The sequence below is a fragment of the Mustela lutreola genome, chromosome 6 (genome assembly GCF_030435805.1).
Source record: "Mustela lutreola isolate mMusLut2 chromosome 6, mMusLut2.pri, whole genome shotgun sequence".
In the NCBI taxonomy this organism is placed as follows: domain Eukaryota; kingdom Metazoa; phylum Chordata; class Mammalia; order Carnivora; family Mustelidae; genus Mustela; species Mustela lutreola.
The window spans coordinates 133,243,632-133,387,810 of record NC_081295.1 but is presented as its reverse complement, the minus strand read 5'-3'; the positions used below and the strand labels follow the sequence as shown (position 1 = coordinate 133,387,810).

Here is a 144,179-nt window from a genome sequence, read left to right as displayed (position 1 = left end):
ATTTTGAACATTTTTGCATGTGTCTGTTGGCCATCTGTATGTCTTCTTTGGAGAAATGCCTGTTCATGTCTTCTGCCCACTTTTTCCTTGGATTATTTGTTTTTTTGGTATTGAGTTTTGTAAGTCTCTAGGTATTTTCGATACTAACCCTTTATTGGGTATATCATTTCCAAGTGTCTTCTCCCATTAAGTAGGTTGCCTTTTATTTTTGTTGATAGTTTCCTTTGCCATGCAGAAGCTTTTTATTTTGATGTAGTCTCAATAGTTTATTTTTGCTTTTGTTTCCCTTGCCTCAGGAGACATATCTAGAAAAATATTGCCAAAGCCAATGTCAGAAAAATGTTGTCTGTGCTCTTTTCTAGGATTTTTAAGGTTTAAGACCTCAAATTTAGGTTCTTTATCTATTTTATGTTTATTTTTGTGTTTGGTGTAAGAAAGCAGTCTGGTTTCATTCTTTTGCAAGTAGCTGACCAGTTTTCCCAACACTATTTGTTGCAGAGACTTTCTTTTTCCCATTGTATGTTCCTGCTTCCTTTATCAAAGATTAATTAACCAACAATTGTGAGTTTATCTTTGTTTTCTTTTTCTGTTCCATTGATCTGTGTGTTTATTTTTGTGCCAGTACCATACTATTTTGATTACTGCAGCCTTGAAATATAACTTGAAATCTGGAATTGTGATGCCCTCGAAAACATCCTTTTTCAAGATTATTTTGATTCTTTGGGGTCTTCTGTGGTTCCATACACATTTTAGGATTGTTTGTTCTAGCTCTGTGAAAAATCCTGCTTGTGTTTTCATAGGGATTGCATTAAAGCTATATATTGCTTTGGGTAATATAGACATTTTATCAATATTTTTTCTTCCAACCAACGAGCATGGAATGTTTTTTTATTTCTTAATCAATGTCTTATAGTTCTCAAGTCTTTCACCTCCGTGGTTAAGTTTATTCCTAGATATTTTATTATTTTGGGTATAATTGTAAATGGGATTGTTTTCTTAATTTCTATTTCTGTTTCTTAATTATGAGTGTATAGAAATGAAACAGGTTTCTGAGCATTGATTTTGTATCCTGATATTTACTGGATTCACTTATCAGTTCTAGTAGCTTTTTGGTGGAGTCCTTCAGGTTTTCTATAAATGATATGTCATCTGCAAATAGTGAACATTTTACTTTTTCCTTACCAGCCCTGATGCTTTTTATTTCTTTTTGTTATCTGATTGCTGTGGCTAGGATTTCCAGTACCATGTTGAATAAAAGCCATGGGAATGGATATCCCTGTTTTGTTCTGACCTTAGGGGAAAAGCTTCCAGTTTTTCCCCACTGAGTATGATGTTTGGGTTTTTCAAATATGGCCTTTATTATTATGTTGAGGTATGTTCCCTCCAAATCTACTTCATTGAGAGTTTATTTTTTCTTATCGTGAATGGATGCTGTACTTTGCCAAATGTCTTTTCTGTTTTGAAATGATCATATGGCTTTCATCTTTTCTCTTATTGATGTGATGTATCATGTTGGTTGATTTGTGAACATTGGACCACACTTGCATCCCAGCACTAAATCCCACTCAATTTCAGTGAATGAAATTTTTAATGTATTTTTGGATTCAGTTTGCCAATATTTTGTTGAGAATTTTTGCATCTGTATTTAGCAGAGATATTGGTCTGTAGTTCTCTTTCTTTGTGGTGTCTTTATCTGGTTTTGGTATCAGGGAAATTATGTTCCCATAGAATGAATTAGGAAGTTTTCTTCTATTTTTTTTTTTTTTTTTTTGGATTGGTTAAAAAGAATAGGCATTAACTTTACTTTAAATGCTTGGTAGAATTCACCTGTGAAGTAATCTGGTCCTGGACTTTTTGTTGTTGTTGTTGGGTGTTTTTTGATTACTAATCCAATTTCATTACCAGTTACTAGTCTGTTCAAGTTTTCTATTTCTTCCTGCTTCAGTTTTGGTAGGTTATGTATCTAGGAATTTATTCATTTCTTATAGGTTTTCCAATTTGTTGGCATATAATTTTTCATAATAATCTCTTAGTTTTGATTACTGTGGCATAAGTTATTTATCCTCTTTCACTTGGGTTTTTCTTTGAGTTCTCTCTCTCTCTCTCTTGATGAGTCTGGCTAGAGGATTATCAATTTAGTTGATCTTTATAACAAACTAGCTCCTGGTTTCATTTATCTGTTCTATTTTTTTTTTCAGTTTTTGTATCATTTATTTCTGTTCTGATATTTATTATTTCTTTCCTTTTATTGTTTTGGGTTTTGTTTGTTTTTTCTCTAGCTCCTTTAGGTATACAAGTAGGTTATTTACTTGAAAAATTTCTTGCTTCTTTAGGTAGCATTATTGGTTTAAAATTCCCTCTGAGAATTGCTTTTGCTACATTCCAGATTTTATACTGTTGTATTTTCAATTTTGTTTTTATCCATGTCATTTTTAATTTCTTGGATTTCTTGGTTGACCCATTCATTGTTTTGTAGCAAGTTATTCAGCCGCCACACATTTGTGCTCCTTGCAGATATTTTTAAGATTTTATTTATTTATTTTACAGAGACAGACACAGTACGAGAGGGAACACAAGCAGGGGGAGCAGGAGAGGGAGAAGCAGGCTTCCCAAAGAGCAAGGAGCTGGTCATGGGGCTCGATCCCAGGACCCTGGGATCATAACCTAAGCTGAAGGCAGATACTTAAAGACTGAGCCACCCAGGTGCCCCTGCAGGTATTTTCTTGTATTGATTTCTAGTTTCATAGCATTGTGGTCAGAAAAGATGCATGATATGATGTTAATCTTTTTTAATATGTTGAGATTTGTTTTATTGTCTAATATGTGATCTCTTTTGGAGAATGTTCCATGTGCACTTGTAAAGATTGTTCATTCTACTATTTTAGAATTGAATGTGTGAATATATCTGTTAAATCTATCTGGTCTAGGGTGTCATTCAAAGTCACTGTTCTCTTGTTGATTTTCTGATTAGATAATATATCCATTGATGTAAGTGAGGTGTTAAGTTCCCCTACTATTATTGTATTATTATCAATTAATTTCTCTTTATTTGTTAAATACCATTTTATGTATTTGGTTAGTACTATGTAAATAAATATGTATAATTGTTATATCTCTATGATGGGTTGTCCCTTTATTATATAATGTTTTTCTCTGTATCTTGTTACAATCTTTGTTTTAAAGTCTATTTGTCCAATATAAATATTGTTACCCAGTCTTTCTTTTGACATACATTTGCATGATAAATGGTTCCCCATCCTCTCACTTTTAATCTGCAGGTGTCTTTAAGTCTAAAATGAATCTCTTGTAGGCAGTATATAGATGGGTCTTGGTTTTCTATCTACACTTTTACCCTATGTCTTGGTATTTAGTCCATTTACATTCAAGATAATTATTGGAAAATATGTATTTATCATCATTTTGTTACTTTTTTTTGGTAGTTCTTTGCTGATTCTTCTTCCCTGCTCTCTTTTATGGTTTGCTAGCTCTCTTTAGTGTTATATTTGGATTCCTCTCCCTTACTTTCTTCATGTCTATTACTTATTTTTGATTTATGGCCACCTTTAGGTTTGTATACAACATCTGCATATAGCAGTCTATATTAAGTTGATGGTTGCTTAAGTTTGTGACTTTTCTTTACTCCTCTCTCCCCCATGTTTTTGGTATATGGTATCATGCTATATATCCTTTTCTGAGTCTCAACTGATTTTTTTCAGATATTTTTAGTTTTACTGTTTTTGTACCTTCTACTTTCTAACTCTTATTTATGATGTTTTCTTTCCACTCACAGATTCCTTTTTAATATTTCTTATAGGGCTGGTAATGATCATGAATTGCTCTAACTTTTATTTGTCTGAGAAACTCATTATCTCTTCTTCTATTCTGAATGATAGCCTTGTTGTAGAGAGCATCCTTGGTTGCAGATTTTCACCTTTCAGTATTTTGAATATACCATGCCTCTCTCTTCTGGACTGCAAAGTTTCTGCTAAAAAAAAAAATCACCTGATAGTCTTCTTGCATTTCTCTGTATGGACCGTGTTTTTTTTTTTTTTTTCTCTTGCTGCTTTGATATTTTTTTTTCTTTATCACTACTTTTTAGCATTTTAGTTACTGTGTGTCTTGGTGTGGACCTCCTTGGGTTGATTTTTGGGGGGATCTCCATGCCTTCTGGATCTGGATATCTGCTTTCTTCCGCAGATTAGGTAAAATTTCAGCTATTATTTCCTCAAGTAAGTTTTCTGCTGCCTTTTCTCTCTCTCTCCTTCAGCTATCCTTATAATGTGAATGTTATTCTAGTTAATGGAGTCACTGATTCCCTGAGTGTTTTCTCAATTTTCCTAACTTTTTTCTCTCACTCACTCACATCAATTGTTTTCTATTACTCTCCATCCAGGTCATTAATTTGTTCCTCTGCTTTCTCCAGTCTACCACTTATTCCATCAAGTATATTTTTAATTTCAGTTTTTATGTTCTTCACCTTTAATTGGTTCTTTTAAAAATCTTTTTGTTAAAGGTCTCACTGATGTCCTCCACTCTTTTCTCAAGTCCAGTGAATGTCTTTTTGGTCATTACTTTAAATTTTCTTTAAAATTTAAATTAAAATTTAAAATTAAAATTAAATTTACTTTAAATTTACTTTAAATTTAATTTTTGGTCATTACTTTAAATTTTACCTAACTATCTGTTTGTTTGTGTTAATTAGCAGCTAAGTCTCTGCTCTTGAAAGTAGTAGCCTTAAAAAAAAAGAGAGAGAGAAAGAAAGTAATAGCCTTATGAAAAAGAGGTCCTATAGTGCCGTGTTGTGTCCCACATTTACAGAACCTGGTACATCTGTGGTGTCTCCTATGTGTGTTGCATGTCCCGCTGTTGTGTTCTAACTGCTTTTTCTTTTAGTCCAGTCATCTGCAGAGATTTCTTTTGCCCGTTGTGGGCAGCATTTTGTCTGATCAGGGTGGGGTATGCGGTTTTAACAAGAGGTGCTCTGATCTGCTTGTGAAATGAGATCTGCCACTACTGCTGTCAGGACTAGAAGACCTGGTTGGGTTATGCAGTTTGAACAAAGTGTTCCTGGGCTTTTGCAGGGCTTGTGGTCCTGAACACTGCCACTGGACCATGGCCCCAAAAAACATATAGGTCAGGAGACATAGTATTGGCAAGATTTTCACCAGTCCTTTGGGGGAAGGGATCCACAGCATATGGTCTGAAGCAACTGAGACTTGGAAAGGTGGATCCACTGAAGCTGAGGGGAGGGTGGTGGCAAGTTGTAGTGTAAGGAAGTTAGGTAGCAAGTTCCAGTACTGTGCTGTTTTCCCCAGCTGGCCTTGTGTTTATGCTGAGTAGTGGGGAGGGAGAAGGTGCCTGCCAGCTCCTTTTTTCCTAGAGAAGTTCTTCAGTGAACACTGCCCTTCTGGGATGCACTCTGAAATGTATAAATAATTCTCCCTCCTATGTGCCCTAGGTATTTTTCAAACTGCTGTTTCTATGCTGTATTTCTGTGGTCTTTTGGTCGTGCTGTCTCTTTAAGGGTGGGAACTCATCTTCCTAACACCCTTTAGGTTCTTTCAGAGCCCAGCCTTCTGAATTTTAAAATCCAGTCTCTAAGTCTGGATGGTTGTATGAACTCAGGAAATTTGGTCCCGCTAGTTTTCGAAGCCAAATGTTTTGGGGATTTGTCTTCCTTGTGTAGGCTCCCTGGTGTGGTAATCTGTTTCTCACTCTTCTGTTTGAGGCTCTCTACAGCCATGACCATTTGTCTCAACCCTGTGCCTTTCTGACCCTGTTTGATGTGGCCTTTTCTCTAACTTTAGTTATGGAGTTTGTTCTGCCAGTCATGTGGGTGTTTCCTAGGTTATTTACACTGTTTTATCTAGTTTTATCTTTAGGACAAGGTGAACATAGGATCTTCTCTTACTTTGCTTTCTTGGCCAAAAGTTTTTAATTTTGATGAAGTCCAATTTTTCTGTTTTAACTTTTATACCTTGTGCTTTTGGTTTTGTATCTAAGAATGTTTTGTTTTATCAAAGGTCACAAAGATTTATCCTGTTTTCTTCTAAGGGTTTGATAGTTTTAGCTATTATATTTAGGGAAGTTTTGTTTTGTTTTGTTTTGTTGTATATTTTAAGGAAGGGGTCTCACTTGATTCTTTTGTATGTGGATATCAGTTGTTCCACATACAAGATTCCACATAAGATTCCACATAAGATTACTTTCCCCACTGAATTGTCTATACACATTTGCAAATTCAACTGCTCATAAATATGTGTGTTTATTTTTGGACTCCCAACTCTATTACAGTGGTCTGTATGTCCAGCTTTATGTCAATACCACACTGTTTTGATTACTGAAACTTTGTAAAATGTTTGAAACTGGTAACTGTGTATGTATCCCCCAACTTTGTTCTGCTTTCCCGAGAATCTTTGGCTATGCCTGCCATTGCATTTCCTTATGAATTTTAATTTCTGAATAAAAGCCAGCAGGAACTTTGATAAATTGTGTTGAATCTGTAGATTAATTGAGAGAGTATTGCCTTCTGAATATTAACTTCTTCATTCCATGAACATGGGTTATCTTTTTTGTTTATTTGGGCTTTAAAAAATTCATTTAATTTTTATGTTTTATGTTTTAATTTTTTATGTTTTATGTTCAGTTTACAAGACTTGAAATTATTTTGTTTCATTTATTTCTACATATTTTATTATTTTTGATGCTTTTGTGAATAGGATGGTTTTCTGATTTCATGTTTAGGTGTTTATGGCTAGTGTTTAGAAATACAAATGATTTTTGGATGTTGATCTTGTATCCTGCAACTTTGTTGAACTTGTTTACTAGTTCTAAAAGTATGTGTGTGTGAAGCATGTGTGTGTGTTTCTATATACAAGATCATGTCAAGTGTAAATATACATAGATTTCTTTTTTGTCTTTTTTTAGTCTGTCTTGTTATCCTTTTTATTTCTTGCCTAATTATTCTGACTAGAACTCCAGTACAATGTTGAATAGAAATAGTGATAGTAGATATCCTTGTCTTGTTCCTAATCATAGTATTCATTCTTTTATCACTAACTGTGATGTTATCTGTAGTTTTTTTAATAAATTCGTTTATCCAGGGGAAAAGGTTTCTTATTTTTCCATGCTTATATTGGGAGAAGGTATTCAGTTTTGTCCGTTGCTTTTCCTGAATCTCTTGAGATGATCATATGACTTTTGTCCTTTTTCTATTGGTATAGTTTATTACATTAATTGATTTTCAGTTAAGCCAACCTTGCATTTGTGGAGTAAATCCCACTTGGTTATAGTGTATAATTCTTTTTATATGTTGCTGGATTCAAGTTGCTTATATTTTGTTGAGGATTGTTTTATTTATGTTCACAAGGCATATATAACTACAGATTTCTTTTTTCTTTTTCTTTTTTTTTTTTTAAAGATTTTATTTATTTATTTGACAGTGAGAGAGAGAGAGAGATCACAAATAGGCAGAGAGGCAGGCAGAGAGAAAGGGGGAAGCAGGCTCCCTGCTGAGCAGAGAGCTGGAGGCAGACTTCAAACACAGGACCCTGAGACCTGACCTGAGCTGAAGGCTTAACCCACTGAGCCATCAAGGCACCCTAACTACAGATTTCTTATGTTGTCTTTTGTTCTGGTGTCAGGCTCATACTGGCCTCATATATTGAGTTAGGAAGTGTTCCATCCTTTTCCATTCTTTGGAATGGAAAAATCTAAACTCTTCCATTCTTCATTGGAAGAGTTTGTAAAAAAAAATTGTATTAATTTGTATTAATAAAATTTGTATTAATTATCCTTTAAATGCTTGGTAAAATTTATCAGTGACACCACCTTGTACTGGGCCTATCTTTGTGGGAAGTTTTTATGTTACTAATATTATCTCTTTATTTGTTATAATTCTATTAAGAATTTTTGTTTCTTCTTAAGTCAGTTTTGGTAGTTTGGTTTTTCTACAAATTTTCTCATTTCATCTAGGTCACCTGAATTGTTGCCTTTATAATTACTTATAGTGTTTCCTTATAATTCTTATTTCCATATAAGAAATAAATAAGATAGATAATAGTATCTACTGTTGTATTCCTAATTTTAGCAATTGAATCTTCTTTCTTTTTTTCTTGGTTATTTTAGCTAAAGTTTTATCAGTTTTGTTAATTTTTTAAAGAAACAACTTTTGTAATTGATTTTGTTCACTGTTTTTCTATTTTTTCCCACTAATTTTTACTTTTGTCTTCATTATTTCTTCCTTCCTTACGTTTTCTTTTGCTTTTCTTTTTCTAGTTTCTTAAGATGGAAGGTTAGATTATTGATTTGAGAATTGAAAAAATATAGGTATTTCCATCTATAAATTTACCACTGAACACTGATTTTTAGGGCATCCCACTAGTTTTGGTATGTTTCATTTTTATGTTCATTTATCTCAAAGAATTTTCTAATTTTCTTTCTGATTTTTTTCTTTGACTCATTGATGTTTATTTTAGGAATGTGTTTTTTAACTTCCCAATATTTATAAATCTTCCAAACTTCCTTCTGTTATTTAAAAGTTTATTTATTTATTTAAAGGATTTTTCTTTATTTATTTTATATAGAAAGAGTGAGTGAATAAGGGTTTAGGGAGAGAGAGAGAATATCAAGCAGACTCCATGCTGAGCATGGAGCCTGATGCAGAGCTTGTTCCTACAACCCTGAGATCATGACCTGAACTGAAAACCAAGAGTTGGACCCTTAACTGACTGAGCCACCCAGATGTCCCTAAAATTTATTTTTTTTATTTTTAAATTTACATGTAATGAACAGTGTTATAAACAGTGTTATAGTAGTTTACAGGTATAAATATAATGACAACAATTTTCTACATTACTCAGTGCTCCTTTCAAAAAAATTTTTTAATTTTTAATTAACATAATGTATTTGTTTCAGGGGTATAGGTCTGTGAATCATCAGTTTTACACAATTCACAGCACTCACCATAGCATATAGTCTCCCCAGTGTCCATCACCCAGCCACTGCATCCCTCCCGCCCCCACCCCTCCACTAACCCTCACTTTGTTTCCTGAGATTAAGAGTCTCTTATGGTTTGTCTTCTCTGGTTTCATCTTGTTTCATTTTTTCCCCTTCCTTCCCCTATGATCCTCTGTCTTGTTTCTCATGTTTCTCATATCAGTGAGATCATATGATCATTGTCTTTCTCTGATTGACTTATATTGCTTAGCATAATAATCTCCAGTTCCATCCAGGTTGTTACAAATGGCAAGTTTTTTTTTTTTTTTTTTTTTTTTTTTTGGTCGTTGTCGTCATTATCATCATTATCTTCTTCTTTTTGGATAGCTGCATGTATTTTTTTTATCCACTCATCTGTTGATGATCCATTCATCTCTTTCTATAGTTTGGCTATTGTGGATATTGTGCTACAAACATTAGGGTGCACATGACCCTTCAGATCACTACATTTGTATCTTTATAGTAAATTCCCAATAGTGAAATTGCTGTGTCATTGGGTGGTTCTATTTTCAACGTTTTGAGGACCCTCCATATTGTTTTCCAGAGTGGCTGCATCAGCTTGCATTAGATGCCTTTTATTTCTTTTTGTGGTCTGATTGCTGAGGCTAGGATTTCTGGCACTATGTTGAATAGCAGTGGTAATAGTGGGCATCCCTGCCATGTTCCTGTCTTTAGGGAAAAAGCTCTCAGTTTTTCCCCATGAAGGATGATATTCGCTGTGGATTTTTCATAGATGGGTTTGATGATACTGAGGTATGTACCCTCTATTTCTATACAGTGGAGAGTTTTAATCAAGAAATTTCACTGTACTTTGTCAAATACTTTTTCTGCATCTATTGAGAGTATCATATGGTTCTTGTCTCTTCTTTTGTTAATGTGATCTATCATGTTGTTTGATTTGCAGATATTGAACAAACATTGCAACCCGGGAATAAATCCCACTAGGTTGTAGTGAATAATCCTTTTAATATACTGCTAGATCCTATTGGCTAGTATTTTGGTGTGAATTTTTGCATCCACGTTTATCAGGGGTATTAGTTTGTAATTCTTCTTTTTAGTGGGGTCTTTGTCTGGTTTTGGGAGTCAAGGTACTGCTGGCCTCATTAGCCAGCATGCTGTGGGACCCATTTTGCACCACGAGTTTGTGAAATCTGGATTAAAAAATTACCTCCTCAGTGTTTTCTCATGCAAACTTTCTTCTAGCATGTGATATTGAGTAAACTAAAATAATTTTCAGCTTTTCTCAATTAACATTTTGGTAGCATACTTCAGAGTGATGTTATCTGAGTTAAAGTAGTTTTAAGTACATTAAATGGATCTTTTACACCACATCACTGTGAACACATTGGGGAGGTGTGCTTTTTTGGGAAAACTCAAGGTGCTAGATCCCTGATTCAAAGAGTTTGGAATGAGTTTGGAAGTTTCCCTTCCATTTCTATTTTTTTGAAACAGCTTCAAAAGAATAGGTATTAATTCTTCCTTAAATGCTTGGTAGAATTCCCCTTGAAAGTCTTCTGGTCGTGGACTCTTGTTTGTTGGGATATTTTTGATTACTGCTTCAGTTTCCTTGTTGGTTGTGGGTCTGTTCGTGTTTTCTATTTCTTTCTGTTTCAGCTTTCGTGTTTCTACATTTCTAGGAGTGCATCCATTTCTCCCAGAACACCCAATTTGTTGGCATATATTTGCTCATGATATGTTCTTATAATTGTTTGTATTTCTTTGGTGTTGGTTGCGATCTCTCCTCTTTCAGTCATGATCTTATTTATTTGATCATTTCTCTCTCTCTCTCTCTCTTTTTTTTTTTTTTTTTTTTTTTTTGTTTAAGTCTGGCCAGGGTGTTATCAATCTTAATTTTTCAATGAAACAGCTCCTACTTTCTTTGATCTGTTCCACTGTTGTTTTGATTTCAATTTCAGTGATCTCTGCTCCAATCTTTATTAATTCTCTTCTTCTGCTGGGTTTAGGCTTTATTTTCTGTTCTATCTCTACCTCCTTTAGATGTAAGGTTAGATTGTATATCTGAGATGGCTTGTATTGTTATATAGTTTCCTCTTAAGACCACTTTTGCTGCATTTCAAATGTTTTGAATAGCGTTTTCATTTCATTTGTTTCCATGAATTTTTAAAACTCTTTAATTTCCTGGTTTACCCATTCATTTTTTTTTTCTTGTAGGATGCTCTTTAGCTTCCATGTATTTGAATTCTTCCCAAATTTCCTCTCATGATTGAGTTCCAGTTTCAAAGCATTATGGTCTGAAAATATGCAGGGAATGATCCCAGTCCTTTGGTTCTGGTTGATACCTGATTTCTGAGCCAGTATGTGATTTATTCTGGAGAATGTTCCATGTGTATTTGTTGCTTTAGGATGGAATGCTCTGCATATATTTGTGAGGTCTAGCTGGTCTGGAATTTCCTTCAAAGCCTTTGCTTCCTTGATGCTCTTCTGCTTATATGATCTGTCCATTTCAGTGAGTGAGACGTTAATGTCCCCTTTAATATTATTGTCTTATTATCAATGTATTTCTTTAATTTTGTTACTAATTTGTTTATATATTTGGCTGCTGGCATGTTAGGGGCATAAATATTTAAAATTTTTAAATATTCTTATAGAATTTCAGTGATATAGTGTCCTTCCTCATCTCTTTTTATAGCCTTTCACTTAATATCTAATTTGTTTGATGTGTTTGATGTAAAGATAGTCACCCCAGCAATCTTTTGATGTCCATTAGCATGGTAAGTGGTTTTACACCCCCTCACTTTAAATCCAGAGGTGTCTTTGTGTCTAAAATGAGCCTCTTGGTATGCCTGGGTGGCTCATTCGTGTAAGTGTCTGCCTTCAGGTCAGGTCATGAGCCTAGGATTTTGAGATCAAGTCCTACATCAGACTCCCTGCTCTAAGTATGTGTGTACTTGTTGAAATATGTCTTATGTGACACTTGGAAAAAATGGTTCTTTTCATGGGTGGGATTTTTCTGGGCACTGCTCTCCCAAATATCTTACCCAGTCTACCAGTTTGATAATGTTGGGTTGTATATTTGCATATACACATGCGGTGGGTCATTTGAAGGAGATAGTCAGAATTTTAACATATATTTTACCTGACTTTGAGGTTATATGATTTCCATTTTCTTTTTTACAGTTTTTTCACCTTTTTAGTTTACTTGGAACATTAAATACACTTATGATTAGGGGAGAAAACAATACATTTTAAATAGGTTTCTTCTGAGAGGAATCACACATTCAAAAATACCAGCCACTTTACACTTTTGTATGAATTACCCAATCATATTTTATTCAGGGAACAGGTTTTGATATGGGACAAGGAAGAACTCTTTTCAATTCTCAGATTTTGAATGGGTAGAGATGCAAGAGTGACTCATGGTGTTAACTTTTAGGAGCAACCAAGACCCCAAGAAAGAGAACATGGGGCTCAGAAGAAAAAAAACCAACAACCCAGAGGTGTCTTGTGCCTCAGTTGGTTGGACAACTAACTCTTGATTTCAGGTCAGGTCATGATCGCAGGGTCCTGGGATCCAGCCCCACATGAGGATCACTGCCCAGTGGAGAGTCAGCTTCTCTCCTTCTCCCTCTTTCCCTGTCCTTCCCCTGCTAGCATGCCTTCTCTCTCTCTAAAATAAATAAATTTTAAATCTCAAAGCCAAAAAGAAGAAAAAAATCCAAAGACTTACCAAGGGCCCATCTTATTTATAAAGATATGAAGCTTTACCCTTTTATAAGATTCAAATTCAGAAAAAATTGGCAGATGTGTAGGAAACACATACTTATTCAGAAAGCTCTAGCAATGATTATTATTGTGATTTTGAAAGTTTACCACAAAGCCCTTCTCTCCTAGTGTTTTGAATACTTTATTATTTTATTATGTCATTAAAAAAAAGATAGTTGAACATGGTTTTGAATTTTCTTGAAATTCTTCTTTTATTTTTCTGTGTTTAAAATTGTTGTCCACGCTGATGGATTTTGAAGTCACTCCTCTTACTCAATGGTTTTCAAAATGGAGCTTTGGATCAGTATCATCTGCATCACCTTGAAAATGTTTAGAATTCAAGTTTTGGGATCCACTGTAGACCTACTGAATTAGAATATTTAGAGTTGGGCCTAGATGTTTGTTTCACAAATCCTTCAGGAAATTCTGATGAAAGTCAAAGTCTAAAACTATTGGTCTAGAGGTCAAAAGTAATAAAATGTAGATAATAGATAAATAATAGATCAATAATAGGTAACTATGAACTATTCTGAACTTGTGATATACATACATACATATATATGTACACACATATACATATATATCTCCATGTATGGGTACATGCAAACATATACACATATACATATACAGACATATATCTATATAGAAAAAATAGAAACAAGAAAAAATAAGGATGGGAGGTTAACATTGGTATTTCATAAACCATTGGACATGATGATTAAGCCCACATTTTTAAAAAAAATTTTCTTTGGATAAGGTTTGTTTCCTTCCTTCCTTCCTTCCCTTCTTCCTTCTTTCTTTCTATTAGTGATTTGTCAGTTGCATATAACACCCAGCGCTCATTACCTCGAGTGCCCTCCTTCATGCCCACCACCCAGTTACATGTAGTTCTCCTCCAGCAACCCTCAATTTGTTTCGTAGAGTTCACCATCTCTTATGGTTTGCCTCCTTCTCTATTTTCATCTTATTTTATTTTTCCTTCCCTTCCCCCCCATTCACCTGTTTTGTTTCTTAAATTCCACATATGAGTGAAATCATATGGTATTTGTCTTTCTCTGACTGACTTATTTCATTCAGCATAATACCCTTTAGCTCCATCCACATCATTGCGAATGGCAAGATTCCATTTTTTTGATGGCTGAATAATATTCCTGTGCGGGGGTGGTGGTGGTGTATAAAACATCTTTAACCATTCATCTTAAGCCCACATTCTTGGAAAAAACAGAGCAGAAATACATGAAAAATAATGAATAAATTTGTCAAGAAAAGTCCCAGAATTCTAGTAGTGCTCCATTAAAGAAACGACTCAAGGCAAAAGAAAATAATCATTCAAAATAATCTCCATTAGTAACAATAATTTAAAAATAACCATTATAAGCCTGTGGCTTCACAAACAGTTCTATATGGTGCTGATGATGTGTTGTTTGTCAGGTTTCACTTCCTGCTCTGAGAATGTTAAAAGTCATTAAGGGCACTTGTGGGGGGCGGCTATTTGAGTTGGGGGCTGGCAGGGACAGAAGTGGTTGAGGAAAACAAGAGCATGCGTATGACAGCGTGTCTACTCATCTGTTTCAAAATGCCACGTGGGTGTGCCATGTTATTCAGAAGCGATCACGGGGTGTTGACTTCAGCCTTCACTGTCCACATGAGGTTCTCACTTTGGAGCTTTCTGTGGTTCAGAGATGAATCCATGCTACCACTTATATTACTTTTTTCCAACATGCGAAGGTGACAGCATTTGCTGAAATCATTAGAGTCTGTCTTTTAAGGAGTAACTTGGTTTCAAGTGAGTGTTGGTAATTAGCAATTACTCACTCATTGGTGACAAGTGGTTAAAAGAATTCTTTACAAACATACATTTGCATAATAAAAGTCTCTCCAGAGTTAGAATGTGCTGCTAGTTAGTACAAAGTGTTGGGGGCTGAAAAGCAGACCTCCAGATGTGCTTTCCTGCAGTCTATCTTAGTTATTCAGAAAGTCTGAGGGATTCATATCCTCAATTCTTCTGGATCTTACCTACTTATTTGTACTTTCAGGTAAATAGCTGTACTGGTGAGGGCAGTAAATTCATGAAATCATTCAGTTGTCTGTGCCAGGTGTTGTGCAATTTGCTAGGGATACTGCAGTGAACAAGATAGTAGCTCTTGCATACAGTCTAGCTAGCTGTCTTTGTGGTTTCACAGTAATAAGCTGAACTCCATGCCTATCCTGAAATACTGTCAGAGGAGGTATGGTGTCATGGTTTAATACAGTCTTTGGATTCATAGAGCAAACCTGGTGCAAAATCTATTCCTAATGCATCAAAGCCTCAAAAAAATAATTTAACTTTCTTACATCCAGCTTCCTTATGTGTAAAATGGAGATAATAGCAGTGTGAAGATGTAAGCCTATTAGATATTAAAGGAAATGATATATGTAAGAACTCAGCACTGTGTGTAATGCATAGTAAATCCTCAATAAATAACAGGTAGTAGTATGATTGGACACAAGCATGGGGGACAGGATAGAGATGAATTTGCAAAAACCCACCACTGTTATTAAAAAGAACACTAGAAATGATACCATCAATAGACAATTTTTAATCTTATGTGCCAAAGACTACAATTTGGGTTCGTATGGATAGATGACTTCCCTATACTTTAAGAAAAAGTTTTCTTATAGTGATGGAAATATACATTAAGAGAATTAAGCCTAAATGTAGGGGCTCTGTTTAAAAATTGACAAATATATATGAGAAAATCTCAGCTATCTGGTTCTGAACTACCTGCTTCTGTTTGAAAGGGTTGTGGAAGTTGTTGGTTCACCTTTTTTCTCTTAAGATGAAAAGTTGAGAAATGTTTATGGTATAAAAAATGTTTAGTTTCCTCTCTGGTTCAATTCCCTTTCTCTTCTCCCTTAAGTAACTATATGTCAGTTTTGGTATTTTCGTCCAGGAATAATATGTACATAAGCAAACTCATTCCAAATATTGACTTATCTTTTTATTATTAAAAATATTTTTACTTATCATAAGATACATAACATAAAAATTACCATCTTAACTTTAAGTACACAAATTAATAGCATTAAGTATTTTCATATTGTTGTATACGCAATATCTAGAATTTTTTCATCTTCCAAAATCAAAACTCTGTACCCATTAAACAACACTTCCCTAACACCCTGTCCTGCACCCCAGCCCTTAGCAATCATCATTCTACTTTCTGTTTCTATGGGTCTGGCTACCTTACATACTTCATGCAAGTACAATCATATAGTACCTTTTGTGTCTGTGTTAGCTCACTCAACATAATGTCTTCAAGATACATCCATGTTGTAGCATGTGTCAGAATTTCCTTTCTTTTTGAAGCTGAATCGTATTTCATTGTATGCATATAGCACATTTTGCTTATTCTTCCATTTGTTGATTGACACTTGGGTTTCTACCACCATATGACAATTGCAAATAATGCTGCTATGAATACAGTTGTAAGGATATTTCTTTGAGGCCTTCCTTTCAATTCTTTAGGGTATACATATAGAAGTGGAATTTCTTGATTGTATCATAATTTTATTTTTCTGAGGACTCATTACTTTAAATAGACTTAATTTTTGAGCAGTTTTAGGTTTACAAAACAATTAACTGGAAAGTACAGAGCTCCCAATTATCCCCTCCCTCCCCCAGTTTTCCCCTCAATTAACATTTCGCATTAGTTTTCCCTTTTATTAAAATTTGTTACAGCTGATGAGCTAATATTGATATATCACTACTAAGTAAAATCCATAGTTTCCAATTGCACTATGATCTCACTTCCTTAAAATCCCTGGTGCTATATTTAAACCTACCTCCCTCCCTCCTCATAAACCCCGGGAACCACTGATATTTTTAGTGTCTCCACAATTTTGCCTTTTGCAGAATGTCATGTAGTTGGAATCATAAAAAAACAACTTTCAGGTTTTTTTCATTCAGAGATATGCATTTAAATTTTCTCTCTGCCTTTTTGTGGATTGATAGCTCATTTCTTTTTATCGCTGATTAATATTCCATTGTCTGGATGTACCACAATTTGTTTATCCATTTGTCTGTTAAAGGATATCTTGATGTTGGCAATTTTGACAATTATAAATTAAGCTGCTCTAAACATTCATGGAAAGGCTTTTGGGTGGATATAAATTTTAAACTCTGGGTAAATATCAACTCCTTTGGGTAAATATTAAAGAACATGGGGATATAAATTTTCAACCTCTTTGGGTAAATTCCAAGGAGCTGATCATATGGTAAGAGTATATTTAGTTTTGTAAGAAATTGCTAAAGTATCATCAAAAGTGGCTGTAAACATTTAAAGAAGAGTTAATATCTATTCTTCTCAAACTATTAAAAAAATTAGAAATGGAAAGAAAACTTCCAAATTCATTCCACGAGCCCAGCATTACCCTGATTCCAAAACCAAAGAGTCAACTAAAAAAGAGAAGTACAGGCCAACATTCCTGATGAACATGGATACAAAAATTCTCCACAAAATACTAGAAAACTAAATCCAACAGTAATCAAAGGAATCATTCACCATGATCAAGTGGAATTTATTCCTGGTCTGCAAGAGTGGTTCAGTATTCACAAATTAATTATGATACACTTCATTAATAAAAGAAAGGATAAAAGCCATATGATCTTTTCAATAGATGCAGAAAAAGCATTTGACAAAGTACAACAACGATTCATGATAAAAACCCTCAACAAAGTAGAGTTAGAGGGAACATACCTCAACATCATGAAGACCACACATGAAAAACCCAAATCTAATATCATCTTCAATGGAGTTTTTCTTGTTCCTCTTCAGTCAGGAACAAGACAGGGATGCCCACTCTCGTCACTGTATTAACCATTTTGCATTCTAATGAGCAATAATGAGAGTTCCTGTTGCTTCACATCTGTGCCAACATTTGGTATTGTCAATGTTTGGGATTTTAGCCGTTCTACTAGGTGTGCAGTGGTATTTCATTGTTTTAGTTAGTAATTCCCTAATGACATAGTGTTGAACATAATTTCATATGCTTATTTGCCTTCTCTATATCTTTGGTGAGTGTCCATTCATTATCTCACTCATTTTAAAAATTAGGTGTTTGTTTTCTTACCCTTGAGATTTAAGAGTTCTTTGTCTATTTTGGATACCAGTTGTTTCTCAGATAATTCTTTGCAAAGATTTTCTCCTCCCCTATGGCTTTTCTTTTCATTCTCCATTAATGGTGTCATTTGCATAGCAGAAGGTTTTAATGTTAATGATGTCCATTGTTGGGGACCGCCTCTGGCTGGGAAAGTCCCCACCATTAAAAGATGGCGCTTGGCTCACTGCCAGCAAAATACGCTGCAAGTAAACAACGAACTTTCTGGTGAAGCCCGCCTAAAGGAGGACATAGTCATTGGCTGTTTCAAATTTAATCGGCATAGTAACAAGACTCTCATTGGCTCTCCCCATTGCTTGGCCCCTTATTGGTCACCCTGCTGCATATAAGCTAAGGAAGTTGACAAAATAAAGAGGAATGAAGCATTAACACCATGCCAGGCTGATTGTCGTTCTTGCCGGCCAAGGGCGACAGTCCATTTTACCAATTCTCTCTTTCATGGATCATACTTCTGTTGTATATAAGAAGTCAGTGCAAATCCCAAGGTCATCTAGATTTTTCTCCTGTTATCTTCTAGGAGTTTTAAATTTAGTGTTTTACATTTAGGTCTATGATCAATTTTGAGTTAATTATTGTGAAACGGGTAATGTCTGGGTTTAGATTTATTTTATTTATTTATTTTTGTGTGTATGGATGTTCCGTTGTTCTTGTACTGCTTTTTGAAAAGATTATTCTTTGACCATTAAATTACCTTTGCTCCTTTGTCAAACTTAATAAACTTATATTTGTGTGAGTCTATTTCTGGGTTCTCCATTCTGTTCTATTGCTCTATCTTTTCATCAATACTGCACTGTCTTGATTACTGTTGCTTTATAGTAAGTCTTGAAGTTGAGGACTGTCAGTCCCATGATTTTGTTCTTTTCTTTGAATATTGTGTTTGTTATTCTGAGGCTTTTGCCTTTCCAAATAACCTTTAGAATCAATTTGTTGATAGCCACAAAATAACTTGCTATAATATTGGTTGGGATTGCATTGAATCTATAGATCAAGTGGGGGAAGAAATGACATTTTAACAATATTGAGTCTACTTATCCCAGTACATGAAACTTCTCTCCATTTGGATCTTCTTCGATTTCTTTATAAGGGTTTTATAATCTTCCTTATGTAAATCTTGTATATATTTGTTAGATTTACATATAACTATTTCATTCTTTTTTGGTGCTAATATATATGGCATTGCATTTTAATTTGAAATTTCAATCTTTTATTGTTGGTCAATAGGAAAACAATTGACTTTTGTGTATTAATCTTATATTCTGTAACCTTGTAAATTGTTCATTAGTTGCAGGATTTTTGTTGTTGTTGTTGTTGTTGTTTTTGATTCTTGGGCTTTTTCTACACAAACAGTTATGTCATCTGCAAAAAAATCAGATTTTTTCCCCTGTTAGTATACTTTACTTTTAATTTCCTTTTCCTATTTTATTATATAGCTGGGATTTCCAGGACAGTGTTCAAAGGAGTGATGAGAGATGACATCCTTCCCTTGTTCCTCATCTTAGCAGGAAAACAGTTTCTCACCAACAAATTTTTCAGTAGTTTTTTGGTAGATGTTCTTTATGAAGTTGAGAAGATTTCCCTGTATTCCTAGTTTCCTGTTTTTTTTTTTAATCATGAATGAGTGTTAGATTTTGTCAAATGGTTTTTCTAAACACCTACTGAATGATCATATGATTTTAGACTTCCAGTTGTTTTTCTGTTATTGATTTCTAATTTAATTTCATTATGGTCTTAGAGCATACTTTGTATATAATTTCTATTCCTTTATCTTGTCATAGTTTGTTTTATAGCTCAGAATGTGGTCTATCCTGGGGAATGGATCATGTGAGTCTGAAAAGAATATATATTCTGCTTTTGGTGGCTAAAGTAGTTTATCCATGTCAATTAGGTCCTCTATAATTGATGGTGGTGTTCTATTCAACTATGCTAATGATTTTCTGTCTGCTGAATCTGTCAGTTACTGATAAAAGAGTGGTGAGGTCTCCAACTATGATAGTGGATTTGTCTATTTTCTCCTTGAAGTCTGTTTTTTTTTTAATTAATATAGCTACCCCAGCTGTTTTTTTTTTTTTATTAGTTTTAGTGTGGTATGTCTTTCCCCACCCTTCACTTTTAATCTGTCTGTGTCTTTATATTTAAAATGGGTTTCTTATAGCCAACATAAAGTTGGGCCTTGTATTTTTAGCCCTCTTGACAATCTCTCTCTTGTATTTGGTCTCTTTCTTTTATTTAGATTATTTACATGTATTGTTGTTATTGATATAAAACTCTTTATTACCTACTTTTTCATGAATATTATCCACTTTTTCCATATGAATTCTTAGTATATTAATTGTAGTTGTTTTAAATTCCTGGTCTGATGATTTCAACATTACTTTTTTTTTTTTTTTTTGGTCTTTCAATATGCCTTCTAAGTTTTTGTTAAAAATGGACACAATGTACTGAAAAAGAAACTGGTACTACTTCCAATGTCCATTTTTGGTCCTGGGATTCTGCTTCAATAAGCTCTGAGTCTCTGTAGCTGCCTATCAGTCTCCAGTCTGAGCAATTTGCCCTGTGACCTCAATTTTCTGGTGGATCTAAAAAAGCTATCAATTTTCAGTTTGTTAATTTTTTGCTCCTTATTGTGAAAATGGGGGTGTTGACTTTCAAGCTCTTCACATACCGGAGTAAAAACTGGAAGCCTTCCACCTATTACTGCAGTTTTGGCAAGATGAATAAACAGAATTTGTTGCTAACAGATACTTTTATGATATAAAATGTTACTTGGACCATTGTCTTGAATTCATTTGTCATTGACTGGTATAAGGTCTTCTCAGAGGAACAGAGGCCAGTGACACTATGAAGCAATACACAGAAATCCAATGACTTGGAGCATGTTAACAGATTGCAAAGTAATAATTACTTCCTACAACGTGAAGCATTTGATCCTGGAGATAAGAGCTCCGGTGGACTGCTTCTGGCTTTTGAAGAAGGAGGAAAGAGAGGGAATTATTTTTATTATAGGAACAGCAAATACAATTTTTTTGAAAGTATGCATTCAGATTTGAGCAGTCTATGGATGAGAAAGACTTGACTACCTCAGAGTAAAAAATAGGACAATCTCTTTTTTAGTATGGCACTATATATTGATTAGATAATGTATACAATTACATGTGTTAATAAAGTAGAAAAGTGTATTTATTTACTTATAATTTAAACTTAATTTTTTTGATGAGGTAATGTGACAAGTTCAAAGGAACAAAGGCCTGTGATAAAATATCTCTTTGCCACTTCTGTTCCTGGTCACCAAGTCCTTGAAGTCAGCCAGGCTACCTGTGTGTACTTTTTAAGGCCATTCTCCACGTATAACAACACACACCTGTATACATATCATGTGCTAATATCCCCCACATTTATGTAAATGGTAGGATGCTGACACTGCTTTGTTTTTTCTGCTTAGGAATTAATCTTTGGAGGTATGGAAGTGAGGAAGGAGGCTAAGTGGTGCTGGGAGGCATCTGGTGTGTACAGTTGCAGTGATGTGGAGTACAAAGTAAGAACTTTGGGGGGGTGAATGTATCATCCATCTAATCATAATTTTCAGAAAGAAAAGAGACATTATACAGTAAATATGTACAGTAATTGTAATTTCAAAACATTAACCTTTTAATGGGAAAAAAAAAAGTGATTCCTGTGATGGAAGACGTGTAGTAAGCCACAAAGATGAGCTTGAAAACCCTCAGTTGGGGTTTGGCACCAAATCTATGGACCGCTCATAGATCCGCACACCTCCTGATTGGACATTTTGCCTGGGCCTTCTGAAGTTTTGTAATATGTTGATTTGACAACTCCTTTATAGAATGAGCACTGCTCTTTGCTTGGCTAAGTCTAAACTACTAATAACAATGTGGACCTTATCCCTCCGGCCACTGATGGCAAAGCATCAGTGAAATCCCACCCAAACTCTATATTCACAATGTTGGCATATGTGCTTTGTTTCTGGCTCTAAAATACTGGCAGGTAAGGAGAATCACAAACTATGCATGTAGCAGAGAATGAAGATGGGATGAGACTGGCCACGTGACTGGAAGAAGAGTAAGTCAGCTCAGACATCATGGGCTCTAGGAGGATGAGATAAGCCACATAAGTGGACAGTTCCAGGAGCTGTCCCCAATCTGACACCAGTACTGCCCAGTGCCCTCATCAGTTTCCTAATTCTGGCAGGTGAAGATACCATGCTGTGGCTCAGTACCTTGGAATTTAGAAAGAAACCTCAGTGATTTTCTGATTAATCTTGCCTGTTGTAAATCTTTGTAGGAGAATATGCAGCTGAAGCTAGAGTTGTATCAGCTGGGATAAATACTTAGATGTGACAACTGAAAATTAGCACTAGCCATCAGGATTTGGCTGTAGCAGGCATCCTGACCTGAGCAGTGTGGTCAAACAAGGGCAAATTACTTGGATCCACAGATGTCGCTGCAGGAGGCAGTTTGGCTAAGCAAAATTTTTTAACATTAGTGTCAGCTCAGCCATGAACACTTTGGAGCTAATTAAGGAGCAGAACCCAGCAAAATCCAGTATCCCTAAGGGTATCGGGAGAGCCTTTTGAATACGGACCCAAGGCCGTTGGAATGCTAAGGGCTCCCTGGCCTCTAGAACAAGGACTCCAAGAAGGGAGGCTGGCGCGGGGAAGGGGTTGCCAGGTCCTCCTCAGGGTGTGGATGAAATGAGACAGGCTAGGTTAAATTTGTTCTCCACAACAGCACTCTTCAGAAGTTAATGTGTGAAGAAACCATTTGGGAATCTTAAGAAATTACAGGTTTTGTTTCAGTGGGTCTGGGATCAAGTCTGCTACTCTGCATTTCTTTTCCTTTCTTTTCTTTCTCCCCCCTCCCTCCCTCTCTCTCTCTTTTCTCTTCACTTTTTTTTTTTTTTCTTTTGCTCTGCATTTCTAACAAGCTCCCAGATGATAGCCAAGCTTATGGTCAGAGATCACACTGAGTAGTAAGGCTTTTTATTAACTCTAAACCGAAACTGGCATTTATTTTCTTTTTTCTTTAAATCTTTCTTTTCCCACTGCCCCACTTACCTGCTTGCCTTAGAGACTGCTCCAAATCAGTGCATTCAGCATGTTTTCACTGTTACTTAAAGACCGTTTTGTATTCCATGGCATAGCTTTTCCTAATTTATATAATGAGCTCCCTGTTGGTGGATTGTTAGGTGGTTTCTCATCTCTGTCCTTACAAGCTGGACAGCAGGGAATAACCTTGTTCACATGTACATTGTATGGATGTATGAGAAGACGCAAGTTCAAATGAAAGAATGCATGTGGTTACACTTATATACAGAAAAGTAGGATTCTTTTAATTAGTGGTGATATCAGAGATCACACTTTTTTGACAGGCCGGTTTTATTTTTGACTCAGATTGAGCTGGCAGTCATCTGAGACCCTGTCATTTTTGCATGTGTTATTATTTAGCCACATTATCTTTCCCATCCTGATCTTGTGCAATTGTTTTTCTGAAATCCAAGTGTGGGATTGATTTACAGAGGCTGTTAAATTTCATTTGCTAACTTTAGACCATCATTCTCACCTGTCAAGGTGATTTTGGTTGTTGACTTTGGCATCTACTATTCTCCTCAGCTTTCCTGGGTTTATGTTATCTTCACATTTAGTAAGCATGTTATCTTCATTCATTCATTTTTTCAGCCAGTGACTGCTTATTGAGTACCCTATAATATGCCAGGCACTGACTCTTCCAAGCTCTGGGGATACAGTGGTGACCAAAACAGAAAGAAATCTCTGTTTTCCTGGAGCTTTCATTCATGTAGAGAAAACAGGCACTAAACAAAGATAAATTAGTTATGCATATGGTGTGTTAATTATAAGAGCCAAGGGGAAAAATAAAGCAGAGTGAGATACAGGAAGAGAGGAGGAGGAGATTTTGTAATTTTAGATGGGGGGGGGGTCAGAGAAAACCTCAGAAAAGTTGACATTTCAGTAGAGATCTGAAGATGTTTCTATCTAATTCATTAGAAAATAAGGTGAAAATAATTCTTTGATCTGTCACGAGGAACCTCCCTATAAGTTGATGTTAATCCCATTAACTCGTTCCTTTGGGGTACAACTGACTAATCCATTGAAACTCTCTGTAACTTAAGTATCTAGCTTGCATTTCTCTACAATGCTTTTAAGGACATTTTGAGACATATTAAACCTGGGTATTTAGCATCCATGGCATTTCCCTGATCCAGGCTAGTCAAACTCTTATATAAGGAAAACGAGTTTAATGTGAAAGACTGTTTTTCTCTTGTCAACTTGGAGTACCTCTTAGTCATTAGCAAGCCCCATGAGTGAGTGGTGACAGCAGCAGAAGGAGGAGACCGAGTGGCTTATGGGACATTTTCTATCCTTATGGACCTCAACCATAAAGCACAGGTGAAAACATTCAATTCTCTGGGCAGTATTGTGGGAAATTAAACTTTTTCCTCAGGAAACTTTGCCAAGTGTAATTCTGAATGACAAACCACTTCTTTGGCTCCACCATTACAGTCCAAAACCTAAGTGTGCCTCTTTAATACCATCTCTCCAGGTTCTTTGGGCACTATTGTGGGGGGGGGGGCAGGGGGGTTTAGGCTTTCTGAAGGCCTGGGCTCCTCTCCAGGTGCACTGCTGTTATCTTCAAACTTACCTGCAGGCTGCACTGTTGCCACGATTATCTTTTAGCCCGTACACAGGGCTGTGCATGAACAAGTTGGGTGGAGGTTTTAGGTAGATCCTGAATTCTTACAGGAAACAAAGAAAACACGTGAGGTTAGCTATGTATTCCAATAATAAGGGTAAAGCCAAGTTCCTTCCTTTGGTCCCCAAAATGTGTGTAAGCTCACTTCTTGACTTCTCTGGCCTCCATTCCTTCATTTGTAGATCAGTGGACTAGACTAGATTATTTCTAATTAATTCTCTACCACCAAAATTCAAGTTCTCTATATTCATTTATTTTTAAAATTTATTTGATCTTTTAAAAGATTTTATTTATTTGAGAGAGAGTGAGAGAGAGAGCATAAGCTGGGGGAGAGGCAGAGGAAGAGAGAGAAGCAGGCTGAGCAGGGAGTCCTATCTCAGGACCCTTGGATCATGACCTTAGCCAAAGGCAAATGCTTACTTACCCAACTGAGCCACCCAAGCGCCCCTCTATATTCATTTAATTAGAAGTAACCAGGGCATCGATACTTTGGAATCCAAATTTCACAAAGATTTAGTCCATTGAAAAATAACATGTGCAGCACAAGAAGACAGTGATTTTGCTGACCAAGAAAGCCTGGAATAGGACTAGAAATCAAGGATGTTCAGAGGCCTGACGGGAATAGGACTAGAAATCAAGGATGTTCAGAGGCCTGACGGGAGGCACAGTCCCAATTGGTAAGCCAAGGCTGGTGGGGTCAGAATGGAACGTTTTGATTTGGTGGGAGATTTAACACAGTGGCTACAACAATGAGAAACACAACAGCAGGAACTGAAAATCCCCACGGAGTCTGTGATCTGCAACAAACTGACCCACCTTCTTCTCCCCACACCCCCCACTTTCCTTCCTAATCCCCTGACACTATTCTAGGAGAGAATGTGCAAGAAATGTCTCCTTTCCGGAAAGCAAATTCATATAGTATTAGAGAGCCCCGGTGTCAGAATGGCCCTTTGTTCTGCTTCTTAATGACTAATTATGATGCTATGAGAAAGCTTATGCAACCCGGGCAGAGTGGGGCCCTCATGCCAAAGCTGCTGGAAGTGTGTAATCTTCAGAAAGCCATGACTGCGGCCTGCAGTTGCGTAATAAGTAATTACCGAAGCCAGCAGAGGCTTGCTTCTTATTACAGGCCCCAGGCTTTTACCCCCAGTAGCTTTACATGCTCGTTAATATTTAAACTGTCGAGTACTAAAAGAATATTTTGTAAGCTTCGGTCATGGTTGCAGAGTTCAGCGTGGGGCTAGAAACCGAGTACAGGCAGGGTAGGAGCAGGGTGCTGAGGAGGTCCCATCTGCTTTTCTAGAGAATTTTGGCCTCCTTCAAATGGCCCTGTGGTAGGTCTAAACGTTTCTCCTTTCCTATAGAAAAGTAAAAAAAAAAAAAAAAAAAAAGGAAAAACAGCTGTCCTGAAATCAGTTTTAGAAAACCAATTCTTTAAAAAACAAGTCCTCTGCAATAAACTATTATCTTTTAAAATAAGCCTCAAATATGATTTTAATTTTTAAAAGTGAGTGAGAAAAAATTCTCGTAGCTTCTGGTCAGCTACCAGAATCATATAAGGACGAAGCAAAGATATTTTATCTGGTAAAACCTCACATGCTCTCGCGACAAAGACTGACGGTCTAATCTGCCCCAGACGCCAAAACTCTCCCTTGGAATTCTGATGGGCTCTGTGGCCTTTAGAAAAGAGAGCCTCTTGACCTCCACATGTCTGTCTCCTCTCTGCAAAGTCAGGGCAAGTTCTCTGTCCGTCTGTGTACTTTTGTGGCGCCTATCACTGTGGGATCTAGGCACAGAGACAAAAACATCAGGCAAAATACAAATTTGTGTATTATGGGAGGAAATGCCGTCTGGCTTCCTGGAGTCACCCTTGGCTAACATTCAGTAAGGACTTTATCCCAAGGTGGTTTGCAAAGACCAAGAAAAAGTGTGGACAAATCCAGCAGTCTGGTACTTCTTCCTTATTTTCATTTATAAAAGAGGTAACAAGGTAGTGTTTGTGAAGTATGGGAAAATGCTGAAGTTTTAAAATGTGTTAATACCTGTCTCCATCAAAACAAGTACATAGGGCTCATTCACTCAGAATCAGAAAGTGTTTATTGTCTCTCTCTTATCTGTTCCCCTCCCTCCTTCCTTCTTTTAGGCCTTCCCTTTGTCCTCTATATTTCTTTTGTTTTCTTTTTGTTTTCTTTCGCTTTTAGTGAACTTCATTTTTTTAAATTGTAAACTATGTAAGGTAATATCAGTTACCCAGAGGTAACATTACAATTAAAGTATTTCTCAAAATGTTTCCTAACATTTCCTCTGTATATAAGCATTCATACATCCAGACAAACTGTATACTTAAAGATCTTTAACATGAAGAGGTCCAGACAGTGTATTGTTCTGCAGCTTTCCCTGCCTGGCACTCAACAGACACCAAAACAGGGCGCAGACAGCCACCCAGTCGCTTCATGACTTCTTAGAGTCCGTTGTGTGGTTGTATCCTAATTAATTTAACCAGTTCCTTAAACTGGTATTAAAAGGCTTTTTCCAGTTTGGGGGGATTATAAGCAAATTTGTGGCAAACATGCTAACACACACACACTTTTTGGCACAGTTGAAATAGCAGATCCTTAGGATAAAGTTCTAACAATGGAATGGCTGGGTCACAGGGTTTGTGCATTTTACATATTAATAAATATTGCCAAATTGCTCTGTAAAAAGATTGCACCAAGTTACAATCCCATTAGCACTGTACGAGCAACCTAGTTCCTCAAAACTTCACTAACTCTATTCTCTATCAGAATTTTACATGTTTGCTAATAGGCAACAAATGGTAAGTCCTTGTTGTTTTAGTTTGTGTTTTAATCATGAAAGATTGAACATTTTTTACATTTTATGGATTATTTGCATTTCTTTTTTGTGGAAACTATTTGATCTTGACCACTGTGCATTTGGGTTTTTAGAAATTTTAAAAACTGGTTTACAAAAGCTTTTATTTATCATTAGCCTTTATTTATCAGTGAGGTCACAAGTACGTTTCCTATTTGTCTGTTTTTTAAATGAATAGAAGTTTGCAGTATCTGTGAAGTCAAATTTACCCGCCTTTTCTTAGATAACATTTAGGGTTTGCACCAGGCTTCAGTGAGCCCTGCCTACATCAGGAAGACTTCAAGCACGTCTGTGCTTTCTTCTAGTGCTCTACAGGTTTTGCTTTTAGTAAATCTTTGTGATTTCACACATTTATTTTGGTGTATGGAGTGAGGTAGGGATTCAGTTTGAAGAATTTCTATTGGCTCTGTATAGTTTTGCAAACCAACCTATTAGTAATAGTGACATACTGCTTAGTGAGGCTTTGGAAATGAAAGGACTCAGACAGGCTTTTTGTGGATTCAGGCAGGAACCTGCCTTGTTCTCTTTACTTTTTGGATCAAAGATTTGGCCCTTTCTCGGCCAGGAGAATACTTAGCTATACTTTGAAGGAGCCCTCAAACAGTAAAGAAGATGGCATAAGAAGATTAGGAGAAAAATGGAAAATTGAAAGGTTCTGGTAGGAAGTGAAAAACACAAATTTAAGATGAAGTTAGGGGTACCTGTGTGGCTTAGTCAGTTAAGTGTCTGACTTTGGCTCAGGTCATGATCCCAGGGTCCTGGGATCGAGACCCACGTTAGGTTCTGTGCTCAGTGAGGAGTCTCTCTTTCTCCCTCAGCTCTTCCTCCTGCTCACACTCCCTCTCTGTCAAACAAATAAATAAAATATTAAAAAAAAAAGGCGAGGTTAATTGTTTAAGTGCATAAACCATAGAGCTAATAGGGCCTATTTTTACTTTAACAGTATGAGAGATGAAGACAGAGAATCGGTGGGCTAAAACACAATTGAGCAGATGAATCCGGTTTTTCTTTTATTCATCTAGCTCCGCTCAAAAAGGAAAGAAGAAATATACAACTTTTATGTTACTTGCATTGTAATGACATTTCTACATGAATTTTCTTGGTTTAACAGATAAAATTCTTAGGAGAAGTTCAAGAAATCTTATTGACTCTATTACTAGGTTTTCAGTGATCCTTTTTTCCTAAATATATTTCTTCTTTAAAGACCAAATTAATAATTGCACAATCAGTAACACCACAGGTTTGTGTTTCTTGGCATGAAGGATATGATATGCATGTTGGCAAAGACCAACATGACTTTGATTTGCAACATAAATAATATAATCCTGTAAATCAAATTCCAGGTAATTTAATTAAAAGATACTGAAGAACTCTCTCCTCCCCAAGTGCCTGTCTCATATAAACTGTGTAATTTGTATAATAATTTAAGTTGATTGATGAGGATTTGATTTCATCATTAGAGGCTAAGGGTATACTACCACTACTATTAATACTGATTATCATTTGTGCCATATACTGTACTGTAGTCAACAAACTTTTGTGTGTGTATGTACTCTAATTTAATCCTAATGCCTCCTATGAGCCCCACAAGACCAGTTCCATTACGTCCACTCTACAAATGAAGAAACAGAGGCTCAGAAGCTCAGATTGACTAAGTAGAATATAAGATCATACTACTATTGAGTACAGAGTTGAGACCTAACCCCAAACTATCTGGCCCCAAACTCCATGCTCTTCCCACAATTTCACAGTATCTCTTTCTGCAAAGACAGGTGCAGACACAATGAGAGGCAGAAAATTTTCCAGTGAAAGTTTTAATTCCGTATCAGCTTAAGGAATCAAGATCCACCATACCCTCTCTTCCCACCAATCCTTTCTCAGTTCTGCCATCTTCTTGTTGCTGTGGCACACTTACCTCTAAGGTTCCTAAGAGCCCCCAGCCCTGCCCCCACCCTGGTATTCCAACTATCCCCAAGAGAGCTCCCGTGGAGCCCTGGGTGGAACAGGGAGCTTCTCCCAGGATGCCCACTGTTAGCTTCAGGCTGAAGTGAGGGCTTGCACAAGGATCAGGGGTCAGGGTAGGGGTGAAATAGGTCTGGCAGGAGTCCTTAGACCTCCATCCATCGACCAGGTGTGTGTGATTAGCTCCTGTTGACCCATCATATCTAAATTGTGACTGCCCTCCTATCTACCCTCATTAATTCTTTTCAAGCATCTGTAACCTCTCCTCTCTCCTCTTTTCCAGCAACACTTAAGACTGTTCAAGCTTTTCTTTCTTTTTTTCTTTGAAAGTAAGAATAATCTTCTCTGGACTCTTTTTCCAGATTTCCCCTAATCTGTCTTCTCCCAAGTCAGTGTTCTTTAGAGGAGCTATTCCAGTCATTGCTCCGGGCCCGCCCACTGTTGCTTTGCAGTGCTGCTGCTCCCACGGTCACTGCTCCTCTTGCTGGGAAGTCAAACCACATTATCCTTGATTTCCCTGCTCTATTTGGCCGTAATGGACACCTTCTGTCTTCATAAAACATGATTTTTCCTGGTTCTCATGATTCCACATTCTGCTGGTTCCCTCCCTTTCAGTTTCCTTTACTCACCTCTTAAATGTAAACATGACATACTTGGCTCTCATGTCTTCTTCTTTTGCTCAGGGACACTTCACTGTGAGTCAGAAGCTGTGTTCTCCCCAACTCTCTCCTGCCACATATATATGCATTTTGATATAGACGTAATTTGGTATTTTTAAAAATTTATTTATTTATTTTAAAGAGAGTGAATGGGGTGAGGAGCAGAGGGAGAGAGAGAGGCACTCTCAAGAAGACTCCCTGCTGAGCATGGAGACCAGCCTGGGGCTCCATCCCAGAACTCTGAGATCATGACCCAAGCTGCAATCAAGAGCTCACCACTTAAGGCACCCCTTAATTTGGTATTTCTGTGTATTTCTTTCAACCGTTTCCCAAAGAAGTCTGTTACACCCCCAAATGAAGAACCCTAGCTCAGCTTCCTTGATGACACCATGTATTTCCATGATTGTACAACAATCTGTGTTGATGTTTCCCAACCTGCATCTCCAGCCCAGATCTTTCAGACATGTATATTTAACCATTTACATGCTTGCTTCACTTAGATGTCCTGTAGGCAATTCGAATTCACAATCTTCAAAGTCTAACTCTACACTGCACTCAGGGCCATGGCTAGCTCATTATGCTCATTTGCCATTGAGCAAATTACAAAAATATACTTTCCCCCAAACATTTTATTTTCATTGAGTAACAATTATAATTGACATACAAAATTGTTGTGACAAAAATATTGAAATATGAAAATATTGTGATATACAAAATTATCATAGTGTGAGTGGAACCCGCCTTTATTTGTGAATTGCCTTAAGTACTGAACAACTGCACACTCATAGTCCTCTTCCTCTTTCCACGTGTAAGCAGGATTAACTCCTTCTTGATGCTGTTGCTGCATGGGTGGTCTCACACCAGCCCAGTGTCCTCTCCATTACCCAGTCAGTCTCCCCATTATCCTCAGCATGCCGACCGAGGTCTATTGTGATCTGGCTTATATTTTCCTCCCTTTCTAGATTCCTTTTATTTTATACTGCAGGTTCTGCAGCTTATGTATGCAGACAATTTACTTTTCCCTGGATATGTCATGCAGTCTCTTGGCTCTCTACCCTTGTATATGCTGTTCCCTCCACCTGAAAACCTTCCCTTCTATTCTCTGGTCCTTACTAATGGTTCAGATTTCAGTGGAAGTATCCACTACTTCCAGAAAGCCCTCTTTAAATTCCCCGAGGTGTGGGAATGATGCATCCCTCCTATAGTCACATGGCATTGAAGACCTGCCTCCAGCATACAACTACCCTAGGTGCTGTACTTGCCTACTCAGTAAGGCCTGGAGGCCAGAGGTTGTATTTTGCCCTTGCTTCTCAGTCAGTGCTAGGTGCCTGGCACATAAGAAGCTGCTCACAAAGGTTGGAATTGAACTGCGGCTCCAGTGGCGCAATCGGTTAGCGCGCGGTACTTACAAGGTTGGAATTGAACAAGTTCTATGGAAGAACTTCATGTTACCTTGGGATTTCCTATTCTCATAATTCAGTTGGAAATACCTTATTTTATTGAAGGCAAACAACAGACAAAAAAGGCATAGATGTAAAAGAAAGATAAGGAAAAGTAAGGCATCCATTATTAAAAATAGCTTTGACCTGGGCCTGGGGCTCTGAAAATGCCAAAATGAGGTATGTCTGCTCTTCTAAGACCCTGGGTTGAAAGGATTGTGTCATTGATTGAGGCATTGAAAAGTTTCTCTCACCTCTTTCTCTCTCTCTCCCAGGATCAATTTCGGGTATAAACTCCCATTGGTGGAAATGTAACATTATGCTACTAGGGTCCTGGCTTATCAACTGTTCCTATTCTTAAGTAATAAGTTATCTTTACATGGTACTTACTATATGTCAGGCTCTGTTCTAAGCACTGTGCATATAATAGCTGTTAACCTTTACAAGAACCTTGTGAGAGAACCACTATTATTTTCATTATTATTTCCATTTTATGAGTGAGGAAACAGACACAGAGAGGTTAAGTAACTTGCCCAGGGTTACAACAATAATACATGTTGAGCTGGGATTCATACCTAGGCAGTCTGGCTTTAGAGTCCATGCTTTTAATTACTATGCTACATTGCTTCTTAAACCTGAAGTTAACTCCTGAATTTTAAAAGTCAGCCCTAGACACAAGAGCTGCTTTGGGTTGAGGATTCCATTATGGGGGTCCTGTGACCAAGAGACCCAGTCCTCAGGAGAGAGCAAATCATGAGGTTAAGGCCAGTGCTCTATACCTGGGTCCCATGACTTAGGAATCCCCATTCCAGGCTCAGTGGTATGCTAGAACAGTCTGCTGCTAGTTTGGAGCATAACAGCCAATTGTTAACTACTCAAGAATGGTGAGTCTGGTGCTAGACTGCCGATGGCTTGAAATAAGCCATGGTAGGAGTATTTACACCACGGAAATTGGCAAACGTTGCAAATCAGAGATCATATTCCCAAACAGAGTCCTTCTGAAGAATCCCACTCCTGACTGTAGGAGCCTGATATGGACCCATAAGAGGGTGGGTTGGTTTATTTGTCTGTTGTTGTTGTGTATAATTTCCCAGGGCCTGCTTGAGCTGGATTAGATGAGTTTAGTTGCTGGAATCTGCATGAAGGCTTTTTTTTGAACGCATGGAGAGCCTCTCAGCCTAATGCACAATAGCCCAGAAATGCCAAGAAGTCAACACTCCCCTGTCTCAACAAACACCAGAACCTCTTCACCAATGGCTTCCTTGTCCCTCTGGTCATTAGTAGGATCTTTTTGAGGCAGGTATTTTATACAGCTCCTGGTATTTCCTTAAAGCTCTAGTTACTGCTAACTTGATAACCCTTTATTTGCTGCCTTCAGTTCACTGTCTCAATTCCTTGTCCCCCCCCCGATACTTCTTGCAGTGACTAAATAAATTTGTACTCCCGTTCTTCTCTGGGAGTGCATCTGGGGGCACCTCATCTAATAGGGGCTGAGTGACCATCCCTGGTGCTTGGCATGCAAAGGCAGGGGGGCCTGGCCAAGGAGCTGGGCTGCCTGCTCAGGCCTTCCTGGGTCTCCTGCTCTGTATTTCAGAGACTCCATTCCATGGATTTTCTGGCCCTACTGTCCGATTTCATGGTGTTTTCCCTGTCTGCCCACTACACTCCTGCAGGTGCAGGTGCATTGCTGACTGCCTAACCCACTGGTTGTTTCTCCACAGAAGAACTTGCAGTGTCTAAAAGACTTTCCCTCAATGAAAGAAGAGAGTGACATGAACTTATTATTGTCATTCTGATGCTAGCTGAAAGGTTCCCCCTACCCCCCAAGCTCAGAGTATTTATTGTCTTGGTCTCCATCCCTCCAGGTGGGCAACAGGAACTTTCTGAATGAAGTCACCAGTTCGCTTAGATGTGACAGTAACCGATATCTCTAGCAGAACATTTCAGAGAAGCAGTTTGTTTGAACTGGTTTGTTCCCTGGGTCTGGCAGGGAATAGAGATTTTGAGCTGATATGTTTGATTACAGTGATCCCATTTATCCTTTAGATTGCTTTTGACTTAGAGTTAAAGCCTGCCTTTGGCTACTGGGAGTGCTCAGTACTAACAGCACATGTTCATTCTCCAAAAGGGCAAAGAGAGCTGAAGTTGGATTGAGGAACAAGAACCTCAGAGCCGTGGCTGACCCAAGAGCCAGGCTGAGTCCGGAGGGGAGAGGAGGGCAGGGTATGGCTCCTTCCCAAGTCTCTATAATCCTGTTCTGTCCTGTATCACTCCCATTTCCCTGAAGCCTGAGTTCTAAATATAGACTGTGTATTTTGTTAAGCCCTTTGGTTTGCTTTCTAACTTCAGTAAAAAGATGTAAGTGGAAGAAAAAATGATCTGTCAAAGGAATTTAAAAGCAAATTTATTCAAGTACACAATGTGGTATTATTACATCCTAGAACAAAGGAAGAGTGACCACCAATGTGAAGGCTGATTGTGGCCAATGGGCAGCAGAACTTAACAACAAATTCACTGTATGAATTGAATTACTGCTACTTACCAGAAGTGTTTCATTTATACCCAGTACCTCTCCTAGTGAAGTACAGAAGATAAAAGTTAAGAGGCACCTGGGTGCCTCAGCCAGTTAAGTGTCTGTGTTTGGCTCAGATCATAATCTTGGGGTCCTGGATTGGGCCCTGCATTGGGCTTCCTGCTCAGTGTAGAGTCTGCTTCTCCCTCTCCCTCTGACCCTTGTCTCCGCTTGTGCCCTTTCTGTCTCAAATAAATAAATAAAATCTTTAAAAAAAGATGACAAAAGTTAAGGTTGGCACCAGGAATTTTTCTGAAGACTCTGACATTTATGTTTTCTACAGATGGATGGTATTTTGTGTATAGAACACGAGAACTCTGAGGCCAGAAAGCTGGTCTACTTGGGCCTTGCAATTAGTAAATGTGTGAGAAAGGGCAAGTTGTGTCTATAATGGAACAGTGATCGCATCCGTCTTCCGCTCCCCTTTCCCCATTTCTTTTTCTTTTAGTGGTTCTTATGCCCCATTTTTATTACATAACTCAATGGATTTAAATAGTAATACTTCAGACAGCAAAATAAGCCAGAGGGATGGTTGTGAGCTGGTGGGAAAAGTGTAGGGAGAGAGATCTTACCTGGCAGAGCATTTTGACTCCCTCCATAAATCACTCTGTGTGAACAACCAGCCGTTGGCCCTAGATAAGGACTAGGCCTTGATTTAGTTGAATCAACTATGACTAAAAGATCCACTAGTTTTGATTTCCTGTGACTCATTAAGAAAGCCCAATTGGACAAACTTTGTTTCAAAGGCCAAACCTGTGAACTCAAGCACTTTGACTCTGCCCATGGGCACAGAAGTAACTTGGGCCATCAGGCATCTCTTTATAGTCACAAGTCATTCTGAGGTTACAAATTGGAAAATATGGGCTCAGATTTAACTTTACTGTATCCAAATTGGTCCATATCTTTTACTAACTTCAAACCTCTAAGTTCAAAAAGTACTTACAAGGCAGACACTAGAGTTGTGCACAGGAGTGGAGAAGGGTCAAGTCACAGCTCTTACCTTTCTTGAATTAAGCAAAGCCACTGCATGGACCAAAGGTTTTGCTTCAGCACAAATCCCAGATGAGCCACATCATTTTGCACTTAACAATGATGAAGTCTTTTATTGCATATATAAAATATCCCCAGAGGCTATTACTCAAAAGGGTTCAGCTAATAAATATGAGAACTAATAATTATCTTGTTTCAGATTGCTGACTTGTGTAACTGCTGTGAGGGGTCAAAAGTGTCCAGTTTGCTCAACATTTCCTCAACATTCTGACACTTGTGATTACAGAATTGGGGTGTAGGTAGGTGTCAGAGAGCAAAGGGAATAAATTATGCCTGTGGGATCTCTTTCATTTAGTATTGGTAGATGTATTTGATAGGTTTGGGCAGTCACATAGTCCTGGTAGTTCCCTTTTGGGTCTTTTGATGACCTCTCTTTTCAGGGGTATTAGGCTTTGATCCAGGTCTTAGAGTTGGCAGCACCCCCCAGGAGTTGCTTGGTGAATTAATCCAGGCTTCAGGGAGAAAGTAGGACTTCTTTTCCACTTGGGTTGATGGCTCATAGCCCCTTGGCCTTTCTCAGCTAACAGGCCAGGTGAAGAAAACAATTTGTCTAAATGTGGGAAGATCACATGTAGGGTAAGTCCTGGCATGATGTCTCTTTTCAATGGTGGTCCTTGAGATCATTCCCATGTTGAAGTGGAGTGGGCACCAATGCTGCCTTGCCCACAGTGGGAAGGGGACAGCTGAGGGCCACGTAGGACTTAAGAGGCACTGGAAAGTTTATCTTTCCTCAGAAAATATTCTCCTAACTAGTTCTAGTTAGCTGAAATTTATAAATAAGTCTTTATTTCTTTTAACTTAAGCTGTTATTGGGAAATGTCACTAGTTTGGATCATATAATAAGTCTTAGCATTTACTCTCTGTGCATTTATTTTATAAGTCAGGGTGATTGAAGTAGAATGTACATACAGCAACATAGATTTTTTAGGTATACAGCATTGAGCTTTGACCAACATCTATAATCATGAAGCCACTTTCATGATGATGATGTAGATTACTTCTATCACCTCAGTAATCCCACGTGTTCCTTTAAGTTCCCCAATCCCAGCACCTGGTAAATACTGATCTGATTTCTGTCTCTTTTTCAGAATGTCATATATATAATTGGAATTGTATGGATGTAAACTTTTGGGACTGGTTCCTTCCACTCAGCTTGATATTTAGAGGGTCCCCTTGTGGATAAACTTAGTCTCATGCTTTTGTCATCCGGAGTAGCTATCCAAACCTTTGCTGGTTGTTTCCCAGAGAGGAGAGAGTTGCCTGTCACTGACTCTCTGTCACCGATGTGACACCCATGTGACATTTCCCCCCAGTTTCTGTGTCACCCATATCTTCCCACAGCACTGTGTGTCCAAGGAGGGCCAGGAAGAGGAGAAGAGTTCCCAAATGAAATGGGCAAGAGTACGAAGGCCATCTTGGCTGTCTTTAACTGTGTCTGCCTTGACTGCATAGAACTGTGAGAATGACAGATAACTTAACTAATGTGGGCAAAGCAGGACTTGGTTGGAAGGATTCTTCTAGAAAGGAGAAGAGCCAGGGTGCCTCCAGGGGTTTCTTAGCAGGAAAGAATGGACCATCTCACTGGGGACAGCAGGGACAAATTAACCCAGTTCATGTTTGGCCCTTGAATCTTATTGCTCCAAGTCCAGAGTCCTAGAGAAGAGAAGGCCTGCCTGGCCTGCCTTAAGCTGGAGAGCATAACACACAGAATAACACACTGTGGGGAGACGTGGCTCACCAAAAGAAAATCAGGGTGTTAGGACCAGGGGCAGGTTATTCCCCTGTTGACTACCCCAGAAAAAAACCAGTTCCTCCAAATGAGTGTGGGTCTATCTGTAAGAATCGTGTAACTCTAGTCATTCATGCTTTCCCTGAGCCTGAGAATATACCTGGAAGATGCCTTATTAAGTAATAATAATTATTAGCATTTAGTTTCATATTTCTAGGGCTTTTCTCTAATTTCCAGATTTGCCTTCCTTTCGTGTCCCCATATTTATTTTATGTTGGTGTTTAACGTTATTATTTCCATGTTCTATTTGTACACACTTAAACACAGGTACGTTTTTGTATTAATTGAATTTTTAGGTTGCATTGACTTTGCTGCCCGGAGAATCGCCTTTGGCATCTTTGGACTTTGTTCTTAACTAAACAAATGAAGGGCTGATCTGATCCTCTCATCCCAGGATTTGAGCACTGGCCTGGGGGCCATCAAAGCCAGGAAAACAGCCCTAGATGCTTAGCTTATAATGAAACCTCTTGAGAATAGCTCAAACTCTCTCAGCCTTGCTTTCCCGACTGAAATAAGTATGCTGGTGTTTTATACCTAATTCTCAAATCTGGGATTTTGTGCAAAAATTATGTTGTTGAGAATGCAGTGGGGGAAAAATGTTATCGGAAATATATGTTATGATCCATGAGAATGACAAGTTGTATATGTGCTCTGTACCCTGATGGTCTCCAATATGTTTTGCAATGTCTATAGTATTTCAATTATGTTGAATATTGTTAATATGAAACTTGTCTCTGAAATATATATTTGATCCCGAGTTGAAGGGAAGAGAAGGGGAAGAAAAGGCATCCATTTGCACTGACATCTCTGACATTCTATACAAGTTTTCATGGCTGGGAACCATGGTATATTCTAGCTCAATCCCCTTGTCCTACTGAGTCTTAGAGGGATGACCCATTTTCCCAAGGTCACACAGCTGTGAGAGACAGAGCCAGAATTTAGTCTCAGGTCTTCTTTGAGATTGCATTCTGAGTTCTTTTTTGAATTGACCACTTTTGTGATTTTGAGCATTACCAGACATATAACTACAGTGAGCACAGCCACCAAAGGTTGGGAAACTTTTCTACCTTTTCCCTTAATGGTTAGAAATTGGTGGTCAGAAACAACAAATACATGTCAAGGATGTTGAATATGTATATTATTTTGGGCTTCAAACAGATGTGATAAAAAAGCTCAGTTATGGCAAATCTTCTAAGTTGAACTTTTCCTGAAAAGAGCTGCAAAGAGGGTCCAGGAGTGGTAAGGGAAATGTGGTATTATGTTAATGTTTATGTTTGGCTGTAGTTCACCAAAAATGAAGGTCAATACAGTTCTCTCTTCCAGTCTGTGTGTAAGTTGGCAAATGACAGGAACAACATTTGCTTCTAATCACCCATCCATCTTAATAATGCCGAACAGATACAGTGCAGAAACTATTGCACAACAACCAGCATTTCATGACACTGGAATCTTTGCCAATTTGAAAGAGGACCTCAGATCTGGGGAGAGCTACATTTTTATGTTTTTGATCATGATCTTCTTAGAAGATACTTATTAGGGCCATTTGTTGACAACATTAAGAATTAACAAATTATGTTGTTAAAGCATAACAAAAGTTTAATGGTTTCATTAGAGAACCATAAAGTTTGCTATTTAAGAGAGAAATACTGTGGTATTTGAAAGCAGGAAATATTTACTGAAGGATACTTAGGGTCTAATTTCTGGAACCAAGGCAAAGCTCAGCTTATCTTGATCTAAAGAGTTAAAAAAAATAGTAAAATAGAGGAACAATATCCTTGTATGCTTGATCACCAACAAAGTCCCTTAATACCTCAGAAAGTTGTCAGTTATGTGTTGGATTGAGTTGGCATCTTTTAAAACTAAAAATGGAAGGAAGATAATTTTAAGAGGTTCTAGTTTCTTTCTCATGTGGGAAAGAGGCCATTTTTGTTATTTTGTTACTTTTCCTGGTATGGAAAAGTAGGAGAGGTGTGCATAATGGAGGGCCCATCTGTTAGTGCTCGTCACCAGAGAGCAGGTACTGCATTCTCTAGAGATCCTTCTTTCTCAACACAGAATTGTGCTTGCTATCTTCAGTAGGGGCAAGCACTTGGCACTCTGCAGAAGTGAGAGAAAGCAGTTGCCAAATTCCACTGTGGTAGCCATCTATCTAATCTATCTATACATTAAAGCTATCGGGTCTAACACACTTCCCATCCAGGTCTCTCAGGTGAGGTGTGGACATATTCTTCCAGGAAAGGACAAATTATGATGGTGGTAGTGGTGGGTGGCAAGGTCTTAGTAATAAAAGAAACTGTCTACCAGTTTGAGAAATCTGTCTACCATTGTAATAAAAGTGGCTTGAGACAATTATCTGAATAGTTCAACTTGGTTCAGGCCAAAGTATGTTTTGGTCTGAATTATCCAGATAATTGTGTTACAGTGGAAAGAATTCTGAACTGGGAGTTGGATCTTGGTTTCCACCAGGGTCTGCCAGAAAGCATGCTTAAGCTACTCTGAGCCTGTTTTCACATCTATAAAATTAGGGGTCTACCTAAGGGAGTCTATGAATTTAACTTAGTATCTTGTATGTGATCACACATCCCCTGGGGCAGATAAAGGCCCAGTTTGTGAAACTGGGCCACAATGGAACCAGAGTGGGCATAGGTAATTCTCCTTAAGGATGCTTCCAGCTCAGCAAGTTGCTCATGGAGAGGGTACCCATTAGCTGAGGGTGAGGCTTTCTCTGACTTCTTTTTTCCTTTTTCCTTTTTTCCCTTTTCATTTCTTTTTGAGAATTCCTATGGGATCAAGAAGCTGACTTAACAATTCTACAAGGAACTTTAGTTAGGCGGCTTAATTCGTAAGCTAAGGGACTTGGAGTGAGCCATCACCCTTGATGACTGAAGTTTTCACTGCCCAGGCACACACACAGGCAAAGAGATGGGTGGAATGTGGGCCTCCGGGCACAGGACCACGGCACCCCCGCCACCCAGGCCCCATGCCTCCTGTATTCAGGAGAGTCCTCTTCTACAGTAGAAAGCAGGTTTTAGATTTATCAGGATGTTGCATATCGCTTCGCAGAGAATTTTTCAGCTCCTCAAAACGGAGGACTTGATCCGTGGCTGTGGGGAAGGCAGATGGGGGTAGGTCCCGCACTTGTAGGAGGAGGCGCCGCTGGACTGGGCTTTGCAGTTGTGCACTTCTCTCTCCGCGTTTGTCCACGTTGGTCTGGAAGGGGTTCTTCTGAGTCGTGGAGGGGTGAGTAGAAAAGGCACCGCAAAAGTGCCAACGCAGGGGCAGAAGAGGGGATCTTTGAAAACTGACCCATGGAGCCCTCGGCCCACATCTCTGGCTCCTCACAGGCCTGACAGGTATCAAAGGGCGTTTCCCAAACCAAACAGACTCCCACCCCCACCCCAGGGTCTGCGCGCTAGGCTGCTGGGTGTTTGCACAGGTGGGCCGGCCCCGCGGCAGGCAAGGGTCGAGCGGGGGTGGGGGTGGGGGAAGGGCGGGCCATGGGAGAGGGTGGACTTAGCGCAAGCACTGATTGAACTTAGTCGCTGAGGGCCGGGGTCTCCTCCGCGAGATGCGGTTCTGGTGGAACTGGGGTATAGCTTGAACTAAAAGCGTGCTCGCAACTCTTCCACTTTCATTTCGAAAACCACAGCTTGTGCGGTTCCCTTTCCTTGGGCCCTCCTCCGGCCCACCTGGGAGAGGCTGAGAAGTGGGAAGGAGAGGCAGCCACAGGTCCCTCCATCTCTCCACATCCTGCCCCCTTCCCCCACTGGCTTGGTCGTGGGAGTAGGAGGTTGGCGGTGGTCATGGGAGGTCGTACAGGCACACAAAGTTCAGGGGCCTCTGACCATTCTCTAGAAAACCTTAGGGTACCTGGGCACCAGAAGCCGGGGAGGGCCCCGGTCGCGGGACTCCGGAGTCTTCATTAGGAAGGAGGGATTTTTTTCCCCGAGAGAATAGCTGTGATTTCTTTCTTTCTTTCTTTCTTTCTTTCTTTCTTTCTTTCTTTCTTTCTTTCTTTCTTTCTTTCTTTCTTTCTTTTTTTTAAATTACCTTTCCCTTTGCCTCTTTTACATTGCCCTGTGTTCTTTACCATAAATAAACTGCGATTTAAAATCTCCATTTGCAAACTTGACGTCGTGTATTAGTGTAGAAATGAAAATTGTGGCTTTCCAAAACTGATTTAAAAATATACAGCACCTTGCCTCTGGAGGCAAGGTACACAGTTGGAGAGAAATGGTCTGCTGGAGTTCAGAAGCACCTCAAGTGTCTGACTCCTTGCTTGCCTTTAATCTGAGTGTGTTTTCAAGAGAAAAAGCAAAGGATTGAGTATATGAGTCCTGATATTTTTAGGCCAGTGAACTTTCCCCACCCTTTACTCCCAGTTCATTTCAGTTTTATTTTTCGGTCTAATTATTGGCCTTGTGGGTGCAAATCTCCACTTCAGTGTCTACCTTTTGCCATAATTCAACCCTATTATTAACACTCTTCATGATTACTAAGTAGATACCACCAAAATTTGTCAAGACTTGTTACTAGACTTGCAGATGGGGTCCCCCCCATTTCTGTCTAAAGACAGCATCCTGAAATAAATCCCACTTTCTTTTCCCCACCTCACAATATGTAAACCCTAAATCATTCTCTTGTCTAAAATTAGATTAGATCTGCAGAAGAACTTCAAGAACAAGAATAGGGCCTAAATTTCTAGATTCTGAATCTCTTGTTCTTTGCATTAGTCTTTAGAATATTGCAATCCATAAATTGTTAGAGCCCCACTGCCTCTGAATTTACGGAACAACAGGTGTCCACACTGTTCATACTTGCTCTGATCAAAACCTTCCCTTTTTACTGTGAGATACTGTCTTTGCCCCATCTGAGGTGATGTTTTCTCTTCAGATCACAACTGAAATAGGCCTGGCATCCCCACCTCTAAAAATGCTATCCTCATACGAGTGGAAAAAAAAAACAAACAAAAACCAACAACTACTGATTCGTTCATAAACAGATTAAATTTGCATTCCTAAAAACGTTTCATTTTGACAAAAATCATTGGCTTTTAAGTTGCTTTTAAAACTGCCCTAAAGAAATCTTTGGTGTATTAAGATAGTCTTATGCCAAGATTGTTTCCAGCTTTTTGAGCTCCAAGTCAGATCCAACTTATTTAAAAATGCCTGCTTGACTATAAAAGCTTGCTAATAGCTCAATTTGTCTGCTAAAGCATTCTTGAAGGAAAGGGGCACACACCTTATCATTTGTTCTGGTAACTCTTAAGTGAGTTTTCATAGAGGTCATTGGTTTGAAGTTTAAGAAATCATGTTGACAGAAGTCCCATCCTGGAGATTTGTAGGGTAATTGTTTAGGTGAGGTAACCTGCACTCTGACTTTACCTTTATTGAATTATTCAAGAAATTGTTTGACTCCATTGGAAGTTTTTTGAGAGTCCAACCTAAACCCATTTTCTTGGCAAGGGCAGGGTGGAAGGAATGTAAAAAATTCTGCATCTGCAACCCACCATCACAAAGTGTTAAAGTCAGTTGTGAATTTTATTAAAAATAAGCACTATGCCTGGGTTTCATAAAATTTATACATGAATATGTACAGACACAAATAAAATAATATTAAAAATAAAAAATCACACTTGCTTTCAGGTGGCAGTGGTCCTGGCACCCCACATACATAATGCTAACATTCCCTTTAAAGAAATTGCTTGGCCCAAGGAGACCACAGGTAGAGATCACCGAACCACTAATAAAGCTGTAGCCCGTTGCCTGCAACATTTTCAATTCAGGTCTCAAAAATATATAAATAATTTAATTACAAAACCCAACTTTTTTTTTTTTTTTTAAAATCTTTTGGCACAGTGAAGCATTGGTCAATAGCAGAGAAATGACTGCAGATTCTCTGACACCTCTCTCACACTCAGTCATGCCTATAAATGCCACATACTTACATGGAGCAGGGGCCATTAAACCCCATATAGTAGTCATATCATTTATCCTATGGAATGGTTCCCTGATTTTTTTTTTTTTAAAGGGACAAATCAATAGAAGGTGCGACAAAAATAGGAATAAGGGGGAGTAAGAAGATAGGAAAAGTCTTTGTGAAGTGAGGGAAGGACAGGCTTGGTCAAGAACCTAAAACAATTATGGCGAACTGGTTTGGTCTTCTGTAAAGTCACAAAAGATGAAAAATAATCTGAATTAAATTTGAACACTTATGTCAAAAATGCTTTAGCTTTAAGGCACGTTTGATGGAGACTTTTCTATTAACGTCTCTCTCTCTTTTTTTTTGTCTGTCTAGAAAAATACAAAGCCCCGGCCTGCGTTTCCTGCCTCCCCAAAGGCGCCCACCTTTGGGGGGCTCCGCGGCTCTGTTCAGGCCAGAAGCGTCTCCACTGGGTAAGGCAGGTGCGTGCCGGGGCCACAGACCGAGGACGCCTGCAGGGCCGCGGGCAGCCGCAGGGGGCAGTACAGGTGCGCGCCGCCGCCGGCCACCGGGCCTCGAAACGGCTTGGCTGGGGCCGAGGAGGAGAGGGGCGCGAGCAGGAGGTGAGGTGCGGCGGGTGGCACCGCGGGCTGCGCGTCGGTTCCGCGAGCGGCCAGCAACGCCGGCTCGGACGTCCCATACGCGCACAGCGGCAGCAGAGCCCCTCCAGAGGCGCCGGGGAGTAATGCGGGATATGTGGGCAGCGGCGGGCAGGGCGAGGCGCCCCACGGCAGGCGCGCCCCGGGGACCGCTTCCCCGTCGCGGCGGCTGCGGAAGGGTTTGCTGAGGATGCTGTCTATGGCGAAGGAACTGGAGAACTTGCCCGCCGGGCTGGAGCGCCCCTCTTGGCGGGCAGGCGAGCGCGCGCGGGGAGAAGCCGGGGCGGCGGGTGCGGGCGGCGGGGGTGCGGCAGGGGGGTGGGCAGCGGCCTCCTCGGGCCGAAGCCCAGGTGCGGGGGCCGCCGCCCGGTGACTGAGGCGCTTGCGGCGGCGGCGGAAGACCCCGTCGGCGAAGGTGTACTCGCTGTTCGGGTTGAGCATCCAGTAGTTGTCCTTGCCCCAGGGCCGCGAGGGGTCGCGCAGCACCTTGACGAAGCAGTCGTTGAGCGAGAGGTTGTGTCGCACCGAGTTGCGCCAGCCCGTGTAGCTGCCGCGGAAGAAGGGGAACTTGCCCATGAGGTACTCGTTGATCTCGGCCAGCGTCAGGCGCCCGCCCGCCGAGTCGCGGATAGCCATGGCGATGAGCGCGATGTATGAGTACGGGGGCTTGGGCCGCCGAGTGTAGGGCTTGCTGCGCGCGCCCTCGCCGCCCACCGCGCTCCCCGCACCCGGCCCCACCGCGCAGGCCTCCGCGTGCCCCGCCGCCGCAGCCACCGCTGGGCCCTCCTCCTCCTCGCCCGGTCCCCCGCCTGGGCTTGGCTCGCCACCGCCCGCCAGCTCCGCGGCGCCGTTGCCCGCCGCGGGGCTGTTGGCCGCACAGTCCCCGTCCGAGCCCAAGGAGTCGTCGCCAGCTGCCGACAGCGGAGATGGCGCGTTGCTCCCGCCTGCACCCTCCAGATCACTAACCGGCTTGTCCCCGTGGGCCGCGCGGGGGTCAAACACCTCCAACTTCATGCCCGCGCACCCTGTCCCTGCCCTGGGCCGTACCCTTTCCTTCGCGTGGCCTTGGGAAGCTGGTGCGGGGGGCTGGAATGGAGATCTCGAGGCCAGGGGTCTTCGCCTTTCTTTCCTGGGAGCTCTCCCTCTTCTTGCGAGAGACAGTCACTTTTCCGTTGAAGAGGCTTCTTCCGCTGAAATTTTTTTTGGAGGAGTTGTGCTTATTGGGTGAACTAAGAGGGGCGGAGAGGAAGGAGTTGGGTGGGTACTGTCATCAGTTCAAGGATGAGAGACTTCGGGGTGAATGCGTACAGGGGCGCGGTTCCACCCTCGATGCCCAAGTGTGCCGGGTTTGGGACTTCTTGCTGGAAGGAAGAAGCGTGAGCATCTGCTATCCATTCAAGAGACCAGAAGGTGTTCTTCACTGGAGGTCCCAGGTCCGGGGCAGGAATCTTTGGGGGCACGGAGATGGTGCCAACCGGTGTTCGTGCCACCCTTGGGGTAGGGTCTGGAGCCCTCAGCCTTGAGCGCCCGCGGAGCCGAGTCCCGGAGGCCGTGGCGCCCGTAGCCGCCTTTCCGCCCCGGCTCTCCGAAGCTGCATCTCCGCGCTGGCCGTCCGCTGTTACATCTCGTTTCCACCTTCGCCCCGGCCCAATATAACCCTGCGGCCGCTCCGAGGGGGCGGGGCCTGGGCGCCGAGGGCCGAGGGGTGGGGGAACGAGGTGGCCTAGGTGGCCGAGGCTCCCGGGAGGGCGCACACCAGGCCGAGGCCATGCGGCAGCGCCGCAGCAAAGTCAAGGCGCAGGTTGTTTGTTTTGGGTCGGCCCAGCCCCGCCCTCCGCCTCCTGCCAATGGGAAGCCTGCGCGCGGCTGGGGGTGTGCGCGTGTCTGAGAGTTTGCCTGCGTGCCGGGCCCCTCCCGCCCGGCTCCTCCCTCAGGTGTGAGCGCCCGACCGCCTGGGAGGGGTCCCTGCGTCTTGCAGCTCCGGGAGACGATTTGGGCAGTGGCGGGGGGCTATCCTCGGGCCGGGGGTGGGGGCACCTGGAAGGACTGCGTGCAGGGTGGCAGGGACTTTGCTCAGGCCTACGATTCTCCCAAAGAGCAAGCGGTGTAGTGAAAACTGCTTCTTCCGAAAGCAAACCCCTGTAGTTACTGACAGCTAACAGCAAGAACCGCGCAAGACACTTTGCAGGGACCGCCTATGGGAGCCATATGCTGTGCACCTTTCTATGATTTTCTTTGGCGGTCTTTTTTTTTCTCTTTTCTTTCTCCCTCCGTCCTATCTTTCTTCTTTTCTTCTCTGTTTTTCTTTTCCTTTCTTTCTTTCTTTTCTTTCATACTGGACTTGAAATTGTGATCTTTTCTTTCTTTTTTTTTTCTCCCCACCCTCCCTTTCAGGACCTTGACTCTTGCTCGATTATATGGCCTCTGACTTTCACTTTTCTTTCGTTTTCCTTTACCTTTTCTTTACCCGGCTGGTGGCTCTTGGGTAAGAGCAGCATTGTTCCCCTCTTTCCCTGGGGTTGCTGTGTATGGCTCAGGGAGCCAGGCTCTGCCTGCGTGTGTACCCCTGCAGAACCCTGCAGACACGGGCGAAGCGGGGGACGTGCTCTTCTCGGTTCCGACTAATCAACGGGAATGAAAGGGAGGGTGTGTTTCCCGGGACTGGGAGGGGGGTGGTGAGAGCACGATATGTTTACGACCATTTCTTCCCAATTTCCCCGTGAGGGTTTTTGCTGTGGTTTTGGACTGTCGAGAAAGGGGGACTTTTTTCTGCTGCAGGACGGTTGGGCCTACTACGTGTCAATACCCCAGGGATGGGGCGCCCTGGACCCCCCCGGAAGGGTGCACTTCTAACCCGCTGCCCTTCCACGCTGAGGTTTCCTCCTTTTTCCTGCCTTTGTTGGACATAGCGACGGAGCTGCGAGTACATGGAAGCTCACCTTTGATGTTTATTTTATTACTTTCCACCATTTGTGTAGAAAACGTACACAATCCTTTCTTATCTTTATTCAGGCAGTTTTGAAGGCATTTAGAGTGGGGCGGGCAAAATGACAGACCCATCGGCGGTTCTGTTAGCTTTGTGTTTGGAGAAATGATTATTTGGAGATTAGACTGACATTTATTGCGTGTTTGAGTTGGGAGTGGGGTGGGGAATGGATTCTTTTCCAGAGATGAGCCTCTCTTTAAGGAATCTGCTCACTCTAGCCCTGGGAGTTTATGGTCCCTTGGACCTGGAATGGGGGAGTGGGCTAAGGCAAGATAGCAGCCAGGTAAAGAGGCAGCGATTTGTCTAGTGACAAAAGACAGGCACAATGAATGTCATCCTCATTTGAACTCTGGAGGTGGGCAGGGCAAAAGGAAGAAGGCTTATTTTTTGAGTGAGATAAGCCTGGGCAAGTTGGTTGAGGTGGGTGTCCAGTTTGGCTGCAGAGTCTAAGGGAGGCCCTTGAGACACTCCAGTGCCAAGGTGCCCAGCCATCACCCAGTTCCATCTTAGATACAGCATAGGTGTGCTGTACTGCAGGATTGGAGTCATACAGCTAATACCAAACTCGTGACCCTGATGCAGCCCAGACACCTCTAGATTAGCAGCAACACTCACCTCAACACTCACTTCTACGGGCTGTCCTCCCTGGACCTCCATGACTTTCTCCACCCTGGTGCTCTGCATTCCCCTATCTTCCCTCCTCCTCCCTCCCCAGATCCCCCAGCCCAGGTGCAGGAGGCAAGGAGGCTCTCATGTTAGTCTGGGAAGTTTATGGACTAATGGACTGTTGATAGGGATATTGTTCAGAGAGCATAGAAGAAAATTGGGCAACATACTGTGCCCTGCTGCCACGTACATACACGGCCAGGTGAGGCCGAAGTTTGGATCTTCTTTGCCTGTAAAAAGAGGGCCATCCAAATGGACTCCTAAATTTTCTCTCATCTCTTGCACGGATAGTTTGCTGGCACTCATTTTTTTCTTGGATTAAATGTACAGGAAGTACATTTTCGCCCCTAGGGAGTTTGCAAGGCAAGGTGGTATGTGAGCATGCAACCCCCCGGACTATAGTGGCAGTGGCACTCTTTGTCTTAGCCTGCTAGTTCCAGAATGTGCACATCTGCTCTGGTGAAAACAGGGAGGGGGTTGTGGATCTCCTGGGCAGGCAACCTGGAGATGGGGCTTTGATCAAAGGAGTGTTGGCTGCTCCTGGGGAAGGCAGACTGCCCCCATCAGTGCTCATTTATCTATTTTTTACCCAGTGCCTTCCCTCTTGCTCATCCTCAGAAGGAGCAGACCCTTTCTTTACCCCATCTCAGGTGGGAAAGGGACCTGCCAGTCTCTCCTTTGGGATGGGTCTTTCCCTAGCCTCAGTGCTGGGATGCTGGTGGGTGACTGTCTGCAGGTTTGGAGCCTAAAAAGGTTGGAAGGGAAAGATGGAGGTGGGAGAATTCTCAGCAAGAAAATCTTTTCTATTTTCAGAGTGACCATTGGTGATGGACCTTGGAAAGAAGGCCCTGGTAAGAATAGCAGGAGGTGGGCTAACTTAAGGAGGTAAAAAGATCCTCAAGAACTAGAGTGGGAGCCCCACTAGGGCAGGAGTTTTGTCTTTTCCCCTCACTGCAGTGTGCCAAGTCTTTGCCTCCAGAATGTCACGTTGTGCCATTTGCTGAGGACAGGCTGCATTTGTCTTTAATTAAGATCAGAAATAAAACTGCTGTTTCCCTTTGTGGTTGATTTTGGTATGTTATCTTTAACTGCTGTTTACAGCCAGGGAAATCACTCACTTTGTCCAGATTTAAGAAAGACAAGAATGGATGGAGAAATGATCCATTCTGTGCATCTCTATCCACAACATCCTCAAGCCCAGGCACTGTAAAAAAAATTCACGTTCAATGTTTAGTTAGTTCATAAGTTCTTCAGAAATGGTTAGAGATTTCTGCTCCCTAATTCTTAATCCACTGGGGGATTAAATACCAGTGGGTAGAGCCTGACTAAACACTTGCAGTTATGAAAGACCTATTAACTTGTGTGTTTTTTTTCCCCCTTGCCTTTTTCTTTCCATGGAGAGAAGTGAATAAGCTATGGCCAAAGATGAGTTCACATTTCTATGATCTTGTGGCCTACCTGAAATGGTTTTAGGCAAAGGAAGATAATGCATGTATCTGTAGACACCAAGAATTAAATTAACTGGAAGCTATCTGCACATTTAATGATTTGATAGTGCTTCAAACCCCAGTTCTAAATTCTAATGTGGGTGGGAAATAATTTAATTCCTAAAATGCTTAAAGTAATTTGGGAGACTGGAAGTTGACTCTGAGTGGAAATACCAATACTTGTCCCTGAATTGAAAGAACATACCTGGTGTGCCTGGGTGCCTCAGTCGTTGACTGTCTGCCTTGGGCTCAGGTCCTGATCCCAGGACTCTGGGATCAAGCCCTGCACTGGGGTCCCTGCTGGGCTGGAAGCCTGCGTCTCCCTCTCCCACTCCCCCTGCTTGTGTTCCCTGTCCTGCTGTGTCTCTCTCTCTGTCAAATAAATAAGTAAAATCTTAAAAAAAAAAATGAAAGAGCATACAGACTTTGCACAGTGGGAACATGGGATCACCTTGATAACATTCCCTGTGGGTAACCTGGAAACAGTTTTGAGTTTCTTGCTAACCTCCTCTGATAGCTGCTGTCCGCCTCCAGGTATAAAGAAAAGGTGAACTTAAAAGTACTTTCCTGTGGGAACCTGGACCTGTGGATGAGTCTACATTATAATGCCCTTAAGAACCTAAGAGCTCCAGGCACAGAGGACAGGCTAAGGTTCAGAGTCCCAAGGGAAAATGTGTGGCACTGGACCTATGTGAATTCTCTCTTGAGGAACAGAGAGGGTCCTGACTCTTAGTTTTAGAAGTCAGGTGGCAGTGAAAGTTCCGTGACTCTTCCTTTCTCCTAGTGAAAACATATAGGAAACAATATTTTGTGCCCTGTTATAACCCATACCTCCATTGTTTGGCTGATTGTTTGGTAGATTCTGAAAACTTGGGAAGAATCCTGCAGAGATTCAGGGTGGACGTGTAGGAAAGGATAAAAACATGTAATTTTATGTATTTTTGTAATGGACATGGGCTTATGTGTCTGTTTGCCACCTGTGTTATGGCACTATGCATTTGGTACTCTGGCCCAGCACCTAGACATGGTTTAATCAAAGAAGTCCAGTATTTTGCTAGGCATTACTGAACAGGTACATACCTAAGGACTATCCTTGAAGTTTTTTTTCTGAGAGTCCAAGGTTCGCAACCAGCAAGAAACCCCTTGGGCTTCCATTAACCTGAGGTGTTATTGGGCTACTTGAGTGTAACCTCCAGTTAGTGGGTCCTGGGGAGTGGGGAATGGCAGGCAGATCTAGTAATGGTGGAGAAGAGAGAAAGTAGGTAAAGGCAAATTGAGGAAAGGTAAAGGGGAAAGAGAGAAGATGTGAAGTTATGAAGGAGATCAGCCACAGTATGATAGGGGTTAGAGATCACTGGAAAAGCTGTCTCTGCCATTCAGAGACAAAATTCTGCACAATGCATGAAATATTATCAGAGAATGAAAGAAAACCCTTGGGATCATTTGTAACAATAAGATGACAGCATTGATACTGTGGCCATGGAGTCTGTCCCTTCAGAGCTGACCAAGTCTGAGGAATCCTTGTTTAGTTCTAGTCCAGTTTCCCTAATACCTGAAGTTCTTCAAATTTTAAGTTTTCAAAGCTGAAAAAGAAAACCTGAACTTTATTTTACAATGAATTATCTGTTCTCTCTTTTTAAATTTGAGGCTGCCATTTTTCATAACAAATTAAAAATCAGACCCTCACCCCAGGTTTGTTGAGAGAAGACTGTCTTTCCAAAGGGGATTCTGAATAGGATGCCTCTGACTCTTATACCTCTGGGTACTGCCCCATTGTCACACTATCATACAGGTCCTGGTGAGAAGGTGACAGGTGGCAAATGAGATCCAGTTAGTATCCTCAGATCTAAAAATGAGGTTGTACAACCAAACAAAGCAAAATGGGTCTTCGAAGGGTCCTACTCAGCTCTTCCCATCAGGCTAGGGAGGAGTCTTGTATCATTCTTGCCTTGGCTAGCAGTCCCCAGATTCTGGACCCACAGTCTAGGTTTGTGCATGTGGGATAGAGGTGGAGTGAAGTCCTCCATTTAACTCGAGAGAGGGTGTTGTCACTCTTTGAATAGGTTTGGAATTTGGAGATGGGTGATCTGGGGTTTGTGTCCCTGTTCTACCAGACAAGTTACTGGTCCTCACTTTTTTTTCTTTTTTAAATCTAGAAAAATAACTCTTGTCCAAATTTTAACAGCTCAACTCCCTAGATTACATTCTTTGTCTTATTCTCCTCATCCTTGGGGAGATCATCTGCAAAGATAGACTGCCTTTGTAGGCCCAGTTGGCCAAATTCCTTGGCCATTATCTACTAAGCAAAGTTTCCAGGTGGAAGCTGGAAAAGCGAAAAGCAGTCCCTGGGTGGATGGGAAACTTCCTTGGACTATCAAGGCCAGGAGTGCAACTAATGCCTTAGTCAATGTTCCAGAAAAAAAGAGAAAAGTCAAATCCCCTGTTTTTCTTCCAGAACATTGAGGACAATTGTGTTGTTCAGAGAGGGTAAAACCCATATTAGCAAATCACACGGGAAAGAATGTGATTGAGCTGTGAAGAGAATATCTGTCTGATTAACAGCCTCTCTATTATCTACCAACGTTTTATCATGGAAGATTTCAAGCATATACAAAAGTAAAGATGAAAGTATAATGAAGTCTCATGTAACTATTATCCCAATCAATATTTACTAATTTATAGCCACTTTTATTTTATTTGTATCTTCATTGTCTTCACTTCCCACCCTTCACTAGGTTTTTCTGGATCAAGTCCAGGATACCATATTACTTCTTCTTTAATTACTTTAATATCTCTAAGAGATATGGACTCCTTTTTTTAAAAAATAAAAATATAACCACAGTATCATTACCACACCTCAAATTATTGCCAATATTTTCATAATATTATCAAATATTTACTCAGTATTAAATTTCCTTAGTAGTCTCAGAAAAGATATTTGCAAATTATATATCCAATAAGGGGTTAATATGTAAAATATGTAAAGGACTTAGACAACTTAACATAAAAAAACCCCAAATAATCTTATTTTAAAAGTGGACAAAATATCTGAATAGACATTTTTCTGAAGAAGACATACAAATGGACAATGAACACATGAAAACATGCACAATATCACTAATCATCAGAGAAAAGCAAATCCAAACCACAATGAGATAGCACCTTATACCTGTCAAAATGGCTAGAATAAAAAAAAAATACAAGAAATCATAAGTGATGGCAAGGACATGGAGTAAAAGGAACTCTTGTTCACTCTTGATGAGAATTCAAATTAGTGCAGCCACTGTGGAAACCAGTATGGATATTCCTCAAAAAACTAAAAATAAACTACCATGTGATTTAGTAATTCCACTGCTGGATGGCCACCCAAAGAAAATGAAAACATTAATTTGAAAACATGTATGTGCCCTATGTTTATTGCAAAATTATCTATAGCGAAGATATGGAGGCAACCCAATGTCCATCCATAGTCCATCCATAGATGAATGAATGAAGAAGAATGAATGGAATATTACTCAGCCATAAAAATAGTTGTGATTTTGCCATTTGCAACAACATGGATAGACCTGGATGCTATGATGCTAAGTGAACTATTGGTCAGAGAAAGAAAAATACCATATGCTTTCACTCATACGTGGAATTTAAGAAACAAAACAAATGAATAAACAAGGAGAAAAAGAACAAAAAAACAGACTCCAAATACAGAGAACAAACTGTTGGTTACCAGAGGGGAGGTGGGTGGGGGATGGATGGCATAGGTGAAGGGGATTAAGAGTGCACTTATCATGAGGAGCACTGAGTAATGTATGGAATTGTTGAATCACTATATTGTGCACCCGAAACTAATATAACACTGCATGTTAGTTGTACTTCAATAAAAATATTAAAAAAATTTCCTCAATAGTGTCATTTTTAATGAACAATTAGTTTGATTGATCTAGAATCTAAAGATGCTCCCATTATGTTTAGTTGATAAGTCTTCTAATTCTCTTGAATTTATAGAGCTTCCTTCCCTGTTTTTAATTTATCATTGAAGTTGAATTGTTAAATAGGTCAGATTGTTTGTCTTGTAGATTTTTCCTACAGTTTGGAGTTTTTGATTATGTTAGTTGTTAGTTGTATGTTGATTAGTTAACATGCTCTTCTGTCCCCTAAATTTTTGATGAATTGACAATTCGAAAGGCTTGAGCATATTCAGCTTTTATTTTGATTTTTCAAGAATGCTGATGATGTGGATTTTTTTTATGGAGGCTTATAATGACTGGTTGTTGCTCTTTTTGCAAATTAAGATATCTGTGATTTTGAGTCTAAGCTTAATTCATCTAAAGTTCCCACTAGTGTATTGCCACATGGTCTTTGCAGCCATTAATGACAACTGTTTATTGCCACCAGAGGTTGCAAGATAGTGGCATTATTATTCATCCCTTCTTTCTTTATAAGTTGGAATACTTATGTAAAGAAAAGATTTGCCTCAATAACTATTTGTTACTTGGAAATACATTTTGTGCAGCAGTAGGCTAAATACTTAATTATGTTTACTTACCTGTTTTCAAATAATTTGATGGTTCTCCTAGAATCCTGCAAAGGATACACACACGCGCGTACTCCCTATAAAGTATATAAAAGTATACAGCTTTTTAATCATGTATGGTGTGTTTAAGTCCATTTATAGTCTTCTAAATTTCTAATATGACAAGATATTCCTCACTTTACATATCCTGCCTCATATATGGGATTATTTATTTATTCAAATAGTTCTTTGTTGGTAGAAATAGTATTGAGACCAATATCTAAGTTCTAGAGATGTCTGTCGGTCATTGCTTCTAGGATTTTACAGTGGACAGTGCTAAAAAGAAAAATAATTCTTAAAGAGATCACATAGTATTTCCAGTTCACTATAGGATGATAAGATTTTTACTGAAGTTTTTCATTTGCTATCTGTATCTCTTTTCACTTGTGTTGAATATCACATCAATATGGCTCCCTATTTGTTTTGTATATGGGTGTGCATCTCTGTTCTTGTATCAAAATATCAATTCCAATATTTGCTAACAATGTGATAACTGAAAACAGTTTGAGTTTTACTTGCCTTTTTTTTTTTTTTTTTTGCCTTTACTGGGATATAATTCACTAGCTACACAAATTACCAAGTTTTACAATAGCTACAGGTAATTGTAAGTGTACTCTTCAAACTGGTATTTGGTTAGCATTATTTGATGCATCTTGCCTTTTATTTCCTTCATTGTTTTTAGTTTGTTTCATAAGTATATAATTTTTACCTGGTTTCAAAGTCAAAACTATAATGGGAGGTATAGTCAGGGAAATCTAATTTTCTTTTTCTTCTTCTTCTTCTTCTTTTTTTTTTTTTTTAAGATTTTATTTCTTTGACAGAGAGAGACAGAGTACAAGCACAGGGAGTGGCAGGCAGAGAGAGATGGTGAAGCAGGCTCCCAGGGAGCCTGGTGTGGGGCTTGATCCTAGGACCCAGAGATTGAGATCATGACCTGAGCTGAAATGAAGAGCCAGACACTTCACTGAGTGAGCCACTCAGTCTCCCCAATTTAATCACCTTTTAAAAGATGTTATCTATAACTACATTCACATTCTGAGGTACACTGGGTTAGGAATTCAACATATAAATTTTGATGAGACAACTGAAACCCTATTACACTTCTATTTAAAATATCTAAGCTAGGGATGCCAGAGTGGCTCAGTTAGTTAAGTGTCTGCCTTCAGCTCAGGTCATGATCCTGGAGTCCCCCATCAGGCTCCCTGCTCAGCGGGAGTCTGCTTCTCCTTCTGAACCTCTCCTCTTCTTGTGCTCACTCTTTCTGTCTCTCTCTCACTCTCTCTCTCAAATAAATAAATAAAATCTTAAAAAACTAAAATATCAAAGCCAACACATGTATATTTAGATTTTCCTCCATGTAGATAGTGTTAACGTATTATATAGTCAGTTCTCTCTTCTTTATGTTTTATTTTTATTTTATTTATTTTTCATTATTTTAAGGATTTTATTTATTTCACACACACACACACACACACACACACACAGATCACAAGTAGGCAGAGGCAGGCAGAGAAAGAGGGGTGGGGGAAGCAGGCTCCCTGCTGAGCAGAGACCCCGATGCAGGGCTTGATCCCAGGACCCGGAGATCATGACCCAAGCCGAAGGCAGAGGCTTAACCCACTGAGCCACCCAGATGCCCCTCTTCTTTATTTTATTTTTATTTTTTTATTTTAATATTTTATTTATTTGTCAGAGAAAGAGAGAGAGAGAGATCACAAGTAGGCAGAGAGGCAGGCAGAGAGAGAGGGAAGCAGGCTCCCTGCCCAGCAGAGAGCCCAATGTGAGGCTCGATCCTAGGACCCTGGGATCATGATCTGAGCTGAAGGCAGAGGCTTAACCCACTGAGCCACTCAGGTGCCTCTCTCTTTTTTTTTTTCTTCCTGTTTTTAATAACAAGATATTCTGGAGCTTCCTCCATAGCAATAAATAGAATTGTTCCTATTTGGAAGATAATATTTAATGGTTCACTGAGCTCAAGAATTTTCTGACATTGAAAGAAATACATTGACTATCACTCAGTTTTAAGACTTCAAAGATGGTATGAAAGATACTTGAGGCATAAAAATGTATGACTATATATAGTTGGAATGGTCTTGATGTCCTTGTATGTACAACTTCAGACTCCATGTATGCCCTTGGAATGACCTTTCTTGTTACTGGTCTATTTTTCCATATACGATAGTGGCAAGGACATATGTAAAGTCATCATGGCTCAGAAACATGGAGCACATATGTTAGGTACAACAGTACTCTGACATTATCAGAAGACAGAGATGCCACCAGGCTATGTGACATCAGAACACTATGAACTTGGCCAGTGAAAATGGAAGCTATGTAATTGGTGGTATGTGTTGCATAGTACAAATGGAGTCCTTATAAAATGATGTGCTCAATTGTTTATTACAACATTCTGTGGTTTTAGATCGTCTGACCATAAATGTCAACCCAGAATAGTCTCAGTTTGTTGTCTTCATGTCATTATCAATAGAGCCTTCCCTCTTTAAAAGTGTTCCAATTTTGGACAATAAATTCTATGACCCCCAGTTTTGGAGGTCCAAAAAATAATAATAAAGCAAAGATCTCATTAAAAGTATAAACCTATTACTTTCTAGGCATGGCTCGAAGTCTGAGTTCTACATTATTTCCTATTAGTTCTTGGCAGATTGTGGTGCTAAACCAGAATCAGCCTGTTCCAAGGATTCCATTATTCTTTTCATAAATGATTCCATGAGCCTTGAATTTTTTTCCAAATCTAGTTGGGAAAGAACTTGTTCTGATCTTTCTGAGCTCTGACTAGTATACTCAAGAACTTGTCAGCTGCTTTCTAATTAGCTCAGCTTCTCAAGGTGGAGGCTGTGTTGTTACTTAACGAAGACTTCCTACTGGTCTGTTGGTGTACTCTGACCACCTGGTAAGGGTTGACAGAGTATGTAAGGTTGCATCATGAAATGTGCACAGTTTAAACACTGGATATAATGCTCAGAAACCATCCTGGTAATGTACACAATTAATCAGCATATTTGCTGGCAAAAATAAAAATAGCCTCTCTTGCATAGTAGTGATAACCATTTACTCTGTCCCTTTTGAGCTTAGTGCAATGATTATAATTACTTTACCAAGTTCTTCCCAAGTTATAGAAATGAGATATCTATCCATATTCCTACTATTTTTATGTACAGATAGAATTGTACCTCAAGTACATATTTTTAATTTTCAAGATCTTTTACATGTTAGTTTTTTTACATACTGTCTTCACCATTCACTTAAAGTCTATGGGACCAGCTTTGTTGTCAGGCCAGACTATAATCAAGCTATTCTCTGTTGAACTAATAGTGCCTCATGAGGAAGCTATTATAAGCAATATAGTTTTTTTTTTTTAAGATTATTTGTTTATTTATTTGACAGAGAGAGAGAGAGATCACAAGTAGGCAGAGAGGCAGGCAGAGAGAGAGGGAAGCAGGCTCCCTGCCAAGCTGAGAGCCTGATGCGAGGCTCCATCCCAGGACCCTGAGATCATGACCGAGCCAAAGGCAGAGGCTTTAACCCACTGAGCAACCCAGGCGCCCCATAACCAATATAGTTTTACCATTTTTAATTCCCTATCAGGAAGTTTGGATTATTTCTCTTTCCCTTCTCTTTTCATTTAAGGTCTACATCTGTGAACTAGAATATTATCCAAATCATATTTAATGATATCAGCCTAGTGCTGGTGATACTATATTAATAGAGAAGAGTGTACAAGATATGATGGGCAACTGGACTTAATGAAGAACACTCATGTCTTTGAGACTGTTGAAAAAATGCATTTCAAAGTTTCCATAAGATTCCATTTAATTCCCTAATCTTGGTTAAATAAATGAAGTATTGATAGTGCATCAATAATTGGGAATATTTTGAGAATATTATTTTACATTTTTTTATGCCCTGTACCTCAAAATAGTTGCTCAGTTTATGATTTCTAAATGAGTAATTCATGACATCATTCATGTGTTTAAAGTACTAGTGAAACTTTTTATTATGAAAAGTTCCAAATAATAAATAGTTCCAAATAAAATAAAATAAATTAAATTAAATAAAAATAAAAAATAAATAAAAGTTCCAAATAATAAAATAGCATTTTATTATTTTTATTTTTTTCAAATAGTTCCTTTTTTAAAAAGTAGATAAAATAGTGTAATGAATCCCATATATTCAATATCCAAATTTAACAAATATCAATTGATGGCCAATATTGTTTTATCTTCACATTTCCCTGCCACTTACATTTTTTTAAAGACAAATCTCAGACAATATATAATTTCATCTGTGAATATTTCACTATATACTTCTAAAGATAAGAAGTCTTTTAAAAAACATAACCACAATACCATTATCATATCTATAAAAATTTTTCAGTATGTTTTATTTTTTAATTTTTATTTATTTTATTATTTTATTTTACTTTTTAAAGATTTTATTTATTTATTTCACAGGCAGAGATCACAAGTAGGCAGAGAGAGAGGAGGAAGCAGACTCCCTGCCGAACAGAGAGCCCGATGTGGGGCTCGATCCCAGGACCCTGGGATCATGACCTGAGCTAAAGGCAGAGACTTAACCCACTGAGCCACCCAGGCACCCCTTTTTCAGGATGTTTTAAAGATATTTTATTTATTTATTTGATAGAGAGTGAGCGCAAGTGGAGGGAGGGGCAGAGGGAGGGGAGAAGCAGACTCTCCGCTGAGGCGGGAGCCCAAAGTGGGGCTCAAACCCAGGACTCTGAGATCATGATCTGACCCAAAGGTAGATGCTTAACCACCTGAGCCACCCATTGCCCCATCATATCTACCAAATTAACAGTAAGTCTTTTATATCATTAAGTACTCAGCAGGTGTTCAAATTTTTGATTATTTAAAAATGTCATATTGCTTTAAAATGAATTTCATTGAGATGTGTTTTACATATAATAAAATTTACTTATTTTAAGAGCACAGTTAAATCAGTCTTCATATGTATAAACTCCTACAGCTATCATCATAATGAAGATCCAGAACATTTTTATCACCACGAAAAGTTGCCTTTTTGTCCCCTTGCAGTCAGTTCCTCCTACCCTCCCCATTTGCAGCCTCAAGCAACAGCTAATCTGCTTTCTGTACATTCATATGAATTTTATGAGTATATGTCTCTCAGGTTTTTTTTTTTTTTCTGACCACTTAAAACATTTACAGCTGGTCTCCAGCAATTTAATTATGTTATAGTTTACTATAGTTTGTGCTTCTCTACCTTGTGCGTCCTTGAGCATCTTGAATCTTTGGATTTGTTGTTTGCATCACAGATGAGAAATTTCCAGTAATTTCTTCAAATACATATGTATATATGTATAGTTGTCATCTACTCTCTATCTTCTTCTTGGACTCTAGTTACATGTATATTTGACTGCTTGATACTGGCACACAGGTCCCTGAGTTTCTCTGTGTATGTTTTTTTTTTTTTTCTTTTCTATTACTTGGGTATTTTCTGTTGTAATGTTTTCATGTTCACTGATTTTTTTTTAATTATGTTCCGTTAGCCGCTGTATAGTACATCATTAGTTTTTGATGTAGTGTTCAATGATTCATTAGTTGCATATAATTCTCCGTGCTCATCGCCATATGTGCCCTTTTTAATGCCCATTTCTTTTGCAACATCTGATCTGCTGTTAGGATTGTCCATTGGAATTTTCCCTACAGTTTTTGTGTTTTTCTTCTCTAGAATTTCCATGTGATCCTTTAAAAATATTTTATTATATTCATGTTTCCTTTAGAATTTTAAGCATATTTGTAATAGCTTGTTAAAAGACTTGAACTGGTATTTTTAACATCTCTATCATTTATAGATCTAGTTTTTGACTGATTTTTCTTCTTGTTATGGATCATAATTTGCTGACTTTTTGCATGTCTAGTAATTTTTAATTGGATGCAGGACATTGTCAGGTTTATGTTGTTGAGCATTTGGATTTTGTTGTCTTAAAGAGTTTCAAAATTGGTTTTGGCAGAAAATTAGTTTTCATGGTACTGATTAATTCTTAGCCGACTTGTTTTTAAGCCTGTTTAGGGCAGTTTTTGAATAGTCTGTACTTTAGGGCTAAGTTAGCCCTCTTACTGAGGTGTGCTCCTTCTGGCAACTCTGCATATAGTTGCCATATTATTCTATTGGCTAGTTAGAATCTGTATACCTTCCAGTCCTATGAAACCTCTAGGAACTATTAATGATTGTAGTTTTTTTTTCAGTTCTTTGTCCAGATGCAGATTTTTACACCATGAATGCACAGATTCATATTCAGTTAAAGACTTAAGGGGCCCTCATCCAAATTATTTAAACTTTTCTTCAATTCTTTCTGTTACTCTGCCCCACAAATTCCAACTGACTTGGCCTCCCTGAACTCTGGTCTGTTTCTCCTCAACTCAGTGAGGTTGTGGAGCTCCTCTTGGCTTTTCCTGTCCCTTTGCTGTTGTTCTAAAATTGCTTTCAGGTAAAAATCCAGGATGATTGTAAAGCTCAACTTTTTGTTTCCTTTTCTCGGAGATGACAGTCATATTGCTTGATTTCCTATGTCTGAAAAAGGTTTTTAGATAATTTGTGAAATTTTCTTTTGTTTTGAGGAGAAAAAATATTCTGAACTAGTCTCTCCTTTGCGGCCAAGAATCAGAGTCATACTTTGTTAAAACAGTTTAAATATTTGAATCAGGATTCAAATAAAGTTCACACATTTTTATTGGTCAGTATGTCTTTTTACCTTTATCTAAGTTCCTTGTAACCTTTAATTAAGTCCCTCTTTTACCTTCTTCACACCTTTTTCCTTCCATTTTCTTTTATCAGTAAAAACTAAAATGTATGCATATAGGGTTTCCCACATTCTGAATGTACAGTGTTCTGTTAGTTTCAGATGTATAATACAGTGATTCAACAATTCTAACATTACTCAGTACTCATCATGATATCTGTACTCTTAATCCCCTTCACCTGTTTCACCTATACCACCCTGTCCCCTCCTTTCCCCTCCGGTAACCATCAGTTTGTTATCTCCAGTTAAGAATGTGTTTCTTGGTTTGTCTCTTTTTTCCTCTGTTCATTTTTTTAAAAGATTTTATTTATTTATTTGACAGAGAGTTCACAAGTAGGCAGGGCAGCAGGCAGAGAGGGAGAGGCTCTCTGAGCAGAGAGCCCCATGTGAGGCTCCATCCCAGGACCCCTGAAATCATGACCTGAGCTGAAGGCAGAAGCTTAACCCACTGAGCCACCCAGGCACCCCTTTTTTTCTCTGTTCATTTGTTGTGTTTTTAAATTCTACATATGAGTGAAATCTTATGGTACTTGTCTCTCTGATAGACTTATTCCCTTAACATTATACTCTATAGAACCATCTATTTTGTTGCAAAAAAAAAAAAAAAAAGGTAGAGTGTTTTTAAATTTGCTCAAGGAAACATTGACCCATTTTTACAAATTAAAAGGAGGCTAGCATGAATTTTATAAATTCATACATGTTACTTTCAAGGTTGTGCTCTAACTAAAGCTGGGTTCAAATGACACTGCCAGGAGGAAAAACGCCTTTCAATGAGAGGCAAGGATGAATTTTCATATCAGTCATAAGACAAGGATGCTTCTGTAGTGCTTAAGGGCATGAAAAAACTGTTTGTAGTCTAAATTTGTTTAAATATTTCCTTTCAGGCTAGTTTATGGGCTGACTCATTAATTGTGAACATAGGATTTTTTTTCAGTTTTAAAAATTTTAATTCCAGTGTAATTAGCATGCTATTTATATTAATGTTACATTAATTTATAATTATATTAATTTCAGGTGTACAATATAGTGACTCAACAATTCTATAGGTTACTCGGTGCTCATCAAGGTAAGTGTATTCTAAATCCCCTTAACATATGTCACCCATCCCCTCCACCTGTTAACCATGTTTGTGAACATAGGATTTTTAAAGCAAAAGTGAGTGTCTGTCCTTGCTTTCATACTAGTAGACATGAAATTATTTATTTTTACAAAGAACTTTCTATTATACTCTTTCATTTCTTCTTCCTCATGATTTTTTCTATGATATTATCACCTAATTTTGTAAGACTTGGAAATTGGGTCACAGAAGATTCAGGGACTTGAAGAACCTAATTTAGCCAGGGTTCCCTGCCTCTAATCCCTGGTTGTTACACACTTGCACTCCATGCCCTAGAACATAGTGGGAAGGTTCTCTTTAGTCTCCCTACTCACCACACCTGTGCAGAAGAATCAATGTTGATGTTTTATAAGTAGCTTTTGGGATAGTTATTGCAAGGTAGGCCAGCTTGTGGTGTCTTGCTTTGAACTTCATTTGTCTGCAATGTCTGGGAAGCTGGAACATTTGTCTAGTGTGTTGGTATGCGCAATAAGTCGTGTGTGTAGGTGTACTCCCCAAAGTGGTCTGAGCCATGGAGGCAGTCTGTCTGCTTGCTTATACTAATCTGCAGCTAACCCTTGTTCTTCTGGAATGCTCCCAAGATGTTTTGTATATTTGGTAAAGTACAATATTGATTTCTCAAGCTCTATGCTGTTTATTTTTGGAGTATTGTGGTATTAGTATTTCTTCCTTCACCACACTCCAGGTACACCTTAGAGGGTAATCTCCTCCTCTCTAAGTTAAAATATTTGTTTAGTGTGGGATTTTTGGTCTCAACTTTCTGGAAAGTATGTTTTAAAATCTACTTCAGCCATCTCCACTCAGGTGTGGTGACAACCTCTTAGCATTGATGTGGCCTGTTGTTGGCTTATTGCCAAACAAGACCTGATACTTTTTACCTCTTTGTCTCACTCTCTTGAGGGAAGTAAAATTAAACTTTATTTTCACCATTCTTGTAGAGCTCTAGCAGTAACACATCCATTTGGGTAATAGTCTTATTTCAAAATTTCTGACTGGTTATCTACATAAATGATTGAGATGCTCTGGAATTTTGTATATTTCAATGCTCAGTCCATATCTTCCAGACTGCTTCCTTGAATATAGAAATGGCACTGAAACATTTTTTTTTGTAAGGTCTCATGTCCTGTTTGTTGAGTTTAAAATTGTGATCACTAAAATTTTTGCAGGGAATGATTTCCCTGAGACACAGCCAGAAACAGAGGCATGCATGCAGGTAGTTGATTTGGGAAATGATGCCAGGAAGCAGCAGTGAGGAGCAGGGAGAAAGAGTCAGGGAAGGATAGATGAATTTTGGAGAAGAGAGCAGCTCCCTGGGAGCTCCTCAGATGCTTTAAGAAATGTGTGTTGGCAGTGTCAATCTTTCCCCCAAAGGATGAAAAACAGTGGGTGTTAAGCCCCTGTGCTACCCGTGTTAGTGCCAAGATCCTAGCAGGCATTGGAGGTTTGGAATGAGGTGCTATTGAGCCACATTTGCTTGGAACTGGTTGCAGCAGAGACTAGAATAAGCTGTAGGATAAATCTAGAAGGAGAGGTGACCCAAGGGGAACTTCAGTGGTGTTCATGAGTGGGGTCAGATATCTTGCTGGGGAGAGAGGGAAACAAATGCCAGCATATGCATGTTTAAATGAAACTATCTTGAATTTGTACCAGATCTCAATTCATGTTGGTATGTGAGTAAGGATGAAAGAAAGCATCTGCATTTACAGAGCTGCTAACACCTCTTTCCCATGAATTCCATTTGGGTTACATTTTCAGTGTGTAAATGTAGTATGTAAATGTGTGTAAATGTCAGAGCCTGGATCTGACACTGGGAAGAAGCACAGGAGCTCATGGCGAATGCACATTTAAACAGTAACATTTTGAGGGACTGTATGGTTTACCCCAGGACTGATGTCAGTTCAAGCAAATTGTGGGGCAATATTTCCTTTATCCTTTATTATTTTTCTACAGGTCATTTAAGGATTACTAGAGTTGTATGGAGGGACCTATACAAATTAAAATGTATCCAATCAGTTGTATACAAGTGTTTAATAGCAATCAAGGCTGTGTCAAAGTGAAAGGCCCTGGGACATTCTTGTGGAATGGAAAACCAGGCTGTCATTCTCCAGAACTGTATTAACTGAGAGCTGCCTCTTGACATCTCTAAAGTCCTACTGAGGGGATGAAGGGATAAGCTGGCACCGACAGGACAGGACATCAGAGGACAAAATAGTAACAAGAGCAATCAGGGAAGCTACCTTTTACCAAGCCTGTTAAGTTTTCTGTTTTAATATCCAATCCTCATAACAATCCTGTGAGGTCAATATCATCAAACCTCTGTTTGCAAAGCAGAGGAAAGTACCCAGAGCTTGTTCCATGTGCCTCAGCTAGGGAGAGGCAAAGGGGCCTTTTGGATTTAGGTCTGGCAGAGGCCAAGTTTGGCTTCTGTCTCCTTTTAGCAGTGTAATCTTGTCAAACTCCTTAATCTCTCAGCAGCTCTTTCCTCACGGGGGAAATAAAAATTGTGGTGAGAATTAAATTAAATATGAAAACGTTCCTGAAACAATCAGCTCAGTCTAACTGCACAGTACAGAATGAGGATTTCAGAGTATAAGAGGGCATCTCATGGGAGCCATATATTGTCAGGTACTGAACCCTTAGCAGTTTCCTATACTTTTCCCCTGAAAAGATTCAGTGAGTCACTGAACTGTGACCTAACTACATCAGAGGCCTCAGGCGAATGTAGGCCACTTCCACGATGGTTATAATTTGAACTCGGAGATGCTCAGGCTGAGCCAAATTTCTGGTTCCAACGTTTCACATTGGCCAAGGGATGGAATGGGTGGAGAGCTTTTTTGGACGCTAACCCTTGCCAGCAGGGACTTCTCACAGTTGACTCTCCTAACACATGGCTCTTTCTCCTTCTCTTGCGGCTCTTGCTTCTAATATTTCCAGATTTAAGGGCTGACTGTAGAGCTGAACCTCTTCACCAAGTAGGCTCTGAGTGTGTGAGACCTCCAGAGTGTCTGGCTTTGTTTTGAGACCATGCCATTCCATGAAGTGTCTTGCTTTGCCTCCTATGCATTTGGCCTTTGAGAAACTTGTATTCAGAATGTGTGATGAGAGAGAGAGATATCAGGACCTACCTATACCTCTCCCCACACATAGAACTGAGTTTCTGGAAAACAGTGACTTTTAGCAGAATCTCTTAAAAGACGCCAGGGGCCTTGCCTCAAGGATTGTCTAGGGTGGAAAGAAAGAAATTCTGGCATCAGGCCTTTGAGTTTCTACTGGGTCAAAATGTTCTCTCAGCTGGCATGGGGATTATTGCCCTTTAGGGCATTATGTTCTACTTGGAAAGAGTGAACCCAGATGAAATGATTTGAGAATGCTCAGAAAGAATCTTAATAATAACTGGAAGGTAATATTGTGCAGACCAAGTGTGAGAATCTATCTAGAAAGGATCCATCCCAGTCAGTTCAGAATCCCCTGGCAAAGACTTCCCGATTAGGTGGGTTTTAAAAGGGTTTGAAGAAACTTACCTTCTACAGAAGAGAACTGTATACCAATTCTATGCCACACCCAATGCTTTGCACTGTGGGATTATAGAACTCACCCTCAAGGAGGAAACTGCAGTCCTGGGATTTTAGAGAAGGAAGAGGCAGGACAGTGCATTTCTCCATCCTATGCAAATCAAAAACCTGCTTGCCTTTCTGTTTGTTTAGCACTTGCTGTTTGTTGACTCAGAGTCAGGCAGCAAGCATGTTCATTCACCCCTTGCAGTGGCCTACGTATATATGGACTCTAGACTTGAGTGAGGGTAGGCAAGCTGCTAAAAGTCAAAAACAGAAAGGGGGCATCATGGCCTGGCTGTCTGGCCGCAGAACAGCTGTTTACACCCAGGTCATCTGCCTGACACATCCCCAGCTGAGATAGGATTTGGGGTCTGTTGTGTACCAGGCACCATGCTGAGCCCTTTGTGAATATTTTTGCACTCAGTCATTTAACTACCCTATAGCTCCTACTCTTACTGGTGTAAATGTCACCTCAACAACAGATAAAAATAAAAAGCTGAAAGAGAGCCAGGTCCCTCCTGGGGCACAGTGGTTCTCTTAGTAAGCCCCATGGTCAGACAGGTCATCTGAATTATATTCCTATTTGAATGTTCAGAAGGGGCTGATAAGGATGTGGCATATGGAGTCTGTGGCTTCAGGTGAAGAAGAATGCGTTATGTGTGTGTGCACACTTGTATGTGTATGTAGGTAGATATGTGTATGTATGCATGGCTGCAGGTGCATGTGTGTATGTAGGGCGCATAGGCACATGTGTATTATGCAGGAGTGTGTGTGCATGTATGTGCATATATACATATATATGAAGAATAGGAGGAAATAGGAGGAAAGATTCAGTGTTTAAACACCTGTGTGAAGATGTTATTGGAGCTCTGTTACCTGATTTCTGGTCATTTCTCTGCCTTTGACCAGCTACATAACTATGACAAGTCAGTTAACCTATTTGGACATTAGTTCTGCCGACTGTTAAATACAGGGTTTGGACTGGCTTATCCCAAAGGGTCTTTCAGCTTGAAAAGTCTATGTTTCAATGTGTTTGCTCTGAAGCCTTAATGATTCCTTGTTAAAAGTAGTGTTAAATGGTACAAGCTGACTGAGCTGTACCTTCTCTGGCTGATGAGTTGTCCTTGATATCTTATGCCCTTGAATCATGTGGGGAATGTGTGCTTCATTGTGCCAGCTACTCTTGTAGTTTTATTCTAATCCTTTATCTCAGCAACATTTGTTTTGGCTTCATTTCTGAGCTTCCTCCTTAAGAATGGTGTTTGGTTTTAGGCCTTATTATGTGGCCCTTAGGGGCTGGTTATATTGATCAACTTTCTGACAAATCAGCTCACCTGTAGAAATGAACTATGGGGACAGGCTGAAGGACTGTGGGAGTAGCACCTACTTCCTGAAGTTACTGCCTTGGGGAGGAGGGCTGTGGAGCCCAGAGCCTTTGAATTCTGGTTTCCTCAGTGAGTTGGTCAACACTGACTTAGATCTTGCTGAAATATAACATTATGTCTTCCTTCAACAGAGAACTTCTCAGTGGGCCATGAACTTTCTGTCAGGCACCCCAGGGCCTGGCTGTGGGAGCCCTGCCTGGTGGGGTTAGGCCATCCCCAGGGGTTCTAGGCGACAGTGGGGGCGCCTACATCCTGCAGCCTCTTTCAGTCTCTTATCAGTAAGCAGAGGCAACAGGAGTTGTGGTACTTAGAAAGATTTTGGAGGCAATCAAGGAGCTAATGGGTGTATAAGTAAGTGCTTTGTAAAGGTGTAAGGGCAGGTGGGCCTGGTGGACAGGCTTCCAGGGCAGACGCACCTGCACTCTAGTCATTGTCTAGTTCTGTGGCTTTGGAAACTGCTCAATCCTGTGAACCTCAGTTGCTTCCTGTGTAAAGGGCTTGCAGAGTAGGGCTCAACTAATGGTAGGAAACTTTCTTTCAAGTCTGAAATGCTTTACAAAGGAAGAGTATTATAATAAACATAGCCTGAGGTCAAAGGAGGGGTGTGGTTCGGAGGTTAGGAGAGATGCCTGGGAAATAAGTAAATTATCAGTGAATGAATGAGGGGATTGCTTTGGTCCTGATAATAAATTAAGCAGATCACCTTTCTCATCTATTTTCCTGATGTCTTCAGGGATTTTCGCTGAATGAATCCTAGTATTATTTTATTCAAATGAGAACTTTGCTGTCCTTGATAATCCAAGGCAAAGTTAGAGACTTTTGGGACCATGAGATCTTCTGGAATAAGTGTTGAGGCAAATGATTGCAGATGACCAACATAGGCAGTTTAGCTGTCTGCACACAGATGGGGTAGAGGGAGACGCCAACTGGAGTTAGGTTGTTAGGTTGTCAGCTGTCTTCCTGTTTAACTCTGACAGTGTCTCATGGGACAATTTTGGAAACACATAAACTGAAGTTCTAGTTTAATAGCAGAGACGTTGAGTCAGACCAAGCCTTTGCATGCCTCTTGTGAATCCCACAGAACCCTCTTTTTCTCTTTCACTTGAATCAGTGGAGGTGGGGGCAGAGGACCATCTGCTGAGCACTTAGGGTTCTATGAGGCACCTACCCTTAACATTTTCTTAGGTAATTTCCAAGCCGCTGTGTGACATAGTTATCATTACGCCAGGTTGGCAAATGAGGAAATGGAAGCCAAGAGAGTGAAACAACTTGCTAGGCCACACAGCATGTCCTCACCTGGTAGGGCTCCAAGATGGGGCCTCCGACCCCATGCCCTCTCTTTTGTACATGCTCTACTTTCTGGGTGATGGTCCATGGCCAAAGTGTTGTCTTTGTTTTAATAACATGTGATGAAATTGGGTAATGAAAAGAAGAGATTTAGATCTCTATAAACAATTCCAAGTGATAAAAACCCTATTTCTTGGAGGTGGTCAAATGGCAGAAGAAGTTCTGCAAGTGGAAGAAACTCAGAAAGGCATTAAAGGGGAGATTACCATTTTGTGACTTGATCTGCCTCTTTTCTCTCTTACTTCCCCTTCTCCATATTCATGTGCTGTTGTCCAAACCCCTTACTGTTCACGATTGCACTACCACTAAAATATAACAGTTTAGCTGATCTGCATGTGCTTTTTCCCATGTCTGGGGTACTACATCAGGCTTATTACAGTCATTAATCAAGTCCTTGCACTAATTATAAACAGAAGTAAAAGTTGTAAATTCCACAGAGAAAAAACGTTGTAGCAAAAAATGAGAACAAATCAATATTCTTTTTTTTTTAGATTTATTTATTTTAGAGAGAAAAAGAGAGTGCAAGTGGGGGGAGGGGCAGATAAAGAGGAATACAAGCAGACTCCCTGCTGAATGGGGAGCCAAACACAGAACTTGATCCCAGGACACCGGGTTCATGAACTGAGCCAAAATCATGATTCTAACACTTAACCAACTGAGCCACCCAGGTGCCCCAAAAATCGATATTGTCTATAGAAAAGAATTATTGCTAATTAATAAGGAAAAGATGAACATCCCAACTGAAAAATGGTTAAAGGCTATGAACACATTAAACTCATAAAAAAGCATACATAGAAGAAATAGAATTAGCACTCTTGCATAAAGCAGTAAATGAAAGTATAGTGCCCTGCTCAACAACATGGCTTTCGGGCCAGATATACCTGGAATGAATTCTGGGTTTGCTATTTACTAGCTTCATATCTTTTAGCAAATTACTAAGTCTTTGTTTCTACCTGTGAAATAAGGATAATAGTAGTACTTATCTGGAGGGGCTATCATGAGGTTTAAAAAGATAATTCTGTAAAGTGTTTAGTACAGTGCCTGATGCATAATACACTTTCAATGCATGTTAACTATTATCACTACTAGTAGTATATGTGCATTGATAACAAGTAAGATTAATATTGAATGTCTCACTGAAATCAAAGAAATGCAATTTAACAAAAGTGCAATATTGTTACCTGTCAGATTGGAAAAAACATGTGAGAGAATTGATGATACCCACTGTTGGTGAGGTGTGGAGGAACAGGTTCTCTCTTGCATTGCTGGGGCAATGGGATGTGGCACATTATTTCCACAGGGCAATTTGGCAGTATGCATTAACACTGAAAATGTGATAGGTTTAGAGAAGTGTCTGTTCATGTCTTCTGCCCATTTTTTGACATGAGTGTTTTTTGTTGAGTGTTGAGTTTCACTTACTTGTGGAGCATAAGGAATAACACAGAGGACACTGGGAGGAGAGAAGTGCGATAGGGAAAATTGGAGGGGGAGATGAAGCATGAGAGACTGTGGACTCTGAGAAACAAACCGAGGGTTTTGGGGGTGTGGGATGTTGGGTGAGCCTGGTGGTGGGTATTAAGAGGGCACGTATTGTATGGAGCACTGGGTGTGGTGCATAAACAATGAATCTTGGAACACTGAAAAAATAAATTCAAATTAAAAAAAATATTTCATAGCAAAAAAAAAAAAAAGAAAAAGAAAAGAAAATGCAATAGGTTTTGGCTCATATCCTAGAACTTTATCCCAGAGAGATAATTGGGCAAGTATACGGTGATGAATGTTTAAGAATGCTTATACTAGTATTCTTTTTAAAATAAGATTTTATTTATTGGTTTGAAAGAGAAAGAGAGAGAGAGCACGAGTGGGGGTGAGAGGCAGAGGGAGAAAAGGATGAGTAGACTCCCCGCTGAGCAGGGAGCTAGCTCTGGGGCTCAGTCTCAGGACCCTGAGATCATGACATGAGCCAAAGGCAGATGCCTAACAGACTGAGCCATCCAGGCACCCTGGTAGCAGAACCCTGGGGTTCTACCCTGGTAACAACCCAGAAGCAGCCATAAGTAGATCAGATCAACACAATGTACACTTTAAACTTATACAATGCTATATGTCAATTATATCTCAATAATAAATTCAGAAGTAACTTAAATGTCCTTTAGGGAAATTTATCAATAAATTAAGCTTCATCTCTATGATGGAATACTATATGATTACCAATAGCAGTGTTCTAGATCTTTATAGAATAGTAATTATGGATGAGGATTTCTGACATACCAGTATATAAGAAAGTATGTTTCAAAAAAATCTATCTGTACAATGTTTATGTCTATCCATCTGATAGTTCAGAAAAAGAAACAGGTGTGGAAAGATGTACTTTAAAATGCTGGCATTCTTTTCCTCTTGGGAACTAATTTTATTATTTGATTTTTGTGTGAGTGTCCATTATCTTTTTAATCAGGAAAAAGAAAAGGAATGGACTTTTTGTTTTGTTTTGTCCTTTAGCAGCATACCCTAAACAGAGATCTACATGTTGATTTTGCTTGTGTAAATGGACTTGGAGTTGTGTTCCAAGAACACATCATCATAGCTTTCTTTCTTTTCTTTTTTCCTTGTTTGTCATTCAGAAGTGTTTCTTCATTCCTTAGTCTATGACTCATGCAAGAAGATATTAGAACCAATGTTTTGCAAGACCTTTCCATGAAATGGAAAGAACATCAATGTTCTCTCCAGTAACAGGCGTGCACTTAATTTTGCCTTTCTTCATTAATAATGATGAGGTTGCATGGCTTTCCCACCACTCCGCAGAGGTGGAGTGAACCCGAAAGAACTGGTCAGCACTAGACCTTCAGGTGCTATCGAATACTAGCCCTAGGGCCAGTGACGTGCAACAGAAAAAACACGAAATTTCCTTTGCTTGTGTTGGTTAGAATCATTGTGGTAGGAGTCCTGAGGCATCACCTGGACTGCGTCACCTGGACTGGATCACGTAGCTGGACACATATTGGAGCTGGAAGGATGCCACATGTGAGGATTTGGGCATCTGTAACACTTTCTGGGTCCCCCAGTAGCTCCCAAATGCTTCTATTGTCTATCTCTTCCCTTCCCCCCTTGAACTTCTCACCATAAATTAGAATTTCAAAATACCTTATTTCAGTCAGCCTTTGTCTTGCAGTGTATACAGTGTTCAGTGAACCTTGTTCCATTTGAACCACACAGCTGTCCTGCCACATAGGCAGAGTAGGAGTTATCATCTTCATTTTACAAATGAGGAAAGGGTTCAAACAGATTGTGGAATTTGGCTGTGGACACAGCACAGCCAGGGCTAGAATTCAGGTTCTCTGTCCCTACTGGTTTTGTTTTTTGTCCCCTCTATGATTTCACAGCTCTTCAGAAAGCTGTTACCATCATGTAAAAGCTCTATGTGACTGTCCTATATTTATCTTTCAGTTTCCTAACCAAGACACACAATTTTAAACTGTTATCCTAAACACACACACACACTCACACGCAGGAACCAAGGTTTCAAGAAGCAAACCTTAACCCTACTATACAGTGTACTTGATGACTCAGGTATTTTTTAGTCTTTTCTTCCCAATTTATTCTTTTTTTTTTTTTTTTTTAAAGAAGAAGGAGAAGGGGAAAAAAAGAGGAGTAAGAGAAGAAGAAGAAAGAAGAAAGATGGAAGAAGAAGAAGAAAGAAAAAGAGAGAGAAAAGTTTGCCCAATGGACTCAGTAACTCCATTTCTTGACCCTCTGGATGTTCCTCTTGCTGTCTGTTATACCAGTGCATAGCCTGGGGTATTTGGTATTTGTTCCTTAGGACAATCTGGCTACTTACCTCGTATGGAGGATGGAACTAGAGTGGAGGGGCTGAGATTCTCTGTTATTATCTCTGTAGAAAGGAAAAGTTAGTTAGGACCAAGTGGATTGCAGTCTGAGGTATGCAGATATGGATAAAACACTTCAAGACAATGGGCCAAATGTTTGCTTGATTTTTATGCCTTCTTGTCCTTTGCACTAAGAATTTCACCAGTAGTGTGGAGACTGTGTGATTCTGGGAAGGCTGAAGTCCAGCTTGGCCTCCTTCACAGTTTTCCGGGTGTCCCGTCTCTGGGAAGATCTACTGGAGGAAATGCAGCTTTCCTGTCTCACTGCCCAGTCAAGGGGCATGATGTCAGTTGCAGCGAGCAGTTGAGGGTCTGCACTGAGGGCCATGTTCCCAGGGTAACTGGTCTCAGGTCTCCTTGGAGTCAGAAAAAGACCTTCAGCAGGCCACGGGCCAAGATCCAGGTGGATCTGCAACGTGTTGAGCACTGTGCTAGACATTTCCACATGTACTTTCTCCCTTCATGCTCAGAAAAGCACCTGGAGGTAAACATTACTAACCCCAGGCCTGCAATGAGAATGTTCAGAAAGTAAGTGGCTTGACCAGGGTTGCTGGCTAATTAAGTGGCAAAATTGAAAGGTGACTCTAAGTCTGTATGACAGATCTAGTGCCCTTTCTATTTACTACATCATTGGATTGCCTTTAGTTCTTTCAGAGAAAGTACAATTTGATACAAACTTTATAATTTTATATGAGTCTTATTGATTGCTCATGGTAAATCTGGGCTTCTTCAGCATCATTGTTAAAATGTTCCCTTATATCCATATTTTCTGTCACAAAAAATGAAAAAAGTCCTTTGATATACAAGGACATTCATAGACTATTATTATATATTAACTTACATTTATAAGTAGATTTATAATTTCTGTTCCTGATTTCTGGGTTTAATACACAGAAAAACTCCATATTTTCAATAAAAAATTATGCGCTTTAAATAACATTATTTATTTATTTAAGAGAGAAAGCATGAATGGGAGGGGCAAAGGGAGAGAGAGACTCTCAAGCAGACTCCGAGCTCAGCTCAGAGCCCAACATGGGGCTTGATCTCACAACCCCAAGATCACAACTTAAGCCAAAGCCAAGAGTTGAATGCCTAACTGACTGTGCCACCCAGACGCCCCTAAATTTATATACTTTTTATAGAGTCATAAGAAAACCTCACATGGATATTGCCTGGGAACTTAAGAGTGGGATAACTTGTATTTTCCTTCTTGTCTTCTAAGATAGTAGAACAGTAAACACTCAATTAATGCTAAATGGCACTAACAAAATGATCAATTCTTAGTTCATATAAAGTCGTAGTTATAGGAGGAATACATGGATTATCAAGACAGTGTAGTGTAGTCAGAGAGACCAACTTCTGAATAGGTTGGGTTGTAGCCAGGGGACTTGCAGGGCAAGACGGAGCTCTGTTCACCCAGTGCCATTTAAGACACTGCCTTTCTTCTGGTCGGAAAGATACGTAATTTGGGAATAGTCAGCAGAATGGAAAAAGCTAACCAATAAGATCAGTGCTTTGAATGAAAGAATATTCTAGGTTACTACCAGATGCTTGCCATTTGGGGTAAAGTATCTGAGATGTGAAGGTTTCTATTGCTTCTGTGGAAACAGATGCCATGGCTGATTAAGGATTGTGGACTGTATAGGCCAGAAGATTAGTTGGGTTTTATTTAGAATTTAATGATAGAGAATGAAAGTCATAAAATAGGCTATGAAAAATCAGAGCACAAATGATTGGGATTGGCCAGTTTTCTCACTCAGGGGCAAAATGTGCTATTTTCCATTCTGGTCATTTCCCTCTTTCATACAGTAAAATGCAGTATGGAGAGGAACATAAATGTCCCCTAATGCATAGGCAGATTTCCTGTTGGAGAGAGTCATCCTGAATCACTGAGCAGGTGACATGTGTTTAATTTAGAGAAAATAGGGGAAAAGACAATAGCTCCCCCACAATATTGTAGCCAGTATTCATTAGGAATAGCATTAGTTAGTAGTGCTAGAAAACTCAAATTAACAGAGGATCAAACGCAAAATGTTTGATACCCTGCAAAAAACGTTGGATGGTAGAAGTCCGGGGTTAGTATGTCTGTTTCGCTAAAAGGGTCTCAAGTCATCAGAGACCCTGGCTTCTTCCAGGTTTCTATGCTGCCACTTCCAAGGCTTCATAGTACACCATGTATGCTTGAATTCCTGCCATCGTGTCCTCATTCCAGCCAGAGGAAGGAAGAAGAGGGCAATGGAGGGTGGCTCTCTTCCCTGTATGCAAGATTTCTCAAGATGCATTTAACACTTCTGCTTAAGCCTTGTTGACCAGAATGTACTCACAACGGCCACACCTAGACACAGGAAATTGGGAAATACAGTCTTTCTTCAGGGCAACAGGGGGCTAACAACTGGGAGTTCTACTATTGAGGAATAGGGGACAATCTGTATTAATAATCTGGCATCAGCTTCTGCCACACTGTTTTGGGGACTTGATTGCATGGCCAAAAGTGGGGCTGAGAGGGTAGATTTCAGTAACTTGGACTTTATCCTAAAAAACTGGATGAATGGCCAGAGGGCTGCATCAGAGATTTGGTTGCTCTATGCACTGACCCAGGTTGCATGAGAGTAACTGGTTTGGGAGAGAGGAAGAAACAGGACTCTAAGAAGACAACATTTGGTGAAGGAATCTACTGTGATGGTTAAACAAAGACTTTGGAGTCACCCTAAACTTGGACTTAAATCCTAGATCTTGGGCAAATTACGTGGTCTCTAGATGGGAGGATTAATATGCACTTAAGAGTTTTGGGGAGGGTTGGGTTGGGTAATGTGTATAAAATGTGTAGCATATGGCGAGATGTAGGTGTTCAAGAAATGATGTCCATTTTTACAATTGGTGACTTGGGAGCAAATATGGGGGCAATACAGCTGGAAACCTGCCTTTTGGTGTCTTCTGGTCAAGGTTCTGCCCTAGGAGTAATCACAGCAGCATCTGTGCTTGGTCTGTTTGGTCACTTGTTCACTCGAGGTGCTTGAAAATATGTATCTCTATTTAAAAATCCTCCCTAGTCTACCTTTGTCCACTTCAGAAGTCCTATTTCAGATCCTCATAATTTCCCTTGAAATGATTGCAGTAAATTCAGAATGCTAGTTACTTCTCCAGGCCACCTGCTAAATCATTATCGCAGCCATCTTTCTGAAGCACAAACCATCTACTTGGCCATCTTTCTATGGATCCCTATCCTCTCCAGGACGAAATCTAAGTTCCTCCGCTTGCTGTCCTTGCTGTCCTTGCTCAGTGACCTTAAGTACGTGTCAAACACTCCCCCTGGACTCCTCTCCCCAATCTATTCCCTGGTTTAGACAAATCAAACGTTTCCCAAATATGTTAAGCTCTCCTTGATGCTGCTGAGCAGGCCCTTCCTGCAGCCCAGAAAACCCTTTATCTGTTTGGCAACTTCTGTTCCACATTTAAGCATACCTGGAGGCCCTATCTATTCAGCAGAGCCTAGATGTGGGCTCCTGTACAGCCACAGCACCTTGGGCTAACCCTGTTTTACTTACTGGTGTTGTTTGCCTGTCTATCATATCACCTTCCTCAGATTCATCCATTCCTTCACTCATTCACCCATTCATACACCCAACTAATTTTAGATGCATTTGCTTCTTTGTGTTTGCTTTTCCTTCTTTGTATATGACTCAGATATTCCTCCACTCTCCTGGTTTGGATTCAGTGTCTCTCCTTTGTGCTCCAGCAGGAACTGCTTACATTATATGCTTATTACATTGTACTGTCAGATATTTATCTGTTTTCCTTACTAGACCTCTTTAGGATAAATAGGAACACTTCGTGTTTGTGTCAAAATAAGTGTGTGTGTGTGTGTGTGTGTGTGTGTGTGTGTGTGTCCTCAGTACCCATGAAGTGGGCTGATTCAACAAAAGGTTATTGAATGAAGGAATGAATGAGTGAGTGAGTGACTGAATGAATGAACAGTGTTATGGAATTGGTCTACTCAGAAATAGCCAGCAAGACCCCTAGAGACTTATTTACTTTGCATTTTTATGACCTGAAATACAAAGTCATTTGGAAACATTGTTAAAGACATAGGATCTTATTCAATTGCCAAGGGGCTCTAAGGGGAGAGGGTTCCCATAGCTGTAAAGGAACTATATTTAGCAAGACTGTTGATCTGCTGTTGAAGGATCTTGTTCCCTTGTGTTAATGACAGTATTCAGTGTAATATCTGTCTAATGTTAAGAACAACTATGTAATGATTAAAAAGAATAACCTTCATGCTTCTGGACAGTGTGCTAAACCAGTTCTGTCAAAATTCAACTACTGAATGCTGGTTATTATATTTAAAGTTGAGCATAAGGGACAGTGAAGGGAGACAAGGAAACTTCTCCAAATTAATTGTTGAGGTAAGTTCCTGGAGGGCATACACTGGAGACTTATTTTGCTTTGTAGGGCTCACAGTTAAGATATCAGTGGGTTTTTTTCTGTGAAATCCCTGGTAATTACGAGGTTCAAGTAATCTCAGCAAGAATAGTCTCCTTATGTAGGTGACATTTGTCTGGGTGGACATTTTGACATCCTAACTAATAGGCTGCCTAGCAAAGCCAGCTCTGAATCAGGGCTGTGAGTTCTTCTTTGGGTGATGATTGAAATTGCTTACTTAAATAGTTTCATAAGACATGAAACAGGCTCGTGGTATGCCTACCAGAAGTAGTCTACCAAGAAACTGAGGGTCCCAAATATGGGTGAAAGGAGCTTGTGAATTGTACATGGAAGTATTTTAAGAAATTTTTGGTGGTTGAATAGAGTCCTGAATGGGACTGGGGTTAATATTCTAGGATTGACTCTTTGGCAGTACACTGTGGTGGTTCAGGGCTCAAATTAGGCAGATCAATGTTTGAATATCAGCTCTGCCACTTATAGACTGGGTGGCCTTGGGGATATTGATATGATACTTGTTAACCTCCATTTCCTAATCTGCAAAATGGAGGTAATCATTGTAGCAGTCTGTGGGATTATGGTGAGGATGAAATGAGGTCATACATGTAAACTGCTCATTCATGTTTCTGACACATAGGAAAGGTTCACCTGTCATCAACGTGAACTGAGCTAAGTTAATGGAAGCCTGATGAGGCCAAAGCCTGTGAGCATCAGTTGGTTTTAAAGGAAACCACACATGTGTACAAGTTTGTCTTAAATGCTGGTAATTGCCACTTGCACTTGAAGGACTTGGGCAAGAGGGTATTTGACTCAGTACAAAGCTTTATACTTTAGTCTTAAATTGTTGAGCGAACAATGCAAATATTTGTTTTCCTACTCTCCTTCACTGTAGCTTCCAGTGACTTGGGGCTGGGGACAGGAAACCATAGCCTCCTCTCAAGCTCTGGCATTAATCAGTTGGCCTCAGGCAAACCTCTCAGTGTTGAGGCCTCATCTGTAAAATGAGGCTATTGGCTTATGACTTCCAAGGTCCCTTCAAGCTCCAAAATTCTATGACTACTTAACTTAATGCTGGTCAACCCAGTCTTGTGGTACAACGCAGTTTTCTTTTTGACATTTAAAATAATTCAGTTATTCTTTTTTTTTTTTTTTGGAGGCTTAAGTGGGTAGAAGAAGAATCAATGAAACAAGATGGGATTGGGAGGGAGACAAACCATAAGTGACTCTTAATCTCACAAAACAATCTGAGGGTTGCCGGGGGGAGGGGGTTTGGGAGAAGGGGGTGGGATTATGGACATTGGGGAGGGTATGTGATTTGGTGAGTGCTGTGAAGTGTGTAAACCTGGTGATTCACAGACCTGTACCCCTGGGGATAAAAATATATGTTTATAAAAAATAAAAAATTAAAAAAAAATAATTCAGTTATTCTTAAAATAGTTCTGTAAGTTGAGAGAAAGCAAATTGCTTTTTGTTTGCTTTTTAGGTATGAGTAAATACTGAGAAATGAACTTGCAGGTAATATACACAATGGGCTACAAATAAAAGAGCAAATTGAGGTTCAATGGCTAAAGAGTGGTTTCAAGAGTTGGAAAAGGGACAGGCCTGTGCTGAGCCCTCTTCATTTGGAGTTCCAGTGACTTTCAGGTGAAAATTGCTGTAGAAATGTCAAAATGTTTCTATGAGTAATTTAATAATAATCAACATCACGACTATTTTATATCAATATACTTGATGAGGAATTCATATCAAATTAGCATGAAGGAATTCTGATTTTATACCCATTTTATTATGAATGTGTACCTGTGGAGGAAGATGGAAGGGGAAGGAAGTCCAATAGAATTTTCTGTGAATTTCACAGAATTTTCTAGAATTGCACTGTCCAATATAGTAGCTACAAGACATAGGTAGCTCTTAAGCTCTTAAAATGTAGCTAGTGTTAATGAGAATTTTTGTTTTCATGTAATATTTTTTTTTGCAATCCTCTACTTTATTTTTTTAAATATTAATTTATTTATTTTCAGCATAACAGTATTCATTATTTTTTCACCACACCCAGTGCTCCATGCAATCCGTGCCCTCTATAATACCCACCACCTGGTACCCCAACCTCCCCCCTCCCACTTCAAACCCCTCAGATTGTTTTTCAGAGTCCATAGTCTCTCATGATTCACCTCCCCTTCCAATTTACCCCAATTCTCTTCTCCTCTCTAACTCCCCATGTCTTCCATGCTATTTGTTATGCTCCACAAATAAGTGAAACCATATGATAATTGACTCTCTCTGTTTGACTTATTTCACTCAGCATAATCTCTTTCAGGCCCGTCCATGTTGCTACAAAAGTTGGGTATTCATCCTTTCTGATAGAGGCATAATACTCCATATTGTATATGGACCACATTTTCCTTATCTATTCGTCCGTTGAAGGGCATCTTGGTTCTTTCCATAGTTTGGCGACTGTGGCCATTGCTGCTATAAACATTGGGGTACAGATGACCCTTCTTTTCACGACATCTGTATCTTTGGGGTAGATACCCAGGAGTGCAATTGCAGGGTCACAGGGAAGTTCTATTTTTAATTTCTTGAGGAATCTCCACACTGTTCTCCAAAGAGGCTGCACCAACTTGCATTCCCACCAACAGTGTAAGAGGGTTCCCCTTTCTCCACACCCCCTCCAACACATGTTGTTTCCTGTATTGCTAATTTTGGCCATTCTAACTGGTGTAAGGTGATTTCTCAATGTGGTTTTAATTTGAATGTCCCTGATGGCTAGTGATGATGAACATTTTTCATGTGCCTGATAGCCATTTGTATGTCTTGATTGGAGAAGTGTCTGTTCATATCTTCTGCCCATTTTTGATATGATTGCCTTTTTTGTGTGTGTTGAGTTTGAGGAGTTCTTTATAGATCCTGGATATCAACCTTTTGTCTGTACTGTCATTTGCAAATATCTTCTCCCATTCCGTGGGTTGCCTCTTTGTTTTCTTGACTGTTTCCTTTGCTGTGCAGTAGCTTTTGATTTTGATGAAGTCCCAAAAGTTTATTTTGGCTTTTGTTTCCTTTGCCTTTGGAGACGTATCTTGAAAGAAGTTGCTGTGGCTGATATCGAAGAGGTTACTGCCTATGTTCTCCTCCAGGATTCTGATGGATTCCTGTCTCAAAATGGATAAAAGACCTCAACATGAGACAGGAATCCATCATGTAATATTGTTTAGTTCAAATTTAAATTTAAATAGCCCCAGGCAGCTAGTGGCTGCCATATTGGACAGTGAAGATTTAGACAGAAGATGGGTCATAGAGTCTTTAAGGGATTTTGACTTTATACTATATGAGGTGGGGAGCAAGCTGAAGCTTTTGGATTAAGTTCAGGAATGGTGCCAGAGAGATAAGTGGAGGTGGTTGTAGTGACCCAGGTGAGTGATGAGAAGGACCAACACTGAGGCAGTGCCAGTGAAGACAAAGAGGAGGTGATGGACAAAGGAAGAATTCAGGAGTGAAATGGATTGGACTTTATGCCTGGGGAGGTTGACACTGGCTTGGTTGATTGGGCCAACACTTTTGTTCATGGGAAAATATATCAAGCCACTTTTGGATAGAAAAACCATCTTTAGTTGGCAGTTATGTTACCATCAAATGTAAAGATAATTTAAGTGGCATAAGGAGGCCGTCCAGGATGTGAAATCATACCTTACTTTGCCTATATGGTGGAGGGAGAGCTCCTCCTGTCTCTCACAGAGGGAGACTTTCCTTCAGATGGCTCATCCTTTGAGTCTGTGCAACAGGGCTGTGTTAACCTGAGGTCCCTCACACACTTTTATCAGACCCCATCCTTTTCCACCATGAGGCCTGAGATTTCCTTCTCAGCCATTCTAGTTCCTTCATCAGAGACTAGAACTGACTGCCCACAGCCTTCCTTAGACAGGCCGACTTAATTTTTTTTATCCCATAGACATTGTTGAACCTGTATCTGTTTCTCAGGGGTGGAGGAAGATACGAAGATGAAGGAGAAACCATTCCTACCCTGGGCAAGATCATAATAAAACCTAATTGCAAAGACAAAATTACATAGGGATAACTCAGTTATAATACAGGAAACAATTTTGCCTTGGAGTGCAGAGCTGTACTGATCAACTTTACCTGGTGGCATTAAGGGAAACCTACTCAAGAGTGGTGACAGCTGAGCTCATTTAAGTGGATATTTTCTGAGAAAGAATGAAGAAGGGCATTTAGCAGAAGATCACTTGCACATATGTGGTGGTCCCTTGGAATATGTTGTGCACAGGGAATGGTACACAGCTATGTATCTAGAGCCCAGGGTGCTTTTATAAAGGTGAGAAAGCGTAGGAATGACACAGGTGGAATAGATGGAATCCAGTGAAGGAAAGCCTGTATGTCTTACTAAAGAATGTGGATTTGTATTTGGTAGATCCCAGCGGCTTTTGCTAGTTTTAAACACATGAGTGATATGGTTCTTTTTGTGTGTTTGGGGTTGCATGGTTTCTCTCCAATGCTAATCAGAGAGCTTCTGCTTTGGCCTTGTGGTCTCTCTTCTCGATTCACCATTTTAACAGGTGTATGGTGTGTAAAGTTACTAGGAAAAATAACTACATGATGCCTATAAACTACTTGGAAACCTGTAAGTCCTATCTAAAAATGATCATTGTTCTTAGTCAAGGAATTACAACAGCAATTATCTAATTGCAAGCACAGCTGGATCCTTGCCCCTCCAATTAGCTGATTGTAGGTGCAATTAGTTTGCAAGAATAGTTTTGTACCCAGCTGTAAATTTTCCAAAATGCAAAAACAGAATATGTGGAAAAATGAGGCCAAGTCGAGTTTCTTTATAGTTTGTTCTAAATATGTGTTTTGCCCAGCCTGAGGGATTGTTATTTTCCTTCCCATATTTATATATGACTTGCTTAAGATGTGCTCTTATTTATTTCACAATCTCTGAGGCATCTCACTGTTGGGAAATTCTCAAATTCCAAAGCCTGTGAGCAAAGAGACAGGAGTAAGTAGTACCCACAAATGGCTATCTTCAGGGGCCATTTTTGCTTGTTGAAGTGCCAGGTTGAAGAATGGATTATAGGACCAGAGTAGGGTCTGCAACTAGGAGAGGGGTCAACTATCTCAGTATGCAGGCTGAGGAGGGCTGGCCAGCTTGATTCTCATGGGAATGAAATTAACAAGTGCCATCTCTCCCCAGGGAATTTTGTTTTGTGGGTAGTGATAGTAGATGCAGGGCTAGTTCTCAGAATGTGGTTCCAATATAAATGTTAGTTGACATTTTGTTTACCATTAATAAGTGAGACAAAAGTGCAACAATGAAGTCACGGTGTGAGCAACTTCTTTGTTGAATCCAATAGTAATTTTCAAACACTGGAGGAATGCTTCCTCAATTATTTTATGCTGTCCACAATATAATGTCTACCGACAAGACACATTTTAAAGTTTGATCTGCAGTATTCGTATTTTCTCTATCACTTTCTTAAGTATAGACAATCAATAAAACAATAAATCAAGCCATGATTTATAGTGTATGCCGATGTCATGGTATAAATACTCCTACTGTGGGTGATTTCAAGTTACCGACTGTTTCTCAACCAATTCCTAGACTCTTGTAGATTTCACAATTAGCTCTAGTGAGGAGGCATGATGTGGCTCCAGCCTACAAGTGTTGGTGGAACTTGAACCAAACCTTTTGGGAGTCAGTGACAGACTGTATCTTAGTTTCTATGATTTGAAAGAAGCATGGAAACTTGGAACAAATCAGAAATATCATGGGAAACAGAGAGGGAAAAAATAGCTGTATGTGCAATGGTGTTTGAAGAGAAAACCATTCTTCTGTAAAGGACAGTCAGATATATGAAAATGGGAAGAAGAACATCCAGAATGACATAGACCTTAGGAACAGCATGTGGAGAGGTTGAGGTTGAGGTCTTTCTAGGGCCATTGGCTCAAGGTTTCCAGTATGTTGGATGGATAGCCATCCTCCCTAGGATGAGATACTAGGTAGATACTATCTACCTAGGATGAGATAAATTTATGTTTTGAAGATGCGAAAATTGAGGAACACAGGGTCATGTTACTTGAGTTGACAAAGTTAGAGATGAGAAGAGATTTTATTGTCTTACCCTGTGCGAGGCACTCCTTATTAATGGAATGAAACAAAACAAAACTCTACACAGTAATAAAAGCACAACAGAAGATTTGATTTGTCGGAAAACCCATTAGATAGTTGGTATGCTGGGCAGGCCCTTGTTCAACTCTGGGAGAATGAAGTGAGGTGACTCAGGACCAGGTCTGGGGCGCAGTTCCTTATTCTCAGCAGGGCTAGGAGAACCTCTTGGGGTCTTCCTGTTTTTCCCCACACGATGTTCAAATCCTTCTGCCAGTTTTCCAAGTCCTTCACAATGCAGGTCTGCTATATTTCTCTAAAATAGAGTTTGCACACTTCTTAATGGATACCAACATGCACACAGCTCTTGTCTATATCTTGTAAGCAAGCTGGGCTCATTCCCACTTGATATATGTTAATAGTTAATATTGAGGAGCCCTTTTGCACTGCATCTGCTAGGGGCTGCCCATACATTGTCCCATTCAGTCTTCATAAAAACAATTTGTGTTTTCCCCAGTTTTACAAAGAAAGATTAGGCAGAGAGCCTGAAGATCACATGATTAGTGAATGGGGCAGCAAGTATTTTAACACAGACTGAATGCTCAGTGGTTATGTTCACAACTCTAGTGTTCAGAATCCTCTCAGTTCCTGTGTTCCTTTCCTTATCACTTTTCCTCTCAGTCCCCATGCCCAAAACCTTTGCCTGTCTTCCATGTAGCTTCCCTTACTAGTCAAATTCCCATTCATGACCTCTGGTTACCTTAGAATCTGTCTATAGTAGACACTTTGCCATGCAAGTGTATCTTTTCCAACAACAACAACAAAAAAATATGAGCTCTTTAGTGAAAGCAATCATGTCTTCTACTAAGTCTTCACTTCCACAGGGGTCTTTTCACTTTGGGGACTAAAGACAGATACTCAATAAATATCTGTTGATAGATTGATCCAGGTGTATGTTCAGCATCATTTATTTACCTAGGGTCGCTAGTACCAAGCACTGAACCATGGATCAAAAGATTAAAGATTCTTCCTTCTTTCACAGAGTTCTGAACTCCAGGAAAGGATACTTCTTGGCCAAGTTACAGTACAATGTGATTTAGTACTGCAAAAGCAGAGGGTTCTGAGGAGAAGCCCAGGTGAGGGGAGTTCTTTGGGAAGGATTCACTGAGAAGGTTACTCCTGAGCCAGCCCAGTCTTGAAAGATGAGTGGAGACTAGAGTTTGCTCAAATAAGAGGGTTGGCAGGGCCTGGGCCCAACAGTTATGTGTGTTGTGAAACCCAACATCCTGGTGTATTTTTTTTTTTTTAAGATTTTATTTATTTACTTGACCAACAGAGAGATCACAAGTAGGAAGAGAGGCAAGCAGAGAGAGAGAGGAGGGGAAGCAGGCTCCCCACTGAGCAGAGAGTCCAATGTGGGGCTTGATCCCAGGACCCTGGGATCATTACCTGAGCTGAAGGCAAAGGCTTTAACCCACTGAGCCACCCAGGCACCCCGATCCTGGTGTATTTTACCAATTCCTCCTGTATTTGACTTTAAACTAGTATACTTTAAATTACATTTGATATATACCTCTCTTTTCTTTATATTTTATTTATTGAAGTGTGCAGTCTGTTTACTCACATGCAAGGCTAGCAGTGACATCAGCAAGGCATAGATATGACTGGTGGCCACTGCAGGTAGTAGGATAATCTTGGTTGCCTCTCTGAAGTGAGAGGGGAGGGATTGGGAGCACACTGTAGGAAAAGGAAGCTTACCCTTCTCTCCTGAGGTCACACAATCCCTATTATCTCCGGTCCACTTAACTTTGCAAATGTGACTAGGAGTCACTGCTCTTCTTCTCTGGGCATCTGCCCTTTCTGTTTCTGGTGATGAACTGGCAAGAGGAGCAAGACATCCCAGAACTCTGACACACATAAAGGATAACATTGGGGTGGGTCTTGGTTCTGGGACACAGTGGAAAAAGGACTTATTGGTCATGCTTCTTAAACTATTTGGTAAAAAAATGATTCATTGGAAAGTTCTGATTTTCTCACATGAGTCTTTGTCTTACCTAGGCCCTTAGCCTTGCTAACCATTTGTTTGAAGTCATCACTTACTGGACAGAAAGACCATGTAGCCCCTGAGGCTTGAAGAAGATGGTGGTGGAGGCTGAACACATATACCTGTATTTTTATTTCTGTGAAACTGACTCAACCAGAAAATTCCTGTCCTCCCTTCTCTTTCCTCGAAAAACACATACATGCTCATCCACCCCCACCCCACTGCTCTCACACACATTCCGAGGATAAATTTGAGCAGAAGGATAGATGCTCATATTTTTTAAGCTTAATTCAACAATATTAATTCTGTTCAATAAACTTAATAAAATGGAAATAAAGTGGTTTCCTTTCTTCTTTAAGGAAGGAGAGATTTAGGAAGCTGAGCAGATCCCTGGAGTATATTAGTCATGCCATTTCATTTCTGCATTCAGGATTCAGATGGCATGTCCATGCAGCTCATCAAACTCTACAGACAAGGGACACAACATCTGGATTGACCCATAAAAGTCCATGTCCCAGATCAGAGCCTCTAGTAGAACATTATTCTCTCACACACACTTTTGGAGACATTTCAAGGTGATGTCATCATTAAATAATAAGCCATAGGAAAAAAAAATCAGGTTGATATTTAAGTAACTTTATAAGATATCCTATATAGTAATATATCTTTTCTCCTTTACACAAATAGGCAAAAAATGATTAATAGTCCATTGATATGAATCTCCACTTGTGCTTGATTTGACCTTTCAAGATTTCTGGATTTAAGAATGAAGAAATTTAGATCAGAGAGCCAACTGGATGAAAGAATTTTGCTGCTTGAAGGGCTGCGAAGGGCTGAGAGGTAAGTCTGAGCTTTAAGGTAAATGTAGGTGTCATGGTCAGTTATGGTTTGCCCCGGGCTCTGTGGGCAGGAGGGCTAGTGCTTGAGTCTTGAGCTCACCAACCCTTTGCTGTGTATCTGAGAATGAGGATGAGTGCATGAGTGTGTTTGTAAGCATATGAGAGTGTATGTATGTGTGAAGTTGGGCATGCATGAATGTATGCATATAAGTATATGTTTAAGTGAGTGTGTGTGTGTGTGTGTGTATGAGAGAGTGTGAACGTGTATATGAGTGTTCATGTGTGTATTATGTAGGTGATGATGCCTATTTCTCCCAAATTATTCTTGGACCTTTCTAATAGAATCCTACTTTGCTCTGTGAAGTTCAACTCTCTCCATTTTATTTATAAGGAGAAGAACTTTGAATAAATCATGTTAGATTAGGTATGAAGCAACATTAACTTTTGTCTCCATCCCTTGCAAGCAATAAAAATTTCCCAACTTTTCTATTGTGTACAGTGCTGAGAAGAGAACACATGCCCTTCTTGCAGGGCAGTGTTGGGGACAGACTTATTGTGTGGAAATGAGGCAAGGGTGGCCAAGGTCAGGCTTAGAAAAGGAAGCCAAATGGTTGAACTCTATGTTCTACCTGTTGGGTCTTATTGCTGCTTTTGTGCAAAGTTGACCTCTGCTGAGACACTTCTGCATTTGTGCCTACTGCTCAGATAGGTCATCGTGACTTTCTTCTGATGTAATTTTAAAAGCAGTTAATGCCCAGAGTTGTCTTGGGGGAAATCCTGTTTGATATTTCACCTTGAATGACTTCAAAACAAATCTATTTTTATCTTTTAAAAGTTCCTTTTGGTGAAACTTGTTGTGGAACTCTTTATTGCTCTGTGTGTTTACAATGCTTGTTTTTATAGAGGGCTTTATTTTCAAAGAAATGCATGCTGCATATTTACTTAATGGGCTAGACAATGACTAAGGAGCAAATTACATAAAGATTATTACATGGACTTAGTGTGTGTTCTATAGTTTTATGACTCACAGGCAACTTGTTTGTATTGCCTTTATGGGCAGAGGTGTTTTAAAAAAACATTTTGTAAAGCAAGAATTGTGAAAGGATGCCAGTCCTTGTACAGCTCTGCCAAGGGGTGATGCTTTCATAGCTAGAGCCAATGCCAGGTGCTGTTGAAGGTAGAGGGTAAGTTATGAAATGCTAAAGAGCTTTCCACAACCCTGCTGCCTTAACACAGCCCTTATCCATCAGGAGAGTTAATTCCAGGCTTAAATAGAAGTCACCACTTTAGAAATATTCCTACTTCCCCAAAGTGCCAGCAGCTCTAAGTCTGTTGAATAGAGACAGCATTTATAATGGTTATCCCTGCTTGGGTGGCGGGGTGGGAAAAGAAATCACCTTGGAATCTTAAGGAGACTGTATAAAGCTGTCCATAGCTTCATTAAAGTTTTGTTTGTTTGTTTTAATAATAGCTGGCACTATTTCCAAAAAGTAATGTACAATACACATAACATAAAATTTATCATCTTCATCATTTTTAAGTGTATAATTCAGTACTGCTAAGTATAGTTATACTGTCGTGCAAACATTACCACCATCTGTATCTAGAACTTTATCCTGCAAAACTGCAACTTTGTGGTGATTAAAAAATACCTCTCCACCCACCCCTTCCTCAAGCCGCAGGTAACTGCTCTTCTACTCTCCATTTCTATGAATTGTATTACTCTAGGTACCTCATATAAGTGTTTGTCTTTTGAGACTGGTTTTGTTCACTGAGCATAATGTCCTCAAGGTTCATCCATTTGTAACATATGTCAGAATTTCCTTTCCTTTCTTTTCTTTTTTTTTTTTAAGATTTTATTTATTTGACAGACAGAGATCACAAGTAGGCAGAGAGACAGGCAGAGAGAGAGAGAGAGGAGGAAGCAGGCTTCCTGCTGAGCAGAGAGCCTGATGTGGGGCTCGATTCCAGGACCCTGGTCCTGGGATCATGTCCTGAGCTGAAGACAGAGGCTTTAACCCACTGAGCCACCCACGTGCCCCAGAATTTCCTTTCTTTTTAAGGCTGAATAATATTCCATTGTATTTTTAGACCACACTTTGTCAGTGGATGTTGGGATTGTCTGGAGGTGCATTTTTTATTCCTGTTTTTTCCTCAAGTTTAATGCAGCCCTTGGGATCAGGTGTGTCAGCTATGGGCTAGTGGTATGAAATGTCCTCCTGACTCATTGCTGAGCTCAGCTGTGCACTACCTATGGCTAGTTTATGCAAGTCCATTCAACCTCAGGCTCTCTCACAACTGCAAGACAATTGGCATTGTGGGTCTTTGCTGGTAATGCTCATTCCAGCACAAGGTTAGTGTTCTGGACTGACTGTTTATATCTCCCCCAAATTCATATGCTGAAGCCCTAGCTCCACTGTGACTAAATTTAGAGACAAGTCTTGTAGAGTGATGATAAAAGTAAAAAGAGTTCATGGGAGTGGGACGCTAATCCAATAGGACAGGCACCCTTACAGGAGAAGGAAGAATGAGAGTGGTTGGGTGGCTCAGTTAAGCGTCTGCCTTTGGCTCAGGTCATGATCCTGGGGTCCTGCGATCAAGCCCCACGTTGGGCTCCCTGCTGAGCAGGGAGTCTGCCTCCCTTTCCTCCCTTCCCCTGGCTTGTATTCTCTCTCTCTTGCAAATAAGTAAATAAAATCTTAAAAAAGAAGAGGAAGAATGATTAGAGCTGTCTTTACCATGTGAGGACAATAGAAGAAGGTGGTCCTCTGCAAGCCAGGAAGAGTGCTCTCATGAGAAGCTGAATCAGCCAGCACCTTCACTGGAGCTTCTAGCCTCCAGAACTGGAAGAAGTTAAGTTTCTGTTTTAAGGCCACTCAGTTTGTGGTATTTTGTTGAGGCAGCCTCAGCTGACTAAGATGATTAGTGATGTGTAAGAGAAAGAAACTCTTACCCCTCAGCTAACAGCTTCAAGGTTGTATGTGTTCTTCAGTCATGCTGTAAGGTACCCATGAGGAAGAGACAAGGCTATGAATCCTGGGGACCAATACCTTTCCTGCCATCACTGCTGAGAGCTTTCCCTTGGCAAGGGTCATGTTTACAAAGGCTTTTGTACAAATAAAATTACCTCATTTGGAATGTCTTTGTGATTGTAGAAATGACATCCTTTTTTTTTAACCCCCCATCCTAGGGAGAAATCTAAATATTAAGACTTGACATCATTCTAATGGCGGGGATTGGGACTTGGTTAATTTATTTGTACCTCTAAGAAGAAATACTTATGTCTTTTTGGAATACCTTGCAGATTCGCATTGTGCAACTTTCCTAATTATTTCTTCTTATAGACTAACAGTGAAATTAGTATTTGCATTTTCTCAGTTAATTGGTGGATGGAGAAAGTCAGTCAGCTATATCTCTAGGTATGGGAAAAGCCTGTCTGGACTTTCTATAAAATTGGCGGTGGTAAAAATGGAAAACCTGTTGGGTTCTATCTAACCTCATCTCTCTGGTAGCAGACTAACCATAGCCAGAGAGGGGCTGAGAATGTATTAACTCCTTTAGAATAGTATTTCTCAGGAAGGCAGTTTACAGGTAGAGAAAAATGGGCCCTGATACAAGCTTTGGAAAGGCCAGGTTCCACAAAGTTAAATAGGGTTTTTTTTTTGTTTTTTGTTTTTTGTTTTTTTTCCTGAAGCAGAACTTCTTATGCTGCCATTCATTTACTTCTTCACTCATTAACCATTTATATTGGATGCTTACAGTGTATCAGGCTTTATATGAGGCTCTGGGAAGATAGTGTAAAGCAAGAGAGGTATGTTTCCTTCCCCCATGGAGATTAAATCCCAGTGGAACTCTTAAAATATTAATTTCAAATAGGGCAATAAAGTGAGCAGGGTCCCCAAAAACTTAACAATGAAACCCTCTTTCAGAGAACATTTTCTGGCACATGTGTTTTGTGGGATGTGCTTTGGAAAACACTAGCACAGTGAGGAAGACCAAGGTAAGTGGAAACATTGTGGTGTTACGGTAGCAACTAATCCCTGCCAAGGACACTGTAGCATCATTTCCCATTCTCACCACCATCTTGAGAGTCTGCAACACTTTTATTTTATAGACAAAAAGACTAGAACTCAGACTGCTTGGATGACAGCCCAAGGCCACATATTTTGTAGGAAGGAGAGCTAGGATTAGAATCCAAGATCCAACTCCATAGTTCTTCCAACTTCCTATACTATCTCTCTCCTGAAAAGTCTAAGTCTTGGGTTAAAGAAATCTGAATTCTAGTGCTGACCTTTCTGCTAATTAACCTGGAAGTCTTGACTAAGTCCCTCACATTGCTGGAGTTGGTTCTTTAAACAGTTAGGAAGGTTAACTTCAGTGCTTACCATATGCAGATTAAGTAGCATATGTTCTCTTGCCTTGCAAAGCCCACCACTATGTATTGTGCTATTTGCAAACTTCAGATGTAATTTGCTGGAATAGAGAGAAAACTGATGGAATTGGATTCAACTGGATTCAACATATAGGAATTATACTTGTCTCCTGAGAGCATGAGAGTCATAGTTATGAAACTGGTCAGTGTTTTTTTGAAGAATTCTTACAGAGGAGCCTTTCCTAGGAACTGCCTCTGAAAATGACTTTAGTCCTCATAACTCCTTGTTAAGGGACTACTTGTTAAACTACTCTTTTTTTTTTTTTTTTAAAGATTTTGTTTATTTATTTGACAGAGAGAGAGATCACAAGTAGGCATAGAGGCAGGCAGAGAGAGAGAGAGGAGGAAGCAGGCTCCCCGCCGAGCAGAGAGCCCATTGCGGGACTCGATCCCAGGACCCTGAGATCATGACCCGAGCCGAAGGCAGCGGCTTAACCCACTGAGCCATCCAGGTGCCCCTAAACTACTCTTTTTAAGATTGGTGATTGCCCTGAGGTTCATTTATCAGTATCTCTGTCCACTGGAGATCTCACCCATACATTGAAGAATGATGGCAAAAATAATATTTATGCAATAAGCTGCTGAAAAAATGGAATGGAGCCCCTCTTTGTTGAAGGCAGAGATTAGTTACCTATTTGTAATGATTTTAAATGGAACTTTGATCAGGAAGATTTGTGGCTTTGCAAACACAAAGGTTATTACATCTCTATTTAGGGAGAGAAGTATTTTCTCTGAAATTCAAATTGACAAGTGGCACATCAGTTGATCAAAGGAAGGATCATAGGTTCCATAAATTTTTATCTTTTGCTTGATTGGAATGTCTTATTCTGTTGCTGTGAGCATTCTTTAGCAACATAAAATAATAAAATGCAGCCAGACAGCCCTGAGAGCAAATGCTTCTTGCTAGGGTCAGTGGAAATGGGGTGAGACGTAGAAATAGGCCTACAGAGCTAAACTAGAGGCAGGCAACAACTGAGACTTAGTTCAGGGATATAGCTAAGGAAGTCTGAGGAGGAGGAAGGACTGAGAACCTCTCCCTGCAGGAGTTGCATGCCCGCCCTTTTGCTGGACCATACATGGACAGCAGCACTGGACCACTCCCTGACTTCTTTTGTCCTTCCATGAGCCATGAGAGAAAAGGCAGTCCAGCTCACTGGAAGAACAGCCACCTGAACTCTGGGAGAAGCTGAGCTTGGAGACCTCAGTGGTTTCCAGCACTTTCAGGACAACTCTTCTTTTTTCGTTTCTTTTTCTCTTCTTCTTTTTTCCTTTCTTTCCTTTCTTTTTTCTTTTTCTCCTTCATTCCTCCTTCCCTCCCTTCCCTTCCCTTTCCTATCCCTTCATCACCAATAAACTTTAATCAGAAGTATTACTTTCACAATCCTTAAATTTGTGTGGAACTACAAAAGAATTTGAGTAGCCAAAGCATTCTTAAAAGAAAGCAAAACTGGGGCATCACAATTCCAGACTTTAAATTATATTACAAAACTGTTGTAATCAAAACAGTATGGTACCAGCACAAAAAAGGACACAAAAGTCAATGTAACAGAATAGAAAACTGAGAAATAAGCTTACAACTATATTTTCAACCACCCTAGAAGAAAGCAGGAATGAATATCTCATGGAAAAAAGTCTGTTCAACATATGGTGTTGGGAAAACTGGACAGCTACATGGAAAAGAAGAAAACTGGACCCCTTTCTTACACCAAACACACAAAAAAATTCAAAATGGATTAAAGACCTAAATGTTAGACATGAAACCATAAAAATCCAAGAGGAGAACATAGGTAGTAACCTCTTTGACATCAGCCATCACAGCTTCTTTCTAGATATGTCTCCTGAGGCAAGGAAAACAGAAGCAAAAATGCACCATTGGGACTTCATCAAAATAAAAAAGCTTCTGCTCAGTGATGGAAACATCAACAAAACTAAAAGGCAACCTATGGACTAGGAGAAGATATTTGCAAAAGATATATCTGATAAAGGGCTAGTATCCAAAATATATAACAAACTTATACAACTCAATGCCCCCCCCCCACAAACAAATAATTCAATTAAAAAATGGGCAGACGACAGCAATAGGCATTCCTCCAAAGAAGACATCCACATGGCCAACAGACACATGAAAAGATGTTCAACATCATTCATTATCAGGGAAACACAAATCAAAACTACAGTAAAATATCATCTCACACCTTTCAGAATGCTAAACTCAACAACACAAGAAACAACAGGTATTAGTGAGGATGTGGAGAAAGCAGAATCCTCATGCAAACTGATGGGAATGCAAACTGGCACAGCCACTGTGGAAAACAGTATGGCAGTTCCCCAAAAAAGTTAAAAATAGAACTACCTTACGACCCAGCAATTGCACTGCTTAGTATTTACCCAAAGACTGCTTGGTATTTACCCAAAGAATACAAAAACAGTAATTCAAAGGGATATATGTACCTTGCTGTTTATAACAACATTATCTGCAATAGCCAAATTATGGAAAGAGTCCAGTGTCCATCGGTTGATAAATGGATAAAGAAGATGTGGTGCATACCCACGCGTGCGTGCACGCGCGCGCACGCACAAACAAACAAAGTGGAATAGTATTTGGTCATAAAAAGAATGAAATCCTGCCATTTGCAATGACAAAGATGGAACCAGAGAGTATTATATTAAGTGAAATATTGTCAGTCAGAGAAAGACAAATACCATGTGATTTCACTCATATGTAGAATTTAAAAAACAAAACAGGTGGTGGGTATTAGAGAGGGCACGGATTGCATGGAGCACTGGGTGCGGTGCAAAAACAATGAATACTGTTAGGCTAAAAAGAAATAAAAAATTAAAAAAAATAAAAAATAAATAAATAAAAAAACAAAACAAATAAGCAAAGGGAAAAGAGAGAGAGAGAGAGAGAGAGAGAGAGAGAGGCAAACCAAGAAACAGACACTTCACTATAGGAAACAAAGGGATGGTTACCAGAAGGGAGGTAGGTGGCAGGGGGGATGGCTGAAAATAGGTGATGGGGATTAAGATGTACACTGGTTACAATGAGCACTGGGTGTTGTATGGAAGTGTTGAATCACTAATTTGTATACCATAGACTAATATTGCATTGTGTTTTAACTAACTGGAGTTTAAAATTTTAAAATTTAAAATTTTAAAATTTTAAATTTTAAAATTTAAGAAAAATAAATTTATGTGTATAAGCATAGAGGAATAGCTATTTGCTTAACTCACTGATATAGAAAAATAAATGTTAGTTTCATCTGGATGGGGTGAGAAAACAGAGACAGCTACTCCTGTAATCATCTGGGTGAAGGTCAGAGGGAGCATTGTCATAGCTGGAAACCCCAACTGGGTTGGATGGGAGCCCCTCAGTTCTTAAACCTCAGGGGAGGGATAGTGGCTATAACCCAGACTGGTTTTCTGCGGCTCTATAGATTCACTGAGTGGGGTATGGGTATCATCCTTGCAGTTTCTATTGCTAGTTCTTGGGGAGGAGTCTTCTGCCTGGCCAGCCCCTTCCCTGCCACAATGTGTATACTGTATCTGAAATAGCTTGGAGGTTATGACATCAACAAATTTAAAATAGGAACTGAGATTTCAGACATATAAGGGTAACCAGGGTAGAAGACATATGCACTAGCTTGGACAACCTCCTTCCTTAAATTGGTGAAGTGCTCTTTTAGATTATTTTCTTGCCACTTTTATGCAGCAGAGTTGACAACTCATCAATATTTGCTGGAGTAGCAGGGCAGTAGGGGCAAATGTTCAAGTGTAAGTTCACAAGTACAAGTCACCTTAAAGCAAATTCATTTTTTCTTTTGACAGGGCCAATAGACTAGTAGGTCAAAGAAATGCTGCCATTATAGGGTATTCTCAAGGCATTCAGCACAGTCTCTCTTGATAATATCTTTGTATACACACCAAAGGCATGTGACTAGAGGTCAGTATGATGGCAGTTCCTTGACAGGTTCAATGACTATACTCAGCAAAGACTGGTCTAGGTGATGACCAGCAGTAACTTGGAGAGATGCTTCTCATGGTGCTTCTCATGGTGAGTAATGTGACTCAATCTGTCTTAACCCAAGATAAACACATTGGAAGGACAGCACAGATGAAGATCTCAAAGGACTTTATAGGACAGTTTAGAAAGAAAAGCTGAATAAGATAGAAAAGCATTTTAAAAGTTAAATGTAAATCGTCTTCAACTGGGTTGCAAGAATTAATTTCACTAGTATTCCATGGGTATAGTAGTACCCAATACACAGTAGTATGAAGTATAAAAAGAATCTAGAGCTTATGGTAGAAAGTAGACTTCATCTGTCTACTCAGTCCATCTTATGGAAAGATATTTCCTTCTGTAGTGCTGAACTGCTTCTCTCTTCTCTGGGCCAGTGTAACCACTTTTGGAATACTGACATTCAGTTTTGGGCAATGAATTTAAGAGAAGGACAAAATATGCCCAAAGCACAGAGATCAGCTATAAAAGGCCCTTGAGAAGAATGAAAAACTGGAGATATCTCAATTGCTTTCTACTTTGAAGGCGTGGCCTAGAAAAGTAAGGTAAAACTGTGTGTAGCTTCCAAAGGCAGAAATAGGACTAGGGACAGAACAAAAATTTTTACATTCAGAGAGGTCCAAAGGCAGGACAGGCCGTCCTGAAAAGAGATGAGATGGATCTCACTTACAAAAGCTCAGGTGCAAACCTGGTGAGACTGGATAGCTCCTCCTAACCTGGGATTACCTGAGTTCATGATTAGAAGTCAGGAAACCAAGTTTCTAACCCCTTCTTTGCCACAAACTGCCTTAATGACCTTAAGCAAGTTGTTTCAAGTCTCTGGATCTCATTTTTCTTCTCTGCTAAAATAGGAAGTTGGACAAAATCAAGGTTTAATTGATTCATGTTTTCTGTTACTTTTATCACTATGGACCTCTGCCAAGGGCTAATAGTTTGTTTTCTCCTTCTTTTTTCACATACTCCAAGAAGAGGGTTTAGGGCATTACATCTTGGCTGCCACTGTAGGAAGTGTACCCCTTGTCTCATTATTTTCTCTGAACCTTGGTTCCTTTTTATTTGGATTTCCCTTGTCCTGTATTTTGAGATCAATTACAGCACACCAGAAGAAGAATAGGAGTAATTTTTTTTCTGTGGTGGAGCGGCAGTGGGTGCAGAAAACTTCTGGTAAGTTACGTCAACAGGAAAAATAAGTGAAAATGATTCTAAAGAGATTTTTAAGAAATTATTTTAGTTTGGGTATTTAGTTTTAATTTTCATCTGCTGTTTTCTTCCTGGGAAAGGAGTCAATGGTCTTCATTTATGGGAAGGGGCTGTAGTTTTTTTTACTGTGTTTTGTTATTATCTCAATGTCCATATCTGAATTCAGCCTATTTCTTAAGCTGGCTGGTGGTGGCAACTAATCTGGCCTGTCAGTCCCATGGGGACTTTACCATCCTCCCAATGAATTTTCTCTAAATTGAGAAAAATAGAAATTTAGGAAAAGCAGTTGAGGGGCACATGGGTGGTTCAGTAGTTAAGCATCTATCTTCTTTTTTTTTTTTTTAGGTTTTAAAAAATTTATATTTTAAAAGTTAACATTTGCATAAAAGGAAATTGAAAAACACAAGAAGCAAAGAACAAAGTCATCCATAATCACAAGCAGTTTACAGTTTGACTTCTAGGTCCCGTGTGTATCTACAAAGTAAGCATTTTAATGTAATTAAGATCGTAGTTATGTATCATGTTTTTTTACACACCATGAATATTTACCATTTCAAAGTCCCCAAACTATGAATATTTCGATAACCAAGAATACACTATACCAACTCCATCTGAAAGAAAAAAGTGTAATCCTGCCTTTCTCGGCAACAAAGATTTCAGAGTGCCTGGGTGGCTCAGCAGGTTAAAGCCTCTGCCTTCGGCTCAGGTCATGATCCCAGGGTCCTGGCATCCAGCCCCACATCGGGCTCTCTGCTCAGCAGGGAGCCTGCTTCTTCCTCCCTCTCTGTCTGCCTCTCTGCCTACTTGTGATCTCTGTTTGTCAAATAAATAAATAAAATCTTAAAAAAAAAAAAAAGCATCTATCTTCTGCTCAGGTCATGATCCCATGGTTCTGGGATAGAACTCTGTATTGAGCTCCCTGCTCAATGGGGAGTCTAGTTCTTCCTCTCCCTCTGTCCGTGCTCATGTTCCCTCTCTTGCTGTCTCTCTCTCTCTCTGTGTCAAATTAAAAAAATAAATAAATAATGAAGTTTAGGAAAAGCAGTTCAAACATCCACGTAATTTAAAATCCAGTGGAGGACAAAGAACATGCATGATTTGAACTGGGAAGGAGCCCATTAGAATGGGCAGATGGGCAGCAATGTGGATGTGCATATATGTATGTGTGGGTGTCCATGTGCGTGTCCACACGCTCACTGTGTGTGTGTGTGTGTATGTGTGTGTGTGTGTGTGATGGGAGTGGCACTTTGCAGTAGTTTTATGACTGTCCAGTCATAAACCTGGGTTTTATGGTTGGCTGCATCCATCTGAATAGGCTGGGTGAGGTCCAACTCCTAAGTGACTGGGTTCAGCTGGTGAGAGCAAGGTTTGAATGAGGCTGAAGAAACACACGTCAGGGCTGTACACCTCTGTCTTGTACTCACTGTGAAACTGCTTCTTCCTAAGTGCCAGCCACCTGTGAATTAGGAATGAAATAAGCAAACATGAAAGTTATTTTATATCCTATTCCTTAAGCAAGTAAAATGACTCAAAACCAACTTGTACCAGTGGCAGAGCAGCACTGTCATCTTTGATCAAATGTAAAACAAAGGCAAAACACTACAAAAAAGCAATGAAACTGATAACAACTGAAGGTTTTCTTGATATGAAAGAAGTCAAACATTTTTTTTTTTTTCCTTTTGGTTGCTGACCTCAGGACCAAATGAGGCCTTATACATTTACATTTTTCCTTGCTAACTTGCTCTTCCTCCTGGTCCTGAATGTTCTGTGAAAACCATGTTTTGAAGACTGTTGTTTCAACAGAAGCACCCATCTGAGGCGACAAGAGCTTGCAGCAGCCCTCTGGGTGCTGCTGAAGGAGGCATGAAGAAAGCAGGCAGCTTCAGCTCAGCATGGAGCACCGAAGCGCAGGGGTTCACATATGGTGTCTCAACTGTTGATGCTTTTGTATCCCATGACTCATGCTTAGAAATGGAAAAAAAAAAATCATCATCTCCCAAGACATCTGTGATTGGCACCTCCTGTTAGGACCTGGGCATGTGGGTTTCATTGGAAAATGAAATGCATCTGACAAGGAGAGGTTGTAGCTGGTTTCCTTTACTGTTTCCAGTAGCTTGTAATAACGTCGTAGCTACATACTTTTGGGAGCACTTTGCTTGGTCCAATGAATCAGCCTCTGGCTCAGCCTTGACTTGGTCAGAATTCTTTTGGCCATTTATAAAGAATGTTGCTCAGTGGCCCTGAATCCCCAGAGAAAATGAGAAAACCCAATGACCTCGTCAGTCTCTTTCATGAACTATTTAGATATAGAAATAGCATAATGAATTACAGAGTCCGTGTAGGAGAGGTGGTCTCTGGCCCAGGTGGACAGGGAGTTAGGCTGTCTTCTGTAGATGCAAGGCAGACTGTTGGATTCATACCACCCATGTATCATTCCTGTCCCTAGATGATAAAGGAAAAGTCAGCTTTTTTTTTTTTTTTTTTTTACCAGCTCCATGAGATCCTTGAAATGTTTTTTGCCTTGTTACAACTCATCACTGTAAACAATTTGTCCCATTTTATGTGTAAATGATGGTAGGTGCTGTGTAAATAAGTCAAGATATTTTATCTGCACACTATGATCTTACTACCTTCCCGAGGTACATCTTTACTGATAAAACTTGACTTACTGTGTTGTTGTGAAGATTACATAAGATAATATACGTTAATATGCTTTGTAAATTGCAAAGCATGAAGCCAGCATCAGCTTGTTATCCTTTGAGAGGAAAACTTGGCCTTGCAAGAAAGGTGCAAAAGAGCTTTGAGAAAGATCCCTTCCTTGCTGGGTTGTACCCTTGGTCTGCCCGTTTAGGGATGATTACTATCTGCCAGGAATCTTCCTGCAGGCAAAAGTACATTGTCCTTTGGAATGCAATCAATCAGATTTTGTTAGTGAAAAGAGAAGGGGAATGTAGCTCAGAAAGGATACTTTGAGAAAAACAGTTTGAGAACTTGAAAGAGGGAAGGAGGATTGTAGCCCTGAAAAAGGAGGAGAGAATGGACTATAGACATCTTCTTTGGGTAGAAAGATTCCCCATCTGGAGAAGGGAATTCATCAGGCTCTCAAAGGCTTCACTTGCTCATTGAATAAATATTTCTTGTGCTCCCATTACATACCATTCCCTTTCCAGTCTTGTAAAAAAAAAGCCAACTTAAAAAGAATTCCACTGTTTGCTCTGACTTTAACCTCAGCAAGCCATTCACTGAAAAGCAGTTTAGTTTCCAGTCTGGGCCTGGGCATCATGAGTATAGTCTCAGGGGCAAAGGAGTCCTTCTGGGTTTTAAGGGAGTTCTAGATGAGTCAGTTGATGTGTGAGCAGTGATAACTCTCATAGCAGCTTTCCTGGATCCTTCAAAATGTTCTCTTGCAACTTAAATTCAAGTGCTCACCACGACAATTATTTGATATGTATACTGATGAGCACATCAGGCTGTGATAACAAAGTACCACAGGTTTAAAAAACAGAAATTTACTTCCTCACAGTTCTGAAATCAATGTGTCAGCAGGGCTGGTTTGTTCTCAGGCCTCTCTCCTTGGCTTGCAAATGGCCTTCTCCCTCTGTGTGTCTGAGTCTTGACCTCCTCTTAAAAGGACACTGGTCAGGTTTGGATAAGGGCTTATCCTAATGAATTCCTTTTAAATTAATTTTGTCTTCAAAGACTTTATCTTTAAATAAACCCATATACCATTAGGGATTGAGACCAACGTATGAATTTAAGGGGGGCCATAATTCAGCCTGCCTTAATAAAAAAATTCCATCTACAAATCTGTTATTTTGTCTATGTCAAACCTCTTACTTGACTGGTCTTTTGGCTTCTTACCCCTGTCTCCTCAGTTCCTCAGCTTTCGTTTGCCAGTTTGGCTGCTGGTTATGGTAGCGGGTAAGGGCCAAGCAGAGACATACACCCATGATTGGAGGAAGTGCTGTATTGTAAATCTGTATGGGATTAACCCTGACCTAGGAGTCTTGGTAAAGTGGAAGGATGTTGAATAGATTAGGTCCTGAAGAGAAGAGAGCAGAACCATCCTGCAGGCCAGCAGAAACCCTTTCCAGGGAGGATGTGTATATGAATCATTTGTAGCTCCTGTAATAGGCAGGAATTTCACAGCTGAATTATGGCATCTCCCACTCTTGCCCTCAGGTAGTAGTTCTTTCTGTGTAGAGTTTTTCTTCTGCCCGCCTAAAACATTTTTTGAAAGGGCTGTCAGGGTACTAAGATGAACACGACATTCTGTAGCAGGAAGAAGTCTCGAAGAAGAGCTAGGAGGCTCCCATACCTAGATGGAAAAGTTCCAACACTCCATAGCATTTGATGGTCTCTGTCAAAGCCAAAAACTGGAATGTTCGCTGAGCTTATAAAAAATGTGTTGGAAGGAGCAAGTGAACAGCATACATCTTTGTACTTCAATCAGACATATTCTCAAACATTAAAGGTTTAAATAAATGACAAGTGAAAGTAAACTGACATTGATAAAAATGCAAATGGCAATAGATTTGTATCTTTAAAAGCAACCTTATAGTTGAGCTGCCTTTATTACAAATGAGAAAACTCAAGTCCAGGCAGTTCAAACCAAAACTGCACATGGATTTGGTGGGAGAAATGAAAATAGAAAGAGTCTCTTCACTTTGCACAATACTATTTCTAAAAGCCACATGGGCATCAATTTATCATCTGGAAGAGCTCTTCATTCTTCGTAGCATACTGTCTCTAAGAGTCTGGGTTTTCTAATTCTCCTTGGTTCTAAACTGTGTACTTTACACTTAAAAATTAGGCAGCTTCAAAAATCTCAATTAGTTATTTAACAACTAGGTTAATTTTTAGTAAAATAATGCTTTAGTATATTTCAAATACACTAATTTGAGGATGCTTCAATTTTTTCCATGGAGTGTTTTCTTCTTATCCTTCTTTTATTCTTTATCCATGACTGCATCAAATATAGAGGACTGTTACTTTGCATGGGTGGTGAGCATTCTAAAGAATGTAAATTAAAAAGTCTAGGACCAACTTTGTAATTTAAGATTTTCATTCCTCTTTATTTTCCTTTTCTACTGACATACCTAACAACTTTGTGTCAAACCACCTAACCTTACTGATATATTTTTTATTTAAAATACTTATATTCAGTTCTCCCTTAGCATAGCTTCTTTTCTAAAATAAAAAAAGAAAACAGAAAAAAAGAAAATAAAAAATTTACCTTAATCTTACTGCTCTACAACTTTGCAGTTCTTTGTAAGACAACCAAGCCAAACAAAAACCAAAACCAAAACCCCAAACACTCAACAATATTAAAGTCTTTTGACAATCAGTGAAAAGAAAATCTGTACATCCCAAAATGAAATTACATAAAAAGATTCTTTAAGAAGCCAGAATTACCAGTTCATGCACAGGATTTTCCACAAGCATTGAACTCTACCTCTGAACACTAAATAAATAGCAAATGATAAAGAATAGAAACAGTTCCTTTTTCCGTGTTGAGTGAGTGACCAAGCAACACAAAGAAAGCATTTTTTTTGTTTAGAAAGAAAATAGAAGAAAGGGTTGTTTTATAGACAGGGAGAGATATTGTCATCAAACTAAAAGCTTCTTGATTCTCAGGTTAATTCTAGGTGCCAGGCTTTTCTCGGTCTTAGTTTGCCAAGTGACCCCACTGTCAAGGCCAGAAGACCTAAGTCCACATGGAAACTATTCAGCCAGTGGCAAGTTTCTGCATGCCATGTCCAGACAAACAGAGCTGGATGTTCAACGGCATTTGTTACAGGAGGTTGGAAACCCCAGCAATGTCATAACATAATGCACTATGTAATTAAGCAATTGCTGTGATCTCAAATGAAGGGCGTTTTGTTATTGTTTTGACCTTCCTCACCCATGTCAACTGCCAGTCTGATGATAGTCGTTCTAAATCTGGAATCTACATAAACAACTTCTAACCCTCAGCTCACCTTTCCCTGGAAAGAGTCAGGGGCTTAGCAGAAGTTTTCTTGGTCAGTTTGGGTCAGGAGATTAAGAACTGGCTTTCCCAACAAAATTACAAGGTGGTGCCCAGCCCAGGTCATTATGAGAGGCACAGGTGTGCTGTGAGGAAGCTTCTTCTGGACTGTGGGTATAGAGATGACGGAAGAATTCCAAAGACCCTGTATCTGAGAGTCAGAGTAGAGAAAGACACTTTTTTTCTACTATGACTCTCTTTCTGGTTCTGTCACTATCTGCCATTTTGTATTAAGTCTCAAAATCAGGAGCCTGGGTTATGTGAGTATTCACTGTCCTTTGGCTCCCACAGTCTGCCATTCTACCCCGTTTAGAAAGGCAGGGCAGCATAGAGCTCACAGCATGGATTCCAGGGTGGATGCTGGACTTGCATCCCAGCTTTAACACTAGGTTGGTGTTTGACCTGTTTAAGCCTGCTTCAACCCCTTTGAGCATCTTGGCATACCTAACTTACAGTATGTAAGGTCTGTATGTAAAGCATTGAGTCTAGAGCTTCAGAAAAGTTAACTGCCATTGAGAAATTACCTTTGCTATGTGCAGAGCCATGTCCTGAGGACATTTAGTTCTAATTCCAGTCGAATGACTGGTTTATCTTCTGAGTAAAACAGAATTCATCAAATCAGTTTGAAAGATGGCACTCTGGTTGCTACCGCATAAATAGATCCATATAGCCTGAAGAGGACTGGACACATGGTGAAATTTGTTTAAATTCAGGGGAAACACTAACACCTGAAGTTTCGGATTTTTTTTTTTTTCCTTTAAGCACCTCTGAGAACTCTGAGGATCTGCTCAGTGTGTAAGTATTTGTTATTCTTGTCATTACCTAATAATGTTTTTGGTGTTTGGAGAGGCAATGGAGTATGTATCTTTAGGGCAAGGACTCTGGGCTCCTGCTTTTGAACTCACCTGTGCTAATAACTGGCAGTGTGGAAGAAGCTGTTCTTCTCACCTGTTCCCTTGTAACACTGTCCCATTTAATGTGTTATAAAATAAGAGTAGCTAATATTACAGAGTACAGGGAAAGATCAAGATTCCCTGGGGCCTGAAGCTTATAGGGTTTAGGGAGTCCTCTTTAAGAAAAACAATGTTAAGTTATCATGCTGAAAGATGTTGGTTGTTTTTCAGATGAGGATCTATAGTTTGTAGGGAGCCACATAGTAATGCTGGGTTTGAGGTTGGAACCATTGTGAGCCTGACACACGAATCTGGGCTCTACACTACTAATATTAGTAAGCTATTTTCAGTAGGGCTAAATCCTACTTACCTTCGGACTGTTTCCATCTATCGTGAGGTTTCCTGTTACAGAAATCCGAATCTCTATCTCACACATTAATATTCAGTGTCACTTAGTTGTTTTGTGTAAGTTCATTTCAAATACCTAGTCAAATTTTTCTTCTTCTGTATCCTTTACTGAACTAGTACACTTAGAAGGTTTTTAAAAGTATTTGTTACAAAATTTGTCCACTTACTCAGATTTGTGATAATTTAAAGTTTTGTTAGTTGCCTCAAATATTCTTAATTTTATCTTAGTTAAAACTTGGTTCACAATTGGTTTTTGTGTTTGACCTCTAAATGATAAATTCTGTGGTTTCTCATGTATTTCCTTTCTATAAATTATTAGGTAAAACTGGTAACTTGTTTCTTCATGTACGACAGTACTAGAAAGTTCTGTGAGACTCTGAGCTTCGTCTGGCCTAAGCTTGACAGTTTTGCTGGGCCCTCTGGCTGGTATAGACACATAGGGTTAGGCCTTGTCTGGCTATCATTTCATTTCAGAACATAAAGATGTTCTGTTGGCAGGCAAAAGAAGAAGCCAAACCCTGGGTAAAAATTTGAAGCTAAAATATGTAGTTACTAGGAAATTATGGACTTGGAGAAATTTTTTTCCAACACAGTATTTTGAAAGTTTAAAACACAGAGAAAAGTTGAATCAAATTCACAGTGAAGAGTCATATATTCACCACACAGAGTCTATGTATCCAGACAAACAAGCTTATTAGATTTACAACATGCCTGTCATCTATCCATTCCTTGATCCATCTGTCAAACCATCTTACATTTTAGTGCATTTCAAGAGTATCATTTTTCTCATAACTTCTTAGTCTTAAGATAGGTTGTTATTCATTTACAGGTTATTCTCTTTTGAGATAAAATTTAGAAAAAGTGAAAAGCAAACCTAAATGTACTGTTCTCTGGGTTTTGACAGAAGTGCTTATCCCTATCAAAACATAGAGCATTACAACCATTGCCCAAAAAAGTTCCATCACACCTACCAAGCTCCACCTCCAGCATCCTCAGATGAAGTGTTCTTGTTGTAGAACTTTGTATACATAGAATAATGCATCATTTGCTCTGTGTAAGCCATTTTTCACTTAGCAAAATGGTTTTAAGATTCATGTGTGTCATGGTACATATCAGAAGTTCATTTTCTTTTTAAGTCCCTAAATAGTGGTCTATTGGATGAATACAGCAATTACTTTATCCATTCTCCGACAGATGGACACCTGGGCTGATCTCACTTTTTGGCTATTATTATAAATAGAGCCATTATAAACATTCTCATACAGGTCTTTTGGTAGAAATATGCCTTCATTTTTGTTGGGTAAATCACCTACAAGTGGAATTTCTGTGTAGATGCATGTTTAGTTTAAGAAATGGCAAGATCCTCTTTTCAAAGTGACCATGCCATTTTATACTTCTCCCTGATTGCTTCAAATCCTCACCAATATTTAGCATTGTCAATCTTTTCTCAGTTCTATATCTTCTAGTTAGTCCATAGTGGTATTTCATAATAGTTTTAATTGCATTTCCCTGATGACTAGTGATGTTTAACATTTTCTCATTGTATATTTATTCTTTTGTGAAATGTTGAAATCTCTTTCTTTTATTTTTCTTTTTATTGAGTTTTAGGGATTCTTCATATAACCAAAATATATGTTTTGCAATTTTTTTCTTCCATCTGTGCCTTGTCTATTCATTTTCTTTTCTTTTTTTTTTTTAAAGATTTTTTTATTTATTAATTTGACAGAGAGAAATCACAAGTAGACGGAGAGGCAGCCAGAGAGAGAGGAGAGGGAAGCAGGCTCCCTGCTGAGCAGAGAGCCCGATGCGGGACTCGATCCCAGGACTCTGAGATCATGACCTGAGCCGAAGGCAGCGGCTTAACCCACTGAGCCACCCAGGCGCCCTTCTTTTATTTTTTTAAAATTTTATTTATTTATTTGAGTGGGGGGGGGCAAGGTGGGAGGGGTAGAGGATGAGGGAGAGAGAGTCTTAAGCAGACTTTGCTGAGATCTCCTGAGATCAAGATTTAAACCGAAACCAAGAGTCAGATGCTTAATTGACTATACCACCCAGTGCCCCAAACTATTCATTTTCTTAATATCTTTTGATGAACAAAAGTTTTAAATTTTGTAAAGCCAAATTAATTTTATTATTATTGTTTTCTGTATCTCATCTGAAAAAAGCTTTGCTTACCCAAAGTTTCAGATAGTCTTATGCTCTCTATCATGCTCTCTTTTAAAAGACTTACAGTTTTAGCTTTTATATTTTCATTGGTGATCCATCTCAGATTAATTTGTGTGTATGGGGTAGATAGGTGTCAAAGTGCATTTTTTCCCCACAGACATCAAGTTATTATAGTACCATTTATTTCAAAAATTATTTTTTCTCCATTCAATTGATATAGTCCCTTTAGAGAAAAATCAAATGATCTTATAAGTATGAGTATATTTTGAGGTTCTCTATTCTGTGTCATTCATCTACTTTCAGTCCTTATGCTAATACTGCACTCTCTTGATTACTGTAGCTTGATAGTATATCTTAAAGTCAGATAGTGTAAGTCCTTCAACTTGTTTTCCCTTCTCAAGATTGCTTTGGGTAGTCTAAGTTTTCTGAATTTCTATAGAAATTTTAGAATCATTGTTAATTTCCACAAAAAACCTACCGAGGTTATTGCCTTGATTCTGTAGCTCAATTTGGGGAGAACTGGTATCTTAATTATGTTAAGTCTTTTAATCCATAAATGAAGCATGAATGTTTCCATTTATGTAGTTTTTCTTTTTCTCAGCGATATATATATATATTTTTTTAAATATGATTTTTTATTTTTTATAAACATATATTTTTATCCCCAGGGGTACAGGTCTGTGAATCACCAGGTTTACACACTTCACAGCACTCACCAAAACACATACCCTCCCCAATGTCCATAATACCAACCCTCAGTTTGTTTTGTGAGATTAAGAGTCACTTATGGTTTGTCTCCCTCCCAATCCCATCTTCTTTCATTTATTCTTCTCGTACCCACTTAAGCCCCCATGTTGCATCACCACTTCCTCATATCAGGGAGATCATATGATAGTTGTCTTTCTCCACTTGACTTATTTCGCTAAGCATGATACGCTCTAGTTCCATCCATGTTGTCGCAAATGGTTTATTTATTTATTTGACAGAGAGAGATCACAAGTAGGCAGAGAGGCAGGCAGAGGGAGAGGAGGAAGCAGGCTCCCTGCTGAGCAGAGTGCCTGATGCGGGACTTGATCCCAGCACCCTGAGATCATGACCTGAGCCGAAGGCAGCGGCTTAACCCACTGAGCCACCCAGGTGCCCCTCTCAGCGATATTTTTATAGTTTTTGTTTGTTAAATTATCCCTAAGTATTATGTCTTTTTGTGCTATGTGAATGAAATTCAAAAGATTTCTTTTCCAATGGTTTATGTTAGTGTTAAAAATATAATCAATTTTTATATTAATCTTTTAATCCTGAAACTTCAATAAATACTCATATAAATTTTAGTCATTGTATTATACATTTCATAGGATTTTCTAAATGAACCATCATGTCATCTGCAAATAGAGAGTTTTGCTTATTCCTTTTTAGTCTTCGTGGCTTTTATTTCTTTTTCTTACCTTATTATGATGGCTAAGACTTTAAGTGCAATTTTGAATAGAATGGTGAGAGTAGACTCTTTGCTTTATTCTCTGTTTTAGGAGCAAAACAAAACATTTTATATTTCACATTAGGTTTTGTTTATAGGTCCTCTTGTTGGTTTGAATAAATACCCTTCTATACAATTTTGTTAAGTTATTAAAAAATCATTAATGAAACAAGATGAAACCAGAGAGGGAGACAAACCATAAGAGGCTCTTAATCTCAGGAAACAAACTTAGGGTTGCTGGAGGGGAGAAGGGTAGGAGGGATAGGGTGGCTGGGTGATGGACATTGGGGAGGGTATGTGCTATGGTGAGTGCTGTGAATTATGTAAGACTGATGCATCACAGACCTATACCCCTGAAACAAATAATACATTATATGTTACTAATTAAAAAATAAAATATAAAAAACCATTAATGAATGTTAAAAATTGCCAAATCCTTTTTGTACATATATTTAAATGATACACTTTTAGTGGTTTTAGTTTTAATTACTTTGAGTTCCTGAGTTTTGAGACATTCCGAAGTGTTTTATCTTCATTGGATTCTGTGGATTCAAGTTTGAATTGAAAAGGAGCTGGAATTTCAGGAAATTTCTAAGTGTTCAGGTCTGAACTTTAACTGCTGTAGGTTGCAGAAAGTTCTTGTTCTTGGCTGATTTGATGATGCTGGGTCTGGGTTTTTTTTTTTTTTTTTCCCCTGAGTCCAAAGAATAATACCACATTTCTTCAAGCCCACTTTCCTTCCTAAAGGTCCATAAGCAATGCTCTGCTTTATGAATAGAATTACAATGGAGGTTTTCATTATATAATACACTAAAGTCCAGAATAAAGCATGCCAGACTTGTTTGAAAACAGCTTTAATAACTCAAATTGCAGACCAGCTCTTCAGAATTTAACAAGTTAGGGGCTCCTGGGTGGCTCAGTGGGTTAAGCCTCTTCCTTCGGCTCAGGTCATGGTCCCAGGGTCCTGGGATTGAGCCCCGCATCGGGAGCTCTGCTCAGCCGGGAGCCTGCTTCCCTTCCTCTCTCTCTGCCTGCCTCTCTGCCTACTTGTGATCTCTGTCTGTCAAATAAATAAATAAAATCTTAAAAAAAAAATTTAACCAGTTACAGTACACTTATGTATTCTACATTTTGTCTGCCTCCAACATTTTTAGTTAATGTCATTACCACTAATATGTAGAGCACTGTATTTCACTACAGCATTACTCACTTAATGAATTTCATAGTCTAAACCAGAAATAAAGTTTTACTTCATGATTCATTTTACATAAATAAACAAATCATTTTGTTGATCAAAGGTGTTTCATCTTGTGATGATGGCAAAGAATTTGGGGATTAACTAAATGATGGATGTAGAATTTAATAGGTCATGACAGATCTGAGGCTTAATCTTTTAAATAAATCTTTCATAAATGTACTTATTATATATGTGTTTTACATAAATACTGAATATCATGTCTTTTTTTCCCTTCCTTTTCAAAATTTAAATTCAATTAGCCAACATACAATATGTCATTAGTTTCAGATGTAGTATTCAACAATCCATCACTCACATATGACACCTAATGCTCACCACATCATGTGCCCCCCACTTAATGCCCATCACCCAATTATCCCTCCACCCACCTCCCCTCCAGCAACTCTCAGTTTGTTTCCTATAGTTAAGAGTGTCTTGTGGTTTTTTTCCCTCTCTGATGACTTTCCATTCAGGTGTCCCTCCCTTCCCCTATGATCCTCTGCCCTGTTTCTTATATTCCACATATAAGTAAAACCATATGATAATTATCTTTCTCTGATTGACTTATTTTGCTCAGCATAATCCCCTCTAGTTCCATCCACATTGATGTAAATGGTAAGTGTTCATCCTTTCTGATGGCTAATTGACTAGTCAATATCTTTAGATTCTTACAAAATCTATGTATTTCAAAACATAACAATTACTATATGCATAAATTGTCCATTTTTTCTTTGATTTATTTTTGATAATAACCCATATTATAAATGTTTCAGAAAAATCTTTTCAATCACAGACAATGCACCAAGCATTCACTGATTCCTGACCATTCTTAGCAAATTTTCTAGAGATTGTAAAATTTGGATTCTCCTTTCATTCCGTGGAAAAAGTCTAATGAGGCCTTTTATATTTAGTAGGCCAAATACTTTCCTTTATATTTGTCCTTCTTTTGATAAAGATATGGAAGCCAAGAGGAACTCTTATCTTCAACCTGAATTGATTTTTGATGTATGATGGAATTTTTTGTGAGATGAGTACATCTTGGACACTAGCGACTAAAGTCTTTTGACTGAAGAACGAAAAGGGATCATTATTATGGTACCTCTGTATAAACAACTGTAGGGCCGGAGTCCAGAATACAATATAATTATTAGGTTGAAGTAGCATGCTAAGGATTTCCTAATGAATATGTGTGTACACATATATGTATGTGTATGATTGTATGTTTTGATTGAGTAATATATTAGTTACCTACCACTGAGTAACAAATTATCCCAAACTTAGCAACTTAAGACAACAAACACTTATTATATCACAGTTTCAGTGGGCCAGGAATCCAGGAGTGCTTAGCTAGGGGGTTCTAGCTCAGGCTCTATCATCAAGATATAGTCAAGCCAGGGATGTAGTCATCTAAATGCTCAACTGAAGGAGAATTCACTTCATGTGGTTGTTAGCAGGTGTCTCTTCCTGTTGGCTGGGATTTCAGCTCTTTGTCCTGTGGACATCTGCAAAGTTTGCCTGCATATCCTCAGGATGGGGGCGCTGCTTTTCTCCAAGCAGTGGTTCAAGATAGAAGACAGACCCTGAGGGCTTTTTACCGTTACTTCTGCCATATTCTATTGGTTTACAGATTACGTCCTGCATAGCATAGGAGAGGACTAGAAAAAGATGGGGGGCCTTTGAGGCCTATCTTGGAGGCTGCTATCACAGGTGAGTTTCTACAATAGAAATGGGAACTTTGGTAATTTAACCGAACACAGAAACAGATGTTTCTCTATTTCATTAGCTTTAAATAGCAATTTTCTATCCAGCAACATGGCCGTAATAATGTTCTTATCACAAGTGGGTAAGTGTAGGTAGAAGAATAAGTTTCTGTTATTTTGGGGAGGAAATCACATGCCTCACTCTTAGAAGATAATTCTAATAAGATAATAAGAAGATAATAAGTAATTCCTCACTCTTAGAAGATAAATGTTTATGAATTACAGAAACAATTGTATAATTGCTTTCATGGCATCTATGGGCAGAACATGGTAGCAGTTTTTACTGATTCTCATTTAAAAACAAGAAAAATTAGAAGAGAGAGACTTGCTTGAATCTCATGTAAGTGGGAGGGAGGAAACTCATATGAAACTATGTGTCACTTTAGGTGTAAAACCTCACAACAACCTTATCAGGACAGAACACTGTGATTACTTCCATTTTGTAGACGAGTAAGTTGAGTCTGAGTAACCTGCCCAAGGTTACAAAATTAGTAAGTAAGCAGAGCTGAGAATTAGCTCTGGCCTTCAGGCTCCAAAGCCCATTAACTTCCCAGTGCTCCTCCTGTCTTCCCAGTTAAAGCCATGTGACCCCATCCTTCCACCCACAGATAAAAGCCCTGAGTGGGTAAGCAGCAACTTCTCAAGTAATAGCTTAGTTTTTGTGATTTGATATTTGGTCTTTATTATATGATGAGGTGTACATGTTTGAAGCATGGCATGGAAGTTCATGTTTGATGCCAAATAAAGGTTACCAGCTCCCTGGTATCTCATTAAAACCAGGGGCTTCTGAGTTTTTATGACTATGTTTTGGTGTTCATATAATTGCACTTGAACTTTTTGGCCACTGATTTTTGTATTTTGGGGTGTTGTTCCTGTTGTTGTTGTTTTTTGGAGTGAAAGAAGTGGCTAGTTGAGTTGAAATTGAACAATGTGATGCCAGTGTCTCTTCCATATGGCCATTCCAAATGCCTCCTGAAGACTCCTGGGATGCCTGTCCTTCCCCTGAAGCACCTTCAGCCCTTATCTAGCATAATGCACTGGATTAAAAACTATGATATTCAAACAGTTGTTTGAGCTGTGAAGTGGGGAAAAAATTGGATGACTTTCATTATATTAGCATCCATCACACAGAAACATACATTATAGGGTCAATGTCAGGGATGATTTGGGATCCCTTCGTACTTTCAGAGGATTTGGGGATCCCCTCATACTTTCTGTTTTTTTTTTTTTTTATTTTCTTCTTCTTCTTTTTTTTTTTTCTCCTCCTGCTCTGGGATTATTCAGTTAGTTAATGGAGTTGTAATCTTGTGAACCTTTTGTTTGTTTGTTTGATATTGTGTGAGATGTTACAGAAGTCATTTAGTCTGATAAAACATCTGTTGTATAATTCCTAGTGAACTTTTCTTAATATCTATACGTGACATAATATTAGTTTTTTTGTATTCTTTTAGATCTTTAAAACAATTTACCCTACTATCCTATTCATTACACGTATTGTCATTCTCCTAGAGAATGGAAATGGTGAGGGACTGGAGAAAAGGAGAGAAAGAACATACTGGAGGTGTCATCCAATTGGGCTGAAATGATGTTACCTCTGTGTTTTTAGAGTTATGAACAGATAAGCATGTTAATAAGGCAAAAGAAGATTGAACAACAAGAATAAGACTTAGTATTTAAATAAAATAGATTCTGGACACTAGTCCTTTATCTGATATGTCGTTTGCAAATATCTTCTCCCATTCTGTCAGTTGTCTTTTGATTTTGTTAACTGTTTCCTTTGCTGTGCAAAAGCTTTTGATCTTGATGAAATCCCAGTAGTTCATTTTTTCCCTTGCTTCCCTTGCCTTTTGCGTTGTTCCTAGGAAGATGTTGCTGCAGCAGAGGTCGAAGAGGTTGCTGCCTGTGTTCTCCTCAAGGATTTTGATGGATTCCTTTCGCACATTGAGGTCCTTCATCCATTTGGAGTCTATTTTTGTGTGTGGTGTAAGGAAATGGTCCAATTTCATTTTTCTGCATGTGGCTGTCCAATTTTCCCAGCACCATTTATTGAAGAGGCTGTCTTTTTTCCATTGGACATTCTTTCCTGCTTTGTCGAAGATTAGTTGACCATAGAGTTGAGGGTCTATTTCTGGGCTCTCTATTCTGTTCCATTGATCTATGTGTCTGTTTTTGTGCCAGTACCATGCTGTCTTGATGATGACAGCTTTGTAATAGAGCTTGAAGTCCGGAATTGTGATGCCAAAACTTAAAACAAATTTAATGTGACATGTACTGTCATACCTAATAGTTATTATGCTTAGGATAGTTATCCACGAGAGACAATCAATTCTCACATGAGACTACAATTAATATGTACATATTAGAGTGCAAAATTAAGTTCTTTTCTTCCCTTTACTGTCTTATGTCAACAGAAGAAAGAATAATTTTTCCCTGATGCCCTCTATCCTATATTATATAACCACAGTTTCTCTCTCACAGACACACTAACTACAGAGTCATTAAAGCCCAAAAACCAGGTTCTGACTTTGTTCCCTGTTGGTGGTGGCTAGCTCTGCTTCCCACTCCCCCTTTCTTATGTTCTCCTGTCCTTGATTTAGGTCTTGGCTTCTCTTAGTCCATCTGGTTGTATGGGCTTTGGAGGAGAGGAGACTGTTTATGGTAAGAACCAAAAATGAAAAATTAAGGGGGTGCGGGTTTAAAAAATGCCATATTTTTTTTTTTTTTAACTGGAGCTGACCAGTTCTGTCTTTTTTTTTTTTTTTTGTATTAAAGACTCACATAATTTATACCTGCTTATTCCACTTGGTTTAAAACAATAATCATGGTTAGCTGCCTATTCTGATAGGCAGCCCATGGGAGATTCTTTGGAAAGTGGCCTAAATTATTCCTGCTTTTGCTCACCCTCTCTCTGAAACCGTCCCAGATTTCTTCAGGTCCAGCCCATTCTTTGGCCTCCACTGTTTGAAGATTAATAGAGACCTTACCATTTTGTAGTTATACACCTGCAAGTCCCTTGCAAATAGAATCAAGCCTTATTCACTTCCCTAAAACACCAGCAGTTGGTACTTGCTTGGAAGAAGGAGGCCCAGCTCACCAGGAGAGCAGAAAGGAGACGGTCTGACTTCATTTTGGGTCTTTAGCATTGACCTCTAAATTCAGGGGTAAAAGAATTTAGCTAGGCTAAGAGGCATGGGAAGAGTGTGCATTTTCCTCAGTCTAGTTGATCTTTACTAGTGTTGACTCCCCACTCCTCTGGGAAAAAAGTGACATATATGAAGTGCTGAGGTAAAAATTCATGAGTTTACACTTACTTAAAATTCAGTGGGCAGGAAATGTGTGTGTGTGTGTGTGTGTGTGTGTGTGTGTGTGTGTGTCCAAGGCAGTAATTTACAGCAAATGTCTATCAAACTCATAACAACTTCAGCCTCAGGGTATTGTTGAGGCAAATAGCTTCATAAGATTTTTAAAAGGATTAGCAATGCATATGAATAGGACCGGGTACTATAATTATTCCTGAAACAGTTTCTCAGTGGGCAATTAGAGGATTAACCATACAATTTGATTAAATGTTCAGACTTTTTACATACTGTACGTACCAGGCCTAGGAATAGATCCATTTGTCTTAATATAACAGTCATCCTTAAAAGAATCACTCAGCTAAGAGATTTGCCACCAATAATTAAACTGAAAGCACTACCGCTCAGAATAACAACACCAAAATGTAATGATCTTATGTCTCCAACATCACAGAGAATTCCAGCCTTCCTTAGAATTTCACAATCATATGTTATTAGTCCTGTGTGGATGGGTGCTCTAGATCAAAGACCATGCATATATACACAAGTTTTATATATGATCTAGGTAATTCTTATGTAAGAAAAAATGGCATGACTAAAGGTTAATTGTAGAACTACAAGGAATAATATGAATATCATTAAGTCAGTGAGCAATGAATAGATGTTCTCCTCTTATGAATAAGCTTCCTGCTTCTTAATAAGTGAATCATTCACATTAGGGTAATAGCTTTCTTCTATTTGGATTCAGATTTTCCCAATGAAATTCCACCTTCCAGCTCAACACTGCTATTTCCTTTGCATGAAACATTTGCTTTGAAAATAATGAGATTTTTTACAAAGACTATTATACATATATATATTTCTAAGGACTTTATTTAAAACAATTGCTACTTTTTAAAAGTTACTTATGTTTTAGGTTAAAGTTGTAAAAGCTATAGTTATTTATATTGGTTGTTTTCATATATGGCCTCTTTCTCATTTGGAAGACATACCATGCTGGGAATTGGTGGTGTGGTACAAAATGGACGTGGTCATTTCCAGTGTTGTTTAGAGTACTGTTTTTTGTTTGTTTGTTTGTTTTTTGTGGATCAGATTTATTTGTAAATTACCAATTGCATATGGCATGTTGGGTAGGAAGATAGACCAGAAGACCTCAAGGGACAGGTTTGAATTTCGTCTGCTCCTGCAGAAGTATCCTCGGAGGTGAAGAAGACGTTCTCACAAATCTCTGCCCTAACTGGCCTCCACTAGTGTTTCAACTCCTCTTGGTAGAGTAACAGAACCCATCAATTGCATTAAAAGTGCAAACTCTTCAGGGAGAAGCCTCCCACTCAGAGCCTGTAAGTTGACATCTTTGTGGTTTTGCAGCTCTGTGAAGAGACACACTTCAGCTCTTCCTAATAAGTTCACTTGAAGATGAAGGGAAGATTTGAATCTGGGTCTTTTCTTTTGGTTGCCTATCAGAAGACAGTCAAGAGCAAGGTAGAAAAATCTTCACTAAGTTTTATCATGATTTTAGAACACACTCAGAACACAGTACCTCACAGTCTATAATCTCCTGAGAGCTGCTATTTGTTGGATCAGGTTTGGGTTATTTTGTAGCAAATTAGAGAACTAAAAATTCTAGTACTTACAGAGATTATAGAAAAAGTCAATGATCCAGATTCTCCCTATTGCCCGAGTCACTTCCCCACTGTTGGAATCTCAGAAAATCACTCCACTCATGGGAGAGCATGGTTGGCTAATAGTGGACTATAGAGTGAGTAAGAGCATAAAGTCTCTTATCAGCAACATTAATATGCCCCTTCTGTGTATATTAGAGGAAGAGGGGCCAAAACGAAGAATAAACTCTCTCTTCTTTCAGGGTTTACTGTTTAGCTGGCAAAATAAGACCTAAACATAGAGGTAAATTTCAGGAAAGTACATGGAAAGTACATGGTCAGGGTCCAAGAAGAAGGAGCAGAAGGTACAGATACAACTGTTCAGAGGAAAGTCTTCCCAAGAAGGTGGCAATGGGTTAGGCTTCAGGTCCAAGCAGAGAGAGAGGACAGCGCTCTGGATAGGGAAACAGTACAATTGCAGGGGTGGGGAACTGAGAAGATGGGTTTGGCTGAAATCAAAGATTTACGGAGAGAGAAGTGTAAATATGTCTAAGGGCCATGTCATGCAAGGCAAAAGAAAAATGTGTGTCATTGCTTTGAGAGTGACTTATAGTGGGGATGCTGACAAGGGGGCCTAACAGGAGACTACAAGACCAATATTCCAGTATGCTGCAGGCTGGGCTAGGGAGGAGGCCACTGGATGGAGAGGGAGGGACAGAGACGGAGGACATGGATGAAGGAAGGACTAATGGGACATGGAAAAGGAGGAATCAAAAGTAGCCTTAAGGTTCTTGGCCTGGAGACTTGAAAAAACAAAGAAAAATGGGAAAACAGATGGGGAGAGATGTTTGGGTGAAAAGATGGTGATTCTGAGTAAATAAACAATGAGGCATGACAGGCAGCATCCAGTTAGAGAAGCTCAGTGAAGTACAACTGATTTCCCTCATAAATATCCATTGTCCTGTCTCTTCTCCCCATCTGCTCAGGATTTGGTTTCCCTCTGGATTCACCACCTGGCTTGACCCAGCTGCACAAGTGATCTAAGATATGCACTAGAGAAGTCACCAGTGTGAGTAAACCCACCAGTGGAGCTCACAATCTATACCAACAAGTGCAGAGTCCTCATTGCGTCTGACAAGACCCTACCCGGGCCAGTCTTTTAGGGCTCCTCTCTACTCCTCCCTGCATCCAATATGGGACTGCAGCAACATCAAACTGCTCTTGGTTTTCTGTGTACATTGACTGGACTGCTTCAGCTGCCTCCCTTACACTGGAGCCCTACTCCCTTCCTACTATTTGTTTGAGGCTTCATTCACCCCAGGCCTCCTCTCAATAAGCTGGGTTTCCCTCATCCCTCCAGGCTGGCTCATGCTTCCCTTTTCTGTTTGCTCCTGGCAGCCTGTGGATCTTTATCCGTCACCAGTCACACTGTCCTTAATGTTTACATATCCTGACACCCTGTTCAGACTGGGAACTCATAAGGAATGAGGCTCATTCCTCCTTATACCCCCAATCCCAGGGGCATATCCCTGCCAGAATAGGGGCCCATTACATGATCAGTGAATAGGGAGCTGCAGGACCAAAGCAGGAGTGAGAGAACATGTAGATGGGGCAGCTGTTGGACGATGTGTGCACCCTGTTTCTCAAGGAGAAAAGGAGATGGTGAGGAATAAATTTGGGGGCAGAATATCAGAGTATGGAGTAAGATATGAAGCCACTGAAGGTAAAAGCCAAGTGAGATGGAAGAGGGAGTTCAAAGAAGGAGGTACAGTCTGCAATGGGTTTTGCTGGAGAAGCCAAGCAGTGCAGGGAAGCAAAGCCAGGTAAGAGTCAGTGTTCTGTGCCCTCAAAGCTTACAGTATATTAAGGTGGATTATATAGGAACATAATCAGCCCCTCAGAAGAAGGCAGAATAAAACTGAACACTATTGGGTAGCTTTACCCAAACTGTTATGTTATTTGATGTTAATAGATGTTCTATTTAAAAAAGATTTCTTGGGGGTACCTGGGTTGCTCAGCTGGTTAAGCAACTGCCTATGGCTCAGATCATAATCCTGGAGTCCTAGAATTGAGTCCATCATTGGGCACCCTGTTCAGCGGAGAGTCTGCTTCTCCTACTGACCTCCCCCCCTCTCATGCTCTCTCTCTCTTTCAGATAAATAAAGAAAATCTTTTAAGAAAATAGTTCTTTCATCAAAAATAGTTTGACAATGCTGGGTTTGTTCCTGCAGACTTTTCAGAACTTTTGTGTGCTAATGTGCTAATGTGCACAAGAAGATAGACCTTACAGGGATTTTGAAGCCTTTCTGTGAATGGGTCCTTTAAAGGAAGTGAGTTGAGAAACACTTGGAGATGACTCAAGGATATCTGTCCTTCTTCAAATATTGTTTGGGAAATGCTAGAGAGGAAGGAATTCTAAAGGGGTGACACACTTTGGTTTGGAGGTTAAAAGCCTTCCTTCCTTTCACATGCTTGCCTGTTTAGTGAATGGCACTGATGTCTTGCACTAGGTTTTGACCTCTCAGTGCCTGATCCAGTTCTGGACATGGCAGGAGAATATGTGTAAACTCAGAACCACTGGGGAAACCCAGAGGCTGATATGTCACTGAAGCCTGGGGTGGCTTCCTCTAGAGCCCAGCTCTGTGTGCCCAGCAGGCACATGTCATCTTGGACCAGGACTCTTGTTTTGATAAATGTAAGTGGGTTGTCAGCCACATCCTTTGCTTGCATGCATTCCCATTTCTCTGCTAACTGGTAGGTTCAGGGCCATGTTGTGTTAGATTGTCCTGTCCTTTTGCCACAGCTAAGCAGACCAAGTGTGGACACCTCATTTAAACTGAGTCACTGTGTTTAGCCTTGGGACTTTGAAGAAGCAGCCTGGGGTCTTCATCAGACAGTGTTGGCAAGGTTGCCAAAAGAAGAGCAAAGCTAAGCCCAGATGGCACAGCATCAAGGACCTGGGGGAGCTGCTGTTGTAGGTACATGGAAACGAGGAGTCCAGTCCCAAGGTAAGAGAATGATCTGCCAGAGAGAGAGTGAAAGAGGGGACAGAGAAAGGCAGACAGGGGGTGGGTGGTGAGAAAGAGCTGGAGAGAGAGAGAGAAAGAAGGAGGGAGGAGGAGGAAGAGAGATTGAGAGAGAGAAAGAGAGTGAGATTGAGAGAGAGAGAGGTATGGTGGGAGACAGAGGGAAAGAGTGAAGGAAGGAAGGAGGGACAGAGGAAGAGGGAGAGAGACACACACACATAGAAACCGAGTTAATTTAAATTTTCAGTGCCTTGTCAGGTATTGTGAGGGTTCCTCATTCTCCAGGTAACAAGTAGAGAAATATTTCTTTACTCACTTGGAAAAGCAATTTCCTTGGCCTTTAGGATGGGTAATGGTTGTCAAGAACACATGGCTTTAGGAACTCATATTAAGGATAATAATGGCTTACATTCACTGAGTGCTTACTATGTGCCTGATGCTGTGCTAGCATTTTTAGAAGTTTTCATCAACCTCAGAGTGGGTATTATGAAAATTTCCATTTTTTTGTTTTGCTTTTTAATTTTTAATTTTCTCTAGGAGAAAAAAAAACCACATTCTTATTTGTAGTTTGCTTTTTCATTTTTGAAAATTCCCATTTTATAGTTAGAGGGACTGAGATTAAGAGAGGGTAAGTAACTAGGCCAATGTCACAGAGCTGGTACTGACCAGCTCTCAAAATCAAGGAGTTATCTCTCAAAGCTGTTCTGAATGAAGAAGAAGAATTTGGAGCTTCCAGAGGGTCCTGTAAAGATTGGAGGAGATGCTGATGGGAGACGGCTAGTGGAGAGGGAGCAAGGAGGCAGTGAGAGGCAGATCATGCTTGGGGATTTTCAGTGACTCCACAGAAATGTCTGCATGGTTTCTAAACATGTAAGTCCTGATCTGATCAATGGATTTCTTTGGGCATAGGGGAGAGCTCTCGATGTTGTGAGATTAGGATGTATGATAAGCCTCTTTTCAGGATATGAAGGAACTAGAGGCTGAGGTATCTGTGGGACATAACCTTCTCAGGAATCACAGAAACATTAAAGAATATTGGGAGTGCTTTTTATGGCCACAGTCATGGGGTGATTGAGGTAATTTTGACTCAAATTCCTGGTAGTAGGAAAATTTTCCCCTTCTCCTACCCTGATAATTTTTTGAAAGATTGTATTTATTAATTTGTCAGAGAGCGAGCGAGCGAGAGAGAACAAGCTAGCACAAGGGGGGACAGAGACAGAGGGAGAAGCAGACTCCCCGCTAAGCAAGGACCCCCATGTGAACGTGATCCCAGGACCCTGGGATTATGATCTGAGCCGAGTGCATATGTTTAACCAACCGAGCCATCCAGGCGTCCCTTTCCATTCTGATAATTTTAATAACTCTGTCTGTGTCAGATAGAGCCTTAAACCTGGGCCTGCAAAGCTGCCCTTCACCTTGCTCCCCACCCCCCACACAAATCTAACTTTCCTTAACACTTACTGGTTTCCCCCATGGGACACAGAATCATTCCTTGCTTGGTTCCTGAAACCCTCCTTCATACAGATTGGGATAATATTACTGTACCCATGACTCATCTAGCTTGAACTACATTTGGTTACCATTTGGGCACTGGTTATCTCCCTAGTTCCTTTATGTATTTTTGTACATGATTCCAGTTTTGGATACTCCTTCCTTTCCGGTCTCAACCTCAGCTTTATTGACTTTAGGCCCAGATAACCTTTTGCTGGGGGGAGGAGTTCTGTACACTGTAGGATATTCAGTGGCCTTCCTGCTCTCTACCCACTCAATGCCAGTAACACTTTCCTCCCCAGCTGTGACAAACAAAAATGGGTCTGCAAATGGAGTGAATGGGCTTGGGTTAATGGGTACAGCCTTGCCAGGTGTAGATTTTGGCAGTCTGACCTTCAAGGAGGTGAGAAGGTAGTAGGTCATGGAAAGGGAGGAATGAGCTCAGAGACAGTAAGCCCTGCCCCTTGTCCAAGGATGTGTGCTCTCCTCTAACACATGAAGAAACCTAAAGGGACTAGACTAGGAATTTTCTGATGGGCTTGGTAGAAAAAGAATGTTTAAATGTGGAAGAGGATGTTTATCCCCAAAGATGAAGGCAAAGAAGAGGCACAGATCAGGAGGAGTCAGGAAGGCCAAGTCCCTAAGGTAGTGAGACCTACAAAAGGGGCAGAGCTGAATCCAAAGTATCTTCAGCAGGTACTGGTTTGGAGGGAAGAGAAGAATGAGGAGGCCCAGGCGCCTGCTTAAGGCAGGTGGTGTGCTGACAGAGGGAAAGGAGAAAAACAGCTCTCGACCCTATTTTTTGTTCCTATATTTTCCATCAAGAAGAACTATCTTCATGCCCAAATGAGGAGAACCAAGGTGATTGAGAAATAACCCAGCCCAGACTTCAAGGCGGGAGATGAAGACTTTGAGTGACTTTGAGTGAGTTTGCAATGTTGATCTGGGTACCCTGATTGCATTTTTGGGTACTGGTGCATTCACAGAACCACTGTCAGTGGTCTCAGATGAGCCATTGTGAGGACTGTTCAAGCAGCAGGCAAATGTTCCTGCTGTCAGATTAGGCAGGCTCAGTCCTCATGATCCTACTACTCCCTCCCCTGGCATTTTGCCACATGCATATAACTTACCTGAAGTTTTCCAACTTCTGAGGGTGTCAAGTGCTTCTCATTCTTGAGCCCTTCCATATGCTGCACCTCTGCCTGGGGTCCAGTCCCAGCATTGTCCTAGACATGTATCACTTTTATAATCATAAAAAATATTTTAATTAAAACATTTTAGATCCATTGTTCAGACAAGACCTTAGATATTATTTTCTATGTGCAGAAACAACTCCCCAGTGTATTGTAATCACTGCCTTTTATTTTATATTTGGTATCAACTTTTTGGTCCTGAGGAAGCTTAATGTATCCCTTCCAGAATTTAAAGTATTCTGTAGAGTTTCATAAGGTCACAAAGCAACATCAGTCTATCCTCGATTTCTTTCTCATTCACATCTTCAATCGTCTTTCCTAGAAAGGTTAATTGATGTTATGCCCTCTGCTGAAAAGAGTGCCCAAATCCAGACAGACTTTGGAGCTGTTCTGGCCTTCCATAGACGGACTGTGTCCAGAGAGCTTTCTCAGCCTCCTACTGCTCCATACTCCTGAGCAGCACTTTTCCAAGACAGGAGACCAGTGCCTCATATGTGAACAATATTAACTCTCTTAGTGTAGATACTGTGAATGCAGTCTAAAATGGCCCTCAGTTTTCTTTCTTTTTTTTTGCGGGGGATGGTTTATAATAATCATATATTCAAATAAATCACATATCCAAATAAATACATACTCAACCTCAGCTTTATTGCCTTTGGGGCCAGATAATTCTTTGCTGGGGGATGTGCCCTGTACACTGTAGGATGTTTAGCAGCACCCCTGCTCTGTACCCATGGGAACAGGTAGAGTAGTAACAACTTTGTCCCCAGCCTTGACAAGGAAAAATGTCTCTGGACACTGCCAGATATTGCCTTAGTTAGGTCATCCCTGAGAGATAAATTGCTTCCTGTTGGGAACTTGGGACAAATACCACAACTAAGAGTTTTTAGGGGCTAAGGTGGGGAGATGGCAATGTATAGACAGGATGCTAGGTATTGTAACATTTTATATGATGAATCACTAGAAACACCACCCATCTTTTAAATTTTTATTTATTTATTTTTTAAAATAAGCTCTATGCCCAACTTGGGGCTTGAACTCATGATCCTGAGAGCAAAAGTTGCATGCTCTACTGTCTGAGCCTGCCAGCTGCCCAGTTCATTCTTATTGATTCCAAAAATTGTGTGAGACAAAAAAATAAAAGGTGCCTCCCACTGTCTATGTTTTCAGGTAGTTCCTAAATTAAAACATAGCAGCGACTCTCTTGAGGTCAAATTTATTTTAAGTTAGCACTTTCAAAATAATCTTAATGTCTCTAAGAGGTTGCACACATTTGAACAGCATAAGCAGCTGCATGGTGGGGGGTCTTTTGTGTTATTACTTCTCTGTTTGGAGGGTGCCATCCAACCATAAAAACCTTTTCAATGAAAATGTAGATTACCATATTGACTTGTTTAAGCTTCTAGCAAGGATCTCTCACTTGAGTGTGAGTTTGGGGTGTGTAGGTTTAAGTAAAGCAGTTTATATAAAATGGCTGTGCTGGTTTGATAATCCAGATTTACCAAGACATTAAGTATGGGGTGGTTCACTTCAACAAATCAGGAGCTATTGACAGGAGGTGGGAAGATACCATCTTATATTGTTGTCCTGTTGTGGAATGAACCTGGGATTTTACCTTGATAGAAATTCTAACTCTGCCTTTCTCTCTTTCAGATTGTTTCAAGGAAGATTTTGACACTGGATTCCTAAATTCCTGTTATGTTTCCCACTTGAGATGCCATTTCTGCAAGCTGTCTTGTCTATCTAGCCACTTTGGAATCTTTGAATGGGAGCCACCCTAAAGATTACAATAAAAAATGAAATCAATAAAGAACACAGGTTTTTCCAACTACACTGCTTATTCATGCAGTGACAGGCTCATCAGGGAGAGAGAAACACTGGGCTTTTGCACAAACTGGGAAGAACTATTGTCCAGGTCAGCTCCTCTTGCCCTTATATATATATATGTCCTTAATATATTACCCCAATATTCAGAAAATACTGAATATTGTCTTTATCTTGGGGTGAGGGGGAGGCTAAGACAAGAAGCTGGCCTGAGAGCTTTAAGTATCAAAGAGATTCAGACAATATTATAGCTAGTATTGTGCTAGAAAGTCATTTCTATGCTGGGAGCCAAATTACAGTACTCAAGGACATCTCTTTGCCAAATTAGTGGTAAGTAGGTTCTGAACGATCTCCTGAGTTGAGTCTTAGGATCCAATGTTATTGAAAGGAATGCCATTGTCAAGGCTGCTGGTGTCCAGGCGCCCCTTATCAATGAATCCAAGTTCAATAGATTCTTTCTTGCTTTGTGTACATGGTTGAGTCAGGTGCTGGACACTCATTTTTCCCCAGTACTTTGTGGAACCCTAAAGTGGCCCTGGCTTTGGTGTTAAGCACAGACACTGCTGGGTCTGCAGCCCCCTGGCACTGGGTGTGATGCAAGATAAAATGCCAAACGTCCCACCTTAGCTTGGCTTCATGAATGCTTCATTTCTAATCCTAGACTATCTCCCTCGCTTACTTCTGACAAGAATGAGGCAGTGAACATACATGAATTCTGAACCTGGAAGTCACTGGGGTTGATTTTTCTCCTCCACATGTGTTGTATCAGACCAAACTAGCCTTCTTTTCTTAGCAGTAAAAAAAAGGGGGGGGATTAATTTAGATCTTTTGTTTCTAGTGCTCTATCACTTTAAGTTTATTAGAGCTACTGGTTACATGTGTCTGTAAGAGCAGATCACTTAGCTGAGGTCAGGATGAAGCGATTTCCTTCCCTGTATGTGTGGGGACGTTTAGTTTGGGGAAAATATTCCTGAGTAGTTGCCCATCTTTAACACATTGAGAATATCTTTATCTGCAGCAAAAGTTGCCAAATCCATCCTGCTACCTGTTTTTATAAATGAAATTTTATTGGAACAGAGTCTTGCTCATACATTTACACACAACCTGTGGCTACAGTTACACAACAATGGCAGAGCTAAATTGTTGGGACACAGATCACTTGGCCCACAAAACCTTTTTATTTACTATGTGGCTCTTTACAAAAGCTTGCTGACCCTTAGTCTAGAGTATCATTCATCCAGTGATATTTATCAAGGCTCTGCAACATGCCAGACTCTTTACTAGGCATTAGGGCATAAAGAAAAACCAGACACCATCCTGACTTTGAAAAACTTCCCACAGTCTGGGGGTGAAAGAACCAGAGGCTACTTTCCTAAAAACAAAAGCCACAATACTAACAATAACATTAATATTATTCATAAGATGTTAATTTTTTTAGCATACTAATAATGATTATTCTGACATATTCTATTTATTGTCTGTATGAGATGTTACCATATGGTTAGTAACATTGCCTATGTGTCTTTTTTCCATGCTAGATTTCAATTTTCCTTAGAGTAGTGGCAATGTCCTTCTGTCAGTGGGATTAAAAAAAATTAAAACCTTTATTCATATCAAAGTCCTGCTTAAAATATTTCATTCATACCCATATTTTTCAGCTGAAAAGAGGCAAGACTATTTTCTGTTACCAAGGCCACCAGTAATTTGGCTGCCTCTCACACTGGCCATCTCTCATACCTACATGTGCTTGCACTTCTTTTGTCATTTTTTGCCTTTTGCACACACACACACACACACATACACACTATATATATATATATATTTTTTGGGGGGGTTGCCTGAATGGCACCACCCTACCCGTAGGCTTTCTTGTCTACCTACTGAGATCCTACTTTCTTTTCAAGGCCCTATTCAGAATCATCTCCTCTGAGTTCCTTCTTAGGCAATCATGATTGAGTTCAGGCTCTCTTTTGTGCAATACCCATAATTTGTATCTAACCCTGCTACTACATTTATTATATTATATTGCAAATATTTGTCTATATCATTGTTTCTCAGTGGGGGCTAGGGGCAGCGATTTTGTTCTCCAGAAAACATTTGGCAATATCTGGGGGCATTTTTGGTTGTGACAAATTGGGGGAAGGTGCTTTAGTAGGTAGAGGTTGGGGTGTGGCAAAGCATCTTACAACACATGGGCAGTCCCATGACAAGGGGTCATCTGGCCCCAAATGCCAACAGTGGTGAGGTTGAGAAACTGGTCTATTTATGTACCCTTCCTACTAGACTGAGTTCTTCAGCAAGGATGGAGTCTTAGCCTTTGTAGGTTGAGGGCCTGACACACAGTAGGCACTCAAGTCTTGTTAAAAGAATGAATGTCTCCCATTCCTTCTGTCTCCTATTCTAAATCCATAACAAAGGGCTAGATTCCTAGAAGATGTCAATAAGCACTTGTTGATAAATTGTTTAATTGAAGAAATGGGTGGAAAAAGAAATGCCCTTGCTCATAATCTGGTGACAAAGTCAGGGAACCCAGTTAACTTTTCAAGTGTCCTGGGAATTCTGCACAAATAGATTGCTCCCTGATTGAATTAGCCTCCTTCGGGTCAATCCTACTTTCAGATTTAAAAGTTCTTCTTTTTGCTTTGAATTGTTATTTTTAGAAAAATGTCCTTTCCAGCCTCCCAGTTCCCACAAAGGGAAAGGAAGTAAGACAGGACGGGGTGAGGGAGGGGAGGGGTTCTAGGGCTGGTGAATCAAGTCAGCTGAGGGGCACTCCTCCCCACCCTACAGGCCCTGTGGGGGAATGGAGGGTTTGGCCAATGGGTTCATCTGGAAAGCACGCCTTTTGAAAAAGGAGATGATGCAAAAAAAAGTGGTGCTAGGTGTCCTGCAATTGTTGGCCACAGGGCCATGTCCTTCTGGAGAAAGTTGGAAGATTCCAGGCTGGAAATATCCAGAAAACTATCAGGCAGTTGGAATAATGGAGGGCTGGAGAGCACAGCTCTGTAAAGGTCACAGAGCCTCCCAGACCTTGCTTTAGCTGGTGATTTCACCTCCCACATGCCTCTTTGAAGAGTGGCTCATTAACAGTGCCTAGACCTCTCAGGTTTCATGGTCATTTTCTCTTGCTCAACCCTTGTAAGAGTTGGGTCTCAATGAGCCTCCAGTTAACCAGGAGATAAAGGTACAAAAACAGGGAAAGGATGCATTTGCAGAATATCTAAGTCCACTTGATATGGCCCTTGTGGGCTTTGATCCTTAGTCAGAAGTGTGAGTTTAAATGAAATCTTGAGGACAGAATGAATTCCAGGCATTGAGAAAGGCAGAAGTATGGTTTCACCATAAACATAGATCATCTACCCATAAGTTCCCATCTCTGAACTACAGCTCTCTAGGAAATCTGTTCCTTTCTGAGCAGGTCCTGAGGAGGACCATCTCTTAGACAAATTGTTGATGGGTTTTTAATTCTTACCTTTGAGTGTGGGTACCCAGTGTACAAAGGGACCCTCCCAGCCCATCAGTGGTTAACCTTGGTGAAATGAGCTTCCCAAAGGAGACTATTTGTTTTAGAGGTTGCCATTCTGGTTACTTCAAGGAACTGGTCTGTGTTTGTGTTTGTGCATGTGTGGCTTCTCCTTTTTTAAACACATAGATTACAGGTGATTACATTGTTATTTGGAAATCAGTGATTCTGGATTGGACTAGTTCGTTGACAGAGGGAGAGTCAGTTTACACAATGGTAGTACTGTAGTGGTGCAACCATCAGGCACTCTGCCAGCCTATGGCCCAGGAGTATACTGTTTGCCAAGATCAATATGCTTGTCCTACTGTCATTTATTCACACAATTCCACTGAATGCAGTTGTGAGGCACACTGCTTCATACAGAATCTGCAGAGCAATTTTAGGCGTAAGGCTAGTCTTTTCTAGAAAACCCAATGGTGGGTTTTCATATGACCTTGTAGAGACCTGTATAGTAATTTCTCTGGCTTATGTTTGTATTTGGGAAATTTTAGCTGTAAGCACTGAATAGACTAGGAGATCTACCCTAGTGTTTAGGGCTGATGGAAAATGTGGAACAAATAGTGGTTTCTTCAGGTAGCCTTCTTTAAGTTGCTTCTGAAACAGTGTTAATACTGGACCACAGGAAAGTTTGATGTATGTTCGTTGAAGAAAGTAGGTCCTCACAAAGATGCATTTTTGTTCTCTCGCATGGCTCCGCTTTGGTGCCTAATAGGATCAAAGAGGAATGGCACCAAAGTCATTAGGGATAACATTTGGCAATACCTGCAGATATTTTTGTTCGTCAAAATTGGCTCTGTGTTGTATGTGTGTGTGTGTGTGTACTGCTGGCTTCTAGTGGGTAGAGGTCTTGGGATGCTGCTAAATGTCTTACAATGAACAGGACAGTCTCCACAACATAGAATTTTCTGACCTCAAATGTCAATAGTGCTCAGGTTGAGAAATCCAGAGACATATAACTCTGAGACATTTTCCTCCACTTCATTGTAAATCTGGTTCCATTATTCCTCTGTAATAATGGTTCCATTATTAATTAATTCACTTTCTGCTCTACCTGAAGTCTGGAGGCCCATGGGGAATTGCTCATCCTACAATATCCTACAATGTTCAAGCTGCTTTTTCTCCTGAATTTCATGAACCATTAGGCCCAGAGTTGGAGGTAAATTCTCACTTCACTCCTCCTTGCTGGTTCCTCACCATGTCTTCTGTTAACCCTAAAATTCCCAATCTCCTTTGAATTACACATTCTCAGATACTACCATTTTCTGAGTTCTCTGTACATTTTTCTACTGGACTCCTGGTTGGTCTTTGGTTATTCCTTGAAGATTGATACGGCTGGCTGACTTTCTTCCTTACCTTTACACCTGTCATCACCGGTGGCAACTTCAAGTTCTTGTGGATGATTCTCCAACACTGGGGCTTCTCCATACTTGGATGGATTTACCTTTATAGGCCTCTCCATCCACCTCATTTCAGCCATCTGTTTGCAGGGTAAATCACTAGCCTTGCCATCACCAATGGCCTTGTCCTTGTCACTGTCATCTTCACAGCCTATATCCTTTGTCACTCCTACTCATCATCCTGCCTCAACACTGACTCCCTGATACTGACATCCATGCATCCTAACACACTTCCTGGCTAAAATCCCGCTATGTACTACTCTCATACTCCTTGCATGCACTTTTGGGTTGTCCCAAGCAACACACAAACATTCCAGATTCTTTTCCACTAATAAAAAAAGCCTTCCTGCCCCACCACCCATGCCAGGGGCTACTTTATTTCTCTCTTCCCTTTCACAGAACAATCCTTAACAAAGAGTTGTATGGATCATTTCCACTTCTTTTATTCCTAACATATTCCTCAGTGAATTCCATATTGCCCAAACAAATGGCCAATCCCCAGTCCCAATCTTATTCTGTCACTCAAGAGCAGTTGACATAATTGATATTAATCACTTCCCTCTTCCTTCCTTGTCTTCTGGAACATACAAACTTGCTTTGTTGTTGTTTGTTTATTTGTTTCTATTTTCTTTTTTTTTTTTTTCACTTTTGGTTTGATGGATATTTTCCTATCAGTCTCTTTGGCTGGTACCCCTTCTCTTCCTGCTGTATGTATACTAACATGTCCAAGACATAGGCTTTGGATCTTTCCCTCTACACCATCTTTCTCTTTCCCTCAGGAGGTCTCACATAACCTTAAGTGCCATTGATTGAATCAAACATCCTCTGCTGTTTCCCACATTGTTCTCTCTCCCCTGTCCTAGACTTGTAACCACACTGTATATAACTTCTCTTCATAGACATTGTATGAGGTACCTCAAATTTTAAAATGCATAAACTAGAACTCTGCACTTCTACCATTTCACACTAGCCTCTGTCTCCCATTCTCCATCTTAGCACCAATTGTTCTGACACAAGATTACTCCTTGATTACTTTATTTTCCTCAGCCTCCTTGCCTGATGTAGACCAAATCCCATCAACTCCTACCTTGAAAGTATCTCTAAAATTCAGCTTCCTCTCCTTCCCTCTCCATTGCTCCTGAGTCCAGGCTGATATCACCTCCTTTCTGTTCTTCTCCTAGGGTCCGCTGACTGAATTTGCTATTCCTCTCTATTCCCATACCGTCTCCCAGTCTGATTTCTTCATAATGCCATCAGAGTGACCTTAACAAAATGCACATTAAAATCAGATCACTCTCTTGACCAGACCCCTCCAAGTATCCCCATCATCCTCAAAATCAAGTCCAGGCTTCTTTTCATGACCCATGAGTCCTCCAGGTTCAGATTTTGCCTCCTTTGCTGGATACTTGCCCTGGTCTCTCACTAGTTGGGTGAGCTCATTCTGGCCTTAATTCCTTTACCCTCACTGTTCCCTTTACCTGGGAGAGCTTTCCCTGGGACTTTCCATGTGCTTCTTTATATAATTCAGAACTTTACCACATTTCACCTTCTCAGGGAGACCTTGGTAACTACTGCATCTAAAAGAGTATCCTTCAAAAAAACAAATAAACAAATAAAACCTCCAAAAAACAAAAACAAAAAATCAAAACAAAACAAGATATCCTTCACCACTCCCTTTATCTTCCTTTATTTTCTACATAGCCTTGCTCTCCATCTGATGTTACATTTTATATGTATTTTATGTGTTTGCTCATTATCCTGTCTTCACCAGTAGACTATCAGGTCCACAGGGCAGGGGCTTCATCTCTTATATTCAAAATATATCCCTGGTGTCTGGAACCGTGACAGGGACAGAGTGACTGTGGGACGATTATGAGACAAAGGACTTCTGTTCTTTCCCCTCAAATGTACAAGAGAAAAACATGAGCAGAGGGCTTCTGTTTCCACAGTTTCGAAAGTAATACTAACATGGAGTCTTTTAGGGTCAGTCTTAAGTTAAAGACTTTGATGATGTTTGTCTGATGCTGTTTCAACTTACTTGTATGAACTTGGGCCATTAGCTTCATCTCTATCTAATATTCCTTTTAGTTTAGAATTTCTGTGTTCTTTAACTAGGGATTGACTTATTTGCTCCTATTAAAATGTAAATGTCTTTATTAGAGGTAACGTTTAAAGTTTTATTGGATATTCGAGTCATGTGAGATTTCCATGGTAGATTCCTTTCTTTTTTTTTTTTTTTCAAAGATTTTATTTATTTATTTGACTGATGGAGATCACAAGTAGGCAGAGAAGCAGGCAGAGAGAGAGGAGGAAGCAGGCTTCCTGCTGAGCAGAGAGCCTGATGTGGAGCTTGATCCCAGGACCCTGGGATCATGACCTGAGCCAAAGGCAGAGGCTTTAACCTACTGAGCCACCCAGGCGCCCTGGTAGATTCCTTTCTAAAGCAGATATTTGACAAGGGACAATGAGCAAGGAGGGACCAGCTATATGTTTCAAGTGGGAGAAGGAAATACTGTAAGGGGTAGAAAATGAAAGAGCAGAAAAGGATAGAGCACTAAGTCAACCTTCAGGAAGTTCACAGTCTTACCAGTGGCCAGGTGTGGATGTTTTGCCATTTGTTGGGGGTTTGGGGAAGGGGAGGTTTATTAGGTGTGTCCAGAGAAGTATGCCAATATGGGGGATTTTTCTCACCATTTCTGCAGTGGCATCCCTATGTCCTTAAACCCTCATTGGTTCAAACCTTGCCAATTTGACCTTTTGTTGTTTAACAGACACTTGAGCAGAAATCTGCTTTGAGGTTATCTTTGAGGAAAGGTTTTACCAAGCAAACCTTTACTGAAAACAAATCACAGGTGGAATCTTCAAACTATTTATAGAATGGACTGTTTTAGACTTCAGAATAACGTTTCACAACTGGTATTCAGGGAACATGAAAGCCATTGGAGTTTTAATAGGAATTTCAGGGACACATGAGTCCATGGTCAAATAGACTCCCCATATAGTAATGCATCTTAGCAGTCTGTGTAAGTATACAGAATATGCATTCTGACTATGGAAGCTTTGTTTCCCTCCAAACACCTTTATTGTGTTAGCTTTAGTTTCCTTTGGGACACTGTTTGAGAAATGCTGCTTTGGAAGTAACCATCTGATTCACAATAATTTATAAGGTGAGTATAACTCTTCTCCATTCATTAAACATCTTCACTGCATAGATATGTTAATAAAGCACTGGGAACTGGTGGATGGAACTGGCCTATTTCAAGTTTATACATTTTCTTGAGCATGAGAAACAGTTTTTGCATCAGTTGTATCAGCATATTCCTCCCTCTTTCCTTTCCAGTGCTGTCTTTTCTTTATTGATAATTTATCTTTGTTAAATACTACAAATTGATAAGATGAATCAGATTAAAAACACATAACTTCTTTTTTTTAAAAAAAAGATTTTATTTATTTATTTGACAGAGAAAGAGAGATCACAAGCAGGCAGAGAGGCAGACAGAGAGAGGGGGGAAGCAGGCTCAATGCAGGGTTTGATCCCAGGACCCTGGTTTCATGACCTGAACTGCAGGCAGACGCTTAACCAACTAAACCACTCAGGCACCCCCAAAAAACACATAACTTATTTCTCTGTTAATAAATGTTAGAGGTCTAAGAGTTTAAATCCAGTGTAATTTGCATACTTTGTTGGTTATCTTTTGTTTTTTTTGTTTTTTTTTTTTTTAAGGACCCTTTTCTGCATGGCCGAGTTGCCATTCACCCAACATCATAGGATCATATGATAGAAGCCAATCTTAGAGAATTCACTGGAAATCACTTTAACGAAAGGCTTTATAGGTTTCTTAAGTGATAAGACAATATGGATATAGTGGAGAATATCACTTATCTTTTCATTACCTGGTTGGAAAAAAAATAGAAGGCCATTCTATATGTTGGAAGTGACTGTCATTTGATATTTAAGCTCCAAAGAGTAGAAACCTGTGTAAAAGGAAATAAAAGCCTTTTGTGGTTTTAGGAGATTATTCAATGGTGCTGTCATCTGATACAGTGAGAGCAGAGGTTTGATGATTTGGTGTCCTGGTCGGGCTCAAGTCAACCTTCATTGCATAACTGCTTCTAGCAGTGTTGCAAGCACATGCTCTCTGATGGTGCTCCCACTGCGAACTGGAAAACTGTCAAGCCTTTTTAAAGGGAAGCTGTGACAAAGTGATGTTACTCCCTTTGCCTTACCATTCATCCTGGTAGACTCTGCCCCTGTGCTGCCTGCTCTCTAGGTTCAATTTCAGACTAAGTAAAACAGAGAAATCTTCCTGATGAGCCTACATCGACCCCTGTGGTCAATTCCACTGCTGGTCTGATTCCTCAAAGTTCTGTGTGATGTCCATTGTGCTTGGAATTTCAACCAAGTCAAGTCCCAGCATCCTGTATTCCAACCAACTAGCTCTCTACCCGGTGTAGGCCCGAGGTTGGGAGGGAATTTACTGCCTGCTCTTTCATCTTCAGCCTGGCCTATAGCAGAACACTTAGGAATCAAGCCTTTTCTCTGTCTCCATTAATAGGGTTTGAATGGGGGAAATGAGCTTATTCTTACTCTGATGAACTCACAAGAGAAATCAAGAGTTTTGAAAATTATCACCGTTTTTCCCAAAAATGACTTGGGGCAAACAGCAAGACTTATTATTATGGTTACATGTATGTATGTATATATGCATGCATGCACTTATATTATTATTATTATTGACAAAAATCTATACCACACATAGAGGTAACTTTCAGGAATGGAAATAAAATTATATTGAAGATAAAATAACTATGAATTTGATTCTAGCTCTTTTAAAAATCAAAGTTAAAGGAATGCAATTCACTAATGTTGGCTCAGTTTGCTAATCTTGTACAAATTGGTGGATGTGGACTTTGAATTATATGATGTCTATGTCCTCATCTTGTTGGCAAACATGGATTCTGTCTTCCAGAACATTTTTTTTTCTCCCCAAAGAGACTGTGCCTTTGAAAGTTTAAGCATTCATTCCTTGTTCTATGTATCCTCATGTTTTAGTCATATGTTATACTATGAATTTTAAGATAGCTATATACTCATAAGAAAATAAATTTAACATTAAATCCTTTTTGGAACAATGTGGCTATGAAAAAATGGATAGATACAGTTTTATTTTGAGTTGATAGAATAAATATGGATGATGACTATCCTTGACCCAGATTTCTGGATTTTGCTAAGAATGTGGAAAATTCTTTTGCAATTACTGTAGTTGGATTTGGGTTTCCTGACTCTGTAACAAGTTTTACAAAGGATGTTTATATAATTGAACTCAGGGCCATGTCTTGCCAAGTAGCAAGCATGTTACTCTGCTATTCTTATCACCAATAGTCATTATCACACTCCAAATTGCATCACTTTTGTTTTATATAGATTATCACTCACTGGAGCCATTCCAGGTCAGTGCTACCATTTCCCCCTTGGCATTAAAGCAAGTTACTAAGCTAATACATTACTCTTGCTTCTAACATATAAGCATTGATTGGCAAGCTCATGCCAAACATCTTGCATAAGTTTCTCCTGGAAGCTGTAAAATCTAATCTGAATAGGAAAATAGAAACAACTTTTACAGATGTTAATATAACACACACTGAGATAGCTTTCTTTGGTCCAGTTATCTTTGCAGCATTTTTTTTTTTTTTTTGTGATTGGAAATAGGCCCCAAAGATTTTGATTGTTTCAGGCAGATTAAGAAATAAATTTAAGTATTTGATCCTTCTTGGCTAATGTATATTTGGTAGAGTAAAATTTTCCTTGTCACTTTAACATTTCAAATAATTATAATTATTCTTTCCTTTTTCCTTCTATTCCTAGAAGAGCGATTGATTCAATTGAGATCTCTTTTTATAGTCTATTACCTCCCCCACCTTTTAAAAGAACATATTTAAATAGCTTTCATTTTAGTATCATCCAAATTAGCTTCCTTTCACTGTTCCACTTCTCAAACAATTGATAACCTAGAATGTCTTCATTTTTAAAATTACCTATGCCTTAATTATCTGCATTTATTGCTGTTCCAAAGGCTACTGGTCAGGTTTAAAAATATCTGATATTTCTCTACCTCTTTTCTCTTGAACTCCTTGTAGCCTTTGGTAGTGATGACCACACCCTGTTCTTTAAACTCTCTCCTCCCTGAGACTATGTGACATCAAAGGTAACTCTTTAGTGACTTCCTTTCCTCTGGACTCTTCTCTGCGGATACTCTCCAAATCCAGTGTTCAATCAATGTTGCCACTTTCTTGCCCCTAGTAAATAATTTTCTTGTCTCATGACTTCCCCTATTACTTCAAAGCTGAGCCTCTCATCTTAGAACTCTTCTGTTTCCAAATCCATGTTCTGAATTGTTTTCCAAGTGTCTTTGTTTGAACATACCATGATCATTTCAAACTCAACATGTCCAAAGCCACAATAACAAAATTGGTCTTTTTTCCCCCATTTCCATTATTTCCATGAATGACCTCATTACTTTTCTAATTAAATAGTTTCAGAATTTTGAAATAATCTTTTATATTTTCTTTTCTCTCTCTTCTCATGTAACTATATCTTGGATGACAAGTACTCATCAATTCTGTAAGATTCCACATTATTCATTAATATGACTGATTAGTTATTTCTGAATATGACCAATACCATTATTACATGCTTAGGAAGACATATTAAATTTGAATGATTGTACCAGTAGCCACAGGACAAGATTATACCAAAACTGGAAGGATAATCATGACTCTGTGAGTCAGCCTTTTGACTCAAAGGCAAGTTCTAGGGCACAGTCTTATCCAACCATCCAACCATCCACCTATGACTCATTCACCCATCCATCCATCCACCTATCTACCTACCTACTTAATTACTCACCTATGAACTGACCCACCTACACTCTGTCTCTCTGGATTCCTCAACCTTGACACTATTGACGTTTTGGACTGGATAATCTTTTGTTATGGGGTCCTGTGCGGTGTATTGTAAGCTGTATAGCAGTATCAATGGCCAATGTCCACTAGATGCCAGTAGCACCCCCTTCCTCAGTGGTGACAACCAATACTGTGTCCAGACATTAACAAATGGCGGTCCCTCAAGGAAGGAATATTCTTTCCTCTCCCCATTAAGAAGCACTACTCTTTATTTATTTATTTAATTTATTTTTTATTTTCAGCATAACAGTATGCATTATTTTTTTACCACACCCAGTGCTCCATGTAATCCATGAAGAAGCACTACTCTGTTGTGCCTCCAACATTGCTCCATAAAAATGTCCTATTCCCAACACTGTTCCATATATTCCATAAAGGCATTAAAATATATGCTATTTCGGAGGAGGAGTCAAGATGGCGGAGAAGTAGCAGGCTGAGACTACTTCAGCTAGCAGGAGATCAGCTAGATAGCTTATCTAAAGATTACAAACAACTGCAAATCCATCAGCAGATTGAAGAGAAGAAGAACAGCAATTCTAGAAACAGAAAAACAACCACTTTCTGAAAGGTAGGACTGGCGGAGAAGTGAATCCAAAGCGACGGGAAGATAGACCCCGGGGGGAAGGGCCGGCTCCCGGCAAGCGGCGGAGCAACGGAGCACAAAATCAGGAATTTTAAAAGTCTGTTCTGCTGAGGGACATCACTCCAGAGGCTAAACCGCGGCAAAGCCCACGCGGGGTCAGCATGGCCTCAGGTCCCACAGGGTCACAGAAGGATCGGGGGTGTCTGAGTGTCGCAGAGCTTGCGGTTATTGGAATAGGAAAGCCAGCTACAGAGACAGAGCCGACAGTAAGATCACAGCTCGGGGTTACTGTGAACCAACCGCAGGCTTGGTGAGCTCGGAGCGCAGCAGAAGGTCAGGCAGACGGGAGTTACTGGGCGCTGTTCTCTGAGGGCGCACTGAGGAGTGGGACCAGGGCTCTCGGCTCCTCCGGGCTGGAGACCAGGAGGCCACCATTTGTATCCCCGTCCTCCAGAACTCTACGGAAAGCGCTCAGGGAACAAAAGCTCCCAAAAGCAAACCTGAGCGAATTACTCAGCCCGGCCCCTGGTGAGGGCGGTGCAATTCCGCATGGGGCAAAGACACTTGAGAATCACTACAACAGGCCCCTCCCCCAGAAGGTCAACAAGAAATCCAGCCAAGAACAAGTTCACCTACCAAGGAGTGCGGTTTCAATACCATGGAGAGCAGCAGAATTCCAGAGGAGGAGAAAGCAAAGCACGGAACTCATGGCTTTCTCCTGCTGTTTTTTCAGTCTTGCAGTTAATTTAATTTTTTTCTTTTTCATTTTTTGTTTTTTTTCTAGCCTTCTGGTAAAATTTTTTTTTAACTTTTATCCTTTTCTTTTTTAACGTTTTAGAAGTACTTTATCTAATATATATTTTTTCTTTTTTATATTTTTCTTTATTCGTTTTCTTTTTTAAAATACTTTTCTTTTCTTTGCTTTTATTCTTTTTTTTCCTTTCTTCCTTTTTAAACCTCTTTTTATCCCCTTTCTCCCCCCTCACGATTTGGGATCTCTTCTGATTTGGTTAAAGCATATTTTCCTGGGGTTGTTGCCACCCTTTTAGTATTTTAATTGCTCCTTCATATACTCTTATCTGGACAAAATGACAAGGCGGAAAAATTCACCACAAAAAAAAGAACAAGAGGGAGTACCGAAGGCTAGGGACCTAATCAATACAGACATTGGTAATATGTCAAATCTAGAGTTCAGAATGACAATTCTCAAGGTTCTAGCTGGGCTCGAAAAAGGCATGGAAGATAATAGAGACATCCTCTCGGGAGATATAAAAGCCCTTTCTGGAGAAATAAAAGAACTAAAATCTAACCAAGTTGAAATAAAAAAAAGCTATTAATAAGGTGCAATAAAAAATGGAGGCTCTCACTGCTAGGATAAATGAGGCAGAAGAAAGAATTAGTGATATAGAAGACCAAATGACAGAGAATAAAGAAGCTGAGCAAAAGAGGGACAAACAGCTACTGGACCATGAGGGGAGAATTCGAGAGATAAGTGACACCATAAGACGAAACAACATTAGAATAATTGGGATTCCAGAAGAAGAAGAAAGAGAGAGGGGAACAGAAGGTATACTGGAGAGAATTATTGGGGAGAATTTCCCCAATATGGCAAAGGGAACGAGCATCAAAATTCAGGAGGTTCAGAGAATGCACCTCAAAATCAATAAGAATAGGCCCACACTCTGTCAACTAATAGTAAAATTTACAAGTCTCAGTGACAAAGAGAAAATCCTGAAAGCAGCCCGGGAAAAGAAGTCTGCAACATACAATGGTAAAAATATTAGATTGGCAGCTGACTTATCCACAGAGACCTGGCAGGCCAGAAAGAGCTGGCATGATATTTTCAGAGCACTAAATGAGAAAAACATGCAGCCAAGAATACTATATCCAGCTAGGCTATCATTGAAAATAGAAGGAGAGATTAAAAGCTTCCAGGACAATCAAAATGTGAAAGAATTTGCAAACACCAAACCAGCTCTACAGGAAATATTGAAAGGGGCCCTCTAAGCAAAGAGAGAGCCTACAAGTGGTAGATCAGAAAGGAACAGAGACCATATACAGTAACAGTCACCTTACAGGCAATACAATGGCACTAAATTCATATCTCTCAATAGTTACCCTGAATGTTAATGGGCTAAATGCCCCTGTCAAAAGACACAGGGCATCAGAGTGGATAAAAAAACAAAACCCATCTATATGTTGCCTCCAAGAAACTCATTTTAAGCCCGAACACCTCCAGATTTAAAGTGAGGGGGTAGAAAAGAACTTACCATGCTAATGGACATCAGAAGAAAGCAGGAGTGGCAATCCTTATATCAGATCAATTAGATTTTAAGCCAAAGACTATAATAAGAGAGGAGGAAGGACACTATATCATACTCAAAGGGCCTGTCCAACAAGAAGATCTAACAATTTTAAATACCCAAGCCCCCAACGTGGGAGCAGCCAACTATATAAACCAATTAATAACAAAATCAAAGAAACACATCAACAATAATACAATAATAGTAGGGGACTTTAACACTCCCCTCACTGACATGGACAGATCATCCAAGCAAAAGATCAACAAGGAAATAAAGGCCTTAAATGACACACTGGACCAGATGGACATCACAGATATATTCAGAACATTTCATCCCAAAGAAACAGAATACACCTTCTTCTCTAGTGCACATGGAATATTCTCCTGAATAGATCACATCCTTGGTCTTAAATCAGGACTCCATCGGTATCAAAAGATTGGGATCATTCCCTGCATATTTTCAGACCACAATGCTCTAAAGCTAGAACTCAACCACAAAAGGAAGTTTGGAAAGAACCCAAATTCATGGAGACTAAACAGCATCCTTCTAAAGAATGAATGGGTCAACCGGGAAATTAAAGAAGAATTGAAAAAAATCATGGAAACAAATGATAATCAAAACACAACGGTTCAAAATCTTTGGGACACAACAAAGGCAGTCCTGAGAGGAAAATATATAGCAGTATAAGCCTTTCTCAAGAAACAAGAAAGGTCTCAGGTATACAACCTAACCCTACACCTAAAGTAGCTGGAGAAAGAACAAGAAAGAAACCCTAAGCCCAGCAGGAGAAGAGAAATCATAAAGATCAGAGCAGAAATCAATGAAATAGAAACCAAAAAAACAATAGAACAAATCAATGAAACTAGGAGCTGGCTCTTTGACAGAATTAATAAAATTGATAAACCCCTGGCCATACTTATCAAAAAGAAAAGAGAAAGGACCCAAATAAATAAAATCATGAATGAAAGAGGAGAGATCACAACTAACACCAAAGAAATACAAACTATTATAAGAACATATTATGCGCAACTCTACGCCCACAGATTTGACAATCTGGAAGAAACGGATGCATTCCTAGAAACATATAAATACCACAATTGAACCAGGAAGAAATAGAAAGCCTGAACAGACCCATAACCAGTAAGGAGATTGAAACAGTCATTAAAAATCTCCAAACAAACAAAAGCCCAGGGCCAGACGGCTTCCTGGGGGGAATTCTACCAAACATTTAAAGAAGAACTAATTCCTATTCTCCTGAAACTGTTCCAAAAAATAGAAATGGAAGGAAAACTTCCAAACTCATTTTATGAGGCCAGCATCACCTTGATCCCAAAACCAGACAAGGATCCCATCAAAAAAGAGAGCTATAGACCAATATCCTTGATGAACACAGATGTGAAAATTCTCACCAAAATACTAGCCAATAGGATTCAACAGTACATTAAAAGGATTATTCACCACGACCAAGTGGGATTTATTCCAGGGCTGCAAGTTTGGTTCAACATCCGCAAATCAGTCAATGTGATACAACACATCAATAAAAGAAAGAACAAGAACCATATGATACTCTCAATCGATGCTGAAAAAGCATTTGACAAAGTACAGCATCCCTTCCTGATCAAAACTCTTCAAAGTGTAGCGATAGAGGGCACATACCTCAATATCATCAAAGCCATCTATGAAAAACCCACCGCAAATATCATTCTCAATGGAGAAAAACTGAAAGCTTTTCCGCTAAGGTCAGGAACACACAGGTTTGTCCATTATCACCACTGCTATTCAACATAGTACTAGAGGTCCTAACCTCAGCAATCAGACAACAAAAGGAAATTAAAGGCATCTAAATCGGCAAAGAAGAAGTCAAACTATCACTCTTCGCAGATGATATGATACTATATGTGGAAACCCCAAAAGACTCCACTCCAAAACTGCTAGAACTTGTACAGGAATTCAGTAAAGTGTCAGGATATAAAATCAATGCACAGAAATCAGTTGCATTTCTCTATGCCAACAGCAAGATAGAAGAACGAGAAATTAAGGAGTCAATCCCATTTACAATTGCACCCCAAACCATAAGATACCTAGGAATAAACCTAACCAAAGAGGCACAGAATCTATACTCAGAAAACTATGAAGTACTCATGAAAGAAATTGAGGAAGACACAAAGAAATGGAAAAATGTTCCATGCTCCTGGATTGGAAGAATAAATATTGTGAAAATGTCTATGCTACCTAAAGCAATCTACACATTTAATGCAATTCCTATCAAAGTACCATCCATCTCTTTCAAAGAAATGGAACAAATAATTCTAAAATTTATATGGAACCAGAAAAGACCTCGAATAGCCAACGGGATATTGAAAAAGAAAGCCAAAGTTGGTGGCATCACAATTGCGGACTTCAAGCTCTATTACAAAGCTGTCATCATCCAGACAGCATGGTATTGGCACAAAACCCGACACATACATCAATGGAACAGAATAGAGAGCCCATAAATAGACCCTCAACTCTATGGTCAACTAATCTTCGACAAAGCAGGAAAGAATGTCCAATGGAATAAAGACAGCCTCTTCAATAAATGGTGCTGGGAAAATTGGACAGCCGCATGCAGAAAAATGAAATTGGACCATTTCCTTACACCACACACGAAAATAGACTCAAAATGGATGAAGGACCTCAATGTGAGAAAGGAATCCATCAAAATCCTTGATGAGAACACAGGCAGCACCTCTTCGACCTCAGCCGCAGCAACATCTTCCTAGGAACATTGCCAAAGGCGAGGGAAGCAAGGGCAGAAATGAACGATATGGATTTCATCAAGATCAAAAGCTTTTACACAGCAAAGGAAACTGTTTACAAAATCAAAATACAACTGACAGAATGGGAGAAGATATTTGCAAACGACATATCAGATAAAGGACTAGTGTCCAAAATCTATAAAGAACTTAGCAAACTCAACACCCAAAGAACAAAGAATCCAATCAAGAAATGGGCAGAGGACATGAACAGACATTTCTGCAAAGAAGATATCCACATGGCCAACAGACACATGAAAAAGTGCTCCATATCACTCGGCATCAGGGAAATACAAATCAAAACCACAATGAGATATCACCTCACACCAGTCAGAATGGCTAAAATCAACAAGTCAGGAAATGACAGATGCTGGCAAGGATGCAGAGAAAGGGGAACCCTCCTACACTGTTGGTGGGAATGCAAGCTGGTGCAGCCACTCTGGAAAACAGCATGGAGGTTCCTCAAAATGTTGCAAATAGAACTGCCCTATGACCCAGCAATTGCACTACTGGGTATTTACCCTAAAGATACAAACGTAGTGATCCAAAGGGGCACGTGCACCCGAATGTTTATAGCAGCAATGTCCACAATAGCCAAACTATGGAAAGAACGTAGATGTCCATGAACAGATGAATGGATCAAGAAGTTGTGGTATATATACACAATGGAAATCTATGCAGCCATCAAAAGAAATGAAATCTTGCCATTTGTGACAACATGGATGGAACTAGAGTGTATCATGCTTAGTGAAATAAGTCAAGCAGAGAAAGACAACTATCATATGATCTCCCTGATATGAGGAAGTGGTGATGCAACATGGGGGCTTAAGTGGGTAGAAGAAGAATCAATGAAACAAGATGGAATTGGGAGGGAGACAAACCATAATTGACTCTTAATCTCACAAAACAAACTGAGGGTTGCTGGGGCGAGGGGGATTGGGAGAAGGGGGATGGGGTTATGGACATTGGGGAGGGTATGTGCTTTGGTGAGTGCTGTGAAGTGTGTAAACCTGGTGATTCACAGACCTGTACCCCTGGGGATAAAAATATATGTTTATAAAAAATAAAAAATTAAAAAAATATGCTATTTCATCCTGAAATATGTTAATGTCTTCCCAAGTAATTAAGTGTTATATGTGTAATATTAAAATATTTAGCATGCATTGTCTGCTTTTTTTTTTTTAAAGGATCAGCTGGACAAATCACATGGATGGGCCCTTATCTATAGCTTCTAGTAAGAGGATTTAACAGAATGAGTTGGCACCAAAGAAAGACCTTTGCCCAGTGGAATTGAAAGACATTTTATTATACATGTTGTACAGAGTGCAGATAGTCCTCTTGGGCTCAGAGCCCAGGTTTGCCCCTTTACTTGCTCTGAGAAGCACATTTCAAAAATTTCTTAAGATCCAGTTTTCTTATTTTTCAAATGTACCTATAACATAGCACTGTCGTAAGCAGTAAATGAAATAATTATAAAGTCGGCACACTGTAACACCACAGTACATGTTAACTTTCAGTTGGGGACAATTGTGGTGTGATTGTTCTGGCTGAAGTGGGGTAGGAAATCTGGGCCCAACCACTCAGGCCCCACCCAGTCCCCTGTGGCATGTAACCCACTACCAACTTCTTATTAGGTGGTTACTCTAGCCTACTGCCTGTGCTGAAATCAGCCAGTGCAAGTAGAGCTATACTGTGGCTGCTAGACAGTCAGTGTGACATGACACATATAGCATCTGAAGCAGAGAATTGGGTTGGATTACAGTTTCTATATTTGAGCAACATTATTTTCTTAGATGGAGCAAATGCCTCCACTTGTGAGTTCACACTTAAGGAAGTAGGATTGGGTACCGTGAGGTTGTGCTTTCCATTGAAATAGCTTTCCTGAAAACTGATGGCCATTTACTCCTACATTAATTGAAATATATTTATTGAACCTACTTTATGTTAAAAACTAGGCTGGGTTCTGCAAGGAGTGCTGTTCAACTTAAGGTACAATCCTGCCCCTTTGGAGGTTAAAATATAAGTATAAAGATAACTATGCCATGCAAAGGAATAGTTGAGTTGAGAGTCTGTGTCATGTAATAAAATGCACATGAATACTGGAATCAAATAAAAGCTGAGTTTGAATTTCAACTCTACCACATCTAGTTCTTTATTTGGATAATAATGTTTCTCTAACTGAGTGTTTGCAGTGATTAAATAAAGCTACATTACAAATTGCCCAGCACAAAGTGCACTTACACATCATAAATCTTTTCAATGAAAATAATTATTTTTCTCTGTTACTATATCATGTACAAATGGTTGGGTAGATTTTCATTAAATGTAAAGGGTATGTTTAGGATTTCTGACTTAAAATATAGACTGCAGTCAACAGTCTATTACTAGAAGCCAAATCACACTTGAGGAGGCAGATGTGATTTATATACCAGTTCTGATAAGTAGACTTACTCCTTGGTTCTAAAGATGGGAGTAGGTCTAGATCCCCAGGTCTGAGTCCATCTTTAGAATCTTCCTTGGACTCACGTAGTTTTGGAATCGAGGCTTACTCTCACCAGTTGTTCTTATAGGTGTGAGAGTTGTGGCATTGAAGTTCAGCCCTAAAACCTGCCTATGGGACAGGTATGTGCCTCTCCTTGGCAACCTTACCCCAACCCTCTATGACAAGCTTGCCCCAAGCTCTGGCCCTTTCAAGGCTGCCCTGCCTTGCTTTGGGGGCTCTCACAATATCTTTGTTTAAAACATCCTATCAGAGAACATTATATGGTGTATATTTGTCAGCGCTGTAAGAAAAAGTTCTAGGTCCTTAAACAGCTCCTTTCGAAGACAGATGGTGAAGTCAGCCCCTTAGGCATGAGGCACTCACAGAGGGATGTTTAGCGGGGAGGGTGTTTCAGAGGCTTAGGGTTCCAGATGGCTGGGGGAGAATAAATCAGGAGGATGACAAGGGGGTTTTAACTTAAATTTTTCAAACATTTACTGTGTCACTGGCTTTAGAGATATAGAATGGAATAAGCTGTGGGGTCTTGCTGGAACTAAGCATTCCACACAGCTGCAATGGAAGCTGAGGACAGACAAGAGTCAGGTCTTCAACACCAAGGGCCAGATAATGGTGCAGGTTCAAAGGCAAGCGCATGTTTAGATAACTGAAACAGTTAATTAGTGACAAGGTTATGCAACTCATGCTTAGAAAGGTTTTTATTTTTTCTTTTCTTTCTTTTAAAAAAAAAATTCTTGCTCTTAATTGGTTTAGTTAAAATCTAAGTCACACACACACACACACACAGAACCCTTTAAAAACAAAAACAAAAATAACCTTCCCCCCCACACATGCAGAAAACAAAACAAAACAAAACAAAACAAAACAAAAAAGTTGCACATTAGGAAATTATATTTTCAGTGGGTGAGTATGTTGTGTTTTACATTCTTTATTTTTTATTAGTTTTCTATCATACCTGAAAACATCCCATTAAAGGGGCCGAAAGTACTTCAGACAGCACCGTCATTCTTCTGGCAGCAATGAACTGATGGAAGCATTGATAGCCAGTTCACATATTAGAAAAATGACAAAAGTGTTTTTAAAAATACACACATGATAATCAATAATAGTTTAAGTATTAACACTAGTTGATCCCTCACTGTATTTCAACACTATTTGTCTTATCTCAGCCTCCTAGCCATCCCCTTGAGGCCAGCTCTGGCATTCATCTCCATTTTGTGGATGAGGCTTAGGTAAATCACTTGCCCAGAGTTCAATAGTTAGCAAGATCTAGCTATCTGTCACACACCCCACCCCCGCCCTGAAGGCGGGCTTTTGAACTTTATGCCACAGAGCACAGCAGGATGAACAGCTTCACTACTCTAGAAGGTCAGGTTTCACTTCTATTTTGCACATGCCATTTGTGATACTTGTTTTAATCGTTGAGCTGGTTCAACCACAGAAAACCGGTGTTCAGATTGCCCTGGTGAATATTGTTTCTAGAGTGAGGCCAAAGCAAAGCCATTTCAAGGTCAGTTGTCACAGTGACATGTGTTTTAGGGTATCACCTGGGCATAGGAATTTTGTGGGCAGAGGTAGAGGTGCTTTATGTGGCCTGCATCCCCAAATCCACACTGATGTATTTACCTGCTGTCAGGAAGAGAGTGAGTCTGGAGGTCCACCACTTTGAGAATGATGCCTGCTTGAACTTGGCCCCTTAGCTGACACCTCACTCACCTCTCCTGAGCCTTCTGGGACATATTAGAAAGGCTAGGTATCCACAAACAGGCAGAAGGTATGAAAGCAAAGGACATTCTTCTGACTCAAGATGCATGCAGCATTTCTGCAGGCCTGGCTTCTGGGAGGGAAAGAGAGTGGATGCTGGGCTGCTTGGTGTCTCAGGTGGCAGAAGGACACCTGCCATTCATGTAGATTCTAGAAGACTGCAGTCCTGGTAAGTTTCCCTTGGCTCCTCCAGGTCCGCTCTCTAGCCTTCTCCACCAGCCTGGTGCCCTGGGGCAAGGGATGGACCTGAGGTTGATGTCCCTCCTCTCTCCTGGAAGGATCCTGGGAGGCTGCTTCCTTCAGTGCAGGTCTGGAAGGCACTCTCTGCCTCTTGGTTGCTAAACCTGGGAATGCTTGTGTCCTGCCTCTGGGTCCATGGGAGGCAGCAACGCCCTGTGCCAGAGCCCACAGCCTTTCTTCAGAGAACTGTCCTCCCCATCTCCGCCCAGTTTTGTACTCAGCTTAACAGTTGTGATGACCCTCTGATGAGCCCATCAGCCAGAGACCGCAAGCGCTACAGAGACCTCAGGGGTGACAATACACAGACCAAGTTTGCAGAACTAGCCCCTTGGAATGCTGCAGCCAGTTCCGATGACTCTCAGGGCTTTCAGATGCCCTGGGCGAGGCCAGAAAGAGCAGGATTTCCGGAGTCTTCAAGGCTGTCCACGATCTGCTGATTGCAGACTTCAGAGAACAAATCTTGGTGGTTTCCTGAGTGGAATTAGTGAAGGTGGTGCCACCGAGCTGAGAGGAGATGATAAACTTGTCCAAGTCCTGTAGGCTGCGCAGTCTAGGGTTTCTGGGAGCCCGAGGCTGAAATTATTTTGGGGGCCCCTTAAGAAGCAGAATACAAAAATTCTCTTTCTCTCTCATTCTCTTTTTTACTTTTTTGGTTTTATGCTTTTCTAAAATAAAAATAGGTTTTAAATTACACACATAATGAAATATCAGTGTAGAAAAGATTTTTTAAACCATACGGAAAATTGTAAGAAAATTAATTAAAATCATCTGGAGTTCTACCACCCTGATTTAACAACAGTATGCTGGTGACCATGTTTCTTGCATCTCTTTGTGTACAGAAATATTCCCCTTCTTTTTATTTTGTTCTCACCCTGAACTGACCTCTCATTCTCTACCTCTGTCTCTGAGGGACTGAGCGTCTTTATATAATTGTCTTCATGGTGTTATAATTATATACAGTATATGATTATTTGGATAGATACAAATGTATTTTTGTCATTGTTTATGTTACTAAAATAGAATTTTATTATGTACACTTTTGCTACAGCTTGCTTGTTTCCTTGTAGAAAACCCTTTAGCCCTTTACACACCATGTTGTATGACGGCACATTTCAACACAAAGAAAAGTGGTAAGAATTTTTTAGACAATAATCTTGTACCTACTACCTGGATTCTACCATTAACCTTCTAGTTGTTAACCTGATTTTCCATCTACCCATCCTTATAACTGTCTATCTTTCCATCTTATTTTATCTTTTAATGTACTTCAAAGTGAGTTACAGACATCAGTAGATTTCCTTCTAAATAC

At 39.8% G+C, this 144,179-nt stretch overlaps 1 protein-coding gene and 1 long non-coding RNA gene across 2 annotated transcripts; one reads left to right on the top strand and one right to left on the bottom strand.

Moving 5' to 3' along the window:
• Positions 1–43,172: 43,172 nt before the first annotated feature.
• Positions 43,173–44,542, bottom strand: FOXQ1 (forkhead box Q1). Its single transcript, XM_059179103.1, has one exon. It carries the CDS (start codon positions 44,540–44,542, stop codon positions 43,319–43,321), a length of 1,224 nt encoding a protein of 407 aa, XP_059035086.1. The 3' UTR covers positions 43,173–43,318.
• A 22,138-nt stretch (positions 44,543–66,680) lies between these two features.
• Positions 66,681–120,791, top strand: LOC131834441 (uncharacterized). Its single transcript, XR_009354874.1, has 10 exons — positions 66,681–70,460; positions 71,061–71,234; positions 77,244–77,404; positions 82,918–83,011; positions 84,607–84,759; positions 108,239–108,318; positions 110,234–111,029; positions 112,760–116,276; positions 118,611–118,709; positions 120,632–120,791. It is a non-coding gene; the product is annotated as an uncharacterized LOC131834441 (long non-coding RNA).
• The last annotated feature ends 23,388 nt before the right edge of the window (positions 120,792–144,179 follow it).

Excerpts from the sequence above, each read along its gene's own strand:
- FOXQ1 (XM_059179103.1), bottom strand. The coding sequence starts at position 44,542 with ATGAAGTTGGAGGTGTTTGACCCCCGCGCGGCCCACGGGGACAAGCCG.